At 37.4% G+C, this 134499-nt stretch overlaps 10 protein-coding genes across 13 annotated transcripts; 5 read left to right on the top strand and 5 right to left on the bottom strand.

Annotated features, from left to right (window-relative positions):
* Positions 1 to 25662: 25662 nt before the first annotated feature.
* On the bottom strand, positions 25663 to 30590 carry LOC126368826 (zinc finger protein 714-like). The gene is made up of 10 exons (XM_050012986.1): positions 30346 to 30590; positions 29816 to 29945; positions 29563 to 29692; positions 29254 to 29453; positions 28906 to 29078; positions 28266 to 28461; positions 27666 to 27781; positions 26858 to 27135; positions 26336 to 26363; positions 25663 to 25931 (listed from the first exon to the last, which is right to left on the bottom strand). Exons 1-10 carry the CDS (start codon positions 30483 to 30485, stop codon positions 25862 to 25864), a joined length of 1461 nt encoding a protein of 486 aa, XP_049868943.1. The 5' UTR covers positions 30486 to 30590; the 3' UTR covers positions 25663 to 25861.
* Positions 30591 to 31057: 467 nt separating this feature from the next.
* Positions 31058 to 34459, top strand: LOC126368827 (zinc finger protein 836-like). Its single transcript, XM_050012987.1, has 8 exons — positions 31058 to 31245; positions 31358 to 31490; positions 31757 to 31886; positions 32163 to 32323; positions 32681 to 32829; positions 33363 to 33564; positions 33899 to 34017; positions 34124 to 34459. Exons 1-8 carry the CDS (start codon positions 31157 to 31159, stop codon positions 34260 to 34262), a joined length of 1122 nt encoding a protein of 373 aa, XP_049868944.1. The 5' UTR covers positions 31058 to 31156; the 3' UTR covers positions 34263 to 34459.
* A 109-nt stretch (positions 34460 to 34568) lies between these two features.
* LOC126368828 (uncharacterized) lies at positions 34569 to 35877 on the top strand. Its single transcript, XM_050012988.1, has 2 exons — positions 34569 to 34979; positions 35181 to 35877. Exons 1-2 carry the CDS (start codon positions 34715 to 34717, stop codon positions 35819 to 35821), a joined length of 906 nt encoding a protein of 301 aa, XP_049868945.1. The 5' UTR covers positions 34569 to 34714; the 3' UTR covers positions 35822 to 35877.
* LOC126368824 (zinc finger CCCH domain-containing protein 10-like) lies at positions 35833 to 39018 on the bottom strand. The gene has a single exon (XM_050012985.1). It carries the CDS (start codon positions 38698 to 38700, stop codon positions 37063 to 37065), a length of 1638 nt encoding a protein of 545 aa, XP_049868942.1. The 5' UTR covers positions 38701 to 39018; the 3' UTR covers positions 35833 to 37062.
* Positions 39019 to 39176: 158 nt separating this feature from the next.
* Positions 39177 to 42283, top strand: LOC126368829 (uncharacterized). The gene is made up of 7 exons (XM_050012990.1): positions 39177 to 39341; positions 39418 to 39622; positions 39711 to 40028; positions 40303 to 40408; positions 41211 to 41326; positions 41711 to 41772; positions 42111 to 42283. The coding sequence occupies exons 2-7, from the start codon at positions 39437 to 39439 to the stop codon at positions 42181 to 42183; spliced, it is 861 nt and encodes a 286-aa protein (XP_049868947.1). The 5' UTR covers positions 39177 to 39341; positions 39418 to 39436; the 3' UTR covers positions 42184 to 42283.
* Positions 42284 to 42325: 42 nt separating this feature from the next.
* LOC126368830 (uncharacterized) lies at positions 42326 to 72210 on the bottom strand. Its single transcript, XM_050012991.1, has 4 exons — positions 71776 to 72210; positions 51675 to 51809; positions 47637 to 47823; positions 42326 to 45541 (listed from the first exon to the last, which is right to left on the bottom strand). The coding sequence occupies exons 1-4, from the start codon at positions 71948 to 71950 to the stop codon at positions 45484 to 45486; spliced, it is 555 nt and encodes a 184-aa protein (XP_049868948.1). The 5' UTR covers positions 71951 to 72210; the 3' UTR covers positions 42326 to 45483.
* A 409-nt stretch (positions 72211 to 72619) lies between these two features.
* LOC126368793 (E3 ubiquitin-protein ligase SMURF2) lies at positions 72620 to 82808 on the bottom strand. The gene is made up of 12 exons (XM_050012947.1): positions 82639 to 82808; positions 82488 to 82526; positions 82044 to 82185; positions 81685 to 81785; positions 81225 to 81474; positions 78743 to 78988; positions 77566 to 77681; positions 77023 to 77258; positions 76393 to 76575; positions 75650 to 75889; positions 74889 to 75076; positions 72620 to 74600 (listed from the first exon to the last, which is right to left on the bottom strand). The coding sequence occupies exons 1-12, from the start codon at positions 82691 to 82693 to the stop codon at positions 73952 to 73954; spliced, it is 2445 nt and encodes an 814-aa protein (XP_049868904.1). The 5' UTR covers positions 82694 to 82808; the 3' UTR covers positions 72620 to 73951.
* Positions 82809 to 83012: 204 nt separating this feature from the next.
* LOC126368803 (probable isoaspartyl peptidase/L-asparaginase GA20639) lies at positions 83013 to 85226 on the top strand. Of its 3 annotated transcripts, none has more exons than XM_050012960.1 (7): positions 83013 to 83056; positions 83383 to 83572; positions 83661 to 83857; positions 83956 to 84069; positions 84308 to 84476; positions 84552 to 84653; positions 84778 to 85226. In XM_050012960.1, the coding sequence occupies exons 2-7, from the start codon at positions 83386 to 83388 to the stop codon at positions 84954 to 84956; spliced, it is 948 nt and encodes a 315-aa protein (XP_049868917.1). In that variant the 5' UTR covers positions 83013 to 83056; positions 83383 to 83385; the 3' UTR covers positions 84957 to 85226. The 3 variants fall into 3 exon arrangements, with proteins under 3 accessions (XP_049868917.1, XP_049868918.1, XP_049868919.1); XM_050012961.1 differs by having other exon boundaries at positions 83013 to 83085; XM_050012962.1 differs by having other exon boundaries at positions 83034 to 83103.
* A 1240-nt stretch (positions 85227 to 86466) lies between these two features.
* Positions 86467 to 90564, top strand: LOC126368796 (CDP-diacylglycerol--glycerol-3-phosphate 3-phosphatidyltransferase, mitochondrial). The gene is made up of 7 exons (XM_050012951.1): positions 86467 to 87532; positions 87752 to 87919; positions 88294 to 88508; positions 88769 to 88839; positions 88963 to 89058; positions 89374 to 89500; positions 89735 to 90564. The coding sequence occupies exons 1-7, from the start codon at positions 86941 to 86943 to the stop codon at positions 89858 to 89860; spliced, it is 1395 nt and encodes a 464-aa protein (XP_049868908.1). The 5' UTR covers positions 86467 to 86940; the 3' UTR covers positions 89861 to 90564.
* A 758-nt stretch (positions 90565 to 91322) lies between these two features.
* On the bottom strand, positions 91323 to 102702 carry LOC126368804 (rhomboid-related protein 3-like). Of its 2 annotated transcripts, none has more exons than XM_050012963.1 (6): positions 102417 to 102702; positions 96690 to 96802; positions 95682 to 95799; positions 93671 to 93856; positions 92808 to 93080; positions 91323 to 92492 (listed from the first exon to the last, which is right to left on the bottom strand). In XM_050012963.1, the coding sequence occupies exons 2-6, from the start codon at positions 96800 to 96802 to the stop codon at positions 92250 to 92252; spliced, it is 933 nt and encodes a 310-aa protein (XP_049868920.1). In that variant the 5' UTR covers positions 102417 to 102702; the 3' UTR covers positions 91323 to 92249. The 2 variants fall into 2 exon arrangements, with proteins under 2 accessions (XP_049868920.1, XP_049868921.1); XM_050012964.1 differs by having other exon boundaries at positions 91323 to 92489.
* Between the last annotated feature and the right edge of the window lie 31797 nt (positions 102703 to 134499).

Raw genomic sequence — 134499 nt, 5'->3', positions numbered from 1 at the left:
AAAATGGGTGAAAAACAAGATGGCCGCCATACAAATTTTTGTTTTTCCAGAAAATGTCTCGAGTGTAAAAATGTAAAAATGATGTATAGGGGTGTGACCAGAACGTCATCTTGGAAATCTACTCCGCATCAGGGAGAAACCCTACGGACGGTAAAAATGATGTATAGGAATGTGATCGGAACGTCATGTCAAGTATGAAAATACATCTGGGTTTTCGATAGCTGCTCCGCATCAGGGAGACACCCTACGGCCTGGCAAAACTATCGCACCTGGAACTTTTTTGTTTTCACGAAACCTATTTAAATCTTGGTCAAATTTTATCGCCGGTGAAAAAAAAACAAAATGGCCGAAAAACAAGATGGCCGCCATATAAATTTTTGTTTTTCTAGAAAATGTCTCGGGTGTAAAAATTATGTATAGGGGTGTGATCGGAAAGTCATCTTGGAAAACTGCTCCGCATCAGGGAGACGCCCTACGGCCTGGCAAAACTATAGCACCTAGAACTTTTTGGATTTCACGTGACCTATTCGAGTCTTGGTCAAATTCAATCGCCGGCAAAAAACAAGATGGCCGCCATACAAAGCTTCGAACTTATACAGGACACGCGAGCAGCTTGCTGCGAGCGAACCACGCGAAATCTAGTTATATTATATATAGCTACAAACCCACTGACTGACTCACTCACTGACATAATTGTTCTCCCAGAAGGAGCGTCGGGGGGTCAAAATGATGTATGGGGGGTGTGATCGGGACCTCCCGGTGAGTATGGGAAAAATCCAAAATCTTGGAAAACTGCTCCGCATCAGGGAGACACCCTACGGCCTGGCCAAACTATCGCACCTGGAACGATTTTTTTTTCACAGAACCTATTTAAATCTTGGTCAAATTCTATCGTAAATGAAAAAAAATCAAAATGGCGGAAAAACAAGATGGCCGCCATACAAAATTTTGTTTTTCCAGAAAATGTCTCGAAGGTAAAAACTGCGTATGGGGTTGTAATCGGAACATCCCGTTGACTATGGAAATTTTTCTTGATCTTAAAAAACTGCTCCGCATCAGGGAGACACCCTACGGCCTGGCAAAACTATAAAACCTGGAGCAATTTTTCTTTCGCGAAACATATTTAAATCTTGGTCAAATCCAATCCCTGGTGAAAAAAAACCAAAATGGCGGAAAAACAAGATGGCCGCCATACAAAATTTTCGTTTTTCCTGAAAATGCCTCGAGGGTAAAAATGATGTATAGGGATGTGATCGGATCGTCATGTTGAGTATTTCAATACTGCTTGATCTTGAAAAACTGCTCCGCATCAGGGAGACACCCTACGGCCTGGCAAAACTATAAAACCTAGAGCAATTTTTCTTTCGCGAAACATATTTAAATCTTGGTCAAATCCAATCCCCGGTGAAAAAAAACCAAAATGGCGGAAAAACAAGATGGCCGCCATACAAAATTTTCGTTTTTCCCGAAAATGCCTCGGGGGTAAAAATTGTGTATGGGGTTGTAATCGGAACGTATTGTTGAGTATGAGAAAACTTCCAGATCTTGGAAAACTGCTCAGCATCAGGGAGACACCCTATGGCCTGGCGCAACTATCGCACCTGGAACGATTCTTTTTTCATAAAACCTACTTAAATCTTGGTCAAATTTTATCGCCGGTGAAAAAAAATCAAAATGGCGGAAAAACAAGATGGCCGCCATACAAAATTTTGTTTTTTCCAGTAAAAGCCTCAGGGGTAAAAATTATGTATGAGGGATTTGATCGGATCGTAATGTTGAGTATTTAAATACTGCTCGATCTTCGAATTGCTCCGCATCAGGGAGACACCCTACGGCCTGGCGAAACTATCGCACCTGGAACTTTTTTGTTTTCACGAAACCTATTTAAATCTTAGTCAAATTTTATCGCCGGTGAAAAAAAAAACAAAATGGCCGAAAAACAAGATGGCCGCCATACAAAATATCGTTTTTCCAGAAAATGTCTCGGAGGTAAAAATCATGTATGGGAGGTGTGATCGGAACGTCATCTTGGAAAACTGCTCCGCATCAGGGAGACACCCTACGGCCTGGCAAAACTATAGCACCTAGAACTTTTTTGATTTCACGAGACCTATTCAAGTCTTGGTCAAATTCTATCGCGGTAAAAAAATGGCGGGAAAACAAGACACGCGAGCAGCTTGCTGCGAGCGAACCACGCGACATCTAGTTATAAAATAATGAGAGTACAAATTCTGAAGAAATAACCGACAATTCAAAACCTAAACGCCTCTGTTCTATTAATCAACCTCAACTGTGCTAGAAATCAAAGTATGTAATGTCAGAGATTACTTTCAAAAGAGATAACTGTACACAAGACATGGTTAGAGAATACTGCTATTAAATTCTTTCAACCAACATCATAAAATTCAAATAGCACATAAATAATAATGAATAACATTGCCCGAAGAGTGAGTAAACGAGATAGCAACAGGATCTGTGGAACAGAGACAACAGTATCAGCAGGCAGCCCCACAGCCAACAGCATGAACAGAAAGCCCACAAGGAACAGTATCAGCAGGCCGCCCCACAGCCAGCAATAAAAGCAGTGATGCAACCAGTCATGATCAGCAGTGCTATAACCAGCAGTACCAGCAGCCCTACAGCCAGCAGTAGTAGCAGAGCTACAACCAGATGTATTAGCAGTCTCACAGCCATTAGTATCAACAGTGGCCCAGGCAGCAAGGCCGTTTAAGAATAGTACCTCATGAGGAGGAAGAATTCCCTATAAAGTTATAATGAGAAAATTTGCACAAGCAAATATATTTTTCAAAATTCTGGTAAAATTAATTCCGAATGTCTATCACTAAAAGTTTTAGCATTATCATTAAGACATGGGATTCAAATCCTGTCTTTGTTAATCAGGAATAACAATACTAATCTCAGTATAAATTGGGGTACCTACCTGGTAATATTATAACTTCAATGAAAATTTCCTTCAAGTATTACATTCGAAATTGTAAAATATTGATACCTAGTTCGGTTAGATAGAATAGTTGCCCTTTTTATTATTAACTCATAGGTGAAAAGGAAGGAAAAATAGTTCATTAGTAACATATAACTTACATCACCATTAGCGTTTTCTCTAAATTATGTTGTTGTAGATTTATTATGTGTTGTTGCTGATCAGCCCAAAACACAGTTTACAATTAATATAAAAATTACAACAATAATGTCCCTCCACTTAATCAATCGGAACCAAACTGCAGTGGAGAAGTAACAATAATATTTTCATGATAAATATATGTTTATCTTATTTTTCGGTTAGTGTTGTAACGTAAATCAGGCAGGTCCCTTCACTAAATAACCTGACATATTAAATCTTCAGGATGGGTACGAGAAGTGAATCCCTGTGCAAACAACAGGATCATGTTAAGTTAGGTTAAAGGAAAGGATGATTTTTACGAACGATGATAATATACCTACACGACCGATAATTAATAAATTAATGTTATCCTTATATGTAACTGCACACCTAAGGGTAAAATATGTTTTATTCATTTATTTATTTTTTCCAGTAAATAATAGGACGTCACTATTACTGTCCTAAAAACAAATTCAATAATTATTACACTAAAGAGATAGCTGCGTAAACAATGTTACGTGTGTTAATGTGTTGTGTTGCACGTTGTTCTATCATCTGATTGGTGGGTGAAAGGTTGCATAGAGGAATAGGAAAAAAATCCACAACAAGTTATATTTATTATTACCACATAAAAAAATATACTAAATATTATTACCAAGCCCATATGGTCGATATTAGGTAATATACAATAACTTGGGCTCAGGTAATCTATTTTAATAAAAACAAAATCTTAATTATTACGAAGGTAATTATCACACAAGTACATAATGTAAATGCACTTCCCCTCTTTATACTTTCAGCCTCATTTAACAATATCTTATAATAAAGAGGAAAGTTTAGTTCAGTGGTTCTGAATATTTTAATGAAAAAGGTCATTTGAATAAATGTATCGAAATTCTTACTTGAACTTATATTTGTATTTTATCTAATCAATTTGACATGTTGTCTTAGGATTCATTTAACTACTCAATGTCGACAACAATTGCCAACTTAGCACAGGATGTTACAATCAATCTTGTGTCTGGGTGCCCTCGTCATTACCCGTTCTTCTTTATGTATTTCTTCTTCTTTTATGTATGTAAACAAATAATGTGTAACTTTGATAATTATTGTAGCCCTTGGTATGCCAATGAAAAATGAGTGTTATACTATATGATGAAGTCTCACAGTCCTTTCGACTATAACTATCGTTGTTGTTCAAGAGCTTCGGAAATGTGCTCTATGGTGAGGTCCCTGTGAGGCTCTTATAGCCAATCTTGATGTTGAGCTCATTCAGAAATTTGTTCTTGTGTAGTTCTTTTGTTGTGAAATTGATAGTAATGTGAAATAGGTATTTAATGTACTTGCTCAACTTCAACTTAATTATTTAGAACTATGTATCTATTCTAGTACAGTATAGTATAACCATATATTATATAACATACATAATATCGATTCCATTCTTGAGAACTGGTGAAACTTGTTTAGCGAACAGTTATTATTCTTATTGTTTTTTACATGATAATATCAAAACGTTTGGTGGAACGCCGCGCTGAGTTTATCAGGCGACGGCTGTGCCTCTCACTGCCTTTATTGGGATTAAAGTCATGGGCAGCTTAATTAGCTTTCGTGATAACAATGTACTTTATTCATTAATGAATAATCATATTATTGGTACTCGTTTCAATTTAAATGTTTCATTCCCAACTAAACTTTGAACATCTACACTGTTTAAAACCTCTCGAACAAGGAGCGAGTATAATTATGAGATTAAACGAACTTACCTGTAAGTGAAGTTCTATCTCAATTATACGAAGCTCCTTGTTCGAGAGGACTCCCTCCCTTCAATTTTAATATCCCGCCCTAAAGCTTCCACAGGTGATGGAGTTGTCCATGAAACATGCTTTAAACATAATGACATTAGTTGACAGCTGCGTTCAGGAAGCGGGAAACTAACTTTTTTTTTTAGCTTTGGATATGAGCTTTGAAAATTGTGACGATGCTGGAGCATAAGACGTAGACTACACTGTTTAAAACCTCTCGAACAAGGAGCTTCGTATAATTGAGATAGAACTTCACTTACAGGTAAGTTCGTTTAATCTCATAATTAAACACCGAATAACATGCCAACACCTTTCGATGTTAAAATGTTTCCTCTAAAACTTTGTATATTTGCCAAGATTGCCGTTTTGCTAAGATTTATCGCAGTTTTACTCATTGTTTTTTAGTTTTCTAAACATTGTAGTGTCCCAGGAAACTAGGATCTATACAGTTGAGTGCTTTGGCCACAGTTTCACTCGTTTCCGAGCGAAAATATTTAGGTCTAAAAATTAATTTCGCGCCGAATGTTTCTCTTTATTATTTCTATTGCGAGCGTGAGGTAACTTATATTTAATGAAAAATTAAGAGGAATTAGTTACTACGCAAATTTTTTATTCTTCTTTTCTCTTAACGGCTTTTAAATTGTTCAAAGTTCTCGTTGAATTATTAAATTGAAATAAAAATGAAATCTAAGTTAATTAAAATTAAAGTAAAGTAATTAACTAAGTTTATTAAAATTAAAGCTAAGTTTTGTACACCCAGTAATTTCAGTAGGATGATCAAAATAACATTTCTATATTTAACTAACTTGTCACTAAATGGCAGCAAGTGGAGTACAATCTAGTCAACGTAGGAACCAAGCACTAGGTAGGTATTCATAAGTAACGGCTCGTCCAGTGACTTGCACCAATTTACCTTAAGTGCAGTTTTCTCTTACATAATTGGCTCGACCATTATAAACGGCGATCCGGCCTACCACCTACGCCTACGTTGGTCTAACGGAAAGCTCGGAGAAGTACTCAGTTCATGTTGCGATAGATGTACCTCAGACTACCTCATTGGTATGCATATAGTCGTCAGCTTATCTTACCTATGTATTTTTAACTATAGGTCTTATCTTATTTAGCCTATTCGATCCCACTGCTGGGCAAAGGCCTCCCTTTGATTTTGCCGCGTAAAAGATGGTGTAATGAGCTTAATGCTTATCGGAGGGATTGGCCGGAGATCGCGCAAAGTCGAGAAGAGTGGAAAATCAATTATAGGTAAATATTATTTTCTTAATTACCAAAATAGCTGTAAATTTATTTCTATCAATCCCAAAACTATCAACACTACCTACATGCGTAACTGGCATCATCTAGGTTCTTAAATTTTGCAGGCGGCGTAGATAGCTGATGCGCCAATCAATGACAGACAAGGTGACACGACTCCTGCCTGCGTTATCTGCCCCTTATAAAAAATCCCGTGGAATAGGTACCTACCTACCTAATGTTATTCGACAGGTCACGTACACACTTATCCATCGCCTTACCTCTATCACGTTTATCTGGCAGTCTACTTAAGCCTTTGTTAAAACCGACCAAAAGTATTTTAATCGGCATGATCCCGGTACATATATTATAATAAGTACGTATATGTTTGATAGAAAATATATTTGATCACGTAATTTATATACCTACTTACTCATTCATAATAACTATGTTGTATAGCAAGCACGCTGCAAGGTACCTACTGAATACGCTACACTTGACGCTGCGCGGCGAACCCGAATGAAAGCGAAATAGAGCGTAGAATGTGAAGTACAACCGATATATTGCTTCCAAGCTTTATTAATAAGTCTAAAAAATATCTTATCGTTAATAAACGGCGCCATTACTAGATATATTGGGTAAGTATGTAGTATAAATCCGGTTGATTTGAGTGCTTACTAGTATAGTACACAATGCATACTAAGAATCATTCGAGCGGTGAGACAGCACCAGACGCCGTAATAGGGAGAGCGCCAAAATCAACCAAGACTGGTCCACCCTGGCCGAAAACTAACTTCACCGGGTTAGAATGCAGCCACTTATACAGGGTGGCCGTAAACAACATTTTGAAAAGGTTTAAACAGCTAAATTTCGGTGGCAGTAAACTAATCGAAAAAAAATGTATTTTAAATTTTAAGGGGTTAAGTGAGGGTGCCACTTTGAGGTCTCGCACCACCTAAATATTATGCTAGGGCCGCCATTGGTATCATCGTCTTAAAAACCACGCGCTTTTTTGTTAACAAATCCTTACAGTAGACAGGCTAGTTTCAATCTAAGTAAAACTTTGTTGTCTAAATTTTTTGTCTACTTTGTGAACATATTTGCGACTGCATGTTACTTAAGTTATGTTCTGCCATTTCAGGAAATTTTACATATAACAAGTGAATAAGAAATAACAGGTAAGTAAATAATAAACGAGGAACAAAAAGAAGTCGGTACTCGTGTAAATTGTTAGGCAGACACGTGTAACGTAGATAATTGAATTCATTATTGAAGCGTAGCAGGAACTTACACAATAGGGAGTAAAGCAGAATAACATCGTGCTGTATTAATATGTAAGGTGTTGGTTAACATCTCTTAATGCCTTAAAAGCTTTTGTTGCGAATTTCTTAACACTATTACGTATTTTTACGTTTCGCCGACAAGTGCAGATCACAGATTGTAAGTACTCATAAAGTCGTCATAAATAGTAATGACAATATAAATCATTGGTCAAAAGTGGCTCCTTTTTTTTTTGACGTGACTTATTGTAGATTTGCCGCAGATGGCATTAACTACTTGGCCGGACAAATGGGGAGCGCTGAAGGCTCTCACCCGGTACAACGTTTAAGACAACAGGCCTGAGGGTGCCCAGTTGGGCGCGAACTCGGCTCAGGGCGTCGTCTGAGAGGAAAAATATTTGAAAGAATTAATCGACCCTAGTGGGTCGATAGCGATAAGCGCTGAATGAGGGAAATCGTCGACCACGCCGGCGGGGTCGGTATTGGGGTCCTGAAGTGTTTGGTGTCGCGAGCTGATTGGCTGCCTCTATGGCTAGAGTAATCGGGTCGTCGGGATCGTATATTACGTCCTTCGGACGCCGATACTTTTCAGTACCGTCCCTAAGCGGGATGTATTCGGAAGCCGCAACTACCAAGGGATTTGGGTGGTGCGGAGCAGAATCGAAAAAACGTTTGGAAGCTAATTTGAGCCATTGGGCAATGGTTGGCAGACCTAGGTCAATGTGCAGATTTTCATTGCGAAGGAACCACGGAGCTCCCGTGGCTTTCCGCATGAAACGATTTTTTATTACCTGTAGACGGTGGATTTAAGAGGGACTCGCATGAGCGAAAACTACCCCTGCATAAAAAGTGGCTCCAAATGGTTTGTGTAATATTACAGCTCGCCAGTTCTGTTACTTACTGAACTTGGCTGGACACGCTCCCGCATGTCTAGATTGCGCTTCGCTTTGCTCGTCTTGGCAATATATGCGCGAGGGAGTCTTCAAAGCTTCCTATTTTTTCTACCAAGTAGTCTCTTTCTGAAGAAAATCTACAATAAGTCACGTCAATGAAAGGTCACATTAGTACACATAAAATCTCACACTTTCATACATAAAATCACGCCTTATTGCCATTGGGGTAAGTAGAGACCACTAACTTTGACATACGATCCTGTTCATGCCTATATACCGGTAACATGGTCAGCGTATTCACATAGTCTTTCTTTAATTAAAACATGATGAAACTTTACAAATATTATGAAAGGAGCCAATCCTTCTGCCGGGTATGTCGACAGCCCAGGGAAGACAAGCAACTGCGATATTTATGTGTTCGATCACTCCCTGTCCAGTATAGAAACAGCATAGTAGGTATATGGTACAGTCATGAGCAATATAATGTACCCAGTTTAGGACCTTATCGCACTAACATATTTGACTTTTAGTGAGACTTACAGTGCAATTTGTCAAAAAGAAATGATGTGAAATGGTACCAAAATGTACATGCTTATTGATGCTCGTGACCGTACAAATTGGGTCGTATACTAGCTTCAAGATAAATTATAAATTCTGATTACTAAATAAAGACAGATCTAAAACTAACGAAAACCTTTTTTTTCCCATTTAACTTATTTTTGAATTTTCTAGAAAACGTAATAATAACTCCGACATTTTATCACGTGTTTCTATGACGTCACAGTGTGCTTTTTCATAAAAATTCCATAAAAATTTCGTGTTTTGACATTTAGTAAAAAGTAACTGATTTGACTAGTTGGAAACTAGCCTATTCCAACCTTAAAAGCAGGGAAGTCAGAACTTGCTCCAATGCGAGTCGGATATACGTCAATGTCTAAAGATACATTCAGTTCTCTCCTGCGACAAAAAAACAACGGGAACAATTCCTAATATAATATCAACACAAACAAATGGAAAGTTTGTGACAACAGCAATTCGTAATCTTTTTTGTACCCAGTGGCGGTCCTAAAGTGCGGTCGCACCGGGCACCGTTTGGAGGGGGGGGGGGGGGGGGGGGGGCTCAAAAATCAATCAAGACGAGACGATCCTGGCTGGTAGCCCCGGATCTACAGGGGAGTAACTGGATTGTCAATTTGCGGCCACATAAAACTCGTACATTTAATGGGTGGCCATAAACGACATTTTAAATGATTTAATTAGGTATATTTCGGTGGCCGTAAAATAAACAAAAAAAAAAGCACTACCTAAGTAATTTGCTAGGGCCACCACTGTTTATACCAGCCATAGGGTACGAATCGTATCGACATGTTTTTTTTTTTTGTATAAGGTATTATTTTGTAAGACGGGCCTTTATAATACATTGTCTTCTTTTATACTTACTTCATCGTTTCTTATTTGCTTTACATCATTCGTTATTTTATTAATATTTATTTCATAATATTTTAGGTCAGCCGATGGAAGGACGCTTGACTTTCATTGTGTGGTCGCGCTTTCGAATTAGTTTTTGAATTCATCTTTTCTTGTGTTATTTATTACTTATCTTGTGCTCATCAGTGAACGTAAGGAAACCCGTATTTCCGAGAAATGCGTTTCGTACCTAATTATGTCCTAACCTGTATTGAATGGATTTCAATTTGGTTTGAAAGATGAGACAGACAACCACTTTTGTAAAAAACCGAACCTGTCAAATCTTCAGATCAGGTAAGCGAATCCTGTGAGAAACGGGATAACGCTAAGCAGATGATTTTAGGTCGATTAGCATAATAGGAATTATGGAAAAATTCCTACTTAGAAAAGTCTGTGTATAAACCTTTATGATAGGAATTTAACATAAAACTTCCCTAACAGCTTTATAAAATATGAATCAATAAACTATATTTGTTTTGGTGGTTTGCATCATTTTTCATTATTAGTTTATGTTATGTTCTCAAATTAGGTACTTACATTTCTCGATTGAACAGTTGGTTTTAAATAACGTAAACGTAAAATTGTTTCAGTAATGTATTGTTAAACTATTTGTTCAGTTTATTTGCGAAAAGTGGTGAAAGGGACATTATTTGAGTAAATTAAATAAGTATATGTACATAATTTGCAATTTTATTGCGTCAATGATTAGCATTTTTGTCCGTATGTTGGTTAACATATTATTATATTGGTTCGAATTAGATTTAACTGGTTCAGGGCAAAGGAAGTTCAGGTTAAACTTTAGTTACAACTTTCAAACATTACTGAGGGACGCTCTCATGTTCCTTCTGGTAAAGTATTAAACTTATCTGCCCACACCAGTGTCCACAGTCGACGATAAGCAGGGTCCTCGCACGGTGGCCGTAGCTGGATAAACAACCCTGGAGCTAAAATTTGTGTCCCTTACTGTTAGAAATTACCGTGTATGCATCACCCTTATAAGACAATAGATTCGTAACATAGTTTTTTTTTTTATGTACTTAGACGTATTATCTTTGCCCACTTACGCCAACTTTGTTTACTTATCTAAATGTATCGTACAAATATTGTTATAATCTGCAGTGCCGTCAACGTATAATATATGCAAATAAGCTTCATCAGCATATTTGTATTTTATTTCAACGAACCAATCGCCGGTCCACGATCTACCTCGCCACACTTACCTTACCCAACTAATATCTTGCGTAATACGTGGTAGGTACCTAGACGTAGCGAAAACTGATACTACTACGTTTTTGAATGTCATAGTACCTATCACCAGTAATAAATAACACAACCGGTGCAATTAAAATATATTTTCTAAAGTTGAAAGAACATACAAGGAAGTAGGGCCATTTGGGTTTAACCAATGAAATTTTACACGTAGGAAACACGCGGGTCCTCAAACCCAGGTGGATTGACCCAGACGAGAGATGTGCCCCGCTTGTACCCTGGGTCCTACACCACTGTCCTCATGTTCTCCAGCTCGCGTGATCCATCACAACTTTGTTTACCTACTCTTTAATTTGGAATCTAATAACCACATCTGTGGGCGTACTAAGCTTTTACGACATGAAACGACTACTAGACCACTTGTTGGCTGGGTCCTACACCACTGTCCGAATTATTGTTATTTAATTGATGCATGTTGTGTGTTGGTGCGTACTCCACCACGCTGCTCCAATGCGGGTTGGGCATACCCCCTCCGGTTGATTGAGGGCAGGCCTGTGCCCAGCAGTGGGACATATATAGGCTGCTTATGTTATGTTATGTATGTTGTGTGTTTATATGAATTCCTATGATTGTAATTCTATTGTATTAAGCATTATCGGATTGGGCCTGGCCTGTAGTGATAATGTGTTTGGATATGTAAATGTAAATAAACTATAAAATTAACTAATTCATGTTTTCCAGCTCGCGTGATCCATCAGAACTTTGCTTCATCATCATCACCATCAGCCGTACGACGCCCACTGAACTTTGTTTATCTAGTCTTTAATTTTGGAATCTAATAACCACATCTGTGGGCGTACTAAGCTTTTACGACATGAGGCGATTATAATTAGGTACCTAATGTAAGAAACACTTTATTAAACCGGGGGACACTCCTAAACACCGCAACAAGAAACAGAAAGAACAGTAACCGTGTAACATTGAATAATTACGTTTATGTTAAAGGCCGATTTTCCATTTAAGCACTAAGCAAGCAGTGTAAGTACCTACTTCTGCTTACTTTGAAGTAAAATATAGATAAAGAGGAAATTAAAACGAAAAACCAAAATCTGAGTCAGACGGACTTACTAAATTCTTTCGATCTAACGCATTGAGCCGACCTAGATTTTTTTGAATATTTTTTTTCTTTATGAGTTTTAAGCACGGGTGAGTGTTATAAAAACAAATATCATTTAAAATATATATATTATATATCTTCCTGGGCATATTGTAAAAACTAACATAAGGCTTTTGTCCTTTCTAACATCGTCATCACTAATTCAAAAGCCACGCTCTTGTCGGTGTAGCATTCTCCATGCTACTTTTGAGGGAAAAATAGGGCAGTGGTTTCCCTCTTCCGCCTAACATGACAGACCATTTCTAACATGATAGACCATTTCTAACATAATAGACCATTTCTAACATAATAGACCATTTCTAACATGATAGACCAGTTTAGGTATGGACGATGGGCTGACCACCCGGCACCATACGGGTCAGCATATAGCCACTATTACAACTTCTGCTTGCACGAGGCTCAGCCCACCCCATTAACGATTGCTGGCGTAAACTTAATTATATTATATATGTGTTAAAATTTAAAATAGGTATAATCAAATATCACTAATGGATACTTCGCTGAGAAATAGAACTGTACAATCTACCAAAATACAAATTAAACAAGTTTTGAAGCTAGCCGTATATAAGCGCACTGTCTTTTAGTATTTAGTTTATTTATTTTCTTTGCCATATTGCTGTTTATGTAATCACAGGTTGGTTACTTATATAAGTAAGTAAACTTTCAGACATCAATAATATTTATTGCAGGGAAGGGAGTGGATTTGTGAACCTTTCTCCAAATATTACTTTCCGTTTTTGTAAACATGTGTAAACTGAGCAAACAGAAATAAATCGTCCAACTAGGTATGTGTGCAAATGATAAATTATACAGTTAATTTTAATAAATTTCAACCACTGAAAAGCAGAGGTGTTAAGCCGATTCAAAACTTTGTGGAAGCGATTTATGTGGGAACTGTACGAATTAATTTCACAGCGGTACCTCAAATGGGTACAATACGTTTTCGCAGTAAGTAAATAAGTCTTTACCAACAATCAAACTAGCGTAGGCGTTCCGAGAGTTTGTTACATCATAATGTGATTTTCAAAAAATGCGCTTACGGGATTTTTGAAGACAGCGATAAGTTAGTCTGCCGCAAGTAGGTAGATATAGGTACCGACTTACCTACCTATGAACCTACTCTTCCCCACTATTTAAAGTACTTACAACGTAAGGCAGATCACGTGTTTCAGCGAGCTAACGAACCACCAGTCTGTACCTACTCGTAATTAATTAAACAAGAGCGTTCAACGCGCTGAATGGAAAACAACCCCCCTTTCGCTAAATTATTCGCTTTCTTTGAGTTGTTAGGTCAAAAAAACTGTATATTTTCTTGTTTTTCTTGTTCGGACAAATGTCTTTATAGATACTTAAGGGTTATCCAGGAAAATCTTTTCGGTAAGTAACAAATGCTTGCGACATTTTAAGATTTATTGTCTAGTCTCATCTCGTTTATCGTAGAAAAATCACCTTTATTCAGCTCGCGCGTTTGCGCTACATTTATCATCATTACAGCCTTAGTAGTGACTAGTGACATTCATTATTAAGTACATATTTACCTCGTGAAGTGGCAAGCAATAACACTCATTGATCGAGTCGCTAGTGAAGACCCGCCTCTGCAATTTATTACATCGACATAATGAGATTGGATCAAAATCGAAATGGATTTATTAGGCGATAGGCTGGTCATAACCAGCACATATGACACATATGTCACTGTGCAGTTCATCCTTTATTTTTATCTTTATGTAAGGGATACGGGCGCACCGTACTCAGTAATGTGACCAGCAATTGGGTCGTGTAGTAGGTTCAATATAAATTATGAAATTCTGATTACTAAATAAAGACAGAAAGAAAAATATTTTATTTTTTCTATTTAACTTATTTATGAATTTTACATACATACATAAACTCACGCCTATTTCCCATCGGGGTAAGCAGAGACTATAGAATTCCATTTACTTCGATCCTGACACACTTCTCTTGCTTCCTCCACATTCATCAATCGCTTCATACACGCACGCCGGTTCAGAGTAGATCGTATTAAACCTTTTCTAAGGACATCTCCAATTTGGTCATCGTAAGTCCTTCTCGGTCTTCCTCTGCCGGCCCTACCATCAACTTTCGCTTTATATACCGCTTTTGCAATTCTATCATCCTTCATCCGCTCTACTTGAATGAATATATATGAATTTTAATCAAGAAAAACGTAATACTAAGTACATTTTTTTACCTTTGATGGGTTTGCTCTTGGCCCCACCCTTGCTCGAAGGCATTGACGAGGCCTAAGGTGGAGCGAGCTCGCCCAGAAGGTGCCTGTTCACACTGGCCTTGAAACTTTTATCACGTTTTCTATGACGGCACTGTGTGCTTTTTCAAACAAATTCCATAGTAATTACGTGTTTTGACGTTTAGTAAAAAAAACTAGCCTATTTATTGACGATCAAAATAATTAGTAGGTAGTCGCCTAAAAGCTACTACTACAAGAAGGAATAAGTAATTAAATATTCTCTCTAAATGGTTCAATGTAATTGCGCTTCTAGGTTACCTACTACACCTCTACTTATATATTCTTTATTCTATTTATTCGTTCTGTCTATATGTATATTCTTACCTACTATAAAATTCCCTGAGTGAAAATTAAAAAATAATGTATAAAAAGTTTTTGAGGAAAAACTTTCTCAACTGTTTTCTTAAATGTAATTAGGTAGAGATTTAATTTGCGAACTCTAATTATATTGAAAACTAGCTTTTGCCCGCGACTTCGTCCGCGTGGCGTGTTATATAAGAGAGAGATCTTTGTGTGTGTGGGAGTGCATATCAAATTTCAAGCATCTAACTTATGCAGTTTAGATTTTTTCATACAATTTTTTTCCCAATAACTCCCATTTTTCAAAATACAGCCAAAAATAAACTTTATATTTACTAAGGTATGCATGCATGCTAGATTGAATCAATTGATTGAATTGATTTTTTTTTAATTGATTGTTCATTGAGTTTTAATTTTAATACACACTTCCTCTCTTCCCTTCAACGTTGCTGTGCCCTACAGGGTCCATGTTTTAGTTCCTATGCCTATGTAACACCCCATTGTACTACATGGAATGCAATAAATAATTTAATTGAATTGAATTGAAAACATCTATCTTACGCGGTTTCGATTTTTTCATACAAATGTTTTTTTCCCGCTAACTCCCGTTTCCGTGGGAATTTTGCAATATCCTGTTGCAACTAAGCTTTAAGTTAACTAAGGTACCTGCATGCCAAATTTCAAGCGTCTAACTTAAGCGGTTTAGATTTTTCATACAAAAGGATTTTCCCGCTAATTTCCGTTCCCGTGGGAATTTCGGGAATTCCTTTCTTAGTGCACCTCTACGGTACCTAAGCTATGTCCCTTCCAAATTTCAAATGCCTACATTTAGCCGTTCAGGCTATGCGTTGATATGTCAGTCACTGAGTCAGTCAGTTTCTCCTTTTATTTAGATTTGTTTTTTTCATACAAATGTTTTTTCCCGCTAACTACCGTTCCCGTGGGAATTTTGTAATATCCTGTTGCAACTAAGCTTTAAGTTTACTAAAGTACCTGCATGCCAAATTTCAAACGTCTAACTTGAGTGGTTTAGATTTTTCATACAAAAGGATTTTCCCGCTAATTCCCGTTCCCGTGGGAATTTCGGGAATTCTTTTCTTAGTACACCTCTACGGTATCTAAGGTACCTGCGTCCCAAATTTCAAACATCTAACTTGAATGGTTTAGATTTTTCATACAAAAGGATTTTCCCGTTAGTTCCCGTTCCCGTGGGAATTTCGGGAATTCCTTTCTTAGTGCACCTCCACGGTACCTAAGGTACCTGCATGACAAATTTCAAACGTCTAACTTGAGTGGTTTAGCTTTTTCATACAAAAGGATTTTCCCGCTAATTCCCGTTCTCGTGGGAATTTCGGGAATTCCTTTCTTAGTGCAGCTCTACGGTACCTAAGGTATCTGCATGCCAAATTTCAAACGTCTAACTTGAGTGGTTTAGATTTTTCATACAAAAGGATTTTCCCGCTAATTCCCGTTCCCGTGGGAATTTCGAGAATTCCTTTCTTAATACACCTCTACGGTATCTAAGGTACCTGCATGACAAATTTCAAACATCTAACTTGAATGGTTTAGATTTTTCATACAAAAGGATTTTTCCGCTAATTCCCGTTCCCGTAGGAATTTCGGGAATTCCTTTCTTAGTGCACCTCTACGGTATCTAAGGTACCTGCATGCCAAATTTCAAACGTCTAACTTGAGTGGTTTAGATTTTTCATACAAAAGGATTTTCCCGCTAATTCCCGTTCCCGTAGGAATTTCGGGAATTCCTTTCTTAGTGCACCTCTACGGTATCTAAGGTACCTGCATGCCAAATTTCAAACGTCTAACTTGAGTGGTTTAGATTTTTCATACAAAAGGATTTCCCTTCACTACTCTGCTCCTATTGATTGTAGCGTGATGAAAAGTATACTATAACCTGTCCAGGAGTGTGAAGAATAATTGTACCAAGTTTCATTAAAATCCGTCCAGTAGTTTTTGTTTCTATAAGGAACATACAGACAGACAGACAGACAGACAGACAGACAAAAATTTTACTGATTGCATTTTTGGCATCAGTATCGATCACTTATCACCCCCTGATAGTTATTTTGAAAAAATATTTAATGTACAGAATTGACCTCTCTACAGATTTATTATAAGTATAGATTGGCGGTCGTTTCAAATTTCACATTACCAAGTCTTTTATTATTCTTTTGACTTAATTTCCGCAAGTCCTTATGAATAGCCTATTTAACTATCCTCAATCGAGCCTCATTTTCTTGACAAATTGGCGATAGTCAAGATTCAGAGCTATGGAAACGAGCTTCCGAATGTGAACAGCAATCGCTTTTATTTGAATAAGCCGCAAAGGAAAATCAGTGCTCGCGTTTACTTGTGTTGATTTTGGTACTTTTAAAGAGGGTTGGGTTTTAGGGCCGACATTTCGCCAACAACCGTAAATGTTTGCTTATTACCTACAGCAAACATAAAATTTGTGGTCTTCCAAAATCGTATTGGGGAATTCGTAAAGCTTTTTTACGATCGAATGAAAACCTTCCATTTCTAAATAACTTTCATAAATATAGCTCATGGTGAAACCTTTTCCCTTTCAGCTTTTTTGGTGAAAACCTACATAAACATAATTCGCGGACCCACTCAATAGACCGTTTGAGAAAGGAGCTCTTACCCCTAATTCGTTATTATATCGCAAACGAGCAACGAAATAGAGTAATGGTCTGCGGCTGCGCTGACTGCCAGGCTGTTAACATCATTATTTCAGAACTTCCCGCAGTTCCCGTAGACTTTCTGGCGGTTGGAGAGCAGTGTAAACTTGCTTCACCACTAAATTCATTAGTCCCCTGTGACGACCTAATAAAATAAATGCATATTCTCCGCCTGACAGGCGCGTAGTTCTACATACATTATATTTACTTTACTTAATCGTAGAGTGTACGTATGCTTCATACCCCTTCCGGCCGACTGAGGAGAGCTCTCTACCGCGGGTGGTATTCAGGTCGTAAACTATGTAGGCCGAGATCAAGTTTAACTGACCGCTATCCAAAAGTTGTGTATCTCACAACCATACAAATTAACTAATCTGTGTCAATAAAGGTTTTGGTTTAAACCAATCCGTTTAAAACGAATAAAGCCGAAATCATTCGTTTTTACAGTTTAAAACGGCTGCTGTTAGTGACTATATTTTTCTTAATTATAACTACATTTTCTTGATTTTACCGAGGTAGGGATACAACGGAATACCAGATAAACTCTGTAAAAATTTTTTGAATGTGTAGTAATATACTGTTATTGATATACTAAGCGTGTTTAGTTCTAGTTGGTCCGTCGTAGGTACTTTCTATTGAAATTCTAAAAACTAATTAAAACGAAACATGACGTCAGATGACCAAAATTGCCCATAATGAAGTTTAAAACACAGTGTTTTTATTGTAGTAGGCGAGTTTTCAACAGTTTAAAACGTTAACATTTTGTTTAAAACGTTTTAAATCGGTTGTTTTACATGTATAACTTAGCCTGCCCTTGCGCGACCACCCTTAGTTACAAGTTGGTACCGTGCGATGTCAGTGCGGTATAAAGAACGTCTGCCAACTTCTCATCGCTTGATACTCAGGTAACTTAACCTGCTAAACTGAGGTCAGTGGGATAATAATTATTATACGCGAACCTCAGTGTCCAGGGAAATTATGCAGGAACGTTATCTAAATTAAGTGGCCGTTACTTAGTGCGCTGTTTTGTAGTTATTACACTGTTTGGACGCTTCGGAAATTTATTGCAAAGATATTCTCAACAACTTAAGCATGCACAAAATGGGTTCATTGCTTATAGCTAATAATACCTGTACAGTAATCTCGTTTACAATAATGATTTCGTACTGAATATCTTTTGTAATAATTTCCTTCTCTTCTCGAAGTGTTCAGGAAATATCAAGCATTTCTATGATTATAATCATAGGTGGGGCTTTTTTATTTGACATCTACTTACATTTTCAAATGATTATAGGTTTAACTTAACCTGCTAAACTGAGGTCAGTGGGATAATAATTATTATACGCGAACCTCAGTGTCCAGGGAAATTATGCAGGAACGTTATCTAAATTAAGTGGCCGTTACTTAGTGCGCTGTTTTGTAGTTATTACACTGTTTGGACGCTTCGGAAATTTATTGCAAAGATATTCTCAACAACTTAAGCATGCACAAAATGGGTTCATTGCTTATAGCTAATAATACCTGTACAGTAATCTCGTTTACAATAATGATTTCGTACTGAATATCTTTTGTAATAATTTCCTTCTCTTCTCGAAGTGTTCAGGAAATATCAAGCATTTCTATGATTATAATCATAGGTGGGGCTTTTTTATTTGACATCTACTTACATCTTCAAATGATTATAGAATATTTTTTCCACAATAGAATTAAGTAATAAGTATTCGGTCTAACAATATACACACAACACAGTCACAGTCAGTGTTGGTCTAGTAACATTATAGAAGGAAAAATTGAAGGGAAGAGAGGAAGGGGTAGACCTAGGATAACATTTATGAAACAAATAAAAGAGAAGGTGCAGGTCGTGTCGTATCGGGAGGTGAAGGTTTTGACGGGAAGAAGAGAGGAATGGCGATTACTCAAGACAAGACAAGACAAGAGCGCAGCTCTGAAAAGAAAGAAGCTTATAAATAGGTAAGTAAGTAAGTATGTTCAAAAGTATCACATTGAGCTAAATTTCTCTTACGGGAAAAGCAACAGAAAGGTCCATCCACTACGTGTCTCCAAAAAAGTAAATAAATAAATAATATCGTTTACTGGACATAGACTTAAAATTTTACAATGAAAAATACATTCTTACAACTATTTCTGGATATGCGGCGGTCCCTGCACTAAGCTCAGCTTGTATCGCAAGGGCCAGATTACGATTTCGTATATTATGATTTACATAATGGGCACACGGATAGAATACTGAAATAACATAACAGAAATAACAAAAACAAAAGTAACATAGCGTGGTATAGTACTACAAAGCTGAGCTCTCACGTGGTAGGTACTTGTAGTATCGCCGTAAATGTTCGATAAACGCAGCAACAGTTTCCAATAGCCGGCTAATCCCGGGAGCCTATATTTACCGTTCATGTTACGGTGCAAGTGGTGCGACCGGTAAACAAAGCCAGGAGTATATTGCTTCCGAATAATCAATCCACGTTTACCGACTATATTAACCTATGGCGGACGAGATATCCTAACACATTAAACGATGCGGTTTGGATCTTAAAAGGACATCTTACGACTTCAAAGGTTTACGATGTTTTTCGTAAAAATGAAAATATTTGATCTATTGAATTTATTTTTCAAGTAGGTATACCTAAGTAATCCTTGAAAAAAAAAGCGATTCACCGTGTTGGCAAAACCACACCCCGGACACTTCATACAAACAACCTCATTTTACACAGACACCAAACATTGATGCTATCGTACATGTGCGTCTGTGTGTGTGACGTCTGACGCCATACGATTCAAGTCTAAACTATGTTCGAGGGGGGGTGAGGTAAACCTAGCTCAGCTGCTCGTGGGGAGCGGAGAGTCGCCGTTCTATACGCAGTATTATTCCATTTATTCCTTATTCTATGGCAAAACGTCAAGATGACTCCCGGATAATCGAATATATACCATCGCATCGTCAAGAAAATGAAAAAATAAATTTCAATTGGATATTATAGGTACGTATTTATATTGGACTGAAATAAGAGTTGTCGCGTTAAATTGAACGAGCGTAGCTAGAAAATATTTTCATATTTCTTTTGTGTTCTTCCCCATTTTCTCTCTTGCAAAAATATCCTCACATTCTGAATCGGCACAAACAAGCTATCAACGCAGCCGATTTTGAGTTAATATCAAGTGGAATTTTCCGTCGCAAATATATGATTTTTTTAAGATTTTTAAAATTGTTTTTAATTCTATACTTTTGTGGTGGAAAATTCCACTGAATATACACTCAGAATACAGACACACTCTGACAGACAGACTCTGAGTGACATCGTAACAAATACTGAGGGGGATGATTCAGACCAGGATTTTGAGTTCCTATAAAGTGGAATTTCCTGTCGAAAACTTCATCATATTTTTTTCTTTTTTTTTAATTATTTTCAGTTCCATACTTTTGCGACGGAAAAATTCTACTTGATATCAACTCAGAATCATGGTCTGAATCATCCCTCAAAGTTTTCGTTACGATGTCACTAGCAAAAAAGCAGGATATTAAAGAGCATGTGTTGTTTTTTGTGAGTGCATGTGATACCTACCGTGGAGGTCGCAAACCTAGGTGTTCTCCGAATTCTTCGAATTAAGTAGAAGTCTACTTCTAGGGTATCTACTTAAACGAAGGAAAGGTTAGAGTAGTGTTTTTAATAAGTTACATTTAAGTAACTGGTCTCGTGCGTGCAAAATCGTGGCAGTAGCTAATTCCCTTCAACAAATTCCACAATTTTTAAACGTTGAACCACTAAACATCTAAGTAAATAAAAATTAATAAAAGAGAACGAAAACTCCACTAAAATACCTACCTAGACATCAACATCGTATCACGCACGCACGTGTAAGTAGCGCGTAGGTAGGTAGGTAGGTCTGGCCGCTGTTCCCATTGTTAGATTTACATTGTGGCGTAGTACAGAGTCAGAGTACAGATTCACAGAAAGCAGTGTCTAACAGGAAGCTCGGTGAGGAGGTGGTACAGCCATGAGCAATATAATGTACCCACTTTAGGACTCTGTCGCACTAACATATTTGACATTTAGTGAGACTTACAGTTCAATTTGTCAAAAAAGTTAATGTGACATGGTACCAAAGTGTATACATGTTAATGCTTAACCAACGGCTTAACGTGCCTTCCGAAGCACGAATCATCTTACTTTCGGAGTAGTTAGTGTTAGGACATTTCCTAACTTAGGACATTACAGGCTGATCACCTGATTGTACTACAAAGCCTGTTATTACAGGCTTTGTAACTTTGACCAAAAAGTAATTTTTAAAATATGTCCCCACCGGGAATCGAACCCAGGACCTCCGGATCGTGAGCTCAACGCTCAACTACTAGACCACGGAGGTCGTTAATATAACCTATAGTATATATAACCTATAGTGTCAAAGCATAATACAAGGGTGTTCATAATACAATTACTTTCAGCCGCTCCACGCTGAGAATAGGTATACTTAACTGCCTATAGGGAGATAACGTTGAGAATCCCATTATATTACAAATGTTACGGGAGCCAGTATCTGATCGCAAATGAAATACGAGTAATCACGCTCCCTTGACGTAATCGGCATCCTTGGGCGGAATCGTTCCACTTTATACCATATTTGATGATCGCTGTATTGTAGAATGCCGAACAGCTTCAGGCACGTAGCCAAAATCGTGATATTGACTGCGCAGTTCATATTTTGATAGTTCTATCATAAAGCCATCAGACATGGTCATAAGACCATGCCAAATATGCTTACCTAGTGTCGGAAGATACTGGGTACAAGCCCTCAGCAAAGAGAACATAATCACTACGTCATAGGTAGAATAACGGCCTCCGTGGTCCAGTGGTTGAGCGTTGGGCTCACGATCTGGACGCTCCGGGTTCGAATCCCGGTGGGGATAATATCACAAAAATCACTTTGTGATCCCTAGTTTGGTTATGACATTAGAGGCTGATCACCTGATTGTCCGAAAAGTAAGATCCGTGCTTCGGAAGGCACGTTAAACCTTTGATCCCGGATACTACTTGCTGATGTAAGCATGTAGTCGTTACATGAGTCATGTCAGGGGCGTTTGGCGGCTCAATAATAACCCTGACACCAGGGTTGATGAGGCTGGTATTCCACCTCACAATCCACACGATAAGAAGATAGGTAGAATTAGGAATAATAATACGACTATGTTTAGTAAGTAATCAGTATTCTCCATTTGTCCAATTATATTTGGGTACTTACGTAGTAAATCTCGAATCCCGGACGCAAATATAATTTCATTTGTCAAATTAAAAGTCATGTACCTACTAGACCATCTTAGCAACGAGCAGCTATTGTTTCCAATGGTTTGCTTCTTTCAAAGTAGCATCTAATTAAACACTTATTTTCGGCTCGCTATTCCTTGAAATTTGTACAACAAAGGCAGATTAACAGAAACTTAGCGACCTTAGGTAGGAAACCCGGGGACACGAGAGCTCTCTTGAAAGGGTCAAGAGGAAATTATTGACGCTCGACGCCTTTCTCAAAAGTTCGTGTTTTCATTCAGCAATTACTGTTTATAGTGCCGATGGGAAATGAATGCCGGAAAATCAAACACTAATTAACCTCTACTGCAATAAAGCAAAGCGCTATCTGAATGACAATAAAGGTTGGGTAGGCGCTCAATAAATATTTTCGACCGCCCTAACTTGCTCCCTGTAATAAACTGAAGTTTCCGCTATCCGAAAGTTTTATTTTCGCAGTTCCTTCTATGTGTTTGCTACATCGTTAGAAGGTGAATACAAATTTTCACTTTGGCTTTTCCGTTATTACTACTTGAAAGGACAAAGGAATGTTTACGTGAAATTCAAGAATATTTTCCGAGGTAACACGGCGACAAATTTCTGTGTTTACGAGAACGCGCGAGGGCCACTTGAAAGGGACGACTTGAATATTATTTAAGTATTTTTCAAGAGGGTCATGTTTTGATTCAATTAGGTCTGTTTAAAGGTGACTCATGGGAAATGTACCCCTGGAATGCCGGCGCTGACACTAATTACCTAGCCAATGCCGCAATTCAGTAGCACACTAATGCTAACTAAATTACTAACTTACTAAATAACGGACAGTAGGAAGATAGGTATTATTTCTGAGTGAAACTTCGAAGGACGTAATATGCCCGACGACCCTATTACTCTAGCAACAGAGGCGGCCAACCAGCTCGCTTTGCTCAGCTCTTTGTCACTCAGGTTTGTTGTCTTAAATTTTGTACCGGGTGAGAGCCCTCAACGCTCCCCATTTGTCCGGCCAAGTAGTTAATGCCATCTGCGGCAAATCTGCAATAAGTCACGTCAAATAAAACTGAGTGAAAGCTAGCCACTGGATAGGCGCCAAATATCGGTCTAACCGACTAAACGTGATGTTTTCAGCGAAATATTTTATAATGTAAAACGGCGTTCAAAACGAAATTCGACTGTTTACTTCCACTTCCACGTTTCGGACGACGCTCAGTGGGTAGGCCCGCTACAAGGTGGACCGACGATCTGGTGAAGGTCGCGGGAAGCCGCTGGATGCGGGCAGCGCAGGACCGATCGTCGTGGAGATCCTTGGGGGAGGCCTATGCCCAGCTGTGGGCGTCATGCGGCTGATGATGATGATGATGACTTCCACTTCTTACTTGATTACATTGACAGAAATAAAATGTCTACGCGAAATTGAAGGTAAAACGCCTCTGTGTTCACTCGTGTACAAACGTCTCTGAGTGTGTTGATGAAGTTAATTACAAGGGACTTAAACACCGGCGAGGAGTGGGTGTATGTACTATACATCTCTGCCTACCTATTCGTGGTTACAGGCGTGAATCGGCGTAATGCTATGTCCTGTGTTACATAATGAAGTTTGACACTTACCTCAAAGAGTTTGTATTTAATTTAATTATGTTTAAAAAGTATGGTTGGTGAGAAATAAGTGGCTAAAAACCAGGCGGTCACTAATTAACCCAATGCCTCCACCGCAATACAGCAACGGACTAATTAGAACGAGTTTCATTCATGAATGAGAACGAACCCTTAGGAAATATATTAAAGTTGGTACTCGATTACAAAGACCATTAGCATCCACGACAGTAATGACTGTTGGAATTTCTTTAGCTCCATAACGAAAATTGAAACGAGAATAATGTAATTAGGCACTTTACTGACCTTTGTTTGACATTTTGATTACAAAATAAAGACATAAAACGTTTTCTTTTTTCTATTTAACTTATTTATGAATTTTCATAAAGACCTCAAAGTTAGAGGAAAACGTTCTAACAATTGGGCTACCACGGCGCCAACTATTAATAGTTTTTTATATATATATTAATTATATATATATATATATATATTAGAGATATTAATTAGTATTTACCAAACTGGAAAATCAAAAGACTGTGAACATTTACAGGAGAAACTTACTTTATAATAATAAACCTACTTATCTGATACCTTTGTATTTTTTTCACCTCTTAGGAGAAAAAATAGGTCTAAATTTCTTATCCAAGTTTCTTGCAAGTTTTATTATGAAATTAACTTGCCGACTTAGGTAGGTACTTACGATTAGTCTTTTTAATTTCAACAAAGCTTTTACAAAAGGGAATTAAAGCAGATTAAGAACAAGATTGTAACAAAGTCGCGTAACTTTAAGTTCTTTAGCAAGTTTTGTTCAAATATTGCGTGGTAAGTCAGTACATTTAACTTAACATTTAAAGTATTTATTTTCGCCTTTAAGTTTCCACTCTAGTAGATACTTAATTTCTAAGTATTTCTCAAGTATAATTTTATTCTTTGCAATGCTGCCGCTTCTGAATTATTATCGTGGTGAAATGGTGAATGAAATTTAAAAGTAATAATTTTTTTCCAAACTAGTGCTGATATTCCTTATAATTCTTATCACCTGAATAACACCTGCTACAATTTTTTATTTTAAGTTGTACATGTCATTTTCTTACCTGCTTAAAACAAAATGACAAAAGGGCTGATTAACCACTGTTATTTTTTAAAATGAAGGAGTAAATGTAACAATAACCCGGACGAACCAAATATGCATCTCGTTGGAATGCAACCTGCTTGTCGTGTACTGATAATTTAATTCAATTGGGTTATAGCTCAGGGTTATAGGTACGCAAACGTTAAAATGTCGGTTAAGATTTGAAAAAATAAGATTATTGTAAATTTTTATTTATTACTATTTATTGTATAAATTATTTAATAATACATAACTTACAATAAAGAGCGCATAATCAACTAGGTATATAAAAGTTTAATAATTATAATAATCATAATCACACGCTAATAACCGTAATAGTTGTAGGTATCTATTATTTTATAACATTCGATTAATAATTGCTTTTCATTATTGTTTCAAAAGTATCCGATTCCTTGTTGGGCCTCGTAAAGTTTAACTTCGTCTTTCTTCATCGTCAAATCGGGCCTAGAAGAAAATTAAATTATAGTTTACGGGTCAGTTTCATCAGTAGCTTATGTGCTGGTTGTGATAGAACTATAGAAGCAATAGCCAAAATATTTAGATAGCAGCAGAATGCGTGTATTCGTATAAGCTATCAGCGTAGACAGAGATAGGAATAGACTTCGATCTGTCTCTCTTTCACCCAAAGCGAGATAGCATTATGACACCAGGAAAAAATCCGACGTAAACCGACGTGACTTTTATTTCTTCTCACTAGTTCAATTCATTCGATCGTCGATTTTTTCCCATAATTTGTGCGAAGTTAGAAAACTAATTAAAATTTCAACAAGTGACAATAAATAGTCAGACATAACGCCACCAGTTTTATAATTGCTTGTAAAATATAACGGAAATATAATAGTACTCACAATGATAACTGCACAGTCTGTTGCGGAACTGGAACAAAAACAAAAATATTGTTATTGCAAGCTGATTTGGTCTAATTCGATCGAAAGAACTTTTGTAATTGCTACAGTAAAATTTGGTGATCAGATTTTGTGCTCAAAAGATGGGTTTTCGAAGAGATAAAGTGACCAATTTTCCAGGAAATCTTTCCAGGTAAAAATAATGATCCAAGGTTGAACTACATCTGTATTGAGCGAGATAAAGAGCTCCACGACGGCCGCGGTTTCTTTATCTCGTTTTAGCAAATGACGGTTACGAGTGACAGAAAAGGAGAGAAACACAGGAATATGCGATGGGGTGCAGCCAGATGTAGTTCAACCCTTAGTAGGCTATATAGTCTTTGCGCTCTAGTATGGTGTACAACAGGACAGAAAAAGACGGCCGCCGCCATTTTTTAAATCCAAACCCCATTATCTAACTATTGTGTCTGGAAATCTCGGCAGCAAGAGGAAAGACAGAAGACAAATAAATAAAACAATACTTACTTGTTCCCATCTGCGGTTGCTGTATAATCGCGGTGACGTCGGAGAAGTATATCTGGTGCGAGGTTTGTACGAATTCTTTGCTCTGTTCGATGTTGTATGTGGTTTGGAGGATAGGCGCTTGAGTCACTATGATCTGCTGTTCTTGCCGCCACTTGTCTACGTCCGTCTCTTCTTGCATCTTCTGCATTCTCTCCACTTGTTTGTAAGTCGGCTCGCCGCCGATATAGTCCCGCTTCGTGCGGTTGTGTGTTCGTATCTCGTGCTTTCTTAAATCAGATCTGTGGAGAGGGCACTGGTTTAAAATCCAAATCCCATTGTATAACTATTCAAATTTAACTATTCAAATCAAGTCAAATAAATATACTTTATAGCACAGAACTACATTACAACAATCAGACATAACCCATGAATACAGTACAATTTGGGTGGCCTAAGTGCTCCAAGCAACCACTACCAGGAAACAAACATTTACCAAACTTGGATGCAGAATGGTGCAACAAGAAATAAATGCCTAAAAGTAAACTATTGAGTCTGGAAATCCCGAATACGAAGTTTAGGGGTATTTATTAAAACTTTTTATCCCCATTTTATTATTATTTTTTTAACGAGGCTTTGAACACCCATCCCCCTTTTAGGTAGACAACCCTTAAACTTAATGTTGTCCTTCATTTACAATATGTGTAAAAAAGAGATAAAGCTAGTTTTAATCCTGCCCAATTAAGCTAAAAGTTGGTGGTTGCCCTTCCTTGGAGTTATTTTTATCTATTTTAGATGATAGAAAGACTGTGCAATATGGAAATATACTCACTTGTAACAGAAGTCCGCTCCACAGAAGTTGCACGAGTGTTTGATGTTCATGTGCGTCGCTTCGTGATGGTCGCGGAGAGCTGTCTTCGTTCTAAACGCCTTCTCACACATCGCGCACTGGTAACAAAACATTTATACGTAAATATACTAATTAATATTACTTATATTTTAATTCATCATAATGATGAATGAGGTCTAGTGAATGAAGTCACTAGACCAGGGGGTGACGGAAAACGTCGTGAGGTAACTGAGACAGCTTTAAGAGGGTGTGTATTTGCTTATAAGAATGCACCTTTTTTCAAAGATATTTGTTTTTAGCACTTCTAGTGCTTAAGGTAAACTCACAAAGAAAAATCGTACAATTCTGTTTCCCGAACTTTTCGTATCTCGTCCGAATCAGAAATTTTCGATCTTTTCTCTATTCTCCACCTCCAGTTCATAGAGGAGAGGACTGTGTCCGGAGGTGGGACATACATGTATTATATAGCTTCTCATACATACATAAACTCACGTCTATTTTCCCAGGATAGGCAGAAACTATGAAATTCATCATTCATCAATCGTTCATACACGTACGTCGGTATATAGCTGTATCCTTTACCTTAAACTGTTTGTCCTGGTGAGTAAGCTTATGTTTGTTCAGATTGGAGGGGTTGACGAAGGTGGCCGGACATTCGGGACACTTGTAAGGCTTCTCGCCCGTGTGAGTCCGCATGTGCATCACTAGGTAGTACTTGTGCTTGCACTTGTATGGGCACAGGTCGCAGAAGAAATTAAACGTATTTGTGTGCACCAACCTGAGAAATTGAAATTGTGTTACGTTTTATCATCAATGCAACCATTGGTTAAAAAATTATTGATATTGAACAAAGTTAAATAAAGATGAAAAGGGATGTGACATGATGAAAATGTTTTGATATTTCTGCTGAATGGCCTGACCAAAATGTAATATTATTTTCCGGGAAAACAAGGGTTTGCCTGGGTTGAAGCCAAAATTATAGTTTTAAAAAGTCTGCACTGCAACCGATGAGCGCGCGGCGCAAATTATATCGAAGACTTCGAACAATAGACGCAGAAAATGATATCTATGTGGATAGACATCTTACAGCTATTAATCAAAGCCGATATAATTCTATCCGCGCGCGGCGCGGTTGCTTTGCCGCGAGGGCTGAATTATTTTTCTGTCTTACTGTTGAGTTCAAGACGAACGTCGTACATCCTGGCAGCACAAATTAACATACATGTGGTTCCTTAACCGGGCGATGACAGGGAACTCCTTGCCACAGGTGGGGCACTTGTGAGGCACGGACTGCTTGTGGCTGTGGCGCATGTGCTGCGCGATGCTCAGCACAAGCTGCCCGCACAGCTCGCACGCCCGACGCATGCAGTCGCGACGGTGTGCCATTAGCTTCTCCTGTTGGGTATATGCATCCGTAAAATTGAAAAGTAAAATTGTTTTCTAGTGTGTGAGTGTGTGTCACCAAACAATGTCAGGGTTATTACAGAGCAGCTAGACTGGCCATATTAGTCTGTTCCTTAAAATGCTTTTAAAAATTATGACACTAGTTAAGGTACAATATAAAACATACCTTATTAAGAAAAGTCGTATCACAAGACGAGCATCGGAACTGCTTGTTCTTAGGTGGAATCTTCTTCTGCCGCAGTCTCAATTTCTTCTTGCGTTCCTTCTCTTTTTGTTCTTCTACCTTCATTCTTTTCAACTTCATTTGGTGCAAGATCAGTTGGAAATCATGCCTTGAGTATGGATATGAGTGGAATGATGGATCACCTGCAAAAATGTTTGCTTGAATATATAACAGAGAAAAGTTAAAGGAAAATATTTTAGTAACTAGAGTAAAACACATCAACACCATAGGAAGTGAGTCTGAAATACAAACCATTAGGATTTAATATTTGCTTGAACTTTCTATCAGACATCTCACAATTTCTTTTAAAAGCCATAATAGCCTTTAGTGTATCCAGACAATATGTACAGATGTATTTTGGTAAGGAGTCATCTAAAGTCATCTGAAAATACAATACAAGTTGTTTTAATAATCTAATCCATTTCTTAGAACCAAAGTTGCAAGTTTGTGAAAAAACTTGGCTAAAACTACTAAATAAATTAATAAGTCCAGACGCTGAACTCACAGAGACATTAGTAATACTGCGAAGTGCAGTAATAATTTCAAATCCATCTGTCTTCTCACTTAGTGGTGTACATCCATTCTTAGCACAGACTCTGCAGATCATTTCCTTTGCCAGATAAACTGACTTTTTTCTAAAAACAAATTATTAACAAGTAAAATAAATAAATATACAAATGCAATTGTAACGATGAACAATAAGTGAATTATTAAAAAATAAATAAACAGTAATCAGAATTTATAATTTGTAAGACTTATTATTTAATAGACACTCATTATTATTTATTATAGGCTGAAAAACCAATATATGGTATATAAAAGCCGGAATCTTCCAACTAGTGGTGAACAATATAACAAACACATAAAACAATAGCAGAAGCTGGTACTGAATTATAAACAATGTCAGTGTCTACATATTCCATACTATACTGCAACAGTACATATAATTTAATAAAGAATGTAATTACCTAAATAATAAACTTTAATTATGTAGTATAATATGTATGATCCAACAAACGAATTCCAATAACTTACCCTTCCATAAGCCTTTGCCAGTGGTCACCATTGCTATAGCTATTGCTGCTACTGCTCCCTTCATCTTCATTAAATATATTAGAAGAATATTTTTCTTTATTCAGTCTCGATAGCATTGACTTAGTTAAATACACTGCCATTGCACTAAAATTATGTTGTTACACTGATAATTATCAAGACATTTGTACAAGAAATGTAAAAACTATGTTGATTTGGTTGGTTGTATAGATAGAGTTGTACATGTACAAGTTGTCAAACACAACTTTTTTTTCCGTTAATTGTAGGGTTGTAACTGTACTATTATGATTTCCGAAAATGTAACAAATCTTTATGTGCTATCGAGTAATATATAACAACTACGAAAGTAACATCTATACATTATTAAAGCAAAGTACTTCATCTGAGGGAGCAAACATATTTAACGAGAAGTTAATAAAATCGATATGAACTGATTTGCACAACATTTCATGTGACGTGACTCGCATCGCATACGACTGTTCAACTGTTGCTATTCAATGACATAATTCAATAGTATGACATAAATCTATTAAATTTCTGGAATCTCTATAAATATGCAAAATCCGTATGTCACTGGCTTAAAAGTTATGAAACCAAGCCAAAAACCGGTAAAAAACCCCGAACTGGCCTAGCACTATCAATCTAGAATTGATTGATACAAGGATTGATATCAAGTTGTCAATCAAATGAATTCAATCATTCCTTCTCCATAATTTAAGTGCTTGTATTGTTTTGTAATAATTGCGATAAATCAATAAAACTAGTTGAATTTACTTCACAAATATAAGTAAATATGGCTTCTCTGTTACTATTAAAGTCCATGTTATTTGCAAATGCTCTCCATAAGTCGAAAAAGAAGAAAAAAGTTAAATTAAAGAGAGTGTGAGTTGTCTTAATTTGTTTACATATTAAATTAACTAAACAACAAAAACATTTGTGTAGCGCGATATACTAATACTCTCTTTAATATAAGTACGAAATTATTGGCTTTCAGGTCGGCAAAGCCAAAAAAATTAGATCTGAATATGTGCAGAATATGTAATGACGAAAAAGGCGATATCCCAATATTTAACAATTTTGTTCAACCTAACATTCCTGATGAAATCCAAAACTTCGCTGGTGTTACTGTAAGTATGTTTATTTGGTTTTTGTCATTAATTATATAAGACTCCATTTAGGTTTGTAGGTATTTGTACACAATACTTAATTGTTAATATACTTCAATTGCCAACTTGTGTGATGTATGAAAATTGTTTAAATATGCTAAAACATGGATTAAATAGAAAAACTTTTAGGATTTCTAGTATTGTAGCACCATAGCCTTATAGTTTCCTTTTTTCTAGTGTTCAACAAAAACAGTTAATAATATTAAACAATTTAAATAATATTTCAGGTGAGTAAATCAGACCAGCTACCACAGCACATGTGTCAAAGCTGCTTAGATCTGCTAAACGGGTGCATCACATTCAGAGACGTGTGCCAGCGCACCAATAAAGACTTAATAGAACTATCCATTAAAAAAGGTAAAATATGTGTAAAAGTATGACCTAAAAGCTGTAGTATATCCACTGACATGAGTTATCAAATTTAAAAAGTAGTTACCTGGTTTTATTTCATAAATTAAAAATTATTAGCATTCTTTGTTAACTTGTGAAATAAAATACAGATTTTATGTGATAAGATGCAAACAACAATTAAATCCTACAATATAAAAACAAAATGCAAAATAGATAGGTACAATAAAAAAATACAATAAGATATTTTTTTCAGAAACCAGTAATTTTACATACATTTTTCAGAATCCAGTAATTTTGTTATCAATAATGACCAAGACCTCTTTGTTGAACAAGTTGATCAAAGGAACAGTGATGATGAGTCATACAATGTTCCATCACCAGCATTTTCAGACAATTCTGAGTTATGGGGGTGTGCTTCTTGTAATAAAGAGTTCTATGACTTAGTAAGTAAAGTTATAATTGCATGCTACTTTATGAATTAGAGCTCCAGAAAAAAAAAACAATCAATACTTTAAAAAATCATTTAGTTTGGACTTTCTTACATTCTTTAAATAACACCCTAAACTTCCTTCTGCAATATGTAATGAACCTTCTATACCTATTCTCTTATTTATTTATATATTATTTATTTATTTCAGAACCTTAATATTATATCAATCAATGATATTACATACCAATGCAACAAGAAAAAAATTTTTATTTAGCAGTTGAAACACCATTAATTTATGAAAATTAGTAGGTATAAGTGTTCCTTTTAAAATTGACTAACAGTGTATCAACAACTATTGTTTTAATTACAGAAATCATACAACAACCATTTAAAAGACTGCAACAAACAAACCAATGAACCCAAACCACCAAGAGACCAGAATTGGAAGAAAATGCAAAGTTTTCTTTGTGACATCTGTGGGAAGACTGCGCGATCCAGAGCTAGTCTTCTAGTTCACATGTGAGTTGGTTCAACATTACCAATTGATTGAAAGAGCAGCTCACGGTTCATATCATGCGACATTTGTTTATTGTTGACTACAATAAAAAAAATATATAGATGGCACTGTCCAGATTTAACATGATAATAACCTATTAAGTATCTCGTTACTCAGGTACATAATTATTCAAAATAATGCAGAAGCATTATATACCGAAAAATAATTGTTGCTTGATATTACAATCATATTATGTATGGAATTAAGTTGCCTATATTGTGGTACCTACCTATATTGTTTTTTTTTTGTTTTGATCAGAATAATGGGTGGTAGATGTGTTGTGCCTGAGTGTAATAAAAAGGGTCATTATTTATATGAAAAAACAAAGATAAAAGATGCATTTGAGGGAAATTTTTACAGCACTACCTATATTTTTTTGGGAAGCATAGCCTGGAAAGTCCAGTTGTTGCATATAAAATGAGTGTTGTAGGTATTTTAGCTGTTAAATATGATTTGTGTGTGTATTATAATTATGATGACTTTTCAACTGTTGCAGGGGTATCCACGAAAATGTTTTTCCCTTCAAATGCGACGTGTGTCCGTACCAAGGGCGAACTATGGACCTCTTAAAGGTCCACAAACGATCGCACCTGGTCGACAAACCGTTTAAATGTAGCCAGTGTAATAAGGCTACCACGACGTCTAGTAATTTAGCCAAACATATACGACACGTCCATAGTACTAATAGGCCTTTTAAGGTAAGCTGTTTAATTATTTTATGATCCTATTTCTAAAAGACGCCTTTCTCTATCAACGTGGTTTTATGCGTAATATCTTAAATAAGGTAGGCATCAAAGTAGATCTTAGACTTCCGATTATAATTTGACCACATTCTGTGTTAACTTGTAGGCACAGGGTAATGTGTTAAGTTATGTAGGTAACCCATCTAACTCCAGCAGTATATAACATATAACTAAAGCAATTTAGCACTACATATTCTTAGGTAAACACACACACTCACATATTCTTGATATTCTTATCTCTCAAAGAGGTAGAGCAAAAGATACTCACCATTATAATTATCAATTACAGTGTACTTACTGCGACAAAGGTTTCTCCTTCCAACACGACATGAAGAGACATATAAAGGATATACACTTACGTACCAGTACCGTCGAGTGCGACGTATGTTTCAAAAAGTTCAATACTAAGTAAGTATTCAAGGAATTTATGTTGATCTTTAGATTTCATTCCGTCTCGTGGTTCTATGCTGACTCTGCTTGAATTACTATCTTATTCAAGTCAATTTGTTTTCAGAAAAATTCTCCAAGGCCACAGATGGAAGATACACAAAATAAAAGGCGAAAGACAAGGGCGCCTGCCTTCGTACTTGCAGTGCCAAATGGGGGAGAATGATAATAATGTAAACAACTGTGATCCCGATCTCAATTATTAATATCTATTAATCTAGAAATGTTTTTTTGAATTATTTTATGACTAGGTATTTTTAATTATGATAAAGAAGAGTAGAAACACGCAAGCAATAGCTATCTTGGAGGTAGTAATCACTATATGTAAGGTAATAAAATATTATACATATGTTAGTATAATAATCGATAATTAATTGATAAGTATATTAAAATAGTAATTGCATTTTTGTTTACATATTTTTACGATTGAATCATACATTTTTAATGCAAATGACTCTTTTATTGCATTTCTTATCATTTAAACCATATTAACTGATTTAGTGTCCATAATAAGGGCAACAGCAGCAGTTTGATAAAATAAAAAAATGCCCACCAAAGGAATAAAAACCCTAAGAATTCTAGTTTTAAACATTTGCTGTTCAATCGTTCTATGAAACTTAAGTATTAAAGATCAATATTTGCAACTAATTTGAAAAATATGGGGCTGCTTGTGGTGTTACTTTTAATACAAGGTTGTTTCGCATTTGACCTTCCGAAAACTGGTTGTAAGGCGGATTTAAAGATTAACAACCAGCATTATAACGTAAGCGATACCATTCATACTGGCAACGCGTTCCCCACTGACGCCCACTACGATGCCTTTGGGAATCTATTTTACGTGGAATCGGGAAGAAACGACAACGGATTCTACTTTGATATCAAGGTTTTGAAGTTCCAGAATAAAAGGCCTGAAAAAGTTACTGGTAAGTTATTTGCCTCATCATCATCAATTGCCTCATACCTTTAATTTTATTTCGACACCGCTTCGTTTGTTATTATTTTGAACTGGTATGCTGCACCAAATTACAAGTGTGTAAGCAGCCGTTATGAGCGGATCCGATGCTGATGTCGATATACATACCTATATCTATAAAACTATTAATTCAAGACTTGTTTTTCTAAAGGTTTACCTGAAGGCTCCAGTTACTCCATCGCAGTGGATAAAAAGGATAATAAAGTGTTCTTTGGCACTGGAGAAGGTATATTCTGCTACAACTACGAAACGCAAACAGCGACCCCAGTATCTGAGAGCAGCTTGAAATTAAATATGATATTTGTCGACAAAGATGGCAACAAATACATTACAGAGAGCAATAACGGTGTTGAGGAGTTATACCTACTCGACGGTAATAAGAAAATTCGTTTCAGTACTCTCGAAGCCTTAAACGAACTGGCAATAGACGACAAAAACAACTTTTACTTCATCAAAGAAGATAAATTGTTTGTCCTCAAGTCCAGTTTATCTACGCCGGTTTGCATCGGAAATGTGTCTTACGACGGTATTGCTCAAATATCAATTCACAAGGAAACTGTCTTTATTGCTAGTGAAAACTTAATGTATTTCCACGAAAATGAAATGCACAATATGAAAGAAGTTAATGATGTACCCGGAAAAGTATCTGCTATAGCTTTTAATGATGTTGGTGATTTTATTCTTGGAATTCAAGGGAAGATGATGAAATACAAGAAAAATGAATGTTACCACAGAGGTAATGAACTTAAAAATGACCAGAGAACAATCAAAGAGATAAAAAAAATAATTTAAACTAGTATGCAAACGTTTGAACAATCCTTTTATTAATAAAATAAATAGCCTAATTTAACATTACAGTTCTGAGTAGCGAAGCTTCATTACGCCTATTAGGTCAAGAACAATAATTCTTATCAAGCCCAAAAACTAAAAATACCCTTAACTAATTAATTGGTGGCACAATAACAAAACCAAATTAATTTAAAATGTTATTGATCTTTTGCTTCCAGAATTCTGCTTAATATTATTCTTCTTATTTACTGCCTGTGAATTCTTCATTTAGGAGAAATCAAACTCCAGGTCTTCATTAAAATTATAAAAACCTTATGTTTAAAAGCACATTTACACAATAAAAATACTGTTTCAAACAAAGAATTTGATCTACTAAATATAATTTACCTACCCTTAATTAGGTTGTAACAGTTTTAATGGGTTTATTAATGTGTAAGTTAAGTACCTATAATTATTTCATGGTTGAATTTGCGAGCAAGCATTAATAATTTACATATTATAATTATCTATAACATCACAAAGTCCAAAAATTAGTAATGATAAAAAGGTAGTGATAATTAGTAATATCATAGTATATTAATTACTCCATGTTATTATTAAATCTCTGGAAATGTTATTGTGATTGATTATAATTATATTATATATATGTTATATATAGCTGGAAACTTCCTCACTGATAGTTGTTCTCCAAGGAGCCCCAAGGGGGTAAAATGAGAGGGATTTGATTGAGCCACCTCTGTGAGTGAGGGAATTCTTCGAGATGTCTGAAAACTGCTCTGCATCAGGGAGACACAAGATAATGTTATTTGGGTTGATATAAGAATATGACACCAAAGATCCAAAATTGCAGTCAAATCTTCTGTCAAGAGGTTTTTAATTTTTATAGTATGAAAGGTCACTCACAGCACGCGACACTGCTTTAGCAGCGAGCGCACTGGGCACCATCTAGTTTGATTGATTAATATACCTAGAATCATTCAGCAATAAATTGTGTGAACAACACACCAAATTCAAAATTTTCGGACTTAAGTATTACAATTCAACCAGAAATATCTTACATTGCGTTTTTTAATATAATATTGCTTATTTTCGACAAGATACCAGTTTATCCAAAGAAAACAACCGATATAGGTTGTGTGTTCTATGCAAATTGTATAAATTTTCAATAGCTTAAACTACAATCAGTATACTTTGAAATGTAATTTTAATGTGGTAATAAATACATTGGATAAGTTCAATGTAGCTCAGTGTGGTAGTATACTTTGTGAAATTATTGGGAATGTAATAGGCTGAGCCTGAGAGTTAGGAAGTGCCATTGGTTGACTAGTGCTTGAGATGGTAATCTGTTGGGTGGAAGTCTGGTGAACCAACTGTTGTGCAGAGGGAACCAATTGTTGCTGTGCTGACTGTTGAGCAGCTAGCTGCTGCGCTGATTGCTGAGCCACCATCTGTTGAGCAGACTGCTGAGCAGCCGCTGCCAACTGCTGGGCAGACTGTTGGGCAGCTGCTGCTAAATGTTGAGCAGATTGCTGTGCTGCAGCAAGATGTTGTTGTGCAGACTGTTGAGCAGCCAAGTGTTGAGCTGACTGCTGAGCAGCTAAGTGCTGAGCTGACTGCTGAGCCAAGTGTTGTGCATTTTGTTGATGTGCCAGATGTTGGGCCGATTGCTGTGCTGCTAAATGTTGTGCAGATTGCTGAGCTGCTGCCAAATGTTGTACAGATTGTTGTGTGGCATACTGTGTAGCTTGATGTTGTGGCGCAAGTTGAGGTTGTAGTGCAGACTGCTGTACCAACTGCTGCACTGCTGTTTGTGGCCCACTGCTCATAAGCTGTTGAGCAGGAGGCGCTAACGTCAGCTGCGCCGGCGTCACCGCCACCACAGTTTGTCCACCACCCATCAATGTGCCAGAATCACTGACTTGCATTAGCTGCTGAGCTCCAGCACTAGTAACTATTAACGCTCCAGAATTACCAACCAGCTGTTGTGTAGTGCTCACTGTAAGTATTTGAGGTGCTGGAGTCAAGAGTTGTGCTCTGGATGCTGCTGGTGCTAGGGCTAGATTAGGTGTTGCAGCTGCTGGAACCAGAGCTGGTAATGCACCTGCTAGGCTCACTACAGGTGTCACACTTACTGTAGCTAGAGACACAGGGGCAGAGGTGCCGTGACGGGAAGTAATCACGCAAGGTTGATCAGTTCTGATAGAAGCAGTTTGTTCCAACAAAAATTCATTCATTGATGTCAGTTGAACATTCTTCTCAGTCAAGTCTGCAACTTTCTTCAATAAAACACTTATATTATCATGAAGTAACTTAACTTTGTGGTCCAGAGAATCACAGTTGGGGCATATATTTGTTGGAGGTAGGACTGGTTTCTCAATACCATTCTCTTCATATGCAAACCTTCGGAATTTGGCTTCAGGCGGAGAATCATCATCTCTAAGAGGTGGTGGCGGCCGGTTATACGGCGGAGGTGGTATATTTAGTTGTCGTCCGACTTCAGTACCGACTACATCTGGCGGATGGACGTACTTGCAATCATTGTTAGAACATGCCCCGTGAATATAAGCTTGACATATTGGCAAGTTGCGAGGATCGCGAGGATACATTCCAGTGACGTAAAAGTGCTCTTCCTCGTCAGCAGAGCTGTGGATAAACTTGCAGTTTGCTCGGAAACAACCTTTGTTTTGAAAGTCGTGGCAGAAACGGAAGAGTTCTTTCAAATAAGGCTTTGATGGTATTTCGTGTATATATCTACAGTTTTCGCGTGTACAGCATCCTCGTATAAAATCTCGACAGAAATTATAAGCCGTTGGAGCTCCTTTTTCACCATCTTCAGAGGCATTCATCATACCGTCCATATTCGTTGATCCGTTGCCGATCATGGTTTCTTTTAACAAATCATCTCCTCGCGTTAATCTAGCTTCTATATAGCAGGATAACGGGCACTAAGTTAATCATTTCCGCAAATAAAACGTGGAAAATGGAAATTAACTCACATTGTTTTTATTTCCTGGTACATTTCTTAACACATAACCACTATGTATTATAATATATTCTATCGTCAGTTACACACGTTTTGAACATTTGTATTTACGATTGTTCAATATTTTGCACAAATATACAAAATAACAACAAAAATCTCAAAATGTTTCCAGCTACTTGAAGGCGTGAATGATTGAAAGTATGATCTACTTGGTCTTTGATTCCTGCCTTCTTGCTTTTTGAATGAATGAATAAAATAGTCTTAAAACATGCTTTGTACAACGCAAAGAATAATGCGTGAAAAAACCGGTATAATCGATAAAACGTAAAACTACAAAAGACAGCACGCACAGCCCTATCTGTTTATTGTCAAAAAACTATAGAAAATGGCGTCTTCGTGCTTTCGGATGCAGTGATTCTGTTTTCATAGTTTATTTAATAAAAAATGGTGCTACTGCATGATAAATAGGCAGAAACTTGACAACTTCCACATTTATTTTAGAAATCGCCATATTTACTATAATACTGCGACAAAAATGAGGTATGTTTGATTGTAAAAGTTCACATGGTTTGTTGTTTTTGTTGTTTATTTTATTAATGAAAATATTAATTTTCAGGTAACACTAGGATTCTAAAATGTTTAAACAGCAGTTATCACCGCGTAGTGTACATCCCTACCAGACTACGGTGGTGCCTAGGAGCGAGCAGCAGTTTGTGTCGGCAGCTCATCAAAGGGCTAAGTTCCCGTGGGCGGAGGATATTAACACCCCGGTCTACCAGGTCGCAGGGACAGACAGTTCTACTTCTGACACTGCATATCATGTAAATATATTTTCTATAAACCTTAGATAAAATAAATTAATCTCAGTAGGTATGTACCTAGTTTATTTCAAATGACACCTTATTTCAGGTCCCTCATTATTACAACGGCACATTAAGAGAGTATGGACCTCCATCGCCTGTCTACCAATCTCCATATGGTGCCAATACATGGCACAGTTACAAGAAGAGTGAAAAAATACCCATACATGGTTCTCCATCAGAAGCCTACACTTTTCCTCAGTGTGCAAGTGCGTTCTCTCTTCCTCTGTGTGACGTGGAGTCGCGACAGACAGTCAGTCATTCCCCTATACCTCCTGTGCCATCTGTAAGCCCTGAAGTGCCCATTATTGGAGCTTGTGGTGGACACTGCCCTGGATTTGAATATGTGTGCTATTATATTTTACAGGTAACTATTTACTCAACACCTTGCTTATTTTTTAATTCAGCATCATATGCTTAAATTTTGTTTACAGTGTAGTCAATTTAGCCTCTTTAGCACCTTGATATCCATTAAACTTATGAATTCAATAGTTGTTGTTATGTATTCAACACTAGCAACACGAAACAAGAATAAAAACTAAAAAATAAAATGAGATTCTATAACAGATGTTGAAATCTATCAAGTGTGTTTGATAAGTGTGTGTATTCTGTTACTGTAATTATACATATCTTTGTTACAGGTTATATTTGTAGTAGGTATACTAACTGGGATCTCACTCTGTATAGCTGGGATCGTGTTGCGGCGCACTAACCGCAATGGCGACCTTGGTGTCTTAGTGTACATAGGTAGGATCATAAGTATTTTATTAATGTATGAAAATCTCCATAGGTATGGGTCAGCTCATCAACTTGTATCTTCTCACTGCACTTTCAACCCCTAATAGGGATTATGGCTGAGATATGTCTGTCTGTCGTATTTACGGTACTTAATTTTGATTATGTTATGGGTGAATTTTCAAAACTTCCTCTATACATATTTCAGTGGCTCATAATCCTGACACCAGAATTGATAAAGTCAACTGACTTTATCTACATCGCATAACCTACACATAAAACTAGTAAAATCTGGAAAATGCTCCACAACATACTTTTTATTTTTTTTGGTTTGGTTTTCCCCGAAGGGTAAGGCAAAGGGAACTATGCCCATACAGCCATGTCTGACGTATTTTTTTTTCTTGATGATTAATGAAATGGTGAAAGGTGATGAATGATGATGATGAAACCTAAGCCCCCACCCTCGGAGTAGACTCCTACTCCGAACCCCAAACGAATTAACTCAAAAGTCCGCATAAAGTTTTGAGCTATGAAGCGGCTTCCTAGCACGAAGCGAAAATAGGCAGATACACTTTGTTTATTGAATACTCCAATGTAATAACACTCGCAAATGTCTTCCGACTAACTTAATGCGATCATTAACCACAAAACACCACTTCGTATTAATTATTTAGATTATTCAATGAAGAAAGCAACTGTCCCGTTCCCGTTTCCCGCTAAAAAGCCCTCCACAACATACCTAGATGTATTTTCAAAAATTCCCCTATGTAGTGTGTAGGTTAGTTTTGATTGAAGTATTGATGCATGTTGGCAGGCTGCTTGTCGTCGTGCGTGTGCGGCGTGCTGCTCGGCGTGCAGTGCTGCGTGCGGCGCGACATCCGCACGAGGAAGCTGCGTGCTAACATGCACATACCCATGCAGCCTATACAGGTCTTTACAATCATTTCTCTTTTGTATAGTACCTGTGCAAATTCACTAGGCACCTTAGAGGGTGGTTGCATACTAGAGAAGTATGTACTTAATTCACTCGAGATATGCTGGTATCTCTACACCTACTTTGGGACAGTGGACGCGGTCGCGCCCGCGGGGACAAATTTTCTAGTTAATTTTAGTAGAAAGGCGGGAAACACGTTGATCGTCAATGGCGACACAAAGATCGATAATGCAAGGAACAGACCTTGTGTGTTTAAAGGAAAGAAATTAATCGTGGCTTTCCCTGGGGATCCACTCATATTCCTATTTGCGAGGGTTGTCATTTTTCTTTCTTTCATGTTGAACTGAAATTAAAGCACTACGAAAATATCGTAATTACAGGAATTGCCAGCCCCTGCTTGCCCTCTGCTCACGTCCACATTACCTCATAGCCAAGTATACAGGTTAGTATCATATCTGCCTTGTTTTATAACTTATTGTTGTTGTACTGATTATTATCTCAGACATGTCAACCCTATTGTTATTGTAAATGAAGTCTGTAAACTGACGCTATACCATTTTTCATCATCAGTGCAGCATTCTCCATTCAAAGGCCAATTCTTTCACTTCCTTATAATACAAGACATTCACCTTCTTTTTAATCTGTTCTATGTAAGCTCTTCTTGGTCTTCCCCTTCCTCTCTTACCATTTTTGATAATCATAATTTATGATACCAATTCCTAAACTGCTTTGTATATGATTAGTTTGTGTTGTTTAATTATCTATAATTTCATGTTTCAGACCAACTGCCAATATTTGCTCTGAAGACGAAGTGACCGGCGTTCCATGGTGGCGACGCACCAATAGAGACTGACTAGCTTTAAGTTTAATTACACTGTATATGTAATGTATTTTGCTTGTGAAGACAAACAATACCATTAACTTGTTATTTTATAATAAATATTGCCAGACTACTTTTCGTTTATCTTTTCTTCCTCCATAAATGAAACATCACGTCAGGAATATGACTTACTTTATTTAAAAGTTTAAACATGCTGTGACAGACAATCTGTAAATACATGAAAAATAAAATTGCAATATAAGTACTGTACTTTAAGTACTAAACAAAAATTATAAATAAAATATAATGGGAAATATCAATAAGATTGCACCCTTTAGTATAAAATAATTTTATAGAAAAACATGATACCACAGCTAGCTGAAAATTAAATGGACGCTAATAGCCTATTCTACTATAGATTCGCGATCCAGGGCTTGAAAGCGGTTAAGGTTACGATACCGGCATGAAATTACGGTACCGATTTCTTATTGGTCCGTAAAACGGTAGCGTAACGTGTGCGTCAAGCTAGCGGCCTCAAAAAAAAAATGGGCACGAAAAAATAATTTGACCATACCAAAAAGTAGTACTCTTATTGAAAAAAATAGTACCTGTTGTAAAAAAATTAGTACCTTCACGGTTCTGGATTTATAGCCATGTTTTATTGCACTTGCTAGCTTGACGGTGAGCGAAATTTGGCGAGAGTTAACGACAAGGTCTTTCGCTTTGATTTAAACGCCAAAAAATAGTACCGAAATAGTACTTACCCCCTGCAAAATACCGAAATGAGTACTTCAACGGTTCCAAAGTTATAAAGGCAGTTCTTTGCTCCCGCTGGCTTGACGTTTTGAAAATACCTATTATCTAGGGAACGCTTGCATACTTCAGTATGTAACTAATTTCAATAAACTCGTATGAAATAGTACTTCCTACCATCATAATTTTGATCCGATTCTCTTTCTAGAAATATGTTAAAAAATCATCATAACCTATGCCATACATTTGTTGTTGATACAGTCACGTAGACAATTACATAACCTCACAATTTATTCGTAAGTATTGCCATCGCCAGTATTGCCATTTTGGAGGTCTACCCTACCATTTCTTTGCACTTCAGAGTGTTGCTATTACAAAAAATTGCTATTGCATACACCCATATGCAATAATTTTAATAGAAAATGGCTGCATAGGTCCAGTTCTTATTGAAAACAATCTGTGATTTTAATACATCATAATACATTTTTAATCAGCTGTTTTATTTTATAATTTATACCTTCATGTTCAATTTGTTACGGATCGAAGTGTTTGTTAATAAATAATTTGCAGTATTTGTAGAATAACTCAAAGAGTTTCAACAATGATATTACTTTCATCTGACAACCCTGGCACTTCACCAATTTTTACCCAAAAATGGGGAAAAAATACTAAAATCTGACAACATTCTTCTTGAGCATGTGTAATAATTTTGTTCGCGACTGTACCTGTCTTGATAAATGTATGACATAGGTTATAATGACTTTTTGACATATTTCTACAAAGAGAATCAGGTCCAAATTATGATGGTAGGGAGTACTATTTCATACGAGTTTATTGACATTAGTTACAAACTGAAGTATGCAAGCGTTCCCTAGATAATAGGTATTTTCAAAACGTCAAGCCAGCGGGAGCAAAGAACTGCCTTTATAACTTTGGAACCGTTGAAGTACTCATTTCGGTATTTTGCAGGGGGTAAGTACTATTTCGGTACTATTTTTTGGCGTTTAAATCAAAGCGAAAGACCTTGTCGTTAACTCTCGCCAAATTTCGCTCACCGTCAAGCTAGCAAGTGCAATAAAACATGGCTATAAATCCAGAACCGTGAAGGTACTAATTTTTTTACAACAGGTACTATTTTTTTCAATAAGAGTACTATTTTTTGGTATGGTCAAATTATTTTTTCGTGCCCATTTTTTTTTTGAGGCCGCTAGCTTGACGCACACAGCGTAACTCGTAACCTTAAACGTTTTCAAGCCCTGCATCATACTCTTACGATAACACTGAAGCTTACGACTACATTTAATCCTGATTATTTACAATTTTAATTTTTAAACTGTATCTCTTAAATTATCTTAAGTTTGTCACCGAACGATACTGTGATGTAAAAGTTATTGAATCAAGTATTTCGAAACATACAGAGAGCTTGAATATTTAATCGAAATTACCAGTAGAATATAAAAATTAAATGCTATGCAATCCATTCAACCATAAGTGCGATATATAACAACCTCGATTCATTGTGATCAACACATTTTTCGTAAACATTTCCAATATAAATTCGTTTCGTATTCGTCAACGAAAGGTACAATATAAAATCTTTCTATAGCTTTCTATGTACCGATAACGACGTAGGCGCATAAACGGACGTGCGTCATTGCCTTGTATCACTCGTTACGTGTAGGCAGCGAGTTGCCTCACCTCATCAATGCACTCGGACTCCGGAGACTTGCTTTCAAACACGCGTATTCGACAATGATTCAATATTAAACGATTTCGCACAGACCTGCCCACCTCATACCATACTACTAAACTTAACTTAATTACATTTATTTTATGAAGAAGTCAATTCGAATAAGAATGTTTTATAGATAAATGAGATTCGATATCTTACTAGTAATAAATACATTAAGTATCCATTTCTACACTAATCTGGACGATAATTTGGCCACATGTCTTTCAATAATTAATGTTAAGACAAATCTTACCAAGCTTCGTACAATATTGCAATATAATGTTCAAAACACGTACAATTTAAGGACATAGTATGTCAAAAGTCAAAAATTGATAAGAATGTTAATTGAACACATCCGAAAGAATACTCAATTTCCTTAAATATAAATTTGATAATTTAGAAATATTGTGCTTATGATTTTAACATGAAACCTTAAAAAGTATATTCGAAAATAAGTAGATATAATTGATTGGATGATAAAAAATCGCAATAAAATTCACTTACAACGTAATTAATGTTGGGGTATAAGAAAGCGTTTTATAAATAAATCAATACTATCACACGACAAGCACTCTTACTGCGATATACCTAGGCGTTATATCGCACGCTTTTATACTTTGTACCACAAAATGCAACACCTGAAGTTTATGGACACGGAATACGTCAAAGTGGTATTAGAGTTACGATTTACCATACTTTTACGCGATAAAAATAAATTGTTACTAATGTAGTAATGTTACAATACCAAAAATATACTGTAATACCACTTCGGCGGGGTAGGGGGACGTTAGGGCGGGCCTAAGCTCGAAGTAGTGAGTAATCTCTCGTGGGCGGGGTGTGCCGGAGGCCTATGCTACTGATGGCCGGCCGTCCAGCATTTTGTCGCTTTCCTCTGCGCTGCTCAAGCTGTAAACAGTAAAACGAATCAAATAATGGAATATTATTAATCAATTACTTTAAACAAATGCCCCTACTATCTGCCGACGCGGCGCGACGCCTAGATTCATGTACTAGTTAAGGAGCAAATAACCTACGACTCTAAAACTACATCAACCACATACTATTTATTCACAATCTCGTATTTATTTGGTAATTTCATATACACGTTCTAACAAACATCTTGCCGAAGTCACGTTCTTTGTAGTTAGCAAGTGTATGCAAACAGACATCCATAATATACATCGTGTATGTGTGACTGATCGGTCTAGGAAACATTAAGTAAACAGCTCGAGACAATAGTGTGATCTTTAACACCACCTGTGTCAACAAGCACAATAGGTAATATAGTCTATAACACTATGCGCCTATGACTTCGATTATTATGTAAATTATAGTGACACCTTTGGCGCTCTTGCGTAATAGTTTACTTCTATTTTAATATAAAATAATAGAGTAAGGTATGTATAGAAGGCGAAGGCTGTTAGCAGGGCTGGCACAGGAAGAACTCGAAGGACGTAGATACACCAAATTGGGGATGTCTTTAAAAAGGTTAGTACGAGCTTTTTTGTTTTGGATCGGCGTGCGTGTATGAAACGATTGATGAATATATCAGGGTCGAAACAAATGAAAGTCCATAGTCTCTGCTTACCCCGGTGAGTTTATGTATGTATTATAAATATAAAATAAGTCTAGTACGTCACTACATGTTCGTATTTTAAAATATTAATTTGAATCCGCAGAGCTAACGCACATTAATCTGATCAAATAATAAATGTTTAGAATATGTATTTTCTTTCTTAGAATTTGGAGATGATATTGTATAAAATCAAAACTCGTAGTGTCGCTGCTTGTAAACCTGGCAATTTCTGCCTGTTCCTTTTTATGTTCAAAGAATTTATTGTCAACACACAATCTACATTTATTTACATTCGTTATGACGACCGATAAGACGAAAATCTAACTATACATACTTTCTCTAAATTATTTTTTTTGTTACGAAATGGTTATGATGTTTACTTCAAAGCAGGTAACAGGTATATAATATGTCCTATTCACAAGTACACTACATTACTTACAAGAGAATGCCGCACACACAATAGAAAGACATAATAATAGGCTACAGTCTATGCAGCAGACGTTTGTAGGGAAGTATAAATAACAGCCAATGTGCAGTACTATTCCACTACTGTCCAGAGATAGGTACGCCTTTCATAATTACTGAGTGACATACTTAACAGGACAGATAAAACCATTAATAGCAAACATATCAGAGCATCCGTCTAGATGAATTTATGAACTGGCTGTATAAATTAATGTATTCTGATTTATAAGCCAACTATCAAAGATTGTAACTATCATTGCAATTTTTAGTACATCCTGTAGAAAGTTTATTGAAATAAATAATGACGCAATTTTATGAAACGTCATTATGTTAATATAATACTAGAGCAGCTTTTTATGTAAAGCGGTGACGCTAAAATAATAAATGCGTCAACCTACAACGCAACTATTTTATTTTTATTGAATATGATAAATATTGTTATTTCCCGGAATAAGTAAGAGTATATTGTATTCAAATTTATAAGGAAAATATAACATTTCCTAGCAAGCGGTATTTATACCGTTTTAGTTACGAACCCCGCTTACCTAACATCACGTTATTGACAGTTTGGTTTTTATAGAAGCGACTGTTAATCTCATTTTCCGAAAACCGGGTTTAATTACAAGTATGTAACGTCTACAAAATTAGATACTTAAATGAATAATAGCATCAATAATAATGATTATATCGATTTTAGGGCTTCGTATCCATGTCACAAAATATTGCTGAGCCGACGTCCCTTTTTTTAGAAATAAGGTTTAATTATTATGTTCAGTCCCACTGTGTACCTATACCTACTTATATCTAAAATAAATGATTTCTATTCTATTCTAAAAAGTTCATGTCTTCTGATCACTTGTGACTCTGCTCTCTCCGTAATTACTGCCGCGAGATTAAGTATGTATACCGGCTTGCCGTCGCCCCTTAGTATTATGTATGTAGCATCAGTGATAGACATACCATTCTTTATTATCCATGAGGTTGCGCATCTCGTCGTCGGGCGCAGGCGGCGCGTCCCTCACGGGCGCGTACTGCGCGGCAACGAGCGGGTCCGTGGACGGGTTGAGCGCGGTCAGCGCCGCCGCACCGCCCGTCTGGGCCTCCTTGCCACCGCCCCATCGTGCTGACCATGCCCAGCCGCCTACACCTGCAAATAATTAAATTAATAAGTGCCTTTAAATGAAGAAAGGCTACGAACTTGACGACAGCGGGCAGTGAATCCGTATTCTCGGATAGCACCGCTCGAGCCCCGCCTTGCTCAGATCGAGACCTTAGGTCCACGAGCAAACGTCAAAGACGCAATTTTAAATCAAAAAGCAGCTTTACCTTTTTTATAATTTAGATGAAATGAGACACATATACCTGAGCAGCATATTTTATTTTTTCTCCAACCAGTAGGTTAATGATTTTAATACAACAACCAATTAAGTTGTTACGTCAATTTTGCCTGCCGAACTAGACGATCGAATGCAATAAAAAGTTATTTGTAAAAGTTACCACTGTAAATGGTACTAAGTTAATAGTCTGTGTAGAGGTCAATTATACGAGTACTATATACTCCGAACTGTAAAACCTGACTTTCTTAGCTAGGTATATTATGCAGCAACTTTGCTCAACCCACACAATATGTAAAGTAAGAAAAGCAGCAAAGCTTCATAAAACATGTCGACCGTTCAGTATTCAATTTTAAAGAAAGTTTTATTTAAAGCTTGAGACAGGCATTTATATGATAAAGCATTTGGAAAAAATACGTGTTTATTTCGACAATGATTATAGTTAATATTATTATGACATTAAAGAATATCTATTTTATGTAATATGGATGTAAAACCGGTAAAATTACGTGATTTCGATTTCCATGGGCAAACCCGTTGACCAATGAAAATGGAAGTTTAAACTGGAAGCGATAAAAACGATCGAACGGCATAAGGTCAGGGGTCAAGACTGACTCTGGAATACATTAACCTGATTGCACAGCATTTGTAACTTCACGTCCAGCTTGACGTTGACTAAGCTTCTTTGCGTTTGTTTCAATGCGAAATGTGCAAATGCCATTATGTACGCTATATATATGTCGAATACATAAGTATTCGACAAATATATTATAACTTCCTAACTACACGTTTAGCGTATAAAACTGAATTTAATTATTTAACATATTACACGTACAGTCATGAGCAATATAATGTACCCACTTTAGGACTCTGTCGCACTAACATTATTTGACATTTAGTGAGACTTACAGTTCATTTTGTCAAAAAAAGTGAATGTGACATGGTACCAAAGTGTATACATATTAATGCTCGTGACCGTACATATTATACGTATTCCATTTTGTCGTACTGAATTTAATAATTTATTTATTTGGGCGTATTATGCATTGTTTATACATATTTTTCCTATTATTCTATACCTTGTATTCTTTGTACTTAATAAATTTTATCTTTATCTACCTCCCGGTTCTAAAGTCCCTCATAGAACTGAAAAGTTAGTAAAAATCAAGATCTAACAGATCTTACTTAGCATTTTATGCCCCGAAAAGACCGTCAATTACCCACGTCTCCATATTTCACATAATTTACTGAAATTCTCCGCGTTACATAGTTGCAATATTCGCCGCGCGTTTCTCAAATGACCGCACATTTAGAAACTGCACCCTATCCACACAATTGGGCTGTGTAAGCTGTCTAGTGTCTAGACTGTAAGTAAGACGAGGCGTTGACTGCTCATTGAGGTCAAGACCCGACGGCCGAGATTTATCTCATTCGCGCAACAAAATAGTACACAGCGTCTAGGATTATCTATTTATACGTAATCAAGTTTGCCTGCTCTGTGGAATGGTTAAGATGCGGGAAAAAGGAAAATACAGTTGGGCGAAGAAGAAAGAAGACAGACGGTGGAGCTCCTTACATTTTTAAGCTTTTGCAAAATTTTGATAAGACTTTTGAGCAAAGATAATTTATGTGATTGTCGAATGATCTTTTCTATCAACTCGATCCTTTTTCAACTATTGACGACGAGTCTATATTAGAACCATACTCGTATTAGTACAATTCGCAACGTACGAACGATTTAAAGTATATATAGCCAAGACAACTACTCTTCAGCAAAAAATACAACTAGTTAGGCGGGATGTGATCAGATGATACTTTTTGTAGGCCTACGGTTCTCGATTCTATTCCAAAGCGTGGATGACTCATAGTATAAACCGGTTGCATAAGCTGACTGGCCACAACACGCTGCCTTCATAGAAACTTTAATGCCTGTGCTAAGTCTATTGGTGTATTAGAGTCTATATAGCTTTCAAAAACCTTCATTTTATACAAGTTTTATTTGTTTCTGCAACGAAACGACTAGTTTCGTTTGTGCGGTGTTTACGTGCTTCCCAACTTAAACATTATTTAAGGCGTCTGTTTAATATTACGATTATGGTTAATATAAATAAAAAAAAACATTAATAGAATGATATCCTAAATGATCCAATAGGTAATTGTGTAGTCTTTGATACGAGGATATACATACAATATTATTACCGCATAGCAAAAAAAATTTGATTTCCCTAAAATAAAAGAAAAATAATAATAGGCATGAGTGCCAATATATTTATAGAAATGAACGCAACGAACGTGACAAAAACACGTTTTTGCATAAAATGTTTACATCTTTGACAAACAAAATGAGAAAAATAGTAGGATTCCGGATTGAACTATATACTTACGTGAGTTGAATCAATCTTTAATACGATTACAGTATATTTTCGTTGTGTCGGACTAATTTAAAGTCGTAATTCGAATGTTCTTTTAAAATCCAAACCCCATTGTTTAATTATTGTGTCAAGAAACCTCAGCCGCAAAAGGTTAAGACACGGATTTCACATCAGTGTGGAACTTTACGGATCACCAAAACAAAGCGAAACTCAAGAGAAATGTCTGCTAAGAGCGATTGATGTTGTTTTAGAACTCATAAGCTTGAGCTGACACGGAAGCGAAACAAATCTAAGTACACTTCGGTTGAACTAAATCGGGGCTTTGACATACTTTTTCGCAAATGACATACTGTATTAAAAGTGCATTAGAGTAATACAGTGAATGATTTGATACGCAGAAACAAGCGCTACATTCATAGCTCTACAATTGCTCGTGGCTTATTCTGGAACTATATCTACGTAAACAATTAATTACATATTTTAGAAGCATAAGTGCTTATCGTTACTGACGCATAAGATCTTGGTCAGAATTTAATAGGTCACAGTTTTGCATAGAGGGTAAAAACTTCCGCACCGCATCGCACTTTTCTGTGCTTCTATCCTTTTCTGTCACCCAAAATCGGCACTTGCTCAAGCGACATAAAGAACGGGACAGCGACCGACACTCGTCGAATCCGCCGCGTACGGTCGCATTATCTCGCTCTTGCAAATGACGGTTCTGAGTGACAGAAAAGGATAGTCCAACCCTAAAAACCTTACATGGATTGTTCTACAACTTAATAACGCTCCACATTATAATATTCCTAGAGTACATCAGCTTCTTACTGTTGGACAGTAGCCGGAGAGAATTATAATTGATGGAGGCGGGCAATAATATCAATGAGATCACGACTGTCAAGCTGATGAACAGTGTAACTGATATGCCCTATACAATAACCTATTAATATTTAACACCATACCAGAGTAGACATAGAGCCTACTTCTAATTCAATAGAAAGAATTGGAAATGGTATTAGACTAAAACTTTTTTTTACCATACAAAAACTCAAACTCACGAGCATCAATGTGCATACATTTCGATACCATGTCACATGATTATTTTTGACAATTGCACTGTAAGTTTCACTAAATGTCAAATATGTTAGTGCGACAGAGTCTGTACGCAAAAAGCATCATTTATAAGGCCGCTCGCAGCCCGGCGGAAGGACAAAAAAGGCAAAAATCGAGAGTGCTGCATCTGATAATGTACCCATAGCACCACTACAGGCTAACAATGATGATGATATACTTACCAATAAACAAGAGTCCAAGGCAGAGTAGTACACCGCCAGCGATGAGAGTGCCGACGCCGGTGTCTGGACTGTCTGGTGTGATGGACGCTGGTGCGCTGGAGTACTCCACGCCGCCTGCTATCAGCAGCGCTAGACCTGCAGACAAATTGTTTTATTTTATTTATTTGGGAAAGAATCAGCTACAATATTACATTTACACCACACATTTAAATCTTAACATAATATCAAATAAGCTCACGACTATATCCCAATTGGGGTAGTCAGAGGTACATCCATCGCACGATGAACTAATTACCCACACCTCTCCGAGCACCGAGCGATCTAAATCTTAACATAAGCCGATAAAGTTTCGTACGGTTCAGTTACCAGCTTCTGTGCTTGACTGAGAGCAGGTAAAAACTATAGAATGCGTTCAGCTGCTTTTCGTCTTTGGCGTGTCATAAAACAGGAATTATGTCCTTTCTAATTTAATGGGCCATTATATCATACTACATTAGGACTTCGTTTCAAGTGTGGCTGCAATTTGTCTTCTGATAACTTGTGGCTCTGCCCACCCCATTAGCCCGAGATGTATATACTTATACAATACAAACAGCTATGTTATGGCTGACGGCCATAAATGTGTTCCCTATTGAGGTAGGCCGAGCCGCAAATAGAATAAATTACAGCTATTTTTGTTACAATATATGTATAGCTGGCGAGGAGCGACTATACACCTCTGCCTACCCCTTGGGGATACAGGGGTAATATTATGTTATTTGGATTCAACATTTAGCACATGAGGCGTCGAGATCCATTTTCCCTAATATTTGCTGAAACAGAAATAAGAAAATGTGATTTCTAGAGTCGATACTTGACCTTCGATACTCTTGAATTGTTTGAAGACCGGGGTCAAAAACAAAATGACAACCTTTAACAATGCTATTCATATATGACGTAACATAAAACAATGACCTCAACATTTACATTTAACCGCAAAACGCACGTAACTAACTGCATAATTCGTTCAAGAAAAGATTGATTAGTCACCCACTAGATACGCAAAACGCAAGCATTACACTGTGAGATTTTACAATGCAAAAATGTTGATAGACAAAGAAATATTTCTTTCATCTCAAACAAGCCAACACTGGCTCATTATTTAGTTCCTTATCTCATTTTACTTCTTGCACGAAACAATGAGTTTTTAGTATTTTCAAAACAAGCCTCGGGAACTTCTCGATGGAGTCAACGCACTATGTGGGTGGTAAGCATGAGTTGCACCGACCTAGGCGTATCCAAAACTCTACACGGCCGATAAGGAATACGCAACTTTAGCTTTACGTGATAAAGAATGTTTTTTACCCAAGGACAATGAACTGACGGCGCCAAAAAACCGCAACAAAGAACAAACCTGCTTCGAGATAAAAAACAACATGTAAAGCCCGTTAGTGAATTCTCAAGTCTTTCAACATGTGAGTTGTTTCCATACAAATGGACGCCAAATAATAGTGCGATGTTGGCTTCCTGGGAGCTCGTTAAATTGTAATTGATATGGCGTCCATCATATAGGAAGATCTGTACTTATAACTATAAAGTAGGAAGAGGAGTCATAAATACGTGAATAAACATGAGAGAAACTTAGCACCACAATATTCTTTATTGTATATTCGCTATTAAAACTTAACGATAGTAGGAAGCTCAAATGGTTTATAGCAGATAAATATAGGTATACTGAAAGATTTCACGGTTGAGGCGTGGAAATAAACCGATTATTTATGTCCCTTTCGGTACCAAGGCACTATAAATACCGACCAATTTAAATGCAAAAGGGTTCTGGCAAGATACTGGCTACTAACAATAACCTCAGCAGCAATAATAATAACGGCAATGGTTTTTTAAGCCCCGAATCTAAAAAGTATCATGTTCATGGTCACGGCCGCTGTTTGTTACGTGAATCACGAAATTGAGTAAAGAACTTAGCAGGTAAATGACAAGGAAATACGGACATATTGAGTTCATGAGAAAAAGTGACGTCAAATCTTACAAACGGTACCATTTATGATTCATTCATTATATTCTATGTTAATTGCGAACCGATATGAGGAAATAGATGACGAATAATGGCTCTATCTATTGTAGTATTGTTTAAGGAAGCAGGTCGGTCATTACTAATAAAAAATATTCATCTCTTAGCAAACATTAAAGTTTTCGCTCTCTCCTGTAGTTTCCTGGGCTGTACTGCGGCGTATGTGGTAAGGATGTACCTCAAGATGTAAGCCATACGTAAGGATTAGTATCATTCACAAGACCACCCCTTTGGTATCGAATAACAAAACCTCAAACATTGCATGCCACATCTCCGATTACAATACGGATTAGTTTACAACCAGGAACACGGAAACCTTAGGTTTGTACTGCGCGCTTTACAATTACTGTCAACAAATTGCGACAAAGATAGCTTTTTTTTGAAGCAGTGTCATTAGGTTATTTACTTCCTATATTCATTCCTCTATTGGGCGATGGTCTCCCCTCGACAACAGGCTAGTTTTCATCTAGTCAAATCAGTAACTTTTTTACTAAACGTCAAAACACGAAATCACTGGAATTTGTATGAAAAGCACACTGTGACGTCAGAGAAAAACATGACTTATTATTACGTGTTTCTTGATTAAAATTCGTAAATAAGTTGAATAGAAAAAAAAATGTTTTTCGTAAATTTTAGATCTGTCTTCATTTTGTATTTAGAATTTCATAATTTATCTTGAACCTAGTACACGACCCAACTGGAGGAGACACGAAGCTGCCAGGAGAAATATGGTTAGGGGTGGTCGATACAGAAACTGAACAAATCATTGAGGATCAACAAGGGTTGCCGATGACGTTTTCTTTCTTTAAAGGCAGTGGTATCAAACTGATCAATACATGAATAAAAAGCAAATGAGCGGTATGGACGCTTTATCTAGTGTCGATTCGCAGTCACAGACAGAATACAGATCGAACTGTTCCGACAGTTACTGCAACAAGGCTACAATTTTCTAGTGTGACGTATACCTACTCCTATTAGGTTACTAAAATGTAAACGACGACAATATTGCAAAGTAACAAAGTTGCCATTATAACTTGCAGACTTTTATTTCACAAGTTTGATACTTATATGGTAATGACATTTACGGAAATATAGTTTTATACGAAGCGAAGAGATATTTCACTTTATCAATAAAATGGCAAACAATATAAAAAATATAACTATGCATCACGCCTGTATCCACGATGGGATAAGCAGAGGTGTATAGTAAATACACATACTCCTCGCCTATTCTATTTGCGGTTCGGCCTACCTCACAACGCACTCCGGCAAAAAAGGTCACAAATTCTAGAAACCACGTGATATCAAACATGAATTCAGACTCATATTCGAACCCGGGTTTACCCACATACCCAAAAACAGTATGAAAAAATGCGATAAAGTATAATTGTCCGCGTATAGCCTCTCTAATAATAATAAATGCTTATCAACAGCAGCGTGATTATTTAAATATTTTAGCGAGTAAATAAAGCCATGGTTAAACATAAAATGCATTTTTCCTTTACGGCTATACAACAAGTACAAGTACATACGGTAGCCATGCAAGTAGGTATGGGTATTAGTGACACCGTAAAGAATACTGAGGGGGATGATTCAGACCCTGATTTTTAGTTGATATCAAGTGGAATTTCCGTTCTATACTATTGCGACGGAAAACTCCACTCAGAATCATGGCCTGAATCATCCTTCAAAGTTTTCGTTACGGTGTCACTAACGCCTTGTATAAAAAGTCGTATAGCTAGGTACACCTCACATCATATTGCAGGCTATACAAAACCACCGAACAACAAGGAACGCTGACCACATCTTGTAACCAGACTTACGCAAAACCAGAAATACGACTCCCGGCCCTTGGCGGCAGAGTATCGGGCGAAATCCCTATTGCAATACCTACGCACGTTACACCGCCATACACGGGGCAAACGCGCAGTAGATTGTGCACTCATAAGGCACAACATGTATTCACTAGGCTAGGCATTGATTTATTTCATTCAATGATATGATCTATATTTAGATTGCATAGCTTCTTGTATTTAAAAGAACGCATTATTACTAAACGTATGGTCTACAGTATAATCATGAATTATCTTCTTTTTTGCTCGGTAAATAGATTTGCATTTGACCACAATCTCACTTATAAATCGGTAAATGAAGATGTGGCCTAAGCTGGTAAATGCTTATCTAATATTAAGCCATAATAAAGCATAATACTACGTATAGAACGGCAACTCTCCGCTCCCCACCAGCGTCTGAGCTAGGTTTACCTCACCCCCCCTTGTGAACATAGTTTAGACTTGAATCGTAAGGCGTCAGACGTCACACACACAGATGCGCGTGTACGATAACGTCAATGTGTAGTGTCTGTGTAAAACGAGGTTGTTTGTATGAAGTGCCCGAGGTGTGATTAACCTCAAAACAAATAAAACATGTTTAATATTCCGAAAATACGTATCGATAGAGCAAAATAATGTCATTTTAAATTTGGCCTAAAGCGAATGATCTGTATTAGGTTATAATAATTGAATACCCCAATAGCTTTATATAATGAGTGAAGGCTGGAGTTTCCTAAGCGGCTGTTCGTTCAACTAAGTTAAAACTATAACATGACCGCATAGCAAACTGATTTACCTTGACTACCTTGCTCGTTTGATATAATAATATAACGATTACATTATTTTAAGTGCAAAAAACCTGATATACCACCTAAAATAAAAAACATGATACATTTTGCGTATTCACTTAATGAGTAAACTGGTATCCATTAGTATAATTATTATTAAAACAATTTTATTGACGTTACCCGTACACTCTACCACGCCTTGTAACGATCGTAAAGGGTTCCACAAATGGGTAGCCCTTAAAATTAAATAATTACCCAAGATTTAATAATTCTGTCCTTTATTTGGTAAGGACTTTTCAGGCTTGAATCACCTGATTGTCCGAAAAAGTAAGATGATTCCGTGCTTCGGAGGGCACGTTAAGCCGTTGGTCCCCGCTATTAGCCGTAAAACATCTCCACCAACCCGCAGTGGAGCAGCGTGGTGGAGTATGCTCCACACCCCCTCCGGTTGATCGAGGGGAGGCCTGTGCCCAGCAGTGGGACGTATATAGGCAGTTTATGTAATAATTTTGAAATTAGCAAGAAATTTTGAACTGATGTAATTAATTCAACTCCTATTACATCATTATCCCGTTATTCAAAGGGTCCGCTTACGTAACCTGAACATTTGACTGCCTGTCTGACCTTCCAACCTGCGAAGGAAAATCTAATACAGGTTAGGACACCTTCGAAAATGCATTTTGGGAATGTGGGTTTCCTCACGATGTTTTCCTTCACCGCTGAGCACGTGATGATCATCCAAATATGAATTCGAAAACACATTCGACAATCATTGGTTTAGGCCTGTGCTGGATTCGAATCTGCGATCTCAACGTGAGAGGCAAGCATTCTTCCAACTGGGCTACCACGGCTCACATTCCCATTACTATGTATTACAATACCTTAAAAATATATACATTATTTTTTATACTGCTTAAACTAATCTTATCATAATAATGCTGCTTTACATTCTGGGTACGTGACAGTCAGTAGACGGCTAAGGTAACACGCGTGTGTTTGCGTATTTGACAGACGCATTGAAGACAAATTGGTATCCAGTCAATAATCAGTTTACAATAATTAGTCAAATGTTGTAGGTAAGTTTCAGTATGTTTGGCTCAGTCTACCCTAATATAAATTAAAGCTACGTAAAAGAGATAGAAAAACCGTTAAGTATGCTTATGCTTAACACTGACCTAGTTTTAAAAATACACATGCATGCGTTATGAAGATTGATTTTCACAACAGCTATTCAGAGTTCAAAGGCCACAGTCAGTGTTTTATTCATAATTTCCTTCCGAGGTCGCATGTTCGTATTCTGTTAATTGTGGTATGTAGAGAATGCTGGAAAGTCTTTCTTCTGTATATGATTGTTTGAAATAATTTAGTTTATGTGTTTTTCCAATTAAGAATAATACAGTCGTGAGCTTATGTTGATGTTATATTAAAGTTTGTAAAATAAAAACTATCGTTGTTACGCATTAGGTATTGGCTTTCCATGTACACGTTTTAAAAAATAAGTTGGCAATGTTTTTCATATTGTCAATTTGTCACATCAACCGTCCCTGGTTCCGGATTTTTCTGTTAATCCTTAAAAGTGTAAAGAATTTTAGAGAGTGATCTCTCTAAAATAACATGACATCACGTCTATATCCCCTAAGAGGTATGAAGAGGTGTAAAGTATTGTATACACCCACTCGTCAGATACGTTAAATCCCATGTAATAGGGTGCAAGCCTCTAAAATAAGTATAATAGTTTTTATGCGTCATACAAATGGCGCCACAGAGAGAATGAGAGAAAACATTTCCGTTTCTAAATTAACCTACTGGAATAATTATAAACATTAACATTCACTGGGACAGGGAGCGTAATTCTGGCAAAGTATTAGTTGATTTATGGGTCAACAGTGTTCTGACCTCCTACTGTCATCCTTTATGAATGAAACACTGTTCTATCATACCCGTTTCCTCAATTTGTTTTGTTAACTTTGTAAAACATCATCATCATGTCAGACATCACAGCCGGTGTAACATGTGCATAGTTATTCACTATGCACTTTTATGAGGTCAAATCTTGATGTGGACTTTATTAGCATGAACCATTATAGTTTGTACCCGCAATCTTTCAATTTTTTTTAAATTTTTCCTCACCTGGTTTTCTGGAAGAAATCGCTTTAAGCGATAAGGCCGCCATTTGCCATTTAATTAGTTAAGAGTCTTTTTGTAATTATTTATTTTTATTTTGGTGCAATAAAGTGTATTTGTATTGTATTGTAGCAGTATTTAGTAGCAGTAGTAGTACCTGCGTATATGCTGCGCAACTTCCCTCAATGTCCGATCACAATAGAAGGTTTCAAATGTAAACTACAGATGTAGAAACGTAATTTGCCTCAGAGAGCATTTTAATGCGAAAGAACAAAAATAGCCCGCCACAATGTGGATTATCTATTCCGTTTCTGGAAAATGTTCAAGGCTAAAATAAATAGGCATAAACTAGGTAGGCGTGTTCCACCTGAGGCCACATCGTCAGTTTATCATCAGGTACTAAGTTTCAGGTTAATACCTACAATAATAATAAGTGACGGACGTTTAGCTCTGCAATGGTAAAACTAAAATAAAAACAAAACTGCGCCTAATATTTTGCTCGCTTATTTTTTTGAGTACTCGAGTGTTTTAAATGCAAATATGAGGTTTTATATTCAGTAAATACGGAAACGATTAGGCTTGGGCATGATTATGAGCTAACAAGAACTGTTTAATGCTTAAAAATTGTAATCTTTGTCTAGAGCAGCCGTAAAGTAATATTGATAGCGCTAGTAACTTTTTAATGAGGTAATTTACCCGCTTTTATAGCCAAAAAGGTACTTGTAAAAAATGCATTCCTTTGACCATGCTATCTAAGATAGAGATTAGAGAGCGCTTACGTTAGCCTATAAAAATGTCTACTTATTCTAATCAAAGAATACCAGGTTTGTAATTGACGTTGACTCGTATAATAGCTACGACATTACCGACCCAGCAGTATCTTTCGTCCTACATCGTCATTATCCAACACGACTTAGCCGTAAACGTTATTATTTCACCCTACCACTGTATCGTTCCGAAATTTTATTATTTAATATATTGCAGAATGGGCTTCGCCTTAGCCGGTAGGGCCCCCTGCTCGGTACACACCTGCTGCATCTAGATATTTAGAGATTTGGGAATTACGTGCTCGATTTTAGACCAAATATCATATGACATTAGAGCCAAACTCAAAACCGATTAAAAAACCATGTACTGCGTAGTTTCTGCAACTACCTATGAAATGAATGATATGTGACTTATTTACATTATTTCTGTCAAATAGTGCTATTATTGATTCACGACCGAATATCAATTTATCCTCAGCATTTACACGCGGTTGCGCAACTATATACGTAGTCCAGCAAATTGAGTCGTGTTCTATTAAATATTCAATGCCGCCTACGATGCAATGGGCGCGTTCAGGCCGACAATCACACACAGAGCCATCGATTCGCTGGAACTTCGAGTTATTGACCGATTGGACGACTTCAATCGTTCTGCGTTCATTGCTAACGTATTGGATATTTTTACTACAGTCTTTGTTAATGCAGCGATGGATGGTGTAAAGTATAAGGATGGATTGAGTTTGGTCGATGTTTAGTAGAATGAAGGGCCCTGGAGGGTTGCGAAAATGGGTCGTCGCAGCGGAAGCGGTGGGCTAAGCCGGTGGGCAGCGCATTAGTGATTCATTAGTCGGCTTTCACTCACAGTGCAACTGGAACAATGTGCCCACGCATCACGCTATAACTGTTACACTTCCATATGCGATTTCGGTAATGGCTTCCAGCTGTCGGATTTATTTAAGGCGCAATATTCTTCGCAGTCTATTTTTGCAAGTATGATTCTTATGGAACATTTTATTAGGTCTTGTTTAGATTTCTACGAACAAACAGGAGTTGTGACCTTTCTTATCCTTTGTTTAAACCGTGGAAAATCTCATTAAGTGACTATAATGAAAATACTACAGAGGTGACTCACAAACTTTGTTATCACGTCGTGCGGTTCTAAAATAAAACAGAACATTCGAAACCAACCATGTGCCAAGATAATTAAGAATTCGTGATAACCAGGAGCAGTAGTAACATTCTCTTTATTACAAGCAGATGGCCACAACAGAAGGTCGACTTTCGCATCGAAAACAGCTACATTAAAACCTTTATTGCTTTTGCTTTGAAGCAGCCAAGAGGTTTCGCCTCGATCAGGTTTATTTTGCTTGCGGCCAAAGAAAGTGATGTCGTAACGTAACCTCTGGGCTCCTTTCAAAAATCTGGTTTTTATAAAGTCTGTTTTAAGAAACTTTAGGTGCAAATTGACCGGTGTTGTTACAGTGCAAGTGAGAAGTTGGCAAATGATTACGGAAATGTTGTGATGCTGCCCAGTAGGTAGAGTTTGTCGACCAACGCAGACAGTTTGTTCTATTACATGTAGAATCATTTTCTGATAATGTAATCTTATACAGAGCATAGAATGTTGTTGTTAAAACTCATTTTTACCACATTGCCTTATTAATACCACATTATTAACCTCACAATATCCTTTACCGAAAGTTGTAGACTTCCGATTGATTAAATTATTTCCTCTATAGACATAAACATTCAATGCCAGCTGGCACCGAGCTCGTTGACCCTATCTTTCCTGTCTGTCTGATCAGCTACCGAATGACTCACCAGCGCCACACTAGCGCCTACCGGACACCCGATACCATTTACGACAGCACTGTCATTGTACACGACACGCACAATCGACGCGCGAGCTTATCTTTGCTACTTCACGCTACCAGTATATAAAAAAAAATACCTTACCATTTTGGAACCTTTATTAACTGTAAAGATAACATCCTAATCATTGAACATTTTTTGTATAATTCAATATTGAACAGACTCCATGAACGGACTCACGATCTGGAGGTCAGGGGTCTAATACCCGATGGGGACATTGTCGAAAACGCTTTGTTTGGTTAGGACATTACAGATTTGAATCACCTAATTGTCCGAAAAAGTAAGATGTTTCCGTGTTTCGCAGGGCACTTTAAACCGTCGGTTCCGGCTATTAGCCGTAAAACACCTCCACCAACCTTCAGTGAAGCAGCGTGGTAGACCATGAACTATACCCCCTCTTTTTGTTTGGGGGGAAGCCTGTGCCAGGGACGTGTATAATATGGGTTGTCCCTTCCATTACGAAAGACTCACAACTGACACAATGTATTCTCTAGTCAATTTCAGACGACAATCAAATGAAAACTAGTACCTATATTTATCATTGTAACTCTATAGTATTTTATAGCTCGTAATGTTCTATAGAACTTACTAGCTATTCTTTCAGTTCGAGGCCAAACGAACACAAACAAGGGTCATCTTATCTTGCACGCTTCCAAGCAAAGACCGCGCTTCGGAAGCTCTAATAGGTCTTTAAAGAGCCCTTTTGTGGTCTCAGCGTTTAAACGATCTGAAAACGATCTTTTGTGTTCGTGGACAGAACAACAAGACCCTTTCTGAACAATAGAGTTATCTCAGGGCGTGCCTCGTCTAGGCTTGTACAATATTTTCATGCTCCAGTCGTCATGAATGGTAAATAAATAGAGATGGCGAGTTACGAGTAATATTTTTGTGGGAACTAACTAGAGTTTGCTCCCGGAAATAAATAATGTGGTCATCCGCATTTTAGACTCATAGTTTTGCTTGTACTGAAAAATATGGGTTTGAATATGAGAATATTTACTGAAAGTTTTCGAATTATTTTCATACAGTTTCACGGTTTACTTTATACATTTACATTAATATTGTCTATCAAGGAGAATCGCAGCAGTGCGTATTACGCAACTTTGAAGATCTTCCTCATTGTTTGAAGTTTACCATCAAAGAGACCATCAGTCCATCTCTATTGTAATAACAAGTAGAACGGATACAGGAAGAGACTATCTTAAACATTATTGACTAAACTAATCAATATAGCTTTGAGTTTTTTACGAACGAGCAAATGAGTTTACCGATTAGTCTAGTCTACCCAATGGCGTAGTTCCGAACAAGTTTGTACAATACAGTTGAGTAGAGGTGGTGTAATAATTTATTCAAGTTGAACATGGTTCGTCAAGGACTGTATGTACTTGCCGGTGTCGGTATTGCAGTGTCGCCCACGTTGTGCGGAAGTTGGAGTCATTCACAAGCCAGCCGAGTGCAGGAGAGGAAACAAAAGCTGTTGTTGCCCGTATCGTAGTAGTCGCGATCGTGACTACTCATAATTTAACTCGCCGAGCGTAGCCCCGATCATTATACACCCGATTATTTATTCTATTTTCGTCCCCATAGAGTCACAATAGATTTGTGACGGATATTGTTAAAGAAATGACAGACAGGCAGGACGGAACAGGGAAAAAATATATTTTGTAGTAGGTATAATAGGCATTGTATTGTAAGAGCGAATGACATTGATTGCAACAAATATTCTTTGAAAACATTACGCGGTACTCAGAAATATTGGATATTCAGTAGTTAGCGTTACGTAAACTTATTATAGTAACAATGGTGATTCTCGTTGAGTGGGTCTCTATTCCAACTTCAACAAACGATTATTGCGTAATACTAATTTAGTTTTTACCACAAAAGCGTAGCATGAAAAGACCACAAAAAGCGATGATTACTCACGCCTCGGTCCCTTTCACGATGTACATTTACAGCATCACGTACATAACAAATATAATATGAGCCATGAAGAGATCTCGCGACGCGTCAATAATATGCAATCGCCTTTTAGAGGGCAAGTAGAGTGGAGTAAAGGCTAGCGGCAGGACAAGCGACTGTCGGGGGTCATTATAAATCTGACGAGAGCATGAATCTGGTTGCGCCGCATGAGTCATGTTGATTTGGTGTGCGTCAAGCTAGCGGCCTCAAAAAAAAATGGGCACGAAAAAATAATTTGACCATACCAAAAAATAGTACTCTTATTGAAAAAAATAGTACCTGTTGTAAAAAAATTAGTACCATCACGGTTCTGGATTTATAGCCATGTTTTATTGCACTTGCTAGCTTGACGGTGAGCGAAATTTGGCGAGAGTTAACGACAAGGTCTTTCGCTTTGATTTAAACGCCAAAAAATAGTACCGAAATAGTACTCACCCCCTGCAAAATACCGAAATGAGTACTTCAACGGTTCCAAAGTTATAAAGGCAGTTCTTTGATCCCGCTGGCTTGACGTTTTGAAAATACCTATTATCTGGGGAACGCTTGCATACTTCAGTATGTAACTAATATCAATAAACTCGTATGAAATAGTACTTCCTACCATCATAATTTTGATCCGATTCTCTTTGTAGAAATATGTTAAAAAATAATCATAACCTATGCCATACATTTGTTGTTGATACAGTCACGTAGACAATTACATAACCTCACAATTTATTCGTAAGTATTGCCATCGCCAGTATTGCCATTTTGGAGGTCTACCCTACCATTTCTTTACACTTCAGAGTGTTGCTATTACAAAAAATTGCTATTGCATACACCCATATGCAATAATTTTAATAGAAAATGGAATGGATGTCTTATTGAAAACAATCTGTGATTTTAATACATCATAATACATTTTTAATCTACTGTTTTATTTTATAATTTATACCTTCATGTTCAATTTGTTACGGATCGAAGTGTTTGTTAAAATAAACAATTTGCAGTATTTGTAGAATAACTCAAAGAGTTTCAACAATGATATTACTTTCATCTGACAACCCTGGCACTTCATCAATTTTTACCCAAAAATGGGGAAAAAATACTAAAATCTGACAACATTCTTCTTGAGCATGTGTAATAATTTTGTTCGCGACGGTACCTGTCTTGATAAATGTATGACATAGGTTATAATGACTTTTTGACATATTTCTACAAAGAGAATCAGGTCCAAATTATGATGGTAGGGAGTACTATTTCATACGAGTTTATTGACATTAGTTACAAACTGAAGTATGCAAGCGTTCCCCAGATAATAGGTATTTTCAAAACGTCAAGCCAGCGGGATCAAAAAACTGCCTTTATAACTTTGGAACCGTTGAAGTACTCATTTCGGTATTTTGCAGGGGGTGAGTACTATTTCGGTACTATTTTTTGGCGTTTAAATCAAAGCGAAAGACCTTGTCGTTAACTCTCGCCAAATTTCGCTCACCGTCAAGCTAGCAAGTGCAATAAAACATGGCTATAAATCCAGAACCGTGATGGTACTATTTTTTTTACAACAGGTACTATTTTTTTCAATAAGAGTACTATTTTTTGGTATGGTCAAATTATTTTTTCGTGCCCATTTTTTTTTTGAGGCCGCTAGCTTGACGCACACTTGATTTGTTACGTAACATATAATTGAGCGAATTATTGGGCAACTGCCTTGGGGCCAACAATTAAAATTTTATGTTAGATACTGGTTATAGAGCATTTTTTTAGTTACGCTTTGTAACAAGAACTAGGTATTTGACCTTATGGCGTCGTCAGCCACGTGTTTTTTGTTACTGTAAGAGGCCACGAGCCTGGCGTAAAATTTAAACCGTGACTAGGTAATCCCGCAATGCCTGCCTATTACTAATGATATAAAGCCTGTGGCGGCTCAATACTCACCCTCAATCAGGGTTGATAAGGTTGGTCATTAATATCACAACCCACATGAGAGAAGACTAATAATATTTTACATAGTTTTCTCCTTCTGTACTAAAGCACTATACAAACGGAATACTGCAATAATTAGTGTGGATTACATTAAGCTTAAGTAGTGCAAGTAACAATAGAAACTAGTGAATGTATTTTCTGGATTAAACTAGGTACCAATTATTCATGTCTGTGCACTGTCGAAGAGGTACCTTAGATACATATTTGTAGGTATTGCATTAGTTTTTAATAATTGGCAAAAACTAAGTAAGAAAAAACAGTAGGTGGGTAACAAATGTCATACATGCATAAGTCATAAATTCATAAACATAACATGAGTTACTAATACTGTATTTGTAATTGGAGGCAAAATACTGAATTAAAATTTTAAACAAACTGGATTTATAAATTTTTTAATAACCAGAAAATCTTGTGGTTTTCATCATAACTTAATTTAATTTTCGAGAATTAATACAAGATATGAATAAATGATAATGAATTTGGATGTTTTATGTCAGGTTTTTAGAAATAAAATGTAAAAGTCTTTTTTAAATAAATAAATTCTCCAGGTGGGTCCCTAAATATGCAATGGGCAGGATGTGTACCTAGTTAGTTATTTGTTAATATTATTAGAATTTACCTGATGTTATTGGATGTGTGTGACTGAAGAAGCAAATAAACATTTAGAAGTAGTAAACTTTACTATTGTGTTCATTATAAACATCAAATGTTGTTTTCTATTTATAATTTTTTTTTTTTTTTTTTTTTTTCTCCTAAATGGCTTCTGTCAACAGGGACAATTTTGCCAGCGTCAGGGTTGGGAAATACACATTTTCAGTGTACAGGAGCTCCAGAAGTTTAGGCCAAATGATCGGTTGTGTAACCTAGGAACAAACAGACATAAACACATTAGTTAGTAGATATAGTACTTATTATACTACATATTATAAAATAAATAACAATTACTAAAGTTTAATATTAAAAGTTTCAATGTATTTAACTAAAATATCTATAAAAGGGGAATCTACATAAGATAATACACTATACATATTAGTAGGGCGAGGGATAAAGTTGGGCAAGAAATCATACAGAGAGAGAGGGTATTTATGACAATTGAAAAAAATGTGATCAATGGTACCCTCTTCATATCCACATTCGCACAATGAGTGGTCCCGCACCCTTATCTTGGCCAAAAAAGATGGAGAACAGTTGTGACCTAGTCGCAAACGAATAATAGTAGAAGTAGTGCGTTTACTTGCTTCGCGGAACTTAAAAAACCAAGGTTTAACTGGGATATCAGGTTGTAGTTCGCCATAGTATTTTCCCTTACGAAGTCGAGAAGTATTCCATGTGACATTCCATTGCTCGGAGAGGTCGGATTTGGCACGGGAGCGTAAATCTTGGGCATAACAAAAATCGTACGACTCACCGCTGGAGCGAATGGCCCACTTGGCACATAAATCCGCCTGTTCATTCCCTTTTATCCCAGAGTGCCCAGGTATCCAAACAAGGACCACTTCAATACCTAGTACATGACAATTGTATAATGCTTCACGAGTTTTCAAATTAATTGGAAGTAATTCTTTTGAACGGAATGGAAATTTCATAATGTCCTCAAGGCAACTACGAGAATCGGAAAAGATAACAGTTCGATTGAGCTGATGAGATTTAACCATGACTACTGCTTCATAAATCGCAATTGCTTCACCGGTGAATACGGAAGTTTTTGGTGGGGATTTAATGCTTAAATAAGATTTCCACTGAGGGACCCATACTGCTGAGCCTACACATTCTTCTTCAGACTCCTTAGAAGCATCGGTGAATATTGTAAGCCACCCTTTCCATTTATCCTCTACAATTTTATTAAACTGTACATTTGCAGCAGGGTCTCCCTTGACAATACCAATGTTCAGAATGATTTGAGGTTGAAAGATTAAAGCCTCATAATCAAAACCAAACATGGGGTTGGAGGAAGATTGGAACATTTTTGGACCTTCATTAAATTTTTTAAAACTATTATACAGACACGGAGATTGTTTATGAGACCAATACCTGGAAGAGCAAATAAGATTAGATAGTTGTGTGAGACAAGAAATTAGAGGATGGGAAGAATTTTGGGCAATTTTGAAGAAGAATCTGTCACATAAGTACTGTCTACGGAGAAGCAGTGGAGGGTCAAGACACTCTACCTGAAGGGCATTGATAGGAGAGGATTTCATCGCCCCGGAAATAATTCGTAGGCACTTGGCTTGAATCTTATCCCAACAAGCAAGGGCTTTCTTATTACAAGGTTCAAGTAAGAAAGAACTATAATCAAAGTGACTGCGTATTACAGCATTATATAACAATTTCTGGGTATATGGGTGAGACCCCCACCAGACTCCAGAAAGGGCCCGAAGAATATTTACACCTTTCTCGCATTTATTTTTAATATAATTTAGATGTTCGACACCAGAAAGGCGGGAGTCAAAATATAAGCCCAGAAATTTAACATTATCTGAGACAGGAATGCTTTCTTCCTCCAGAACAATATCAATAAAAGGAATATCTCTCTTTCTTGAAAACACCACAACAGAGCTCTTAGATGCTGAAAGAGTAAGGCCATGTAATGAAAGCCATTCATTGAGATAGCGGATGGCAGCATTTAAGCGAACCGAACATTCCGAAATGTTATCCGAAGCATAATAGAGGGCTATATCATCTGCATATTGAAGTATGCTACAAAAACAGTCCACTGATTTGTCCAAGTCAGATGTATATAAACTGTACAATATAGGGCTCAGGACTGAACCCTGAGGCAAACCCTTCCAAACAGTTCTAGAGGGTAACAGTTCACCTTGGATGCGGACAAAAATGGAACGGGCCATGAAAAGATTGCAAATAAAGTTCACCATCCTCGCTGGAATACTCAGATTGAGCATTTTTTGCCTGAGTAGCGGGAGAAGAACGTTGTCGTAGGCTGATGAAATGTCCAAAAAAACACCAACTAGGTGCTGTCCTCTAGAAAAGGCTAAATGAACCTCAGTCGAGAAGATACTCAGATTGTCCAGAGTTCCAGATCCCCTACGGAAACCGAATTGTGTTTTAGATAAAATACCTCTATTTTCTAATATCCATTCTAACCTGTTTTTGATGAGATGTTCCATGATCTTTGAGAGCACGGAAGACAGAGCGATAGGTCTATATGATGATCCAACCTTGGGATCCTTGCCAGGCTTTAAAATTGGCACAATAATTTGTTGCTTCCAAGTATCAGGAATAATTCCTGTCTCGAAAATTTTATTAAAAATTGAAAGAAGAACTTTTTTAGAAGAGTCAGATATTTTAATAATGAAAGAGTATGGAATACCATCCACACCAGGGGTAGAATCAGAAAGGTGTTTTAATACAGAAGAAAGTTCAGAAAGAGAGAAAGGATTATCCAGGGGATCAGAAGAAGAGATAGAAGCAAAACATGGAAAAGAGTCTTCTGAAGGTACATATGAGGGAGCTAAATGGTCTAAAAAGTCATCCAACCAAGAAGAGCAGTCGTTGGAGGAGGGAGAATGATTAGAAAAAGAACCACGGAATTTGTTCATATTTCTCCAAACCAAGGAAAGAGGAGATCGCGGAGATAAGCCTTCACAAAAGCTTCTCCATCCCCCATGTTTTTTTCGCGAGAACTCTCTCTTAGTTATAGCATTAGCTCTTTGTAAAGACATATAATTTTCGTAAGACGGTTGATTTAAGAATAACTCTTCAGATTCATCCCGTTTTATGATAAGTTCTGTGCAATCTGAATCCCACCAGGGTGGAGAGGGGAGATAATCTTTTGGAGCTTTCTTAATAGGGACTGAGGAATTAGCACTAGTAAGTAATATATTAATAAAATCAAAATAGAGCTGGATATAATTTAGTTCTGATACTTCTGGCATCAAATCCGTGCCAAGTTTAACAGAGGACAAGAATTGTGGCCAATTTGCCTTCGAAAGGCGGTACTTTAGGAGAGGAGGCACAGGAGAGGGAGATATAGAGACACAATGAGGGAAAGAAATAATGATTGGAAGATGATCGCTACCATGAGAACAAGAAAGGATTCTCCAAGAAGTTCCAGGAACAAGAGAAGGGGATGCAAAGGACAAGTCAACACAACTTGGGTTCTGAAGAGGGGAAGTTCTCCTAGTCGGAGACCCATCATTGAGAAGACATAGGTCATTATTGTCCATCACGTCGAGAAGAGAAAAACTTAATGAGTCACAGGATCTAGAACCCCACATTGTATGATGAGAGTTAAAGTCTCCCACCACAACCAGAGGAGGGGGCAAGTTGGAAAGAATTGAATCAATTTCTTTGAAAATAGGAGATCTAGCATAGGGAACATATACAGAGACAAAAGAAACATTCAAAGCTCTTACAGCAACAATATTAAAAGAGGGTGAATGAGGAGGAAGAGAAATAAGGGAATACGTGACACAAGATTTGACAATGAGAGCACAACCATCCTTCCCATTGTCACAATCATCTCTGAGACATGAGTAGCCTGGAAGTCTAAAACGAGAACCCGGCTTCAACCATGTCTCCGAGATGGCTAGAATTGAAGGCTTAAAAGAGTTTATTAAACTGATAATTTCATGTTTCTTATGATTAATGCTCTTGCTGTTCCACTGCAGAAGAGTGGCCATTTTGAGTGGAAGAAATAGAAGGTAAGAGAGTTCTTAAGTGTTGCAACATTACTGCGATATTGTTCGGTAAATGATTGACCTTTCTAGAAAGAATGTGAATTAATGATTTACACATTAATTCAATGTCGTCGTCAGTGAAGGAAACTTCTGGATTCGAGTTGATAAGTGCACAGCCATTAGGCTGACTGGACTTTGGGGTGGCTGTAGCTTGGGAATGAAATTCTTTATTATACCCGTTAATTACAGGAGCCGGGGACCAGCGGTTGCGGACCACAGTTTTCCTGTATGTAGTTGATCTTGGAGTGGAGGGAGGGGATTCAATGGCGTGATAAGTAGGAGACAAGGGGCTCATAGGAGGGCGAGGAGGAGTGGATTCTGCAGCAGCAGTGTCACGAAAAGTGCGACGAACCGGACGGAAACGAAGAGAGGCTTCTGAGTAAGGAATACTTTCCTCGGACATAACTAATTTTATAGACTTCTGTCGCAAGTGTTCGGGACAAATTGCATATGTAGCAAGATGAGAACCAGAGCAAAACAAACAAGAAATTTTTTCGTCTGGGACTGTGCAAGATTCTCCAGGGTGTGGCTGGGTACACCTAAAGCATTTAGGTTTTGATCGACACTGAGACTTTATGTGCCCAAACCGGCAGCAATTGTTGCACTGGATAGTAGGCAAAGTATATATACCTACAGGCAGGGAGGTGTAGAAACAAAATACTCTCTCTGGGAGGGTTTGCGAAAGGAATGTTAGAACAACTGTTTGGGTCGGGACCCACTCTGTTTGTCCATCCTTCACGGACTTCCGATTCAAACGTCGCGCTTTAACAACCCGGCAACCAGGTGGGCATTCCAGGGCAAGTACAAGCTCTTCCAGGGTCCAATCAATAGGAATGTTCCTCACTATACCCATGCGGGTAATGTGGTATGACGGAATTACTGCTTTATACTTATTCTCGGAGAGCAATGAATTGTCTAAAAAATCATTGGCGGATTTGGCATCAACAAATTGAACAACGACTCGGTTGCGACCGGCGGACCTGATTCCATCCTTAGCAATTCCTTGAACGGATTTTTTATATAGAAATTGCGCAAATTTAAGCAGCCTTATGGTCAGACCAGCTGAGGGATCCTCTTCAACTCGAGATACGTGGACTATAAATGGGGCAGCATCGTGTTCACTGAACTTTAATTTTGACCCATGATCAAAATCTGGGTGGGTAAAAGTATGTTGGATTGAGGCCGCAGGAGGTACGCCAGCCCGTTTAGGCGGAGTCTCCCCTGATGTATCCTTAGGACGTTTGATGCCCTTACGCACCTCCTCAGAAGAATCGCCGCCCCCATCTGGGGGCTCCTCCACATCCATCACCAACAGAAAACACTAAATACTCACAGCACAGCACAAAAACAGCACAGTACAGCACAAAAACAACACAGTTCCTTTGAGAAATAACCAATTTCAGTGAAAAAAGTCAATTTAAAATTTCCGCACGTGTAGTAACCAATACCCTCGCCGCGAAAAAAAAAAAAACTCTATTTATAATAATAAACAATGTTTTCAGCATTTACACTTGCGCTTGATGTCATAGGCTCAAAATTGTTTGTTTAGCTTTGAGTTTTTCGACATGACAGATATAACTAGATATGGTAGGTATACCTATTTAATTATGAAATCACAAAATTAAATCATAAATTATACTTGATGAAGGTGTTGCAGTATGAAAAAGCTATATCAGAAATTAATCTTAGTTGCCTTGTAAGAAATAAATGACGAGTGGTAGGTATATGATTAACTACAAAAACATTTCATACCTATGATGTTAGGTTAATTCACTGTCATTCCTTGTGGAAAGTTATAAAATCTAGTCCTAACAGGTATTGACCACACCATTAAACTGACCATACTGACAACAAAGTATGCTTTCATTGCCTTTAACAACTGAAATTGGTAGGTATCTCAGTCGTAAAATATTTCCTAATTATTACCTCTACTACTATTTAATTTTCGGTTTCCTGTAAACATTGTAAAATCTTATAAGAATCTTTCACATATGGATAACATTAAAATATCTATTATATTAAAACTCACCGATTATGAAGAGTGTGCTACCCAAGAGGCATAAACCAAGCCTGACGCAAACTGCCCGGTTCAGACTACTCGTCACGCGCCGTGAGAAGTAGCTGATCGGGCAGTTCCATCTCTGGTCATTCGGCTGCTGCTCGTACGTCACCGTCGTCGGCTGGTACACTGCACTCGTCGGCATTTTCACTGCCCTTACCACTTCACACCAAAACAAAGATGTTCGCAACGGTTTCCGTGCACCACACAAAATCACAAGCACTTATTGGAAACACGTCAACAAACAATCAAAAAAGGGGCAACTATATTTTTTTAAACAAATAAACAATGCGCTTTTGCGCAACGATAGACAGACAAAGTGCAGCGCAATAAAAATATATTAATTGTGTGATTGGACAAAATTTCACAACCACCCCACGCACGCTACAGAAAGGAATAAAAATTGAATGAATGGACCGGAATGTTTGTGTTTGATATTGACCGAATGAATAAATTTAGTGTTTAGTGCCTTTGTAGTGCTGTCATTAGTATATTTCATGATCCAGTTTACCGGTTTTTTTAAATAAATGCTCGTTAGTGTTCTATGATAATAAATGTTATAAAAATCTTTTTCTAGAGGACACCGAATATCCTGGAAGTAAACAGTTTGATTTTCTGGCTTGTTTAGCTGTCAAAATAGACGTGTTAGACCGTGGGATTTTTGCCATAGGGATCAACAAGAACATTACCTATATAACCACTATGTTCATAGGCAAACTCGTTATATTGCTTTTGTGCCAGGTATAATATCTGCTGTTACGGAAGCCCAGTATATAATATTACAAAGGGATTATTTTAAATAAAAATCCTTAAATATTGTGCAAAAATATTATAATAATATATTTTTAAATACAGTTCATTATCACTATTAAATCATTTCATATCACTAACAGTCGTACAACTTCAAAATTATAGCTACATTTTTCTCTAACAGGTAAAAGGCACTCATTCTTGTTAATAAACACGGATCCTAAAATAGGCCGTCTCAAAATATATACATTTTACAAACATTCGTGATGAATAATAATTAATCTTAAAAGTAAATGTCGAATAATATAGTGGAATATTCAGATATAAATAATAAAACTGAACACATAGCTTATCTAGTCACAATTATAACTTATTTACATATCGATTGATCAATTAATAAGGCACCAAGAGCGTGAGCAACTGCCTCATAACATTCAAATGTAAATAAATCTAAAACAAAATCAATTACTTTTTGTGCTTTGTACTGAACATGATTAAGTTATATACAAATATACTACAAAAATAATCGAGACAATTCATTGTTTGTATACGCCAAGAAAAGAATTGATAAAATATGTTATATTTAAAAAAGGATTACTAAATTCGTTATATTGCTTCTGTGCCAGGTATAATATCTGCTGTTACGGAAGCCCAGTATATAATATTACATTCACTGGAATATAAAGAGTAGCTTTATAACTTAAACGTTAATTAAGACTAAATTATGAAATGTATGCAGTATTGAGCATAATATACGTACGACAGAATCAATAGCTAGGTAAGCGAATTCGCAAATTAAAATGTGGTATATTTACTGTGCAACCGTCACCCAAAGTTGTCATCACAGGCAATACACACTACAATAATAAGCTGTAGCTAATGGTAAAATATGAAGAGTACCGACTGCACCCGTCCTGTAATTCAACATGTCAATCTGTCATAATATTAGTTATTCACAGGTCACAGTCTATAAAATTGTAAATTTAGTAATATATTTTCCTAATCATAGTCCCAGCAGGCAAAAATATCAATTTTGTCATGTATCTTGTTTTCCAAACATTTATTTGTCAGTCTCATATTAGCAGCTCAAGACTAGTTGCCGTTGTTGGTCAGTACTCAAACAAATGACTATTAGAGTTTAGCAATATTTACAAGCGTAGTTTCCTCAAAACGCGATCGCAATCCTTGAGACTGCATCCGATACTGAACCTGAACACATATGTGGTTATAAATCACACCTCGAATTACATATCCTAACATAGAACTCTCCAAAAACTCAAACATCGATCAGTATCACATACATAGTCTCTTAGAGTCGTTATCTATTGCGATCATTTAAAACTAGACCCTTATACATCGGGGAGACAAATATCATCAATTTCGTCGTATCAATGAATCATTCGACGGCAAACCCGGCCGTCTCGAGGACGGCCTGTTTCAGTTTGTCATGCAATTTCTCCTTACTCGGGTAAGGGGGTAAGTCGAGTCGATTGAAGCAGGTGTGCGCCTTCGGCAGGGAGTCGGGCGAGGCGTCCGCGACGAGGTGCAGCGTGAAGAGCCGCGGGGCCGCCGCGCCGGTCGAGCCCTGCAGCGCGCGGAACCCCGCCAGCGGGACCCTCCGGGAGCCGGTAACGAACTGGAGGAGTCTCGCTCGCATCTCTTGGTCGAACTGTTCGACGATCTCCCAGAACCAGCCGACGATGGGCGCGTCGGGGCCGACGTGCTTGAGGCGCGTGTGGCGGCGCCAGTCGGCGGCGTCGAGGTCGGCGCGGCCGGCCAGCAGAGGCTGCAGGTCGCGCGGCGCCAGCGGCCGCAGCAGCGCGGGCGGCACCACGTCGCCCAGCCCGCGCTGCAGCGCCAGCCACTGCCGCTCGGCGCCGCGCGTGAAGCGGTGCGCCACGTACAGCCGCACGTACTCGCGCTTGTTGGCGTCCGTCACGGGCTCCGCGCCGCCGCCCGGCCGCAGCTCCACGCTGCGCACCGCGCCGAACGACGAACACTCCACCGAGAACGTGGTGTCTATCACGCCGGCGATGCTGTTGTCCCTGGAATACATGAAGAGGGAATTTTACATTCTAAACGTCATAATAATGCACATAATTAAAATCGTAGTTTAGATCCAATTTCTTTTTTTGATACGGAACCATAATTAACCATAGCTATTTAGCGTATTCCAAGTCAATTTACAATTTTCTAAAACTTCTCAAACCATGTCCTTTGAATGTTTAATATTGGTACGTACGTACGTACGTACTTTTTTAGCATTCTCCCAGAATCCAAGGGAACTTTTTGGTAACCGCTGGCCGCTATAAACAAATGTGCTATATACTAACAGCATCCAGGAGAGCGAGCGATGCAGCTCGGGGTCTACGTCGCGGATGTCTCGCAGCGTGATGGGCCGGCCGAGCAGCTGCTTGTAGAAGGGCGCGGTGAAGGCGGCGTCCAGTTGGTGCCCGTGGAACAACGCCACGCCCAATATGCGGCCCGCGAAGTGAAAGTACGACAGGTGCTCTGGGTTCACCTGGAAAGTGATTATATGGAGAAATCAATAATAGTACCGGCGTGCGTGTATGGATCGATTGATGATTGTGGGAAGGAGTGTGTCAGGATCGAAACAAATCGAATTCCGTAGTCTCTGCTTACCCCGGTGGGAAATAGGCGTGAGTTTATGTATCAATAATAGTGCACTCAATAAGGCAAGTTGACAACATTAAATGATAGTCTTTAACGAAATTTAGATGTCCCCTAAACCTTAATATATTGGTGGTGATTCCAGCAGACATACACCTAATAGGGTAGTTTCCAACTAGTCAAATCAGTTAATTTTTACTAAACGTCAAACACGGAATTACTATGGAATTTGTATGAGAAGGCAACCTGTCTCATAGAGAAACGTGACAAAATGTCGCACTTATTATTACATTTTTGTTTATAGAAATTCATAAATAAGTTAAAATAGAAAAAAATAAAACATTCTTTGTCAACTTTAGATCCGTCTTTATTTAGTAAGGAGCCAGGTCTGCGTGACAACCGCGCTGCGCGTGTCAGACTTCATGCATGCTCTATTGTGATAAAAGAATGATAAAATACTCACTCCGGAGTCAGCATTGATTTGCAGGGCGTACCGATCGTCTCCAGCATTGGCGTATTGGAACAATCCGTAGTGTGGGTTGAACAGCTCTCTGCCTAGCAAGTGCAGCCACTCGCGCGCCACGCCGCCGTAGTCCAAGCCTTCCTCGCCGCGGAATTTCACCAACAACCGCTTGCGCAGTTCCTTGCCGCGTAGCTTCATCACTAAACGATAAGATTCTTCGAGCACTTCGTTGCGTGATACCTGAAACATGGAAAATAACTTTGCTGACTGTTGTTCGATTGTTAATAATAATATTTAGTTACATACACGAATACATAAGATCACGCCTATTTCCCGTTGGGGTGGGTAGAGACTACGGAATTCCACTTATTACGATCCTGACGCACTACTTTCGCATCCCTCTTGATCAAAGACTTTAGACTGCTCTTGACCTGGCCTTTCATCATTCAATCTTTTTTCTTTATTTTTCTTTTTTAAATCATCCTGGATCTATCTGATCGCGGTATGTACGCCTACGCCTTCTTTCATTTCTACCACTTACACCCGCGTCATAAACCATTTTCCTAAGTCTACCTTCTTTCATTCTCACTATATGTCCGAACCGGCAGCAGCAGTAGGTTTTGTTAGCGACAAAATGAAACGTTATAAGCGGAAAAAGGGCTTTTTAAGCTTGGAAACCAAACTCGTATCGGTGCGGAGTGTCCCTTTTATAAATAGTGTTATTGCTTATTCTATGACGCTACCTCAATCCTACAATGTCCGGTCTGCGGCTGCAAGGCTTGGAGCTCTGCCCTCAAGACCCTCGCTTTAGCCGCGAGGTCGCGCTTGTACTTGGGCAGTGCGTCCGAGTCCGCGGGCTCGCTGGCGGGCGCGGCCGCGGGTAACGACGGCTGTGTCGGCGTCGACGGCGTCGGATCGCCCGGCGTCTGGAAATAACGTCATTAATTTGTATTATATTTACCTTATATATTTTATTTATTATTATATTTACTTTATTTTTACTGATTATTTTTTGACTGTTTTTTTAAATTTGTCTGTATGTTATTCATGAGAGATATGATATAACTCAAACCCTGTTACGTTTTACAGGGTACAGAGTTATAAGTATAATAGTCATCATCATTAATTTAAGAGCCATGCTCTTGTCGGTGTAGCATTTTCCATACTACTTTTTTAGGGGAAAATAGGGCAGCGGTTTCCCTCTTGCCTTCAGCCCCGCAATACTTTGTCTGACGCGAGTGGGATGGCGCACGAAGAAGTATATTTCAAAGCCGTACTAGGACTCCTGTGCTCCGCCTTTGAATAGTACGGACAGTTACTGCTGTCTCTGTCAGGATCCAGGTTACAGTATAAAAGTAGAGAATTCAAATTACAAGGAGCCGGGCGGAGAGCGCGAGGCGAGGGTCGGTGAACTGCGTGGTGCGGTTGTTGTGGTCGACGAAGTAGACGCGGCCCGAGGGCGCGTGGCGCAGCTCCCAGCCCGGCGGCAGCGCGCCGGCCGGCGCGGCGCAGTGCCGCAGGTGCGCCGGCACGCGCGGGTCGTGCCACGTCGACGCGCCCGTCACGCTGTTGTAGAAGTACACCTGCCCCTGGCCCGTCGTCCGCATCTCTGTGGGTTACACCCTATCTCAATACACCAATAACACACAGGCTACGTGACGACCTAAGCTGTCACCATCGAAGCAAATGGAAATTCAGTCTTTCCTTACTTCAGTTGGAAATATACGTGAGTTTATGTATGTATGTATGACAACCTAACATGCGATTCCCCTTTTGGTACGAAGTTCTATGATGGATAAATATGCATTGTTAACTAAAGCTACTTTTTCGTAAAAAATTTGAATGCGGTTGTCGTCGTTCCTGCTAACCGCATAGTGCGTAGGTATCCTTAGTTACGTCATAAACGAATAACATACCGTATCCAGGCGGTAGGTCGGTGGCGGCTATGGGTGTGGCGGGCGTGGAGGCAGGCGGGCTGGCGGGCGGCGGCGGCCCGCGACCACGCACCGCTGTTTGTGGCTGCGGCTCCGGTCTGCATATATACAAACGTTAACTAAATAAATCATTCAAACGTAATATGTAGAGTACAACTATAAAATAGGGAATAATATTACGTATAGAACGGTAACTCTCCGCTCCTCACCAGCGGCTGAGGTAGGTTTACCTCACCCCCTCAATCTCACAAAGGCGCGTGTACGATAACGTCAATGTGCAATGTGCTTGTGTAAAACGAGGTTTTTTATTAAGTGTCCGGAGTGTGATACAACTACGTACTTACATGAGTCATATCAGGGTTGATGAGGTTGGTAATCCACCTAACAACCCACACTACAGAAGGAGTACGAGCACCCCGAACACTGAATACAAAAATCTCAATTCTTATCGTGTGCCACCTTACCATGTAAGTGCGAGCGGGACAGATAGTTCCCTTTTTATACACAGAGCTTAGTTAGATGGATAAGATTAACCATGTGGCGGCAGGTGATGAATCCATCGCCCTTTGAACGGTCCATCATGTTAGAAAGAACACAATCCTTTCAACGATTTTTACGACATACCCGAAAAGATACTCGTAAGCAGCTGAACTAGTTTTTCGCTTCTAGTCCAGCAGACTCCTATAAGCATAGATGTAATTACACGAAGCATAAGCACTTTACACATTTGCATTTCTACTTAAATGTCCGAACACGCAAGAACAATCCTAACCTTCCCAGTCATTAGGAAGCGCGCACCCTAATGCGAATTGGACGTCTCGAAGACAAGTTTTCGTACGTTTACGATCGACACAAGTTCGTACGACAACGCGTCCTAAGTGCAACCGGCCGACAATATATGTTTGGTTTGTTTATCAATCCATTATTCGGTAAAAATTTATCAACAATAACATAACAAACTAGGTTAACTTTATAACAACTTCCTTCCTGTTGCACACATTATGGAATCAGCTGTATGCAAAGTTATTGTTTATTTCATTCTTATGTTTAAAATATTTTATTACTTCAGTCTTTAAATATACTGATAGCCAAACGATAACTAAGTTACTCGGCGCGCGAGTCTAATTTATTCTTATAACCAAAAATGTCGAATAATTACCTCAAAGATATAGTCTGCGCGTGATTCACTTCAGCATCGGAGAGCGGGGATGAAGGGGATGACGGGGAAGCGGGACAGGCGGGGGACATAGGGGATGCCGGGGAGTTGGGTGCGGCTGGGGACGCGGGGGAGGCGGGGGACGGCGGTGATACGGGGGACGCTGGCGCGGGGGACGAGGGCGTCGCCACATCGCCCGCTGGCCGCTCCCACTGCGTACGCCGCAATGCGTGGTTCACGTAATATGGCCTGAAACATCAATGTTAACCTTTCACAACCCGAGAATCGCGGCTCGGAAACCGTCAAAACCCGGCCGTTTTTCGCGTCTTTCGAGGTGGCTCCCTGGGGAGCCACTGGGGAGTTCAGGATTTCATGTACAGGTTGATTCTTTTTTACAAAATCAGACGATTATAATAATTTTATTAGCTAGATGCACCTATTGTGTCAAATTTTCATTATACTATTTTCAGTAATAAATCTTAATATTTTTTATTTTATAACTACTTCTTATTAGATAACTGTCAATATGCTGTTTTTCAATTTTTATTATATAATGTAAATAATTGGAAGAAGGTATATAATACTTAGTAAAATTACATGTCTGTGTGTAAACATATATTTACTTTTTTATTTATTTTATTTATAATTAAAAAATATATTTATAAAGCATGCTTTTATAAAAATGCTCGTCAAGACAAACAGATGAACCCAAATTCAATAAGTTTACGTTGTTCCTTCATCAAGTTCCAGTGATCACCTTCCGATTACGTCATTCATCAGATCAGCTCACTGCCACCAAAATATTGCATTGTCATCTAACGTACATATCTCGGCAAAATTTTAGCGCAATCGGATATCTTCTCGGGGCAGGGGATGCTGTCCTTGGCGTAACCACTGTTGGCGTCGTGGGTGGTACCCAGGTCTAAAAAGGCAAATAACATATTTAGTTATTGATGACATACCTAGGTATGATTGAGGTCTGGAAATGATTATCTGTTTTCACATAATTACTTTTCACAATAAAGTCTAAAATGAAACTAAGGTAAGGTATGGGGCCAGACCCACCGGGAGTTACCGATACTGGGTAGGCGAGGGATAATGGTACCGGATTTATCCGAGATTGTACCGGGTCTTCTTCCGAATCACTCATTTCAATCCCTAAAATGATAACATCGCACGTGTTAAAAATACATACATATATTTAGTACGTGGCTCCCTGTGGAGCCGACGGATTTTCTGACATTAGTTCTAAAAAATAACAGCCTGTATAAACCAAAATGGCGGCGTCAGTTATTCCGTGGTTGATTTATCAACTAAAATAAAATTTATACGTACATATTTTCATGAACTAATTACATAATTCGATTCCTGGATAAATTTTAGATAAAAAGAAGCTAGAATGATATAAGAATTTCATTGAAAATACGCAATAAACACTTTGCGAAAACGCGATGCCCAATCGCCGATTTTACTGAGTTATTTTTTGGTAATTCCTTTGAAATTTCAGGTTTCTTTTGATAAATAAACTATAATTATAATAAATACTTACCTTTTTTACCCGAGGAAATCCAAAAAACACAATATTATTCACAAGATATGCAAAAATGTGCACCACGCGCAGCACTACTTTTCGATTCCAATTTTTTTGCAGTAGAGTTGAAAAGTTCTTCGTATTTGGTAGCATTATGTTGCTCACTTCATTACCTTGTCAAATATATATAATACAAGCCAATATCTGCTATAATAACTGAGAAATAAGCGCGAAATCGGAGCGCAGTAGGGTTGGCTCTTTGGGGAGCCGGCGGGAGTTAGTTGTTTTTGACGCTGGCTCTTTCAGGAGCCATCGGGTTGCGAAAGGTTAATAAAGTACCTGCCACCTAAAACATAATATATAAATAATATATTTTAACATCACACCGTCATACAGCATACGACAACTGATTGACATCTTCAAGAGGAAAGTCAAAGATAACTATTATTCTTTATCAGGGGTATTATTGTTATATTTATTGTGGGTTTTGCTCTTAATTGATGAGGTATAAGATTATTATGATGTAATACAGGCGAATGCTCGCAGTGTGAGAGCACCATTTAAATAGTTGAAAATCTTTTTTTGGCAAGAGTATATCTGTATGCATTATTTTCTCAAGCCGACAAGTAAAAAGAAAAGGATTGAGATGAAAAACTACAGGCAAACCAATAACATAATTGTGAAGTAATATCCTTCCTCTATACTAAAGAAAAGACGTCGTAAAAAATAACACCGGGAAATACTAGATTTGTGTCATCAAAGTAATTATGAATGAATCACTTTGAATTGCTAAACACCCTACAGATGTACAGAGATCAAACAAAAGTAGTAGTTTGTAAACAAATTTCACTATCTAAAGCTAATTAGCCATTCATTACATAATTAGCAACTGACTAATCAGATAATTTTCAACAGCTAGTTGTTATTAGACAAAACAAAAACAGTGCTAATCACCTGCCACTAGATGTGAATCGCTCTTCCCAGTGTGGGGGCAGAGGTTGCTGTGATAGTGTGGGACTGACGGGGGGGTCTCTCGGGGCTCTCACGTCGCCGGCGGGGCCCACCACAGCTAGCGGAGAGCCCTCCCCCGCCGCCGACGCCGGCTCACCGCGCGCGCCGTCCCGGGACAACAGGGACACAATCACTTGACCTCGGACACCACATGTCTCGCCAGAACCATCCTCACAAAGCTCTAGACATTGGTCTGTGAAAAAAATAATTCAAGTAACAATGTCCATATTCTGTAAGTACTTGCCCAATTCCTTCCTATTCAATGTATTTCTCATGTTACAATAGAATATGTGGGGTACTACTATGCTCTCATGTACTCAAAATTCCTAATGGATTTAAGTCAAGGGCATGACATAAAAACAACAAAGATTGAAAATGTCTGTAAGTAATGAACACTACTTACAACCAGTGTCTTTTAGTTTGTGGACTGTAGAAGGCTGGATTCGGACACATCCTAAAAAGCCTGATCCTTGTCTTTTATGAACTTTTCTTTGATTCCAAACACTGAAATAATAAAACATATTACAACATTAAAAAAAATAGAAATTTACACTATGCTTTCTAGGCTCCCACTACCTTAGTACTAAAAACATTGTAGTTGTAAATTTTGTAGTGACTACTAAACTACAATTCCTGAGTATGTTTCCAGTCAACTATGAATCTTTGAACCAGCATGATTGGTATCTGGGGAGATATAAAGGTCCAAAGGAACTGGTTATAGTTTGGTGTATGGTTATGTTACTACACAGAGATAGGTCTCACCTGATTGTGATCCCATCTCCTTTTGTAAGGTAAAGGTCATAGTGAGTGTTCCACTTTGGGTCCAAAGTTGCTTTGACCGCATTTGTTGAATATACTTGTCCACTACCATCCACCGATATTTTGGCAAAAGGATCCGGCAATCCTACAAAAAATCAATCATTATTGACATATAATTGCATAATACGCAGGTACTTAGTATGTCAAGGAGGTTCTGCACTGATCTGGTGATTGCTTATCATTCATTGTAGCACAAATATGACAAATTCAAGGTATCTTTATCTAAACCTTCATGGTAAGAACCTTTCAACAGTATGGAATTAGCAAACGCGTGCGCAATAGTATTATAGAATACCAACTTGAACACACGCCATGCACATCTAAACTTTATTACCAAAAGCAAACATTTTAAAACAATACAAACTATAAAATTATTACAAAACTTACGAAACAGATCTCTTCGTACCAAATTCCTCGCACACAGAACTAAAAGAAAATAGTTTGAGCATAATTAGTATGTGGAATGTAATATTCAAAAGCAAAATAATCACAGGCATTGGTATCGTGGAAAAGGAGATTTTAACATAGCTTTACTTACTTGTAAGTCTTATTTTCTGTGCTCCATATTTACGATTTGAAACAGGAGTGGACATTTTTTGTATTTTCAACTAAACATTACAAGTAATAAACACTAATTCTAAATATCATTTCCACTTCATAAACTTTCAGCCACCATTTTTCTTTCATTGATATGATAGATGTTGGAAGGGAACGAACGAACGAATGACATCAGTAACTCATTCACTTGAAGCATAGACAGTAATTTTTTTTTTAATTTAGGGCACTAAACATCGATATTTCAATTATCGATATATTGAAATATCAGAAGTTACCGGTTTATTTCTAGATTATCTCTGAAGAACGAACTATAAAAATATCAACAGTTAGGTCAACCCTTAGAGAAAGGGTTCAGTCAATCAAGCCATTAGTATATATTCCTTGAAGTCGTTCGTAAGGTGAGCTACTAGCTATTCTCAAAGTGTAGGCAAGTCTGCGAATAATTGTAATTTGAGTACTTTTATATCTAAATATTAAATTAACTTTCTTTCGAAAACATACAATTCGTATTTGTTTGTCTTATCAAACTATCTTATGATGCTGTTTAGTTTTGTTATCTATTATATTATATTTACTGTAGCTTTATCATTACGATCGCTGCCGCCGCCGGCTCAAGCTCAAAACTTGTCCGAGACCAATATATCATTCAAAAATGAAATAATTGATTGTACGTAGGTACTTAATTTACAATACGTAGGTAATAATTAATGTTTCATATTTTCAGAAAATGCAGCCTATCATCATAGTCCACGGTGGAGCTGGTGATATTCCCACAAGTCGCGTACAAGGTAAATTGGATGGTATTAGAGTAGCAGTCCGGGCGGGTTATGAAGTCCTAAAGAAAGGCGGAACGTCTTTGGATGCTGTGGAGGCTGCGGTCGTTGCTATGGAGAAAGACGAGAATTTTAACGCCGGTAAGAAAGATGAAAATAATTACCAACTTACTTAAAATTTATTTAAATTAGTTGGACTTAGGTATAACATAATAAATATTGCTTGCAGGATATGGTTCCGTGTTAAACCTTCGAGGTGAAGTGGAAATGGAAGCCAGTATCATGAGCGGTACAAAACTCGACGTCGGCGCAGTAACTCTTATAAAGGACTTCCTACATCCCATAAGTATTGCTCATAAAGTTTTAACGGATTCTCCACATTCTCTGTTAGGTGGTGAAGGAGCGAAATTGTTTGCTTTGGAGAAGGTACTTAATAATTTACTTTTGATTTAACAATCTGTGTATATACATTATATTCTGTTAGGTATTGTACCTATCTACCTACTAAACTTTTTTTATTATAGGGATTTAAAACAGTGCCTCCGGAGTCATTAATTAGTGAAAATGCTAAAAATGCTTTAGATAAGTTTTTGAAACATGGTGAATTTGGAAGAACTGAAATTGGGACAAAAGATGAGGTAGGTACCTATTTAATACTTTATATAATATTACTAATTTGTCTATTCGGTATTGTACCCGCCGCGTTATTATTGACATAAAGATAAACTTGTGATAAATGTGTAACCACAGGACAAATTTACATTAAATATTATTAATAGTATAAAAGAGGAGGAATTAAAATCTGTCTGCTTCCATTTGTTTACCAACATTTTTTTTTTATTTTTAAGAATCAAATATTTATTTATTACTTTATAGGGTGGAGTGGGCACAGTTGGTGCAGTGGCTATAGATGCGAATGGCCACGTGGCGGTAGCCACCAGTACAGGAGGTATGAGTGGAAAAGCTGTGGGCAGGATTGGAGACACACCGCAAATTGGGAGCGGTACTTACGCGGACGATAACATTGGCGGAGTTTCTACAACTGGTAAATTTTGAGTATCTTTTAGTATTTTTTTTTCACAATTCAATGTGTCTAATTCACATTTATACTAATTTTTAGGACACGGTGAATCGATCCTGAAGTACTGCGTAGCTCATGCTATTGTTAAGTTAATGGAAAATGGCCTTGACGCCTGTACCGCTACTACGAATGCTATTAATGGTAAGTCAGTCCAATCGTGTCTAGATATTTTGTCAGCCATATTTCTAATAATTTTTACTTCTTTATTAATTTTGTAAAGTTATTGAATGTTGAAATAATAGTTGTGGTATCCTATTTATTTCAGGGATGACGTCAAGATTGAATAACACTGCTGGTGCTATTAGCCTATCCAACAAGGGGGACGTGGGAGTCCATTTTAGTTCTAACAGGATGGCGTGGGCTTACGTGAAAAACAATAAAGTAATTTATGGAATAGATCAAGGGCAAGTTTTGGAGGAATCTTATGATGAAAAGAAGAATTAAACAGTACTCACTAACATTTTAAAGTACATTTTATACATTTTTATAATTAGTTAAATAGAAGAGAAAAGGTTATACCTATATGGTTAGTTATGGTTATTCCTAGCTGAAGACTGTGTAAAGGAATAATTATGTCCTAAAGTGAAAAGAGTGTAACATTTAGTGAAAAGATGAAAAACATAATATTAATTTATCATTGTCAAACATGTATCTACGTTACCTAATTTCATAGTTAATAGTCGAATTGCAATAAACGATATTGGTAATGAAATATATCAGAGTTTATTTGATGTACTTAATCGTCATTAATAACTGGCTAAGGAATAATCTCTTAACGTTAAACAACAAAAAATCCAAATACATATGTTTCCACAAAACCGCCGCATCCAGTCCACCTGTAACAAATGACATTAAAATTCATGTTTGTGATATGGCATCTCCACAACTATGTAACTGTAGTACCATACAGCGTGTAATGGATATCAAGTATCTTGGCATGATGATAGATCAACATTTAAATTTTGATGCTCATATTCAATGCCTTTCAAAACGTATTAGAAAGACCATAGGAATAATTAAGAAATTAAGGTCGTCTGCTGATAAAACTCTTTTAAGATCTGTTTATATAGCTATATGTCAGTCGGTTGCCAGCTATTGTGTCTCCGTTTGGGGTAGTGCTGCAAAAACTAAGCTCAAGGATGCAGAGAGAGCACAAAGATCAGTTCTAAAAGTAATGCTGAAGAAACCCTACAGATACCCCACAGACACCTTGTATAAGGAAGCCAAGGTACTAACAATTCGACAGTTATTTATTCTAAAGACATGCATTATCACCCAAAAACACATATTAAATTCTGACACATATAAAGAACTGTTAAAAAAACGCATTTTCAGCGTACCTTTGCCGACTGTTAACACGGCTTTCGCGGGTAGATTTGGAGAGTTTGTGAGATCTCGCACTTACAATGCAGTAGCTAAGTCTTGCTGTATTATAGACTGCCCTATTCCGCTAGCAAAGCCCGTGTTAACAGACTGGTTACTCACCCTGGACTATTCCACTACTGAAGACCTCGTAAAATAAATTTTCTACATACCTCTTCCTCAATTTACAAATATACTACACTTTATTTTGTAATGCCTATCTTTGTTTTCTTTTGTTTTTTTGTTATAATTTTACATTGTAAGTAAAATTAAGGCTAATAAAATATAAAAAAAATATCTGGTTCCCCAAGATTCAGGCATTGCCTAGTTTGGGGACCCCTGTACAACTCCTGAAAACTAATTAGATTATAAGCACACCTTTAGTTTTAAGTAAACAATTTTTGTATTTCTCCTATTTTGTGCAATAAAGTTATTATTATTATTATTATTATTATTATAGTTGTAGCTTTCAATCTAAAACAGAAATATATATAGCGTGTTGAGATAATATTTATAAATAATAAAAATAATAATAAAAATTCTTTATTACTCAAACAAGGTACAATTTAAACATTTTAACAGCGAGCCCTGCACTAGGGATCACCCTGTATCGCAGTGGCTCAATGAGATACAATTTTCGCTTAATATTTAACATCAAGTTAAATAAATAAAATTATACATCAAGTCCGGTGGAAACTTAACTGAATAATACAGTTAAAAAAAAATATTAGTTTATCTCATTTACAGCTATTACTACCGTTTAACAATTCATCCGGCAGCTTTGTAAATTTTAACTTTAGTTATTGAAAATTTTAATCATGATACTCTTATCTTTCATTTTCGGGCCCGTACAAAGATAATACGAGTCGAGTCGAACGGTTCGCCAGTCGGCCTGGAACGTGTTAATATTTTGGTAGATTTACTGGTAAATAATGGTAACACTTCAATTTGACAGTCAGATGTTTTTGACATTTGTCGGAAAACTATCAATGGAATTCCGGGATATTTTCCTGTTTTAGATTAGTTTTGTTTCATAAAATACATTGAAATATAAGTATAAAATATAATGTTGATTAACGGGAATATGCCATTATGGTTTAGGCCCGCCGAACTGCACCACTTTAATTGGTTGTTTAGTGTGGCTCCATGCTTCGCTGTTCACTCTTCAAAAATTAATATTATAACAGATCCTCGAATCTTTTACGATACTTTATGTGAGAGATTTAGGAAAGCCGATAAACGAATATCCGTCGCTAGTCTGTACATAGGTACAGGGATCTTGGAACGTAGGTTATTAGATATTACTAAAGAGACTGTCCACACGAAAAACTTGAAGTTTAATGTTCTTTTGGACTATCAGAGAGGGACGCGTGGCGAGGAGAACTCCAGGACTTTGTTGCAAGATTTTTTGGATGAAATGCCGACTCAGTGTATTGTGTCTTTGTATCAGACTCCTCGACTTCAGGGGTCATGGTCTAAAGCTTTACCCTCTAGGTATAATGAGTTGGTAGGCCTGCAACACATGAAACTATATATAGCGGACGATACAGTGCTGCTGAGTGGTGCCAACTGTTCCACTGACTACTTCCAGCAGAGACAAGATCGCTATATTGAGATAGAAGATCCTGATATTGCAGACTTCTATAGTGAACTCATAGGTAGGACTGTGTAAGTTGTTATTAGTTATTGGTTTGGTTTGGAGTCTGTGTTTGCATTACTTTTCACATAGAACTCTCACTTAAATTTTGTGTAATCCACATACAGCATCATAATGTAACCATCTGCCATTTTTTTAGCTAATTCTTATAATGAATTTGCAATTATTTCGTTTTAAATATGGTACATTATATTTAAATCTTAATTTATATTTATTACAGAGGAAGTTAGTGCTTTTAGCAAAAAATGTGAACGAGGTGGATCTGTGAAAGGATTTCAAAGAAAGTTGACTAAAGATATGATGATGAATGTAGTCAATATGAGAATGAGAGATTTCACAGAGAAGTGGAAAGCCCAGCAGGGATCTAACTATTATAAAGTTTTTGGAGGTATGTGTATCAACATTTTAATCTAAATAACAAATCAGAATGAGTGGAAAAAAATATACATTTTTGTAGTAACCTAACTTTTATATATATATCTAGTTAGATTCCATTTTACCTTCTGATAAAGAACTCAAATTGGTAGAAGAGAGCTCTTACAATAAAATTTCATTCCTCAAACTTTTCACCAGAAATTATTTCTGTGATATAAAAATGCCTATGGTGATAAGGCCCCCAGGCCTTATTAGTTGTCTAATTCGTAAACATTTGAAAATATAATTTAATTGAACTACCACTACTTACTACTACTATATTTTTCTATTTGTAAAGAATTGTATATTGAACTCTTATGTTTCACAAGTTTAAATTCAACTTTACAGATTTAAATAAAGACACATGGGTATTCCCTCTCATCCAAATGGGAGAGTTTGGCATCAGACAAGATGAACAAGCAACACTAAGTTTATTGTCATCTGCCCCTGAGGGCTCTTGCATTCGCTTAGCTACTGGATACTTCAATTTGACGGAACAATATGCTTCGGCGTTGTTGAAGGACTGCAATGCAAATGTCAGCCTGCTCATGGCTCATCCTAATGTAAGACATTTGAATTTGCTATAGGTTAAGAGTACTGTAGTAGTAACATGGAGCACATGAAGATTTTCAGAGTGGATTAGACAAAACTGGTGTGTTAGGATTGTAATAAGTGGAATTCTGTGGCCTCTCCAAGCAAAGTTTATCTCAAATCGTTGAATAAATTTTTGTGATAGTGATCATAGTTTGATTCTAGTGTTCTAAATAATATTTATGTAAATTTTGGTATAGGACCTAAAATTATTTTTATCTGTTTTTTGCAGGCAAATGGTTTCCTAGGAGCTGCTGGACCGGCGGGAGGGATTCCACATGCCTACTCCCTCATAGCACAACAGTAAGCACTACTGTACTAATAACAAATTGTTTAATTTAAATTAATCAAAGATGTACTACAATTTAGTCTTATTTATACTTTATTTCTTCCCATTTCCTAACTATACATATTACGACGTTCCAGGTTTAAAAAGAAAATAGAAGATTTAGATCAATCTGAGAGAATTCGAATGTTTGAATACCAACGCCCTGGATGGACTTTTCACGCGAAAGGATTGTGGTATGATCAATTATTATTAAAAAAAAAGATGTTTGATCTTAAGCAGTTACAGCCTAAGATTGCTGGAAAGAAATTATTTAACAGTAATAGAAGTAGTCTTTCACCTTATTACACACAAGGATTTTATACTTTATGGTGATAATTCCTACAGGCAAACTTAAATTTATTTTAGCTAAGTTTACGGTTTATATGTCAAAAACCGGATTTGTATTTTGCGACACATTTTAGTTGACGCATAAGTCATATTTTTCACTTAATTTATTTTTAAGCTTTTGTTTACACTAATATTTAATCGATATTAATTTGTGTATCTAGGTATTATCCACCCGGCAGCAATGTGCCTTGGGGAACTATAGTTGGCTCTGCAAACCTGGGAGAGCGGTCAGTGCGTCGCGACTTGGAAGCACAGGCCGTCATCTTTACGTCATCGCCAGAGCTTCAGGTACGTACATACATTCGTATATATACTCATGCCCGGAAAAGAGGTGAGGAGAGTCACAAGTAATCAGAAGACATCTTGCAGTCACTTTGATACATAGTCTTAAAATGAATGTGATGAAATGTTTATTTTTTTTTCGGTTATCAAGTTTTTGCCCCCTTTTCCCAGAGCTCTTACCGAGGTGCTAACAGATAGCATGGGGTATGATTAACGTAAGAATATTTTATAATTTTACAGATGAGGCTTCACGATGAGTGCGCCGAGCTGCACAAATATGGTACCGAGTGCAATAAGGAGCTGCAGGAGCGACAAGTGCCTTTGTGGGTGCGTGCCACCGTCGGCTTGTTTAGAACGTACTTCTAAATACTATTTTAAGGGCCTGCTCACTCGACGGGGACGGATGGGCGGGCCTTTCGGATAATTTCGCCGCACCCGATAGAACAAAGGGATTTGCATACTGTCCAAGCATGCGCCGGCTATAATGACCGCGCCGCTGATGCTCCCTGCGTACGCGGATTTTATTGCTTCGCGGTGTAAATACCTATCTGCCCCAGACGTCCCGTCGTCTACACGGGCTTTGATACGACCATACTAGGGGCCTCAATAATAACCCTGACATCAGAGTTGGTAAGGTTACAACAATACTTACGTCATTTATCAAATTAAGGTTTTAGTCGGGAGGTCAGATGGTAGCTTTTGTAAAAAAATACTTGACAATAACTTTACGTTGGGTGCTTAGCTCACCTACTCCCCGTGAAAGCAGGACAAATGCTAGGAAGATGACCATTCATCAAGCCTTGCAGTTTTATAGACAGTATTATATATTTAATTGCCAAAGCAACAGAGAATGTTTAATTATTTTAAGACTTAAACCATTATTCGAAGCAATACTATGTTATTTTATAATTACGGACAGACTACAGGGCTACCGGATCTCAAAAAGTTGCACATGACTTCATATGAGCGTATGAACTTGTTAGTTATTTGTTTTTTAGCTTGTTGTAGATGTATCTTGTGATATTTGTTATAGTTTTGTTATCGGATATGCAATGAAGTTATTATAATGATCAACTTGTTTTTTTATTGCTGTATGGTTAGCAACCAGTTTCCTAATTTAAAGGTTTCGCAACCATTCTTCATAAGACATTGAACGTTTTGCATGGAACTAGCGAAATCGTTCGATGTTGAAGGTGTAACATTGCGTTGTATTGTTGTTGCCGAATCGGTTACAGTAGGTATAATAGCTTTGACGGCTCGAGAAATCATAGTTTTACTAAAATAATTATAGTCTCAAGGGTCTCGACAAATCAAAAGACCGAAAAAGTTTTCAAATCACTTTTTAATCATTATCCATTCTTATTTTCATCCATATAATCACATAATTATAATTATCTCGATTCACACTTAAAATTAATTTAAAATAAATTAAATGAAAAACACTCTGCAATAATTTATACAAAAAATTCAGTCGTTTTGTGACATTATTTGATTAGAATTAAAAGTGTACAATCAAATTTACAATAATAGGAATCAGGCACATTATTAATACGTATTATCTATTCTAATGAGTCTTGAGATAGTTCTCTGAAATGCTGATGTGTAGGTAAAACACGGAGAGGACAAACTCGCGTTACTCTCGTAACGGGAGCCCATTACAATATACTTGTTCCCATAAAATAAAAACTCACTTTTGAGCATAATCAACTTGGATTAAAACAATAATTGAGGTTGAGCAATTACACAACAAACTTATGTTTTAATAATCATCATTAATCATTTGTTAAAAACAGTATTATTGAGGCATTTACACATTGTTATACTGAGCAAAGCCTGAAGATTTTCACTTCACAAATAAAATTATATAGAGAGTAAACACTTGGAAACTTCACCATACAAGTTTGGACAGTATTTATCCTAATCTTTGGTGTGCTGGGCATAACTACGCTGACCTTAGCTAAATGTTGTGTTAGTTTGACGGAATCGGACAGGTGTAAAGTAACACGGCACTTAGTGGTCAGTCCACACGGAACATATCGTGATGTGTCGCGGTAACGCCTTCCTGCTAAAACTACGGACGCTGATTAGGTACAAAAATAGTTCGCCTATCAATACAATTAAGACTACTTAACAATTAAGTATCGCGAGGAGGCCGTTTGGGAGCAAACAGCATAACAACGTCATACAATCAACGCTAAGTTGACGATATGCACAGCGTAACGTGGTTCGGAAAGGACACACTTAGTTTACATGCACTTAACATAATATTGAATAGATAATTATCCACAACTTATATAAAAAGTAACATGCGGGAAATGCGCAATAGTCTAACAGTCCGTACTAAATGGTCATTCCTGAACCACAACGAACACACGCTTTATAAAAAAACAAAAGATTCATAAATCTTCCAATGATTAAACGCACAATACACGAAGTGTACCAACACTGGCGATGAGAAGCCTCCTCTAATTATAATGCTACTTAACGCGAATCACACTAAGGTAAATTGACTAGGCGTGTTGTGAGTGGGCTGAACGACCAGCTTTAGGCTTCGACACTAATCAAATATCTGTAAACAACGAACGTGGTAATGAAGAAGCGGCTTTATCTATTCGAGGCATGAAATACTCACTCTGTAATATAAATCTTAGGCGCGAAAGTGAACGTTCTAAATATAAATAAATAATCTTTCGTCGAATAAATAAAGGGGCTTGGAAGCCTAGTGGTGGTCGGGCAGCGGCGTGGGACGGGGCAGTCAAAAGCCGGCGAGGTCGGGCGGCGGGTCGGGCGGCAGGTAGTGCAGCTCGTCCACGGGCGCGCTGAACACGTTGTACAGCACCGCGAACAGCGTGCACGCCGCGTACGCGCCTAGCGCCGCCCACCACAGCAGCCGCTCCCACAACCGCTGCTGCGCGTGCTTCAGCACCAGCAGCCCTATCGTCAGTCCCGCTAGCGCGCCCGCCACGTGCGCCGCGTACGACACCGGCGGCGCTTCCTGCTTCAAACAAACAAACATTCTTAGCTTGTTGCCCATGATTATTCGTTATGGTAATAAAAGGGTGGAGTGTCATTGAATTTTCAATTCCATGTTTTTTGACATAAAGTCTAGATCATAGAAATGACAATGAAAACACTATTGAGCATCCCGCAAAGTATGGATGTTATGGCTTGTACGTACATAGTAGAAACTGCAGTATTTATTTTTCACTTTCAATAGAAATATTATCTTGGTTTTTTATAACTTCACAAATAAAAAAAAATAATGAGAAAAAAAAAAAGAGAAATAAATAAAGAGAAATAAAGAGTCTCTTACCTTAGTATACCTAGCATGAACCGCGAAGCCGACGTCGCAGGACGCGACAGCCAACGCCGCTACCAGCCTCACGGCTCCGTAGCGCATCGCGTGGAAGTTCAGCAGAGCATTGGCCAAGTGCGCCGCTAGAAGGGCATACACTCCCCCGGAGGCCCCCGCGAGGCACACGTCAGGGTCCAACACTGAGGCCGCGAGGGACCCCCCCAAAACTCCGGCGAGGTAGACGGCTCCACATCGTAACGCGCCGTGGACCATTTCTAGAGGTAGACCAACCTGTAAAACAAACAAATTGCATTATATCTCCATGCTTTTGTCGCATTAACTCTTTTATTCCTGATTTTGAATCATTATGAGCGGTATACATAGTAACCGAATTGTACACTTTCTTGACATTCCATTTAGTTAGGTTTGTTAGATTGTGTTATCAAATAGCTAAGCATGTTGCATGCTATCGAATAGATTCCGCATACGCCGTTGCGCATCATCTCTCATCTACATTTCAATGAAAAATATAGATTCATGTTTTAGGTAAAAGCGAATTGGGTAAGTATAACTCGTGATAACAAAATTATTATATATTATAAAATTGAAAGTTGTCTTTTTCCCTATCTTATTAGGGATTATGTATGGTTTAGGCGATGGGCAAATACCAGAAGCGCCAGGTTATCTTTTTAAAGGCTTGCTCTGTCGTCTTCCTTACTTACGTAATGTATAATCAGTATGTAAACTCACCGCCTAACTAGTGCTAGTTAGGGGAAAGGCGTTTACCCTACACTGGGATCTATCTACTTATGGTCTATCTTTCTGTGCTGCTGTGATACGCACTTTGCTAGAAACCAAGAACCACAGGACTAGGCACTCACCGCAAGTTGCACAAGCAGGTTGAAGGCGAGATGCAGCCAGCCGGCATGTACGACGCTGTAGGTGAGGAACCGCCATAGCTCGCGCCGCCGGTCGGGCCGGTACACCAACGGCGAGTCTACTGGCACTGGGCCCGCCGCCGCCGCCATGCCGCCCGACCCCGCCGCGTACCACGCGAACACACCCAGCTGGAAGCAACAACTAGCTTTTAGAAATAATAATGTAAGAATGAATAACTATTATCATAAAAGGCCGGTCGCATTTTGGACGCGTTCTCGTACCTGTTTGCAACGGACGGAAGTGTACGAAATTGCTGGAAGAGCCCTAACCTACAACTCCAACCCCTTCTTAGTCCCATATTAATGGTTATCGGCAGACAAGTATTCACACGTGTATGTAAGATGCAAATTCGTTCGAAAGTGCGTCCGGCACTATATAACCAAATATCCTTTTAAAATTAAATCTCCATTGTTTTGATGTTCTGTCGCAAACGCAAAAACCAGGTTTAATAAGGATGTTAATATTTTAGGTATTAGCCGCAAGACTTCAGATTTTCCACTGCGGTTTATCAATCAGTGTTTTTAAAAATGGTCTAATAGTCTGTAATTCCATAAACAAACTAAGTTTCAATTTCCGTGAATTACGTGTTAATATGACTATTCGGCATAAGCGTCTGTTATTGACCGACTAATTAATTGTTCAACAATCGTGTTACAGTATTCGTTTTCGAAAACTTTACAAAAACTTTATAAATGCGCATCGCACGGAAACTTATCTGGAACAATAACCGTTCGCACTTGCAACTGTGCTACCATTACCGGTCTAATTCGCGTCTTGTACCGATTGCTGAAACCGTCTTCCCACATTGAATGAAGTTGCGATGACCTTAAGACACCTATACTGCTATCCGTAGAGTTAAATATAATAATAGTAAGATGCAGAGAATATACAAAGGTTTATGGAGCAGCAAGAAGTCAAATCAAACGATAAGTTGTGTTGTGTATATACGTAGATAGCTCAGTTCTTACGCTTAGGTATAACGCTAAAACTTCACAAATTATGAGCGATAGTGATAGTGAATCCTACGAGAAAATAATCACCGCGAATTTATAATGATTACGAGCTGTTCAATACCGTTATTTTAGCTCAAAAGTGATCTCATTTTCACGAATTGATCTCATTCTTTTACATAAAAGTTCCACTTTTTAAGACCGACGTTATTTCATTCATAAAGTCTCAGAATTACTCGGTTATATAGTCGTTGACCTAATTCTAAATCTTATTCATAGGGGAAAACCGTTAGCAGAAATCAGTGTGTGAGTTATCTATAGAGGATACATCAACACATCTTCGGCGCTACGGTGAATCAACGTGTGACGAGCGCAGCGCACGCGCCGGCCAGACCAATTCTAATGATTCACGTAAACCGTTTGTTTGCACGGATGTGAAATCCGCAATTACAATTTTTAATTAACCGAGTAACTGGAGCGGGGATCCAACGGTGCCAGGTAGAAAGTGATGCACGCACGCTCATCTATACCCAATAACCGCTGCATTCAAAACTGAAGCTAATCCACTCTGACGCTATTCGATTCAATTCAATCTACTCTAGTAGTCATAAGAGAATTCGAAATATGTCTAGAACAATAGGTGTAGTAACAATAGAGCTATATAAAGTTAATTAGTTAAATGTGTGCGGAGCGTATTATTTTATTCCACAAATCAATAATAGATGCGGGATTTCTTGATTTTGGTTGATTGAATGTTACGATAAGTGTATCAACTTTTTTGTACATCCATTTCCCTATGAAAGTCACACGAGCAGTCTTTGAGAAGGATTGAGTGGCCACGTTAAAAAACTCCGTAAGTCAATAGTCTTGGTTATGATTATAAATCCAGTGTTGATAGTGCATAAATCGATAGTGTTGATAGTGTATAAAATCCCCTAGGAGACTCGGGATTTGTTGGTTGTTGAACATGAAAATTCAATATCTTGTTGAAGAAGATGCTTACCTCTAACAGTGTGACGCAGATTATGAACAGTGGCGGTGGACAGCAAGTATACCGCTCCTGGTAATACTTCCGCTCCCGCTCTTCCGGGAGCACTTCCATCGCCACCAAGTGCACCATCCTGCGAATAAACACCATCAATTTATGTTCGCCAAGTAACTAATGTACCTACTACATAAAAACTTCACTTGTCCTGCGCGGTGACACAACAAATACTACATAAACTCACGCCTGCAATCTATTATAGGTAGGGCAGAGCTACAAGTACCAGAAGACAGATTGCAGCTACTTTTGGTACGACAGGTGATCATCGTCTAGATAAAGGCCCATCATGTTAGTAGACACGGCTCCTTCTTTCAATTTTGACGACATGTCCGGAGACGTGTATAAAGGTTGAGAAGCCCGGTGAAGGATAATGCATTGTCAAGGTTTTATCACTGGCATTGCTTACATACTCGTATATTCTTGGACACAGGTGGTAGGTATGGCTCGGGACAACCAAATGTATGTCAAAAATATATTACAGACATCACTTAAGTGCATGACTGAAAACATAAGTGCAATTATAAATTAGACAATTCGCGCTTACTTTCACGTTATTCCGAGCAGTGAAATAATTAAACGATTTATAGAACGAAGCACATTATACGTCAGCATGACACAACCAGACACGACAAGTGAACATAAAGAAAATATTTTTGCGACGTCAGTCGATACGGAAGTTGTGATTTAAATTGACTGAAATTTGGATTTTACATTTAATTTAGATACTACAAATTTGGGGTTGAAGAGTTATTTTTGCTACATGTTACGGGAGATTTCGGATCTAATCATGAATATTGGATTTTAAAATGACAAGTCACGGCATACCCGATTTCCTAAATTATTATCAAACTTTTTGGATACGAGATTTGTTTCTTCAAATTGCTATTGCCCCAGAGATATGGATTAACGAAATAATAGAGTAGATAACCTGATTAAACAATAGCCAGTAGCGAGCTTCTTACTAACCTGGCAAAGAGCGTTGGGTCTTCAAGGAGGAGATGGAAGTCGTTTTCTGAGCAGACCTCTCGGTCCCTGTGGTGCACGGCGCATCTATAGCTTCGTGTTCGCTTGCCACTCATCTGAAACAATAGATAAACCACTGTTATTCCATATTCTAATAGGTAGGCACGTAAATATTAAGTTTCTAATCTCGCTCGGGCTAATAAAATGTCATAACATAACATAATAAATAGGTATAAGGAAAATTGTAAGTTGGTAAACTACGTAGGTAGGTACCTATAAATTAAATATACCCTGACAAATATTGCGTTATTATTAGGTGTATTGGTGTAAAATGTGGGCCAGATACAAACGTGATTTTAATGTTTGTTTTATAATTCTTTTTACACCTACGAAAGTACCTATACGGTATACTAATATTCTTATGTACATAAATGCGCTTATTTGTTGCTATAAATACAATAATAGTAGTCTCTAGTAACAATCTATTTACAAATAAACTTATGGATATAATTCTTTGAGATGAATATCTAAGAATTGAGGAACCATTGTCGTTTACAGCGCAAAGTACCGAGCTCAAGTAATTTTGATCCTTTTGAACATATGTACATATTTTGTCGTAATTACCGGCAAAGCAGACGTTTTAATCCTTTCCAACGTAAGGGAGTACATGCTCCCTCGCACGGTCACAGTCCGTTAACTCACTAACGCCGTCGTTTTGTTAAGGCGAAACTTTCCCTTTAGAAAAAGATAATAACTTACTTAGCATGATTTTTTTCTCGCGCTGTTTCAATTTTGATATATGAGCTAGGCTATATAAGTATATGTGTTTGTTTCAATTATTGTTGTCACTACGTAAATCCTATTCTGAACAAAACAAATAATAAATTATATAATTAGCAATCCAATTATTATTAAGGAAAAATATAACTTTTCCTTTGATATATTCATTGAAATGTTTTTACAGCACTGAATGAAAAATAACAATTGCAAATATGTCATCAATATTTGTATATTTTAGTTCATTATATAAATAAATAACATCTTATCAGGGAAACTACAGGAATAATGGGTTATATGAATGCATATACCTTACTAAATAGGCTAATGTTTTTTAGTAGATAGCAATAGGACAAGAAATAAATTATAGGTACCTAGATACCTATTACCAGAATGGAAAATTGAACGGTTTTTTTTATTTTAAATTAAGCACTGGCACTTTAGTTGCGAGGGTGGATTTATGTGTCGCGGCGGGTTTGGCGGCTGGCTACGTTCCAGCACCTATCGACCCTGAATTAGGGCTGCTAACTTTTACTGGCTTGACTCTAGATTTTATCAGTACTATAGTACTATCGTCGTTGACAAATAATTAAATCGTAGAAAATCTGCACTTTTATGACAGTTCGAAGTAATTGGGGATAAATAATTAGAAAACCACAATTATTTAAATAATTTTGGTTTGCATGTATAAAGATAAATAACTCCTCAGCCTCGTTTATATGCTTTTAAATAGAGTTCACACTACTTCGTCTGATTTTTGATATATTCTTGACACACTTTTGTAGTAGTTCTGGTGTAGTCGGCTAACCCTGATTCACCGAACAGCGCTAGCCGTCGCTGCCGCCCTTGAGACATGCTATATCGATATTCATAAACCCTTTGATTAGGTTACCTAAAAGTAGATCAACTCCTTATTTTATAGTGTTTAAGTGAAAGCGTATTTTCAACTTAAAAAGTTATAATAGAACAGTAGACACTGTTCTAAGTTCTGTTAATAAGTACGAAAATTTTCAACATAATCGATTGTTACTTGAAGTTTTTTGAGTTAAACAAAATATTATTGTATAGTAGAGACCATTCGACGTATGATATTAAGGCTTCAGTAGTGCGCATACTGTTAGCACGGGTGGGCGGCGGCTCCGCGTCGGTGAACGACTGGTCGCGGATTGCGATGCTATTGCTAGACAGCCGCATTGTCTCCGCAGTCGTTCAACTCCGATTCCCACGAGACTGCGAAATGTCCAATGCCAAAACCCAAATACAAATAGCCTAGACGCGCGGCAGACACCATCTAAATCTGTCGCGGCAACCGCATCTAATCTGGCCACGACGTTTGAAAATTATCTAGATTCATTACGCTAATTCGTTATTAATGATTTCAATTTAATTTTTCGACTAATATTTTAGATTTTTGTCGCCTATATATTTATAAGTTATGATTTTCAGTGTGTGGGGTCTATATATAACCATAATTATAGTATTTAAGTTATATCAGGCTATGTTTATCATGGGTAAAAGGCTATGGGTTGGATGGTTGCAAAGCTGGAGTGGTCTAGTGGGCGCAGCGCGCTGGCGGGCCGAATGGCGCGGCGGCGGCGGCGTGGGCGCCGCGTGACTCACGCCGACATCCGACACGTCCGATACGTATCCGGAACCACTAACTAGGCACTATTGCCATTGCCCGTCAAACGAGCACGAGCCTACGCGGGACGCAGGGCTCATTTCAATAACTTAAGATTACCATTCATGATTTAACGTTTGCGTAACTATTGTGCGTATTAAAGTACATTAAAAATACAGCTCACGTCACTGAATTTGTTGAAAATAGACATTGAAAATTATAAGAAAATCTTTTATATTAAAAAGCTTTAAAGTGCATTAATATACAATTGTTTTCTAATTTGAAATATAAATTATTTCCTAACGCAGTAGTAAAGTAAGTTCAATACCATATTGGAACGCTCACGTGCAAGTATGGGTGCTGATTTATTGGCCGGTGACTTATGGACACCTACGCTCGCATAGATCTGCTGTGGCTTTATGAATGGAAGTATAATTGATTTTGTTGTGTAGTTCCTTCACTTGTATTATTCATATGAACCTTATAAATATTAAATGCTCGGATGCAGAGTTTATAACATATTTAGTGAAACAAAACAAGTAAATTGATAGAAATCATTTCTCAAAACTCTATTATGATTTGTTACACGCTAATTACAGAGAAGAATTAATAAATGCTCTTCGTACTGAATGTGAAATCTCGACAATTAACAAGCATTCTTTAGAAGATAAAATCTCTATTCTTGAGCTCTTCACACGGTGCTTTCGCTAGAAAATAATGACTTCTTCAAGTGAATCCGCAGCACTCTGCGGGGGGTTTTATCTAAATCTAGCATATTAATGTTAGATTTAGTGTGGCGGAGTGATGTGCCCGGCACGTGAACGCTGGGAGCGTTCCCACGCGCCCACCTCCGCACCATTATGTTCTAATCTCTTCCAGTCTTTCCATTATTGTGATGCCGTGAAAGTACGCCATACGTTTTGCAAGCGGGAAGCAAAGCATTGCGGAATACAACGGTACCTATATGTTTGAATGTTTAAACTACTATATTATGAACTTGATTGTTTCTCAGTAAGCGAATCAAATATATTCTTTTGAGAAATAAAGTATCTTAAACCATAAACCATGAATACTTGAAGGTGTCTATATATTTTATTTAGCTTTCCCAAATGAATTACCAATGAATTATGAATTACCTATATATTTTATTTAGCTTTCCCAAATGAATTACTCTAATGATGCCACGATTAACAATCACGCACGACATTTAATAGTTGTTTTCGACATTTGTATTAAAACATAGTAAAATCAATACGGAATGGCTTCAATAAAATTTGTGTAAGTTTTGTGGGGTGACTTGAATTGATTGCAGCGGCGACTGGTACACCACGGTTGCTACTTTTTGTCGGAACTTCCTGTTCCGACCACACTGATGTGGTGGTCCTTTTATGTATCAAAGGTTATGGAGTTTTAATATATTGGTCAGTTTTTATTGTTTGAGAAAACATATAACAGTTCCAACTCAGTGCGTATGTCAGGGGATAACACGTCTCCTTGAACGTGTCTCTTCTGATCGCAACACGTTTAAACTAGTCTTGTAAGACGCAACTACGTGTAGGTTTTGTTATTATGTCAGGGACACTATCATTATGATATTTATAGTCACTTTATATAGGTAGACAAGTAATTACTATAAAACTTTAAAGGTGCGGCTAATTTGTTTTTTTGCGAAAACGTGTCTTAAGATCGTAATATTTAAAGGATACTTGTAGACCAATAAATACATAATCAAGTAAGCTTTTGCAAATTAATGACGAAATTTGTCAAGTTCAATGTGTCATATAGAAACTGATGATTGAAATAATATTATAAACCAATTATAAACAATAAAAGTCTTATTGTTACATTTTGGAAAATTACGAAACGTGTCAAATATGTAAAGTTTCAATATTGAAGTGTTAGTGCAATGAACAGTATTGCGTGTGGGAATTAAACTGCCCACCTTCCTTGCGTTGCAACTTGCACAATTTTAGTCGTTGTTATGTTATCGATTTCGTGTTGCTAATTTTATTTCAAAGGCCTTGTAACTTTTTCAGCGTAATATGAAGTTAATTATAGTTGCATTTTCGGTCGTCAAACTAATAAAAATACTTTATTGTACAGAAACAAGCAAAAATAAAATAAAATGCTTAAGCAGCAATGTCTTCCTGGCAAGATAAAATAGGTAAGCATCATTTTCACAATGTAAATATTATTTCGTGAAGGATTCTAAAGCGGTTTGGTGACTAGTTTTAATGAAAAATAGGTCATTAAAATTATTCACGCATTTCCTGCGTATATTGTGTTCCTTGGTCCTATTTTGGTGAATATATTATGGCACATTTACTTATTTATCATTATTGATTGAACAGGAAGTGATGTTCTCGACCGGTACTTCAATCCTCGTTTTTACGCTCTGATTAAGTTATTATGTAAAAATTAAGTTTGAAAAAGACTCTGTAGGCTTGAATAAATCACGACCGCAACTTTGTGAAGCAGTATCGTGCGTTACTGACAATGTCAAATAAATCTGACGAACAAAACTAATTTTTAATCACGATGTCCGTGACAATTTTTAGTCGTGTCCTATCATTTTTAGAAATTTTTGACCTAAAATGCCCAGAACAAATAAAATGTTTATAAAATTAACATGCTTTTTGGATTCGACTTGTATGCTTTTTATAAAAATATTTAATATACTTTTTAATTCACATACCTACTACCTACCTACCTAAATTACAAAAGTCGGGTAGGTAGGAGGAAAATATGAAGATGAAACATTAACCACAAAAATAATAGGTATAATTAATGGTGCAAGCTGCAATACTTACAAACAATTATTTGTAGTTATAATGCAGCCAAACCTAAGAATGATTATTGTATTATTAATATGTTTTGATAGGTGTGCTCGTATTTTTATTAATTTTGGTATTATATATATTTGGAAGTGTTTGGTTGTTGTAATGTTGAATAAAAACATTCTGATATCGCGTTAACCTATGTTCCGAAGACGATTTTTTATAAAGCAAGGATCAAAACTTGTCAATCCCAAAATATATGTAGGTAGGTACCATCAATATTATTAAAAAAAGCGCATAATAGATTATAATTTCAGTCAATGAAACACAGTGCACAGGTTATTTCAATTGAAGTAAAACTAATTATTTATTTTAGTCTTAGCATATAAGACCACTAACCTATATAATGTTTACTTTGGAACATAACCTAATATTTTAATATTGTTCCATTAGAAACATATAAGCAGAAGATAATTATGAAAAGGTAATTTGAACACATAAAACTTTACATAATAAAGTAATCATAAAATAAAGAAAAACAAAACTATAACTTACCCATTATTTTTCCGAAGTTTGAAACTGTCACTTGAAAATTTTAGTCTCTGTAATTATCACTGCACGATTCAATCACAGATTTTAAGTATTTTTCAAAACTATTGTCGTTTGAGGAGAAATATAAGTTTGGTAAAATAAATACGCGAGCGTAATCAGCTGGCCCGGAGGTCTCGGTCACGTATTTACAAGTACTCTGTGTTCGCGAGCGACACATTCACCTCTCGCGAGCACTGAATGCAGACTGGCGTTTCGTTCGTTCGTCCGCTTTGCGTTTCGTTTTCGTCTGGTCGAGTACACGTCTGTTTTTTTGTGGGCCGGGTCGGTGGTGGTGGGTCGATCCGATCGGTATTGTTATTTTTTGAGTGAGAGGGTGGCTCTACTTCCGATTGATGTTTTTTTTTCAGTTTAAAATTTTAGAGTAGGTAATTTCGCGAAGGTGGTTGATTTGAATGTGGCGCGAAATTAAAACTTTCTTTTCATTTACTTGTTTATAGATTTGGTATTTTATTTTGTAAATAGTAAAAGAGTTAAATCTCCGAAATTTTTATTTGCACCAATCCCATAGTTACTGCGCTAGGGTATTATTATTGATTGATCAGTAATTCAGCGAATTTCCCCATAATATTTTATTTAGGTAGCTACTAAAGCTTTCTTTGAAATTGTGCCATGGCATGGTGCATTTATTAGGTAGATCACAGGGATACCTACCACCAAGGGCACGTTCATTGTTAAGTAGGTATGTAGGTACGTAGGTACCTACCCATGCTATAATTTAGTCGATAATTTCACTTAGGTACTTATAACTTCCAAGACACATTGATAATATGAGTAGTGAAGTACCTATGTAAGTAGGTAGGTTTTACGTTTTACTAATAATATTTGCTTATATAATAATAATTCTAGCTAGGTATGTATCTAAGGTTATTAGTACTTATTAGGTAGGTACCGTGCTACAAAGCTTTCAGGCCAGATGTTTTGCAGGTAGTAGTTACCTACTTATTTTAAAACACTTGGCAGGTAATCTTCCCACGGGCGCATCCTGACTTCTATTGTCTAAGTTCACATCTGGTGACCACGTGCTAGAGTAATTTCTAAATTATAAAACAAATAGTTACTTTTGTCTTTATCCGTTTCAGGTGTTACTTTTACTTTGTTGTTACGTACCTTTAATATAATGGTTTTAAAGAAACCTTTTTGTTGTACCCACTATGTTGGTAACGAGCTGAAGGCCGGTGGGCGCATTGTAAAGATTTTTTTAAGTAAGTAAACTATTCTGACAATATTTAGTTAATAGACAGTGATTAGAATTATGGAATCATTAGTCAGTGCAGGAGTTATTTAAATACATACCTACCTACTTAATAGACTTAAGTATAATTACTTAACTTCCGTAAATTTATTTTAATTATAGGTAGACGAGATTCGCACAGGACAGTTCAGTAAGTCGTATTAGAGGAGATACATAACGTATGTAGAGGGTGAAGAAATGGCTTCTCTCCTGTAAGATCAACGACCGACCTCATCAACCCTGGTTATTATTTATTGAGCCGCCAAAGGCCCCTGACATAACTCATGTAACGACTACACATATACTTACTTAAAAATGTAGTAGCCGGGACCGACTGCACGCTGTCCTCCGAAGCACGAATAATCTTACTTTCAAGCAATAGGGTGATCAGCCTACGATATCCTACTTAACCCGACAAGAGATCACAAAGTGATTTTTGTGATATGTCCCCACCGGAGTTCGAACCAGGGAGTTCCGGATCGTGAGGCCGACGTTCAACCACTGAACCGCAGAGGCCGTAGAAAGATTTTATTTCAATTACAAAACCAAGTATTTCGCTTGTTTTTATGACACTTCCCCATTTCTAACACGAATTTCGCGGCCCACTGACTTATTGATTGACATGATATGATCCTAATTCACCACAGATGGTCCGCTTTGATCCGCGATCTAATAATATTTCACGCTGGGTTAGCACCGGCGAAAATCTAACAGGACTGAGAAGCTTCTAAGAAGGACTTCTCGTATAAGAAATTAATTTTAAGTTAAGTAGGGCCTACTCTTTGGGCTTATTAGATTTGTAAATGTATTTTTATCGTTATTTGATTGAATTGAATAATTATATGGAACAGGTTTTCAGGATTGATGCAAATATTGGGGTTGCGATACGATAGGTGTAGCTGTAGATTGTACGTGGAAATATTTGTTTTCAGTATTTTTCCTATAGCTTATATATCTTGAATCGCATATTTTTAAATTCCTTAAAATACTCTTAAATAAAACTTATGCGTAGTTGGAGACAAAATTGACACCAATTCAGCGTGTATGTTCCAACACGCAGGTACGGGGCCCATTCGTGAGCGTTATCTGACCCTACAGAACAGAAGGTCCGTCAACACATGGGCCGTATTAGCAACAATGGCAGGTGGACGTTAATTTGGACAATATTTATTTGCAACATGGCGCCGACACGAATGGCTGGTCATTACAGGGCTCATTTGCCGAGGCGGCTCCGGTAATGCGCTTGCGACCGCCTCTGACGGAACTAATAAGTAGTCTAATTCTACTTGTACCATATTGGATATCCTATTTTTTACGTGTGATAGATTTCATCTGTGTGTGAGTATGTGTAAAAGGCCGCCCAAGTTATACTGTATTCATGTGTTATGTCTGGTTGTTAAAATTAAGTTCTGTGCGTATTTGATTTGATACTATAGTAGGTACCTACACGGTTGTGAATAGTAAGATAACGGTATGAGAAGATCTAAGAATCTCAGAGATTACAGATTGTTTTATGCCAATAACTTTAGTACAATATTAGAACAATGTTTGGCGGTATGAACCGAATTTAGAACATTTCATTGCGATTTCATTTCAGATTTACCTACATAAATTTTAGATTTTTTAGTTTGAATTGTTAGGTATCTACATAAAACTAGACCAAATTTTACATGACATGGATACAAAAGTATATATCGGTACCTAACTTATGTAACGTAGTTACATTACATAGTGGCATTGGAATTATTGTAATCCATTTCCGAGGTGGGTCGGCAAAACACGGCTTGCAACGTCCGCGGCATATGGTGCGCGCGCGCTGTTGTCGTGTTATCAACAATTTGTTAATCTACCAAAACAGCGAGTCATCCCGTCTGCTCCCCTGCCCTTTGTCAGACATTAATTAGGATACGGCAAACGGAACCGAGGTAAAAAATACTGTACACAATTACTATGGGGCCGCAGGAAGTTTGGAATATCCAGTTATTTAAACAATTTACGATAAGTACTAGGTACCTAAGTAAGTTCAGTTTTTCTGGTTTTGGTCCTGATCTTAGGATTTCCAAAGTACTTAAGTATAGTATATATATTTAGTGGTATGTCCGATTAGCACATGGAAGGTAGGAAAACATTACGTCATGCTTTCTATGCAATGCGAGGCACGCACTGCAGTTTGTAACAATAAACTTTATCTTTGCTTCCGATATTTGACGAGTTCCTCTTGCTGTTTGTTATCGCAGACATATTATTCAAAGCTTTTCAATAACAATCAAGATTTTTTTTTCGCGTTATATTTTTTCTGCTTTAAGTAGCATGATTTCAGCAAAAAGTAGGTGGTTTTTGGAGCGGTCAATATTTAGAGAGGCAGGATAGCCACCGCGGTGGCGGGCGTAATTTGAACAAATCGATTTAGATCGAGCGGCGCTTTTGTCCGATGATTTAGTAGCGCCGACAAATTGGGCCTTCACGACCAGTGATCGATACCGACGATTCTTACGAGTAATCCGTACGGCTGCTCTGAGTATTCTTCTACTATATTACAGGTACAGAAAATATGTTTTCTTCTTTTCCATCCCCCTAGCATTATCCCGTTTTTCACAGAGTCCGCAGAAGCGACTGCCTGTCTCACCTTCCAACCCGCGAAGGGAAAACCAGCCCAATACAGGTCCCATACCTCCGAAAATGCCTTTCTCGGGAATGTTGTATGTTTTCTTCTTTTATGTACAGTAATTAGGTACTTGATTTATATGTCAACCCTGGTTGCTGGTTGTAAGTAGATATGTCTCAACTTTCGGGTCGTAAATAATATAGTGTATGCCATTGGTATAGGCTAAGAAGAAGAAGTAAAGATGTGGTAAATGCGACTTGCTATAAAGTGGTACCTTATACTTATGGTAGACGTTGTGAAGTTAAGCGGTTACCAATTACAAGGACTTGAAAGTAAACTGCCTGTAATTTGGTCAGGTTAATTCAGTGGTCCATCATTAGGCATACCTTAGTATATTTATTATTATATTTGTATATTAACTTCTTTGTACATAAATAGTATGTATTCGTTTTTAGGAATTATTTATTAAAGTAGGTAACTAACTCTTTCAGTGAATTGTGGGTTTTTTGCATCTATGGGTTGCAGTCGTTCTATGTATGAACAATGAATGCCAGTAAATATCGGCGTAGATCTGTATAAAAATGCGACGTATTTACTTCTTATGTTTTGATCAATATTGTATTGCAAAACTTATATGCATCGTTGAATACTTTGATGAGTTGCGCGAAGTAAAGCTATTTCACATTCCCCCAACATCAAAAGTTCAAAAGCTCGAAACACGTGTAAGGTTTGACCCTGATCGAGTATTTTATTTGTTTTCGTGAACAAACAGTGGACAAACAAAATGTAGAGCTTTCCTCTTTTATATGAAACTATCACAAACAACTTTGATATAAGTACCTACTTACATTCTTACATGAATTAGGTGCTTATACACAGGGCTCGAAATGATTAATATTAGGTACGCTACCGTTATTATCTACAGACACGTATGAAATAACAGTAACGATTTCCTATTTCTTCTTAAAATCAGTACCGTAATTTTATACCGGTATGAAAATACGGTACCAATTTCCTTTGGTACATAAAATCAGTACCGTAGTTTTTGTACCGGTATCGCAACTTTAACCGCTTGTATAACTTAACTTTTTCAGGCTTTTCTTACATTTGTAAGGCAGACATCTTTTTTTGAAAATAATGATTTAGGTGGAGTTTGTAGCAAGCATCTAATAGGCGACCTCGATTTGGTTATTTTTTACCCGACTTCGGGGAAGCAAAAAGGAGGGTTGTGTGATTGACTGCAATGTATTGTATGCTGTGTGTAGTAGTCATAATCATACGACCACGGCTATCTTCTAAATATCACACTATTCGGAAGAATTTCAGAGAAATATACCTATTTTCTTGTGTCATACTTTTTAGAGCGTGATTTTTCCGTTGTCAGGTTTTAGTTTTTAAACTTATACTTACGTATAAGGCTAATGAGATTTGTTTTGCAAAAAAGCATGTCCAATGGCCGTAAATATTTGCGGGTACCTAATTACAATACAAATGTGTGTTCTGTTCATCCTAGAAGGCTCATACAAGCATTCATAAAGTAAAATATATCTGAGATATAATCCACATATTACTATCATATTATAAATAAAATGTTACACAACGTGAAAGTGTGATTCATTATGAGTGATGTGATGATTCACTTATTACACCACATTGCTTGCAGACTGGTCTAAGATATTTCTATCGCTCTGTCACTGACCGACCTTGTAAACAACGCTGAAAAACTGTGCTATCGACCTCTTGCCCATATTATATTCATACGGAGTTCGTGTCTTTAATGTACTAGATAGTTATACGACCAACGGATTCGGCCTCGGGGTTAGACGTTTGGTAGGTTCAAGTATCATCCTATGACTGTATCGTTTATCCATTTGACCTTACACTCTTTGAGGATATCGTCGAGAATATTTATACATATTATTGTAATGTGTCGGTGTCCTTGTGAACCTTATTAATTATCTGTGTTACGAATAATTGTGTCTGAAAATTCTAGCCTATTAAGTATACTTATTAGATTTTTGTGTGCGGAATAAATAACTAGAGTACACAGTACTGAAATTACACGAGCATTGCCGCAGAAAGGGTTGGGCGGACGTGGCGTGCGTGACCTAATGCTACCTCGATAATATTATCGACTGGGATTGTTTCAACCGGGGGCAATAGCCGCTCTAATCGACTGCGCGACCCCTAAGTACAGGGTGGCGACGGGAAACCACCGATATTTGTCATCGTTACCATAAACATTATTCTATTATTTAATTCATATTGTTACAACACGCTAAACTTTTCTTTTATTAGGCACTAAATTAACTTTTAAAGGGAAGTCCGCCGAATAATATCCAGAGGGCACTGCAAAGTGCAACGTTTCCTTGCACGCGAGCCGGTCAAAATCCTGACATGTTATGAATACGAACGGTCATATCATAAGGCGTCCAAAATCAAAATTTGCATTCGAAATTGGAGCGCGAATGGCACGAGCGCCGCGGGCCACGCTACTGCACAATGCATGCGCGCGAGTTTATCCTTAAAATATAATTTCGGCAATTTGCTATTAACTGTATCGAGGATGCTAATCAACTCGATTCAAAACGCGATGTAGTAATGATCCTATGCTGGGGGCAAGCACTCAACAACGGAAGTAGATATTTATATTAAAATCGCTATAAACATAATTCACCGAACCGATATATTGAAGGGAATTGATCCTTCAGAAATGATAGGAGTTAAATAAAAATAAGACTTTAGTAGATATAGCTGAGTATGAGCAATTAATTAGCTCCAATAACTTTCGTCTTTTTTTCGTCTCGAAACTAAAAATAAGTAAGTACTAGCAATACACAGATTTGAATGCCCAGGTTCTTCATCATTGCTAAAAATGTCGTCTCAAGAATGAAAGTATCTAAATTCAATAAATGTGTTTGGTTTGACAGTAATAAGGCAGGTTTTAGCCGTAGGGCTGGCTGGCTGGAGTGTCGGTGGCGACGACACGGCGTTTATCGAACGTTTGCGTGCCATGCTCGTCGCCTCGGGTCCACAGCTGTTAAACGATTGTCTTCTTGTCACGTCCACGACAAATCACTTCATTATAACCGATTTGTTGTTGACACGGTTTGCATTGTCGGCCGTTTGGAATTTTACAGTGGGAAATAAAATCGATTTGTTTGTTTGAACGTGTTAGGGTGGCGTAAGAGGTCATTTCATGGCGAAAGCATGACATGAAAGTGTGACGTTGCGTTGCCGTAGCCGTCTCTTCTCCGACAGCTGGCTGCGGTGTCATCTTATGTCGTTCACGACATGTCTGCAGTGTACAGTCATGAGCAATATCAGCATGTACCCACTTTAGAACCTTGTCGCACTATCATATTTGACATTTAATGATAATTACGGTTTAATTTGTCAAAATATTTGATGTGACACGGTTTCAAAGAGTATACATAATAGTACTCGTGACCGTACGTGTATTATATTGGATGTATTAGGCGGTGCGTTTTTTTAATTAAGAATTAAGCCACGACATATGTCGGTAGGTGATACCTATAACAATTATTGTAGCTATATTCATAGCTGGCCAGCAGTGGGTGCATTTATATACTATACACCACTGCCTGCATGACGATAGTTATGTTCACTTCGTTGTTGATAGCGGATGAAGTTTTGGTGAGTTGCTGAAAATATATTTCGTGTTAAATGCGCAGCGATTGCATGACTTCGTCGCGTCGCTTTCGGTTACTCTCAACAACTGCAAAATGATTGATATCTCACGTCCGCGACAAATCACTTTATTATAGCCGATTTGCTGTTAAAAGGGTCGCATTAGTTACCGTTCGATTATACCTACTTAACAGTCATTAGTTTATCATTTCAAGCTATACTCATTTAAATTAGTATCAATAATGGTTGTAGTTTGTTTGTGATTGTTCTTCACTAAGTAGTGACCATTGTGATTAAATAGAGGTGGGTGTTTTACAATTGTGTAAATAATTATATTATGTGCTAGCGGCCGCTCGCGACTTCGTCCGCGTGGATTTCGGTTTCCGCAGTAAGAATTTCCGATTTTTTTATTTGTTAAAGCCCGTGTGTTATTCTGATGTATAAGCTACATTATTGTAAAGTTTCATTAAAATTCATTTAGTAGTTTTTGCGTGATAGAGTAACAAACATCCAAACGTCCATACTCACAAACTTTCACATTTATAATACGAGTATTAGCAAGATAGTAAGATGTTATTATCTACAGATTTTCTTTAACATCATAATTTTGAAAAGGTGCATTACAAAAAATCGAATTCAAACCTAGATTATCTTAATAGCACTTGACCATCTCATTTTTGCGCATGAAAATACAAACAATAAATAAACTTGCGTATTAATTGTAATAGCGCTTTATAAACCTCCATTGCTTACGTTTATATGTTATCAATAAGATCGCTATTTTTCCTCTCACTAGCCGAGTATGTAACGAGGCACTTTGTATCAATGCTCAGATCACTGGTCATCACGACTCAAAGCCGCCGACAACACCTGCTTACGCCTAAATATCGCATAATAGCTCCTGTCCTGCCTGACCAACAAGATACTTTCGGCTGTATAGTATGTAACAGTAAGCTTAAAGTTATTTTTGTCGATTGGTAGTAATATACGACGTTTTAAAGAGAAAGCGACGACCATTTGCCTGCAAACCGCGGTATGATCGGCGCGCGGCGGTTTCAGTTTAAAAGGAGCCTATTTTTATGCAACTTAACGTTTACCCCATACGATTATATAAATAACATTTACCCCATACGATTATATAAATAACATTGCATAAAGCACATTAGCTATTTAATGCAAGTGGGCCTTCGAAATAATCGGCGGAGATGGTGAAAAGAATTGAAGAGATGCAACGTCGTAAGTATAGGCATTTATTTTTTTAATATGAAAATGAAATCTTAAGAAAGTCCAAAGGTTGGCAGTCAAAAATCGATTTCAATAGAGTCTGAGGTTAATGGAGTCTGGGATTATAAATAAACCTATCTATTGTGGCAGAGAGGTAGAGTAGATTGGTAGGTTATTAATTATATACCTATTTATAAGAAAGAGTTTATTTTATTTCTCTCCAGCCAAACTTGCAAATGCAAAACTTGGGTTGGAGGTTAAAATGGATTTCAATAGAGTCATAGAGAAAACAAGGAAGGTTCACGTGTAATTGTTTTTAGATGAATTCAGCAATTCCAAACAAATGAAGAATGGCACTTGTAGTTTTGTTCTGCTGTTAGTCAGAGCAGAGGCATCCATAACACGGATTGTTCCCATCTACAATAGACAGATGCGACGCATATTTACATTAAAACTATTGTTATTTCGCGATGACCCGAGGTTGGGATACTAAATGTGAGAGGATCGCGGGTCTTCGCGTCTGGCCGGGTTGTGACACGGCGATGATTAGGTGCTTTCAATAGACAATGACGTAGCGTCACTGCGAGATGTTCGTGGCTTGTTATTGTTATCAAAAGTGTCTCGGCATTTTAATTTATTTAAGGGTGGCCCTACATACCTTTCTTAATTTATTTATGTAATTTCATTTCATCATACATTGTTACTTTCTTACACTCTTCCATGCGTTTCGATTGGGAGTTACGTTTTAGGTTTCGTTTATTACACATAAGTAAACTCATACCTTTAAATTCTAATGGGGTGGATACATACACAAGTAATCAAAAAGAACTTGCAGCCGCTGTTAATACGAAGTTCTAAGATGGATATGAAGAAATTGATCATTTTCATTATTCTATATCGCAGGTCACAAACACATCTTGACTTAAAACAAATATTGCGCCTCACAGACTAATTCTAGAACCGAAACAGTATAGCAACAACACGGCGCGTTTATTCATTAATATTTCATTTCATATAAATGCTAACCAATCTATAGCGTTTAAACGAACGCATTTAAAACGAAATGAAAAGTGAGTGATCTTGATGTAATTCGAACAAAGCGTTGGGTCGCATTAGATAAAATCGCGAGTGAGAGTGAGCTCACAAAAGGCTTTTTATAAAACGACTTCGACTTATGTTGACAACTTGCTTATTCTTAGGTTGTTGACACATTAGAAAAATATATTTAATACCTTCAATTAAAACATTAACCTTCAAATAAGAACACCAGACGTGAAGACTGCATACTTAACAGAGAATACTAGAGTAAAGCGGTGTAAAATTAAACTTCTAATAAAAAAAGAGTAAGTAGTAATTATCCTTGTCTTTTCCACGTTATTATGTTGTTGCTTATGTATTCAAAGCACAATTTCGTAGTAGTAGATCCTCAGTCTAAATAGACATGATTCCCCTACCTCTAACATATCAAACATTGACTGGTGGTAACTGGTACTGATTCATGAGCTGGTATCATTGTTAGCAGCGCTGCATATTAGGCAGTTAGGTACCGTAGAATTCATACGTAGCATCAACGAAGATGATTTCTTTTTTGTTTAGCCTGATAAAAGAGTTTACAAGCCATTTGTTTTTTATTCCCTCTGTCATGGGATAATAGTAAACGCGTGTACAGGCAGCCTTAAAAGTTTGTTTCTATGCAAATGTGCATCTCGTGCCCGCGACAGGTGACGCGGCCGATGCGGCACCTTAATTGTTTTTTGTACAATATTCAAATATTATGACGGTTTTTCTAAGGGTTTTTGTATTGACGGCGGGTGCGGACCAGGTGGTCTTATAAAAAATCTTTGGCTGGAACAGCTTGCTTGGCGCAAGTTCAGGGTGAGTACATGGACTGTAATTTTACATAGTGCAGTGACGTTTTTGCAGGGAAGCAGAGAAAAATGTATGAAATTAAAAGCATTTCTTTTTGGAAGGGTTAACTTAGTGCCTAAGACCGTGATTGACTAGGTCTTACGGGATGTTTGTGATTCTTGTATATATTATATGAGTAGGAACTCAGAAATCAGAAATCAGAAATCATTTATTCGCAGTCCACTTACACATATAAAATTATATGTCATCGAATTCACACATGTCACATATCTTTAAATTAAAGTACGACTAACGTTTATAGAATAAAAAATCAAAGAAGTTGCGTTGAATTTCAGACTAATAACCCTAAAACTATAAAAAAGGATAATGTAAAAAATCCCTGATCATATGTTTCCTTTGTTAGGTACGGCATGCAACATAAAAATTATGACAAAAAGTTATTTTTTATGATGATTAATAAAACATCAAGTACCAGACGTATATGCATGTAAAAAATGTCGGAAGTTCGTGGCATCTGGTGTGATGGAGAGAAACCCTACTATTCAATCTGATTATTATTATGTTTTAATTCATTTAGGTACTTATATTCATCTCGCTTGTATTCGACAATATTTACAGATAACATGTTCCATATTTTATATGATGATTAAATAAGGATGATGGTCATGATTTAGGTAGGTAATTTTCTATTTCTGAATAGGTACTAACAAGTGCCTACTGTGCGTTAGAAGGTATGAAGAAACTACTAATGTTTCCTCTGGATACCTATTTGTCTCAGTGTTTAGAAAAGTTCTTTTCAAGAACTAACAGTGAACTCAGATATATAAATAATAATTTCAGTTCTGTGTTCAACTTTAGTATAAAAGCCTTCATATACCTATAAAAAACCAGTTTAATGTGACCCTCAGGTTACCGCAGTAGGTAAACAAAAAATAACCCCAAATGTGAATGTGTGACCGTAACGGAAGCTACGAGTTAATCTATTCAAATCCGTACGATTGCGGGCCTAATACGTCTAGTACTGGGCATAATGATTTTATCATCGGGAAGTTAAAAGCTTTCATATTATTATACTTGTTTGGATTGCCTTAGATACTTACTTAAGTGATTATTAGAATTGCGTTTTATAAAGGGGAGTATTTCGTTGCCTGTTTAGACTCAGGTGAAATAGATCTAGGGATTATTATGCGTAAGTTTTATGAATCGCATTACTATTGTAATTAACTACTTTTCATATCACAACTAGGAAGATTATGTCTAAATTTCAATTGTATTCTTTGAAGCTCTACACATTACCTTACTTAAGTAGCTGCACGTACTTATTCAAAATCTTCACAAATATGCGTCTTTTGTCTTAACACGATTATGAAGCCTTTTGCAAGATACTTTTTGCACAAACTAATTAAATTCACTTTCCGTGTGCTCTATAACTGGATTCGATGTTCGATGGAAGATGTGAGTTTGAGAGAGAACCAGTTCCTTGGCGTGTGCGCATAGCGTGCGGAGAGCGCACCTGCCGGCCAATCATCTGGTCATTAGGCCCAGCTGAACCCGACGAACCCCGAATTAGTGCATCCCTGATCGCTCTCGCGAACTCGATACATGCACGGCTATTTACAAATGCAACAAAGAACGTTTTTGATGATTGCAGACGGCACGAGTCGACTTAAGTTTCGGCAATTGTGTTCAGTGTAAAAAACTACAGAGTAAAGAGATGCAACTCAGAGATGGAAGCAAAACAAAACCTTGCCCTCCATTAGCGTACATCCCAAATGAGTTTCTCAAACGTTCCTTTTCTATTGTAGATTAATGCGGTTGATCTCTTCCCAATCTTTGTTGTTCGACCCCCAATTATTTGTAATGAAAATGTTTAAGGAACCGTGGAGGGTCTTGGCTTATGACCGAACGTGGACCGATTTTTATCTCATAATTGCAGGTCTCGGGTTGAATCGTTCATTAGGGGCGTGTTGGCGGGCGGGGGGAGGAGGGTGCGTGTGAGTGAGGACACAATGGCGCCCCCCGCGGTATTGTGCGCTAATGTATGCGCACGCGGCGACAGCGCAGCGGCCGCGACACAACACAAACATTTCAACGCATCTAATTTATCGTCGTGTCGCACTCGGCCGCGGAGCGCAAAAAATATAGTCTTAAGGTGCAGCGCTACGTGCGACTGATATTGTCGCGAGCTGTCAGCGCACGCTCATAATATGGAGGCAGTCTCAGCGCAGTGCCTACTGGAACTGGCTTTGAAAAACCGATGTACTAGGTAGCCTGATAAAGATAGACTTTCATTGTGTTTTAGCGAACTAGGCAATTAAAAAATGTATTGTTTTTTGACAGTGCAAAGGTTTTCTTTTCAAGAACCTATACGCAATTCCAATTAGAAAAATGGGTTTCGAAGGATTCGTGTTGTGTTCGATTTTGTTTTACAAATATGTACTAGGTATCTACAAATACAAAACTGGATAAATATTATGCTCTACATAAGTCAAAGACAAACAATCAAATTGCCCCCTGTACTTGTATAGGTACCTACACCAAATAATATATCAAACGTACCTATTTAAAACTTTATCGCAACACAATAACTTTTATTAGTCGATTGTAATCTGTCGTCACCTGAAGGCACGAGCTGACACCTTAACCAGCTTGTATATAAAGTCCTGACATAGGATGACTCAGTCCTCAGAGCGATTTCGAATATTATAATATGTAAACTAGTTGTTGTTCGGTGCCTTGTTGTGCCTCTATACAATTAGTGACGTTTATTAGTACAGGTCTGTCTCTATGTTGTGATTTAAATATGGGATAGACACAAATTGAATATTTAAAGCATTTGTTATTCGTTTAATGCCGTCACCAGTGTCAATTATAATAGGGTTAGTGTTTTTCTTATCTTATTGGACTATGTTTTCTTTTGTGGGTGTATAAAATTGAATATGCTATTTTGTACATTTCTATGCTTTATATTCTGATATTTAAGTAGGAGAGATTATGTGAAACAATTGCAACTAACTGAAACTACAACATGTTGTTTTTATTGTCGAACTCTACTTAAGGATGCTTGAGTCTAGTATTCGGACATGTAACCATGTATGTTTTTCGTGTTATCGAATCAGAGTAAACGAATTTATAACAACAGGAGAGCAATTTCTACCGAACCTAGAACTACAACAATTTCGAGAACATTCTACCAAGTTTGAGAAGAGTTTAATTGCTTGTATTTAGTCTGATTGCAAGTACGGCTGCGGTAAACCCACCGGCACTTTTTTAATTGTTACACGAACACAGTTTTTATGTAAAAATCCAGTCAAAGACGTCATAATTGTGCCACACCTTCATTTCTCAGGGCTATTTTCACTGCACCCCTGCCGAAATAGGAAAGAAAATACATGTGCAAGAAAAGCATTCAGTATTTGTCCGTTGCCCGGAGTGATCCGGATAAATATTGTAAAAGTTGACTAAAAAGAGGTTTGCGCACTACACTATAACGACCTACCTATTAGAGTAACTTTCAACACTGGTGGTTAAAAACACGACTGTTCTGTTGCCGGGTTTTAAATAATATGCCATAAGGTATTCAGACTTAGAAAATTAAAGAAAACAATATGACAAATTTTCATTTGTGTAGAACTGGGTATTTTTCTAAAAGCTCGATAATAAAACTTAAGTCGATTTTTTTGTTGTAGTTGGACATATCTATCTTAGAGGTTTAATACCAAAAGTATCGTCAAGATGTCTTTTGATAACTTTTGGCAGCGCACCCCGACAAACAGGCATGATAATGTTATTATAATTTAATTCCATTGAAGCCAGCTAGTAACTATTTACAGAATGTCTAATAACTGAGAGTTTATAATATAATAGAGGGGCACGTTTCGTCTGGTTTCCCGCAAAGCGCGGCTGCGGCTGCGGCAAGGCCACCGGCAGCGCTGCCGTCGGTACTCTCAATTGGTACCTGGCAAAAACTGCATTTGCATAGCCCGATGCTTGCTGTGATAGCGGCCACCGCTGCTCTACGCCGCAGATACACGCAACTACGAACCGGGGGATGAGGCTTTATATAATCCTACTTATCGCATTCGATGACTAATCATTTCTTTAAGGTGCAAGCGGCCATGTGGCTAGCGGGACCGGACTTTTTTTGAAATACGCGAGCGCAGTAGAGCTGTCCATCATTAATGTAATAGAGCGTGGAATGAGTGTTTCACATACGGAATACTTTTGAATTCAGAACAATTTTGAATGAAGCTTTATATCTCCTCCAAGGCAACTGGACGTCTCGCGCGTATGAAACTACCTTAACACGATGTGTTTAGTTAATACGTACGGTTTATACATATCGTCAAAAATAATGAAGAAGAGACGTTCCATACACTGCCACAGTAAAGTAAATATAATGGTTTCGAATTAAATAATAAACAAGTGATGATAATCTTGAAATTGTGAAAACTTAAGAGGGAATTGAAAGTTACGAGGAATAATCCAACGAAATGCACGAATACTGTAATTTTGGCTCCTAAACTGTTACTTAGTACTCATTATTGCAATGTGACTGTGCTCAGAGATCTCAAGCTGAGCTCTCAAGTATAGTGGTTCGTGGTAGTAGTGACAAATGCGGATACCACCCACCGCACGCACGATCGTCTCGACGCCATCAAATAAATACAACGTACATTTTATATCCCTTACTCCCGCTCCTTGATGTCTCTACTTCAGGATAACTTAATTTTAAAACTCGACTTTTTGTTATGTTTATGTATGCCACTGAGAATGACTTTGTACCGCTTCACAAACATGAAAGTACATACGCGTACAGCACACATTCACGTAAGTACGCAGCAATTTTTGGTGTTATTGTTTTAATTCTTTCTATAAGTAAACAGATATGTTGCACTGCTGTTGTTGTATAATTATAAGGTTAGGTTAGCTTACCGGTCAGTCATTTAAATTGTCTATCATATTTCATGTTCGAAATAATATAATTTTATCGTAATGTAAAAAAAAAAGTATTCAGCGGCATATTTGTATTGAAATGGTCGTAGATAATAAAAACACATTGAATTGATTATAATATTGATTTTATGATTGATTGATTCGCGTAGGTTGTAATAGAAATATGAATAATGAATAGACATAAGTAATATTAGTCAAATGATGGACACATCTATTTTAGTTTTACAGAATTGTTTTTATGGCAACAACCTAGGTAAGTACCTATAGTTCTCAGGCACTACCGATGGTGAAGGTTACGAAAATTAAAAAATGATTACAAATAATGTTAGACGTACTTACAAATAATAATATAACGATTGTTAACCAGTTAATATTATTTGTAGGAATATTTCATCATCTAATTAATTGCGCGAAATATTTATTGTATTTAAGCAATTTCGAGTGCTCTGGCGCATATATATCTCGCACAGATTATATCTCAGGATCTTATCTTATCCATTAGCGCGATCTGTGCGTCTAACAACCAAACACTGGCACAGTGGATTCAAGAACAGTAGGCATACTGCGTACTAACGGAGCATAAACACTGAAGTAAGTAAAGATAAATAATTTGCCTAACTATCATATTTTACCAGACTACGTCGAAGCCAAAAGTGCAAACTGCATTGGACCAACCGCTGAAATGATCAGCCTTACGACTTTTCCTATTTCAATGATTATGTATAATTCTAGTGTTATAAAAGAACACAATTGTAGGTATGTAACCACGGAATGGCTCGGTGTTTGTGAGTGAATCTTTAGCCAAAATATTTATATGGACTCTCGCGAATCCCTAACCGCACTGCAGGTATTTAAATCCGCAATGCGCTTATCGAGACTAAGGGGATAAATCGTCGATTGAAATCCCAAGGAGTGTGTTCCTACTGCAGGCCCTGTTCTGTACCTGTGGTCCATTACCACTGCATTCCTCAGCCAAATTATTTATTTTGTGCGGGGCGTGAGTTACCGGCCGACACGCCCCTTCATTACTATGTTAATTTAGCTACCTAATACCTGGCCCCTAAACTTTGATCTGTGGTGGCCCCTGGCTACCACCGAAAAGGATTCCACGGATTTTTGATAGGGATATGAGTAATATGACTTTTTGTACAAAGTAATTATGGTTTGTTAAAGTTATAATGATGCGTAATTTTTGTATGGTAGTTTTTACGTCGGATCGTGTAAAAGATTTCAACGCGTGCAGGGGATTATTTTAGTACCACTGTTTACATTTCCTTACATGAATTTATGCAATTATTATTCGAATAAACTATCTACTCGGACGGTTTGGATTGTAAATTCTAACAAAAAATATTTCGTGGTAAGTAAGTATTTCGTGTAATATTATAAATAGGACTTTTTTGTATGTTTGTAACGAATATACTTACTCCAAAACAAGTAGACCGATTTAAAAAATAATTACCATTAGAATGCTTTACGTACGTATTGTACGCTTTATGTTTTTATTTCTCGATCCTTTTGTGTATATTAACAAAAGGATCGAGAAGCTTGTTAATATTTAATTAGTTGACAAATATATAGTGGAATTCGAGAAAATTATACAGTGTTTTTACTGACTTTAGTGATCAGAATACTATTTACATTGTCCCTGCGTAACATAGGCTATTATATTTATTACTAGAAAAAAAGTAGGTTACACTATTAAAAAAAAGTTAATAGCATTTTGAAAAAAAAACATGGTACTTATGTCATTGCATATATTTACTACGTTTCTCCCAAAAAAAAGTAATGTTCACCCGTACGAAAAGCTAGTTACTTAATAATCGTTTCCGTTGTTACATAAACATAAGGACATAGATATTTGCACAGGCAAGTGTAGCTTCGTAGCTTGATAAAACTCTCCGTTTAAGGCTTGTAAAGCAAAAGCAAAGGCAAGTTCATCAAGATGACGTATTCCTTTACTGTTCATACAACATTCTTACTAATGTTATTCCATTATATATGTAACCCAATATAACATGTATGTAAAAGTAATAGTAAACCAATATAAACGTTCTCACCTTTGTCTCAGTTATATTAGCATGTTAATGAAAAGGCGTGGCGGTCCAGAGACGACGCTCCTCACAAATCACTGTCCCACGCTGCGCGCGCGTGTGATATACGCGGGTTTTGATCACTAATTACATTGTCCAGCTTGCCTTTTCTTTGGGTTTGATGGCTTTGGATTGGATATCATTTTTTCATCTATCGTCTTTCTACCGTTTACCCGCTTTTTATTTCAGGGTCTTGTATGACTTTATACCAAATAAGGATAGGATAACAAATAAGTGATGTTACGTGGTTTCGAGAATTTGTGCCCGGTTAATGGTAATAGGCTCGCCTCGCCCCTATTACATAGAGTCTCTAACGTAGCTGGCGAGGAGTGGTTGTGTATAACATACACCTCTGCCTACCCCTTATGGGATACAGGCGTAATGCTATATTGTTATGTATTACGCGTATTTAGTTTCATTACAACGTAAGTTGAGGTTATGTGTATGAATTTAGCTATATTATTTAATTTAGGTATAGTTGATTGTAACTGTTGCTGTTGTTATGTTAGTTATAGTTATTTATTGTAGCTCTGTCCACCCTGTTAGGGATTACGGATGTGAGTTTATATATGGATATATTATAAGTTATAATATAGGGTGTTAGTGACATCGTAACGAATATTAAGGGGGATGATTCAGACCATGATTCTGAGTTAATATCAATAAATAATAACTAATAATAAATAATAATAATATTAAATAAATAATAATAGCAATAAATGATAACTATGAATATGAATTTTCCGTCGCAAATTCACGATTTTTTAAATATTTTTAAAATTGTTTTCAATTTTATACTTTTGCAATGGATAATTGTACTTGATATTAACTCAGAATAATCAGCTGATCACCCCTCTCAGTATTTGTTACGATGTCACTTACACCCCGTACAAAAGTACGTACAGTAGCCATAAAAGTAGGTATGGGTGTTAGTGACACCGTAACAAATACCGAAGGGGATGATTCAGACCATGATTTTCAGTAGATATTATCAAGTGGAGTTTCTTGTCGGAAAAGTCATGAAAATTTTAGTATCTTTTTAAATTATTTGCAGTTCTATACTTTTGCGACGGAAAATTCCACTTGGCGTCAACTCAGAATCATAGTCTGAATCATCACTCATAGTTTTCGTTACGATGTCACTAACACCCTGTATAAAGCCAAAGTAACTTTAAAGGACTATACCACCCCATCACAACACAATACTATATAACTTCTATGATGCCTATATGCGTATATGTATATACGAACAGCGTAATAACCTAATCAATTTTTAGATCACAATCCAAATATCCAATATTATATGACAAAAATAGGTAATAAACCATAATATGGTAGTAATATGCGATGCGTCGCGGTGCGTGTGTGGCCGGCTCGCGGCGCTTGCGCAGGTGACAATGTCTGCCCAGTAATGTATGCGCGCAGGGAGGTCCTACCATTGTGGCATGAGTTACACTACCGCGCGCGACACGATACATATATGCCGATCCCAATACCAACCCCGTTGGCGTGGTAAATGTTTTCACTCTTTCAGCGCTTAAGTATATTTATCAGCCCACTCGGAGCCGCTTCTCTTGAACATAACCCTATCAGACGACATCTTACTATATATTTTTTTTTATTTCTATAAGTTCAAAAGCACCTTTGTAATGTATACGTGCAATGAGGTCCTACAATTGTGGCATGAGTAACATAATATACTACCGCCAATGACGCCGCATGTATTAATTATCGATTATAAGAAACGTTAAGCGACGCTTATCTACATAGATAGCATTACGCTGCGTCTAGTTGTTACGTTGAGTAATCTATGCCGCAGGGGCTGCGAACCCGCTATCTTCGCCATCTTACTCTTATCCTGTATCCAAATTATCAATTGTCGCATTGTTTTAGTGGTTGTAAGGTTTTTATTGACTGGTCTTGAATTAAAAACAAAAGCTGAAGTAGTGGTTTTATTTCCTCCATATATCTAACGTGATTTTGATAGTTTTAAAGATGTAAACATATTCTAAGAGACGCGACCAAAATGTTATATTACCTATTTAGTAAATTGTGACTCATACTTGTATAAGGCAAGTATGAAAATCCCTTATTTATTTTTAAATATAACCTTCTTCTAATTATGTTACGAGTTCTTACCCACATAAATTAAGTAAGCACAGAATAATTTAATAATTGTTGGTTCGTTACAAATCATTGTAGAACCTAGCACGCTGTAGCAGCTACTGCTACGCTTGCGTAGTAATGGCGTAGCACGTCTACTAGACTCGTATCACATAGTTCATAGTCTCGACATTAGTATTAGTAATTATAGCTACTTTACAAACTTATATATCTTCTTCTAATATTGCATATTAGATGATCACTATATATTTTTAGGCTATAAATTCATAAAGACCGATCGATTCACCGATGGCCGCTGGGGCTGAAAGGTTCTAGAATGGCGACCACGTGTCGGACGACGCTCAGTGGGTAGGCCCGCTACAAGGTGGACCGACGATCTGGTGAAGGAAGGAAGCCGCTGGATGCGGGCAGCGCAGGACCAATCGTCGTGGAGATCCTTGGGGAAGGCCTATGCCCAGCAGTGGGCGTCGCACGGCTGAAGATGATGAAATTCATAAAATTACGCCTATTTATTGGGGTCTGGGGAGATCACAAAATTCTACTAATTACGATCTTGACATATTTTTTCCATTCTCATCAAAATCTTCGCATTTTTTCAGGTTTTAGGCTAAAGTGTAGTCTTTCAAGAAAAATGTGTTTTTAGAACGAGTATTGTTATATTGAAGGCTTAAAGCCGCTTATAAGTAAGCAGTGCAGCGACCGGTTCACGTAGCGCCGGCGAACTCGCCCCAAGAATTTGCATAAGCTTTTTGTATTCCCTAATAATGCGGTGCGTATTTTAATTGGCCGCGATTAAATCTTAATAAATCGGTCGGTGTTCCCACACGCGTCCCGCAATTATGCCGGCGGCGTGTGTTGTGCGGCAATTTGCCGTTGCCGCGGGCATCGGCACAAATTGCCGCGTTTCAGCAGCACACCTCCGAAATGTAAAATGCTTAGCATCGCGTGTCATGCCGACCGCAAGCCGCACCGCGCAATGCACTCTTCAATTATCAATCGTAAATTCCGCCGCGATTATATTATACATACAAGTCTTATTTAGCTTATTGGTAGGCTTGACAGCCACTTTTACGTTACAATGTTACCCCGGCAAGTGTTGTAAAGTAACGCTATAAATTATAGCCGCTTTGAAAACAGTACCGCCGCTCTTTTACAAGCTTAACACGTTCTGGGACAGATTGTCAAGAGGCGAGAGACTAAATGAACTTGAAATTGATACAAAAATTGTCCTATACCTTTTTTTAATCATACATTTTTCACAATTTCTAACATATTTTGCAGTATAATTTCCCGCTCCTTAACGGTGTGGAATATATTTAAGCTCTAAGCCTATCGTCGTCAGGCTCTATTATGTATGGTGACGTATCAAACACGATTTGTGTGATCGTTGTTTGACGTTCTGTCCGGGAACGTGTTATAAACTCAATGCACACAGAACCGTGAAAGCGGGACAAGAAGCCGGATTTTGTTTGGGGTTTCATACAAAATTTACCCGTTTTCCCGGCTTTGTGTGCAAAAAGCATTAATCATTCCAATTCCGAGAAATCAAGCTGTCTTAGTAATCACCGTTTGTTGGCAATAAACATGATTAAGAGTTTGGATTTCTGCCAAACAAACGTAGCTCAATCGAATCATCTATTTAATGTTCATGAATCAAATCTGATTAGTTGGAACCTGAATTAGCGATGTATTCAGCGAACAAACGTAGACTGTAGACTGGCTAATAAGTACTTAATAGTTGTCTGGAACGACCGCTATCAAGTGTTTAGGTAACCTTCATCAAAATCTGTTACATCTAATTATGTGGGTTACCCAGAGAGGTTATTTAGGCACATAACTGGTCGGAAAGTAATTTATATTGGAATGTGATATACGCGCGGGCGCGCCGCTGCCCCGGGGCACGCGCGCGCCTGTTTTAATCACCTCTGCCCTGAGTTAACTGCTGTTAAAACACTACTGAAGTGGGTCTGGGTTGCCATAGCGATGAAACAAGACTGCAGAATTATATCTTCAAAATTCAGAAAACATATTTATGTAGTGATTTGTGATGTAATTTATTATCCATGGTGGTAGGTAGCGGTTGTTGATGCCGAATAGAATAATAGCTAATTATACCTACTTAAATTTTTGTCAGTCTATCTACTAAGGACAGTACATTTTTTTTCCTATGATACTACTTAATATCTAATAATTATGTCCTAATTTCAATTCTTAAGCGGAATGTAGCTAATTATTAAAAACTTTTTAATTTCAGGAACTTCTGAGAATTGTATTATTCTTACTAAGTCTAAATCTGTGAAGTTGGCAACATTATGCGGGATTGTGCCTGCGCAGGCGCCACCGATCCGATCCGATTATGCCGCGGCGAGTCTTTCGCTCCCGCCGCTCAATATTATACGTTTAGCCTTTCTTTTTTTAGGAATATTTTTAATATACCCTAAATTGATCGCATTTCATGAATGGTTTGATACAATCCCTAGCATATTTTCGATCAACGATGTCAGGTGTTGATAGAGGCACCGGATGCCCACATAGTTGATTTATAATCAAGCCTCATACTTCGATACATACTTTTTCTCAAAACCATGCTAGCAAATAGATTTCCTCAAGTTTTTACGGCTACAATTCCAATAACAACTCAATATTAAGTTTACGCGTATCACACAAGCGCACGCTCGATCGAATCACTTAATTCGAGCGCGACAAAAAGCGAAGGAATCCAATAGTCATCGATAGCGATAGATCGATAAAGAGTTGTCACTCGATGAGAATCGATTAGCCGATTCCCGTGACTGGTTTTTGCGCGCCCCGTCACGGTTGAGGTGAGGACCAACGAGCGCCATTCTCACGCCCGCGGCGCCCGCGCCGCACAGCCGACTACTTAACTATATTGAAATTCGAATGTCAGGGTTGTCCTTGTAAAAGTAATTATTTCCTTAGTTTTCTATAGCAACTGAAGTTAATTTCTTACTAGATAATAGTCCAAGAGCGGAATTAAAATAATAAATATTTTGTACTTATAATAAATTACCTATATACTATAATGTACCTATATTACCTGTTATTTGTTATTAGCCGCTGGATGCGGGCAGCGCAGGACCGATCGTCGTGGAGATCCTTGGGGGAGGCCTATGCCCAGCAGTGGGCGTCGTACGGCTGATGTTGAATAAATTACCTATATCGAAAAAACAGCATGATCTATCTTGACTATGATATTTTTTTTATTAAAGCTTAGATAAATACTGGGTTCATGATAAACCTTCTAATGATATTTCAATAGCTTTTTATTTCACTATTAATTACTAGATGTCTGTACTTATTGAAATTGTAAACATTGATTATAATTAAAGGCCAGGCTGATGGACCGCGCTGTAGCATTGTGCACTATTATGCACAGCAGGATGTTATTTATTTTTTAAATAAATAAGTATATTACGAGCTTTTCCTTACCTTACAAGCCTATCTTATAACGTGTTAAATAAAAAAAACTATGCATGATAACCCTAACCCAAAGGAATGTCTGCGGTTTCCGAGTCGGAAGCACAATGGATAGACGCTGTTGCTTGCACCGCTTCAATACAGATCGGGGCTTTGATGTCCGCTTATATTATAGGACTTCCCTAATCATGCGGTTAATGATAAGTCTGAAAGAGAAGTACGGATGACTGAGTCATTTTGACTATTGCGTGTTATGCTAATTAGATGCTGGTAAAAACTATGAATATTATGATTCATAATATGCCGGTTTTCTCTTAACATATTAGCGGTTCATTCCTAATGTACGACGCAAGTTACAATATTTTATACTATTGGGAATCTTGAAAGAGATGCAGTGGTGCTGATTCTAGCCGGCCAATGTTATTTTAAGTTATAACTGTCGTTTTCTTATCCGCCGAAAATGAAAGAGATGGATGATTGGCAGCCGTTAATTTTATACCAATAAGTGGTCCATTGTGTATAATATACTTACCAAATTTAAGTCACTATTATAATAAAATACTTTTTCAGTCGTATCACTAACTGACTTTAATCAAGCATTCAATATGCAAGGTAGCTAAAAAAAGCTTAAACAACGGAACCTGAAAACTCTACTATCTCGACAGTTGATTAATTTATGAACAAAATAATGTTTATCTGAACATTGTGAAAAGACTATTCATTATTGCTTAAGTCTGTATATATATATTGCTATATTTTGGAAGTTGAGGCCGACTAAACATGGTTGCCATTAACATAACGACACAAGTATAATACACAAGAACTTTGTAATTCTATTTATAAAGTTACAAATGTCCAGTTGTGAAATAGGTAATATGTCTAAGTATAGGTACACCTACTTCAAATGCACACTTTGGATAGTCACACACTTTCCTAACGATATCTATTCTTTGTAACGGTGAGAAAGCTAATACAATAGTAGTTATTATAAACTGCTGGACGTATTGAAATACTGCAGTGCTTTTTGTAAGGCTATGAAGAAAAAACTGTGTGAAAAATATGATGAAATTGACGTGAACTCTTCTGGAGATCTAGGGGTCTAAAAAGGCCACATTTAAAAAGCAATATTGCAATTTGTCATTTTGACATGTGCGCATATAGATACATTTGCGCGTAAATGCGCAATGTCAACAAAATGACAAATAGTAACAAAGAGAAAATTTAAGTTGAAAAAATTCCAGTCTCGGACGGGACTTGAACCCGCAGCTCTTGTCAAGCCGGGACGAGGGTGTTAACCATTATACCATCGGGTCCTCCTCCATGGCAAATTATTTCGATCTATGTATCGTCATTAAAATAAAAAAAAGACAAATAGTCTTCTTCTCATCGTGTCCATGGCAAACTAAATGGCATGGATGGCAGACAAATAGTAATATTGCTTGTTTAGGTGAATTGCTTCAATGTGGCCTTTTTACAGTTTGTACCGACATGATCAGAAGAAGAAAGGAAGAGCGAAGCTTGGGTGTTGATGTAATAACGTGAACTTGCTGGTGCTTTATGATATTCATTAGTCGTATTAAGTACAGGTTTGGCAGCAGTTGTCCCGTATTACTAGCCCAAATGCCTAAGCAGCGTAATGGAGTATGCTTCATACCCTCTCCAGTGGATAGAGGTGAAGTTTGTTTCTGATTAAGTAATGGTATGCCGTGGCCAGTGAATACCCGGCAAAGACTCACGTCATATCACAAATAGCTGCAATGTCTTTTTCCGAAATGACACACGGATAAGTCATTTTGAGCGAAGAGTCCACGGATAGGTCAATATTCCAGTTTAAGCACTGTATAAAACCAAGTGAACGAGGCATTTACTTACTAAGGTAAGCCTATTTCTCTACTTAAAGTCGTAAGACCGAATGTCCTTTTAAAATCCAAATTCCATTGTTTAACTATTGTGTCTGGAAAAATCGGCCGCATGAAGATATCACGTCAACGAGCAAGAAGCGTGACAAAAAGGAAACCAATATTCTCGAAACTGCGAAAATACGCGTCATTCATAAAAATATCTCTCTTCTGACATTAATAGCTGATATGATCTCACAGATAACACTTGGCATTTTATCTTCAAATAATGTTCGGCTGTATTTGGCCAATACTGGGATACTAATATGGTTTGTCTGCGTTACACCGCCTCCGCTTTAACGGAACTACATAACATGTTTCTGGCTTTACTCACTGTTTGGAGGAATTATTGTAGTTTCATGTGTGGCAAGGGGACATAAATAAAACGTATATATATACGTCTCCTGACCCTCCCGTCTGACCCTCCCCAACGCGTTGTAATTTGCTCATGAGGTCTTATAAAATGGACGCGTAAATAATTAAAGAAGTATTTAAATATCAACCTACATTAATACTCTATATTGAAAATTGACAGTAGTATAGGATACAAATAAGAACTTACCTACGAACCTTCGGTATACCTATCATTATACCTAACCTATCATTCGATTACGAGTCATTGTAATGATTGTAGTGACAAGATTTTAAGTTTGTGGAATAGTACTTGCCTTTACGTCTATTATAGTACGATTTCCTTGAAAATTTTCGCTACGGTCTAAGTCACAAAGCTGATAACGGGAAAACCCCGCACTTCACTAAAAAATCTATTGACATTCGATTACCGCGAAGAGAGGCATTGTTTCTCGAAAATTAGGTGAACATTGGTTCCGTGACGGTTTGATTAATTTAATCTAAACGGTACCATTTTCGCAAGTTGAATGCACCGTACACGTGCCTTTTGGAGACAAGATTAATACCTAACTATTCTAGTACCTACTTGAAAAAATGCGATAAATTCTCACCGTGCGACAGTGAAAGAAAAAATACTTACTTAGGTTAAAAGACGGAAAACATATGAACAGCATTTTGAATAGATAAGAGTAAGTAAAGAATAGAGACGTAGAGTTGGTGGAGGAAAAACAGAATCTTGCACTTTGATAAAGTTATTCAAAATATGGGAGATTCTCTATAAAAGTATTATAATAAAAAAATATTTTATAGCTTAAATTAAAAAGTCTAGTATTTTAAAGCGATGCACGTGCGCCGGGCTTTTTACCAACTAACTAGTACACCAGGTGTGTCGATTGGTACTTCAACACGAGTTTAATACCTTTTAAACAAGCGGCAAGAATTCACGCCGTAATGAGTTACATTATATACTCGTATTAAAGTCTAATTGGTTGTTGACTGCTCTTATTACAAGCGATCCGGAAGACATAAAACGATGATGATATTTCAGTTTAAAATCTAATAGTAGGTTTTGATTAGTACCTAATTTTGCCTTAGCCTAGGCTAGTATGCATAAGTATGTACGGTGCCCAAGATTTTTTTTTGTTTTGTGTGCAAATAGCAGTAAAGAGACCTTATTGTATAAAATACTCGTATTGTTTGCTCGTCAGTTTGACATTAAACAGTCAATTAAAGATCGATAACAAAATATTGTTTAAGAATCGATGCATATCAGAGGATCTGTATCCACGTCATGTTACCGGGTTGCGGGTTGTCTGGTTGGCGGGTAGCTGGTGGGTTGTCGGGTTGTCACCACGCGACGAGAGGCGGACGGCAGGTGCGCGCGCACCTGACTCGATTGTAACATTCCTACGCCCGCGCAGCTTAGGGATGAAAATAGCGGGAGAAATAATATTGTTTTGTTTATTTCTAAAGTTATTCATTCCTGTTGTAAATTAATTATTTATTAACTTACGCCTATTTCCCAGCGGGGTAAGCAGAGACTATGCAACAAACAAGTGGCTATAATGAGTTTAAGATGCTTACTTGCTTGCTTGTTAGATGGTTAATGCTTGCTTTCGAAATAACTAATACTTACCTACCCTTTACGGACTGAAGTAAAATTGTATGTACCTTTGCAAACTAGGTACATGTCCATAAAAAGATAAAAAATACATTTTATTTTCCTTGTGACGAAGTACTTACGTATTTTTCATCCTTTTCGACGTTTTCAACTAAGAGCGAGCTTCACCAACCCTATCCGAGATTATCGGGCGATCCTTCCACCGACGATAAATACGGACGTTTTTGTATTAACCAATGATTAATGTGCATAAGCTGGGAAGTAACTGTTGCAATCGCCAGTAATAGAGTAGCGGAGAAAACAGACCTCCATTAGGTGAATATGATGAGATGAGATCGATGATTGGATGGAAAGCGTTTTTAATTATTGATAGAAAATGAAACGCAAGAAAACAGTTTATACTTCAGTTTCTCTTTTTGCTCAGTATAATGCAAAAATGTACGCTTTTAAGAGAACAATCTCTAAGCGCAAACTCCAAATAAAGGTATTAAATTGAAACAGTTCAAAGACAAGTCAAATCTCTGTTTCAAAACTCCGTCGCTTATCTTTGTACGACTCATTTTCATTTTGGTCACGAGTTATCTCCTTACCTCTCTTAAATCCTAATTAGTGGCTACATTTTCATACCCCACAATACTACTAAACCGCACAGTTTCTCACATATTCCCCTGTCTGCGTGTCAATTGTCACAATACATATTCACGTATGCCCAGGACATGCAAATGCATGTGTCTAGTTGATTTCCCCCGCGATGTCTTACGACCCGGACGAGCTGTCACCACGACGCATACCAAATGCTGGAATTCCGAAACACGTCAAATTAATTCCAACACCCGAGGCTTAGTACTCACTAGGCATAGCTACCTAGATCTTATCACTGATGTACTTATAATATGTTACTAGAAGAGGTAGATAGACTTATGTCGTCAATAGGTTAGTTGATACAATACATATTAGGATAAATCATATTATATTAGGGGTTAAGCAATTTTTAATTATGTACGTATAACGTTTCTTTAGATGTACTTGTAGTACTCGTAAAGTTCAATGTGTATAACCGCGTTTAAAATCGCGTGCATGCATTGTTTCTCGATGTTCGAAGCGTAGACAGGTAATTCAGTAGACGTAGCATAAACCCTACGATATCCTATACAATTACATATCTATGTATAATGTACCTACGTGTAGAACGATCGTTTAAAGCAAGACCGTAGTGAATTTGTACGACATGCAGTAACAGACATCCGTTTGTCCGTCAGTTCGCTCCGGTCGGTAAATTTCGAGCTATTTATGCAACGAGCGGCTACAATGTTCCCGGTAGATGCAGAGATAATCTCAGTAAGTTCGCACAGTATTTCGTGTCCGGTGGCTGAATGTATTATTTGTAAGTACTTGCAACACGCGAAATTAGACGGGTTTTAATAGCTCTATTACGGTTTATTAGCAGTGTCTATAGAGGTAGGTGTCATCGCTTAATGATGTTAGTTTTTCCCACTGTATTAAATACCAGGAATTATTCACACTTCTCAAAAAAGTCCATTATAATATTGGGTCATCGAGCTTCGGAAGGCATGTTAAGCCGTTAATCCTAGCTATTAAAACACCTCCACCAATTCGCAGTGGAGCAGCGTCATACCCCATACCACCTCCGGTTGAATGAGGGGAGGCCCATGCCTAGCAATGGGACGTATATAGGTTGTCTATGTATGTTTCTGGTAGACTTTCTACCACGAAGGAATAGATTGTACATTCTCTTTAATATATTTACTAAGTATAGTTTGTTCGTACTTTAAAACATATACGTTATGGTCCTACTTTAAAACATATAAGTTAAGTATGTTTATAAATATTTCCTAAGTAACCTTTTTAGATTAAAAAAAAATAGAACAAGTAAACGTACAAGAATAGCGTATTTCTTTCTCTTTTTTGCCGATGTTGAACTTATGACCCTGTTTCCACAGGCTTTTATTTGCGGGTCAAGGAGGTAGTTTCTTAGTAGCAAGTCACGATTTGTTTTATTAATAACAACAATTACAGTTATTTCATAAAAACTACTCCAGTTTTCTAATTTTAAAGGGCGTCCTTTAGTTTCGTTTTTATCAATAAGAAATACATACCTCATACCGTAAAATATAATCTAATTGATTTCACAAACTCTGAAGAACTCGTTTTTGATAAGCATATAAAATTAATTTGATTAATCCTCATCATCGATTTGCCCAAACAATCTGACTTACGTAATCTAGAAATCTTACTCCTTTGATTAATATGTAAATTGTAAGGTTGCAGGTATATCAAACATCTAGGTCTTCAAAAGCGTGTGGTTGAAATTAATTAAATTTTTAAAACAAATAATAAAAGGCGTCATCCTATAACATTTCAAGATGACATACGATCATCACCCCGGTATGCCCCGAGCTTGTGCAAGGCAGTGGCACGCGGGCCGGCTCTGTTTGACGTTCCCAGGCGATACCACTATCTCTTCCAAACACCTCCTTATTTGATCCACGCCCGAAACCACCCATTCCAACAAACACCTCCACTTATCTTTAAACTTTAGACATAAAAACTTAAGGGTCATACTTTAGCTTCGTAACCGCAAATTTAAGTTTGCCAGGCAGGACGTTAACTTAAGTTTTTATATAAGCAAATTTTGAACTTTAGTTCGAAGATTTAACGGTTAAAATGTATTTTTTTAAAGGCAAATCTAAGTTTGTCATTAAGGCACAGTCCACAGACGAACACGCGTCGTCTTATCTATAGAAATTTTCAAGTGAACTCGCGCGTCATTCTATGTTTGTGTTTGCATATCGACAAGTGTATCAGTTGGAAATCGATATAGTATTGTACTAGTTTCAATATTATTGAGTTTGTATACCGACTGACCTTACTGATAAGGTTGGCAACAAAGTCATACCTATGAGAGATCCAAGTTCTTAAACAAAAGTTGTAAGTCCTTGTTTAGAGTAAACAAACTGATCTTAGGCGAGTGATCTTGATGGTACCTAATAACATATAGAAATATATATTGAGTATCATAAATAATTTCAAATATATATAAAAATTGAAAAAATAGCTTGTTTGAAAAGACAAATACTTAAGTGTTCGCACTTGCAGCTAATCTTCAGCAAATAAATGTCATCTCGGGAATGTAGGCGAGGTATTACAGCATGCAAAGTTGCATTCTTTAATTAGTGGTCGGCAGGTGTGCAGCACGGGCATGTGGTTGGCAAGGCCGCCTATAGGTCAGAAGGCCGGCCCGCTAGTGCAGCACGCGCTGCCGCGCCACTCGGTTCAAGGACTGACGTTTCAGCTGCATACAGGTTTTCTACTGCACTATTTCTGCGCTATAAACAGATGGGTATCTATAATTTTAGTCGTTAATAACCACCAATCCGCACTGGGCCCGTGTGGTGGTTTAACGCCCGATCCTCCTATCCATCCATAGGGAAGGCTCGTGCCCCAGCAGTGGGAACGTTAATGGGCTGGTGATGGTGATCTATAATTTTACCATGTAAATTTAAATATGGTTGTATAGGTGAGTTAGAGCCGATAGCGCGCTAATTTCTGGGCAGACAGCTGTACAAATTCTGAGCTTGCTCTTTCACATAGAACAGTAGCAGAGACTGGAAATCCATTTGCACCGGTCCAGACATACCTACCTATCTTGGTTCCTCTACATTCATCAACCGTTTGATACACGCGCGCCGGCTAAGAGTCGATCGTACTAAACTTTTTTGAATGACTTCCCATTTAGTAAAACGATGTTCTTCTAGGCAGTTTTGCTTAAAAAAGAAAGTGTATTTAAGTACTTACATTAATAGTAGATTCTTACCTTATACGTGGTTTGTAATTTATAACCGTTAAGATTTTGAATGAATTAATTTACATTGAACATATGCACTGTTTTAGGCTAAAATTAGGCATATACAAAGATAGCGATGATTTGTTCACGAGACATAAATCTAAATGGAACTCGGACCGCCAACTAACTACCATGTAAAGCCCTTCGAAGAAGTTTCTAGAAACTATGAATAGTTTCCGGAACTGAAATGGTCTAGAAAAGAACATACAGCCTGTTAAACGAGTCGTATTATAAGTGTGGTTATTCTGGATTTAATAAACTATAACTGATGCAATACGTACGTAGATAATATGTTGATATTGCTGATATAAAATGTTTACTTACCAAAATTGCTTTTACGGTTATAGACGGAAAGAACAACTTTTTCTTCGTTGGATAAGGTGTCACGCATTGTTTAACATGATGGATTTATTGTAGACTAGGGGTCAGCAGTATATAGTCGTTACACCGACCATCACATGAAAGTACTAAGGCATGTACCGAGACTTTTTGATAGGTATGAAGATTCGGAACTATTAGTTCAAAAGACATTGCTTTATGTAGAGTAACTATATGTAGTTGTGGCGTGTAATGCGGCTAAAACCGGAGACAGTCGTGTGTTCCCGTCGCGACGTCAGTTTTGCTCTCTTTGCTTCGCCAAGTCGTCGCGGCGCCTTTTAGGGCCTTTACACACGGCGCCTTTATGCGGTGACAAAGAAGCGATATAGAAGTGCTATAATAGCACTGGTGACAATAATATAGTGTAGTATGATATTTCATTGAGCTCGTGCTCGTAGCATGGATGAGACGCGTATACATCAGCACTTTTTTGTATGTATACTTAGTAGCATCACGGATCATCCTAAGCTTTTATTCTACCCCTGATCACGCAACGAACGACTTGCCCTGATTTTATTGCTCCCGTGTACGTCTGTAGGCCACGGGCGAGTAATTATAAACCATCCTCAGCTTTGAAGCTAAAATAACTTAGTCCAGACAGACTGGATCTTCGAGATTAACTGTTTCCTTCTTGTTTTCGGAATGACACGAATGCATACCTACAAAAATATTTTTTGTACTTAATGATTTTTTTTACAATTAGGTATGTGACCTTTAAATTA

This window comes from Pectinophora gossypiella, chromosome 8 (assembly GCF_024362695.1).
Source record: "Pectinophora gossypiella chromosome 8, ilPecGoss1.1, whole genome shotgun sequence".
NCBI lineage: Eukaryota > Metazoa > Arthropoda > Insecta > Lepidoptera > Gelechiidae > Pectinophora > Pectinophora gossypiella.
The sequence above is the reverse complement of the archived record's forward strand: the minus strand, read 5'-3'. Positions and strand labels throughout refer to the sequence as shown.

What these genes read in the sequence shown, in the direction of transcription:
- LOC126368826 (XM_050012986.1), bottom strand. Translation starts at nt 30,485, where the DNA reads ATGGCAGTGTATTTAACTAAGTCAATGCTATCGAGACTGAATAAAGAA. An exon ending in TGGCAAAGGCTTATGGAAGG is followed by an intron (nt 29,946 to 30,345) that starts GTAAGTTATTGG and finishes ATTTGTTTTTAG; the next exon opens with AAAAAAGTCAGTTTATCTGG. An exon ending in GCCCGGTTAAGGAACCACAT is followed by an intron (nt 28,462 to 28,905) that starts GTATGTTAATTT and finishes TCAATTTCTCAG; the next exon opens with GTTGGTGCACACAAATACGT.
- LOC126368827 (XM_050012987.1), top strand. Translation starts at nt 31,157, where the DNA reads ATGGCTTCTCTGTTACTATTAAAGTCCATGTTATTTGCAAATGCTCTC. An exon ending in AAAACTTCGCTGGTGTTACT is followed by an intron (nt 31,491 to 31,756) that starts GTAAGTATGTTT and finishes ATAATATTTCAG; the next exon opens with GTGAGTAAATCAGACCAGCT. An exon ending in ATAAAGAGTTCTATGACTTA is followed by an intron (nt 32,324 to 32,680) that starts GTAAGTAAAGTT and finishes TTTTAATTACAG; the next exon opens with AAATCATACAACAACCATTT.
- LOC126368828 (XM_050012988.1), top strand. Translation starts at nt 34,715, where the DNA reads ATGGGGCTGCTTGTGGTGTTACTTTTAATACAAGGTTGTTTCGCATTT. An exon ending in AAGGCCTGAAAAAGTTACTG is followed by an intron (nt 34,980 to 35,180) that starts GTAAGTTATTTG and finishes GTTTTTCTAAAG; the next exon opens with GTTTACCTGAAGGCTCCAGT.
- LOC126368824 (XM_050012985.1), bottom strand. Translation starts at nt 38,700, where the DNA reads ATGATCGGCAACGGATCAACGAATATGGACGGTATGATGAATGCCTCT.
- LOC126368829 (XM_050012990.1), top strand. Translation starts at nt 39,437, where the DNA reads ATGTTTAAACAGCAGTTATCACCGCGTAGTGTACATCCCTACCAGACT. An exon ending in TGGTGTCTTAGTGTACATAG is followed by an intron (nt 40,409 to 41,210) that starts GTAGGATCATAA and finishes GCATGTTGGCAG; the next exon opens with GCTGCTTGTCGTCGTGCGTG. An exon ending in CCTCATAGCCAAGTATACAG is followed by an intron (nt 41,773 to 42,110) that starts GTTAGTATCATA and finishes TTCATGTTTCAG; the next exon opens with ACCAACTGCCAATATTTGCT.
- LOC126368830 (XM_050012991.1), bottom strand. Translation starts at nt 71,950, where the DNA reads ATGCCGACGAGTGCAGTGTACCAGCCGACGACGGTGACGTACGAGCAG. An exon ending in TAGCACACTCTTCATAATCG is followed by an intron (nt 51,810 to 71,775) that starts GTGAGTTTTAAT and finishes ATTTGTCTGCAG; the next exon opens with GTCTAGCGCTGCTGATAGCA. An exon ending in CCTTGGACTCTTGTTTATTG is followed by an intron (nt 47,824 to 51,674) that starts GTAAGTATATCA and finishes AATTATTTGCAG; the next exon opens with GTGTAGGCGGCTGGGCATGG.
- LOC126368793 (XM_050012947.1), bottom strand. Translation starts at nt 82,693, where the DNA reads ATGTCCACTCCTGTTTCAAATCGTAAATATGGAGCACAGAAAATAAGA. An exon ending in GGAGATGGGATCACAATCAG is followed by an intron (nt 81,786 to 82,043) that starts GTGAGACCTATC and finishes TTATTATTTCAG; the next exon opens with TGTTTGGAATCAAAGAAAAG. An exon ending in AAATCAATGCTGACTCCGGA is followed by an intron (nt 75,077 to 75,649) that starts GTGAGTATTTTA and finishes ATCACTTTCCAG; the next exon opens with GTGAACCCAGAGCACCTGTC.
- LOC126368803 (XM_050012960.1), top strand. Translation starts at nt 83,386, where the DNA reads ATGCAGCCTATCATCATAGTCCACGGTGGAGCTGGTGATATTCCCACA. An exon ending in AAATTGGGACAAAAGATGAG is followed by an intron (nt 84,070 to 84,307) that starts GTAGGTACCTAT and finishes ATTACTTTATAG; the next exon opens with GGTGGAGTGGGCACAGTTGG. An exon ending in TACTACGAATGCTATTAATG is followed by an intron (nt 84,654 to 84,777) that starts GTAAGTCAGTCC and finishes TATTTATTTCAG; the next exon opens with GGATGACGTCAAGATTGAAT.
- LOC126368796 (XM_050012951.1), top strand. Translation starts at nt 86,941, where the DNA reads ATGTTGATTAACGGGAATATGCCATTATGGTTTAGGCCCGCCGAACTG. An exon ending in CTTCTATAGTGAACTCATAG is followed by an intron (nt 87,533 to 87,751) that starts GTAGGACTGTGT and finishes TATTTATTACAG; the next exon opens with AGGAAGTTAGTGCTTTTAGC. An exon ending in TTTCACGCGAAAGGATTGTG is followed by an intron (nt 89,059 to 89,373) that starts GTATGATCAATT and finishes TTGTGTATCTAG; the next exon opens with GTATTATCCACCCGGCAGCA.
- LOC126368804 (XM_050012963.1), bottom strand. Translation starts at nt 96,802, where the DNA reads ATGAGTGGCAAGCGAACACGAAGCTATAGATGCGCCGTGCACCACAGG. An exon ending in TCTGCGTCACACTGTTAGAG is followed by an intron (nt 93,857 to 95,681) that starts GTAAGCATCTTC and finishes TGTTGCTTCCAG; the next exon opens with CTGGGTGTGTTCGCGTGGTA. An exon ending in TTCATGCTAGGTATACTAAG is followed by an intron (nt 92,493 to 92,807) that starts GTAAGAGACTCT and finishes GTTTGTTTGAAG; the next exon opens with CAGGAAGCGCCGCCGGTGTC.